Source organism: Protomyctophum bolini (genome assembly GCF_963924005.1).
Source record: "Protomyctophum bolini genome assembly, chromosome: 5".
Lineage (NCBI taxonomy): Eukaryota > Metazoa > Chordata > Actinopteri > Myctophiformes > Myctophidae > Protomyctophum > Protomyctophum bolini.
This window is the reverse complement of record NC_137866.1, coordinates 26,533,476-26,676,473: the sequence shown is the minus strand read 5'-3', so window position 1 is coordinate 26,676,473 and position 142,998 is coordinate 26,533,476. Positions and strand designations below refer to the sequence as shown.

Below are 142,998 nucleotides of genomic sequence, written 5' to 3'. Positions count from 1 at the left end.
ACACACACACACACACACATTTTTCCCCCAGAGCTATAATAATGAGCGAGCATGAAGAAGCTGGCGGGTCTGGAATCGAACTTGTAACCTTTCAGTGACAGCCCAGGGTCTCCAACGGCCGGCTGTAGGCGTGCCCTGCAGGGGAGACGGTGACCAATAATGAGGTGCACCTGTTGTTAATGGCGCAGCTTAATGTATGTGCGTGTGCGTGTGTGTGTGTGTGTGTGTGTGTGTGTGTGTGTGCGTTCACGTCATGCTGATAATCCTATAGCAATGTTATTTTTTTTTCCAATGCCTTTTCACTGCAGCGAGTGACGAATATGTCGACTGACGGTCCTTACAATGGAGAAGGAGAAATGAAAGGGAAACACCATATACCATGGCATTACGAGCATACAGAAGCCCCGTCAGTGAGCTATTCTTTACAGCTGGGCGGTCAACTCTTCCATTGTGTGTCCTTTATTGAGGTGGACAGTCAAGGGAAAGTGGAGAGGGAGAGACATGGCAGCGAGAGGAAGACTGTGGTGTGGGATTCTATATCCGAGAGACCAGCAGCAGCCCTGGGGTACATGTGTGTCTGGAGGAGGAAGGGGGTCTTAAGCCGTACGCCACAGACGGACCCCTGACAGCAGTCATTACATGATATTTGAGGCTAAATGAGAGGCTTTGTTTCAAGAGCACAATGGAGTCAATTGGTGAAGATTAAGAGAAAGAGAGTGGAGAAGGAGAGGAATGTAGGCTGTTTTTGATGCTGTATACACACAAGCATATGGAGCAGAGGGGTGAGGAAAGGGATATGGGTGGTTGTGGCTGGAATGAATGAAGTATAACACACACGCACGCACACACACATGTGCGAGCGCACGCACACACACACACACACACACACACACACACACACACACACACACACACACACACACACACACACACACACACACACACACACACACACACACACACACACACACACACACACACACACACACACACACACACACACACACACACACACACACACACACACACAGGGTGACCCTCTGCGGCAGTGTGTGATGTGGATGCAGGCTGGATCGTCAGACATAAGGAATGCCTCCAGGGGGCTGTGGTTGGATCAGAGAAGAAAGAAACAAGACTATAGGCCTACTGTTATTCACTGAGGCTTTGGCCAAACAGGTGACATAATGCGTCAGGTCACTCCATGACTATAGGGTGTAATGATATGGTAACTGCATCCAAGTGAATCCAAGTATATCGAAACCCCTATCGATGACATAAATATTTTCAACAGAAAAAGAGACTTGCATCAACACTTCACGAAACTTTGATGCCTTTAGTATTGCTTTGTGAATAGACTACTAAGGTCTATGTGTTGCTCTTGTCTTTATTATTGCTTTGTGAATAGACTAAGGTCTATGTGTTACTCTTGTCTTTGTGAATAGACTAACACTTTTTCCCCAAGCATGAAGGTTTCAGGTTGGACTAATATAAGAAATACACAGTATATGTTTACCAGCTGGCTGGTCAGCTATAGTTGGCTGTCTGTCAGTTTAACTGCCCTGCCTGAGGGGAGACTGGAGGACCTGTCTGTCTGCAGAACGATCCATCTGTCTGTCTGTCTCTCTGGATGTCTGTCTGCCTTTAGGCTGTCCTGAAACATGGAGCTGCATGTCTGATGACCCTTCTATATTTGGCAGGCTCGTGTCTTGGCCAACTGAGTGGTTCTCTGTGTTTATGTCTACCTCTCTCTCTCTCTCTCTCTCTCTCTCTGTCTGCGTGCATGTCTCTTTTTCTACCTTATTTGCTAGTTAGTTGGCTACTTTTCTGTCGGTGTGGCAATCTAATAACGGCCCTTCTGGACACCAGCTGTGCGACTGACTGCAACAGAAGCGCAAATAGGAACAGGGAAAGAACTGTAGAACATATTAACCCTTAATAGCAAGCAAGTATCAGTAGAATGTGTGTGTGTGTGTGTGTGTGTGTGTGTGTGTGTGTGTGTGTGTGTGTGGGGGGGGGGGTTCAGAGTAAAAGCGGCCATGTTTTCCCGGCACCCCAGAGCTCCTATTTTGAAGGAATCCTGGGACTGATTGTGTTAATGTTGGTTAGTTTTAGAGTTTTGAGGTTGTGGTTTTGGTTGTGGTTAGTTATATATAGGGTAGGTTGGGCCAGCAGGTTAAACATAAAGGCTCCCGCATATCAAGTATGATCGAACCCTACAAACCCTCCCGCTCACTCAGATCAGCCAACGCAGGGAATCTGGAAGTACCCTCACTAAAAACGCCGGGACAACGCTCCACACGTCCCAAACTCTTCTCCCTTCTGGCTCCAAAACTGTGGAATGCACTTCCCATTGCAGTCAGAACTGCAGCATCACTCCCAGTCTGAAAACCCACCTTTTCAGACTCCATCATGGCCCATAGCACTTACCCCACCCCCTTAGATAGCATTTCTGTAGACTTAGATAGCATTTGATACAGACTTATAGCATGTTATGTAGACAGCATAAGTGCATTGCATGTAGTCATAGCGCGTCATAGTACATATGTATAGCATAGTAGTATAGATGTATAGTTTATATGTATAGTTTCATTATATAGATATTCCACTGTTACTTTCTTAGCTTACGCATGTTTCATGATAAATGTTTTTATGTGATGTATTCCCATGCTTTTTTGTTCTTGCTTAATGTAAATCGCTCTGGATTAAGAGCGTCTGCTAAATGCCTAAATTGTAAATTGTAAATTGAGTGTGTCTAAACCTTAGAGTATATATAAATAGAGAAGGCACCCAGAGGAAACACTGAGTCGAAATGGACATAGTGGCCCCAAACACATGAACGCGCTGGTCCGTTGACTATCATTGTGCATGTTCACGACGGCAGCACGCTCGTGCGCGTTCAACGATGCAATCCATCCCAGAATGCACTCTGTACCCGGAAGGAGGAGTGAAATCTCCTCATGCGCTTTTGAGCAACTTAATGCAAGTGGATGGAAGGAGAACTCAGATGTCATCTCTATTCATATATACTCTAAGGTCTAAACCCTGCGTGGGTTCTGTGTGATGTCTACCAGAGTGTGTCTAAACCCTGCGTGGGTTCTGTGTGATGTCTACCAGAGTGTGTCTAAACCCTGCGTGGGTTCTGTGTGATGTCCTCCAGAGTGTGTCTAAAGTTCTAAACCCTGCGTGGGTTCTGTGTGATGTCCTCCTGAGTGTGTCTAAACCCTACGTGGGTTCTGTGTGATGTCTTCTAGAGTGTGTCTAACCTTGCGTGGGTTCTGTGTGATGTCCTCCAGGCTGGTTGACAGCAGGCTGTCCTTCATGGCCACGTACAGGCGCCTACTGTCCTCATCAAGCAAGATGGAGTGCAGGTCCCCGGCCACTAGGGGCAGTGTCAGCAGACGACCATTCTGGATCAACTCTGAGCAAAAGTAGAGAAGTGGGGCAAAGAAAATATTTGAGATTATTATATAATAAATATATACAATATAAACCTCTGTAGCCAACTGGTGGATTATTATACCCCCAAAACTGATATGCACAGCACGGACGTCGCACAGGCCAGTTTACAGTTTGACATTACAGTATACCAGACAGAGAGAGAGAGACAGGTGGTGCAGTTTGACATGACAGTATACCAGACAGAGAGAGAGAGACAGGTGGTGCAGTTTGACATGACAGTATACCAGACAGAGAGAGGGAGACAGGTGGTGCAGTTTGACATGACAGTATACCAGACAGAGAGAGAGAGACAGGTGGTGCAGTTTGACATGACAGTATACCAGACAGAGAGAGAGAGACAGGTGGTGCAGTTTGACATGACAGTATACCAGACAGAGAGACAGACAGGTGGTGCAGTTTGACATGACAGTATACCAGACAGAGAGAGGGAGACAGGTGCAGTTTGACATGACAGTATACCAGACAGAGAGAGAGAGACAGGTGGTGCAGTTTGACATGACAGTATACCAGACAGAGAGAGGGAGACAGGTGCAGTTTGACATTACAGTGTACCAGACAGAGAGAGGGAGACAGGTGCAGTTTGACATGACAGTATACCAGACAGAGAGAGAGAGACAGGTGGTGCAGTTTGACATGACAGTATACCAGACAGAGAGAGGGAGACAGATGGTGCAGTTTGACATGACAGTATACCAGACAGAGAGAGGGAGACAGGTGGTGCAGTTTGACATGACAGTATACCAGACAGAGAGAGGGAGACAGGTGCAGTTTGACATTACAGTGTACCAGACAGAGAGAGAGAGAGACAGGTGCAGTTTGACATGACAGTGTACCAGACAGAGAGAGGGAGACAGGTGCAGTTGACATGACAGTGTACCAGACAGAGAGAGAGAGAGAGACAGGTGCAGTTTGACATGACAGTGTACCAGACAGAGAGAGAGAGAGAGACAGGTGCAGTTTGACATGACAGTGTACCAGACAGAGAGAGAGAGACAGGTGCAGTTTGACATGACAGTGTACCAGACAGAGAGAGAGAGACAGGTGCAGTTTGACATGACAGTGTACCAGACAGAGAGAGGGAGACAGGTGCAGTTTGACATGACAGTGTACCAGACAGAGAGAGGGAGACAGGTGGTGCAGTTTGACATGACAGTGTAAATATTATCATTGTGGCGTTCATTCTGGCGGAGATACTGAGTGCCCCGTTCTATAAAATTGCGTTAGATCTGCTATTTTCACTAATTTGGGTCCCGGGGAGACATCAATTTTCTCTTTTGGGTTTCGAGCTAAGAAAGTGTACAAAAACATTAATCGGTACAATTTAGGATTTTTTTTAAATCACACAATTCTTTTGTACAATAGCTGAACTGTGCTGTTATTTCAAGAACGTTTCTGTCAAAGAGCTTCTTCAGTGTCAGTGCACTTAATTAAGCCATTATTATCATCAAAGCTGGCTAATTAAAATGAATCATAATGTTATGATTGATAATCATATTTTAATTTGAAGAATGCCTGTCCTCTCCCGTGATGTCTTTTCTGTCCTTTAATAATTGCTGTAATTCACTCAGAGCACAGGTGAGTTTGTCTATCAGTTAATTGTCAGACTCTTATCGTCCTGAACACTCACGTCAAACAATGAGTATCTATTGGAGACATGCCACAGTGCACGCATGCACGCACACACACACACACACACACACACACACACACACACACACACACACTACGACATCTCCAGACAGATGGTATGATTATGGGTGAATATGAGGCCACAGATAGCGCGCGGATAGATAAAATGTATTTTCAGATGATTACACTGTTGCACAATGTAAACTATGAGAGCTATGGTGCGGGCGATGGCTGGGAGAGAGGAGAGAAAATCAGACTGTTCACCTGCACCTACTGGAAAAAATATATATATATTTATATATGAGGCATAAGAGTATCTGTATGCAAATTACATCCTGCACATAATTCTATATTCATTCAAACTCTGAACCCTGGCTGGGGAGGCAAATTGGGCTTATTGCTCTTAGTATTATTACATTACATGAATGTTCTGATGTGAAACAAACAAACACATAATTCAAAAGAAGGAGAAAAACATGGCAATTCATGTCAATGACAGGAAATTGAGGTCTGAAGTAAGACAAGAAATAGAATGAAATGCAAAAACCAGCAACGTGTGAACTTTGTTAACTTAAAGCAACATTACAAAAGACACCCCTTATTAAACCAGTTTTGAATGTATTAGGAGACATTGAACTCCGTAAACATACTGTAGTATCATAGTCAACATTAACAATGCGTTTCTAATAGTGCCAATAAACAATGGCAATAAGCCATACCTAAATTAATACCAGCTGTTAAGCCCAGAATCTTGACTGATGTTCTAGACAAACTTTGCCTGTGGAACCAGCGCTACGCTGTCTGACAGGAGCGTGGCAACTTCTGCAAGCTGCAGCAGATGTGCCGTCTTTGAGCTTAGTATACTATTATAGGTCACGCCAGTAACAAAACATCAATACGAGCTACTTTAAAACCTCTGCTACAGTATATGTGATCCATTATATATACACAGTAATAAAATACTGTATATTAGCTCAAGATGTACTGTAAGAGAAATGTGGTTTTGAGAGGAATAGGAACAAGATGGGGGCATACTGTACACTGATGGATGGACTGGACTGAAAAGGGACAACGTCAGAATGAGAGAGCAGCAGAGAAAGCGAAAGTCAGACAGAAAGAGAGAGAAAGGAAGGAATATAGGAAATAGAGATAGAACGAGATAGAACGACGTAGACTGAGAAGCAGAGAGAGAGAGATGAAACGATAAAAGATATATAGAGAGAGACGTGAGGGAGAGACAGACAGATTGACAGACTAGGGCTGACCTCGATTAGTCGAATAGTCGACTAATCGATCGGAACGGGTCTCAGTCGACTGACCACCTCTTAGTCGATGTTCATCAAAAAAAAAAAAAAAAAAAGTTTTTTTTTTTTTTTTTTTTTTTTTTTTTGCCCCAAAATATTGTATATAAAAATACAATATTTACAAAAATATACAAAAATATTGTATTATTCCACTAGGTCTGTGGGGGACATAAACACATTTGAACATTCTGACTGTTCAAATCTCCAATGTGCATGTGGAGTGTGTCTGCCTGTGTGGCAATGTGCCACTGACTGCCTGTGACTTGAATCGCACAGTGCGCTGGCCTGATAGACTCCAGAATCTCAATCTCACCTGGGGCCTATTTCACGAAACTTGGATTAGAGATTAAGCCGGGCTTTAACACATATCCTGGCTTAATATATCCTGGATCAGTGCTTAACCGGTTTCATGAAAGCTGGTTGATCTTGCCAGATTAACTTAACCAGTTAACCTGGATATGTTGAGGCTTGATTCGGTTTCATGAAAGTGATGCTACATAAGTTACCATGGGAACTTATGCTTTGGACTTAGCCTGCTCCGGACCAGGCTAACAGCCAGGTTTAACCTAATCCTGATGTCTTTACTGTTCATTAAGCAGTCAAACTGATCACAAACCAATGATGTTTTCCAGATGTATTCAATTATTATGGGTTTATGTTGCCTTATTTGTATCGGTCTGCATTAAAGGACTAATTTAAGCACTATATAAAATCAAATAACCAAAATATATAGGCTGCACAACATCATGACAGCTTGTGAGCTTGTAGATCAGCTGCTTTTGGTGAATGTTCCCCATGAATAGGTTTGCTGTCGTGCAAGTGCACGGTTAAGAATAATTATTATATTATATTATTATTCTTTGTAAAAGTGAAAACCACTAAATATTACCATTACTCATTGTTTTACAACATATTGTAACGTTTCACCCACTACTAGTCCTACATACTTACACCTAGAAACCCCATTCAAACCTATTTAGGTTCATCCTACGGTGGACATGTGTGCCTGAAAAGGAATCTTTGAAATGTTTCATAGTTTTAGAAATATAGTGCTTTCAAATTTGAGACATTTATAGGCAGATAGTGGCACTTCAAAAAATCACTTTCACCTAGAAACTCCATTCACACTTTGTAAAATTCAGCTTACTGTGGAAACACATGCTGGAACTTTTTACTTTGAAATGTTTTGTAGTTTCGGAGTTATGTAACTTAAACGCCCAATGCATTCTCAATGGCAATAGCACAAACTTTGGCATGCTAACCCATGAACCTATGACCCTCACCAGTCTGGCCCCTGTCTGGAAAACAACCCCCTTCCCCAAAGGTAGCTCAGAGGAGGGAGTTATGGCCAAATATCACAATGCGACAATATCATTATGCTTACAATATTAAGAATTCTGTTTTAAGTTAATAGTAGTGGTAAAATGTAAACTATATTTTTGGGGTAGTTAATCATTCAGTCTATCCACTATTGAGAGTATGTTCTCTCTTTAATTACAGCAGCAGTATTTATTTTAGAAGCTTAAGTCCTTGTATCAGTTGGTCTTGGAGCAAGATTAGTAAAGACAATGAGATATACAGAAGGGGGCTGTAATGCAACTATTAAGGATGCAAACTGCCTTAATACCCCATGAAGAAGAAGGATCAGTAAATCTTTGATCCACAGAAGGGGTCTAGAGACAACAAGCCAGACTGTCTATTAAGCCAGGCTTGCTGATCCCGGCTCGCCAAATCCGCCAATTCTGAGCCTCGCTTGGCTTTAGTGGAACGGAATAAACCAGGCTGTAAAGATCAGGATTTAAAAAGCCTGGCTTTGGCCTATATCCTGGATTAGTTAATCCAAGATTCGTGAAATAGGCCCCTGCTGTGCTCAATCTGGCTAATGACAAGCCTCTCAGTCGATGTTAAAAAAATAAATAAAAAAAAGTATTTGTTATTGATGTTGTGATGGTTAATTATGATGATAATTAGTTGAGCTGTGAATAATATCAGGCCAGCGCACTGTGCGATTCAAGTCACAGGCAGTGGCACATTGCCACACACTGCAGACACACTCCACATGCACATTGGAGATTTGAACAGTCAGAATGTTCAAATGTGTTTATGTCCCCCACAGACCTAGTGGAATAATACAATATTTTTGTAAATATTGTATTTTTATATACAATATTTTGGGGCAAAAAAAAAAAAAAAAAAAAAAAAACCTTTTTTTTTTTTTTTGGGGGTGGGGGTGCTCAGTCGACTATTAGTCGACTAACAGCAAATTTATTCATCTATCAGTCGACTATACAAATCCTTAGTCGGGGACAGCCCTATGACAGACACAGTGGGATAGAGAAGTGAAATGCTGAGATGTGATTGATCCGAGTGACTGACAGAGAAATGAGACGTGACTGCAGGGAGAGGAACCATGTGGCATGATGGCAGGACTGGATACATAACAAGAGGATTATGAACAGAAAGGTGTCAGACTGGATGAAGGAAAGATGGATGGATGGACAGGACAGAGACGAAGGGAGAGATGAGTGAGTGAGGTACCTATACTGACTGTAATGGGATGAAGGATGAATTAGGGAGAGAGGAACACAGTGGGAATGAGAGACAAATACGACAGGAACGGTGGAAGTGATAGAGACTGAGAGGACTGCTGTGCATTGACAGACCATGAACGACCATTTGATGGATGATGATGATTAGGAGAGAAAAAGGAGTAGTGAGGGAGTGGAAAAAAATCTGGAACAGAATGAGGGAGTAGAATTTGTATTGTACAGGCCCGGACGGTTAGCTCAACCGTCTGGACACCTATAGGCTGCCTATAGCCGGACGGCGTGCCACGGGTTCGACTCCCGAGCCCGACGGCCTTTTACGCTGTTCATCTCTCTCCCCCTTTGCTGTCAGTATACTGTTCCCTGTCAATAAAGGCATAAAGGAGACCAAGAGCCAGGTGGCGAAAGAAAGGATGGATGGAAGTAAGATAATTAGACAGAGTGAAAAGGGAGAAGAGAAGAGAAGAGAAGAGAAGAGAAGAGAAGAGAAGAGAAGAGAAGAGAAGAGAAGAGAAGAGAAGAGAAGAGACCACAGCACAATGACATACAGGCTAAAACCGGAGAGATGGATGAGCCAGAGGAGAGAGGAAAAAGAGGAGAGAGGCTAACGAGAGGAAGACATGAGTCAGTGGAAATGGAAATTCTAATGTGAAACAGAGAAGAGAAAAACTACCACAGAGACATAAAGTTCTGTATATACTGTACAGCACTCTATACTGCAAAGGGAGATATCCTATTAAAACCAAACTCAGTAGGACCTTTAGAATAGAAAATACAACTGAAATAGAATAGAGTAGTCCTCATATATCCCCCATTAGTACAGTATAATATCCTCCTCCACCCTGCATCATAATATAGTGCATACATACAGTAGTATTTAAGTACTTTTCAAGCAATTCCTCTTTCGGGTCAAGCAGTAGTGCAGCACCATTGCATTTAGAAATAGCCGGACTTCTAAATAGTTGCTTAGATCTGTGCATAATATGCCCCGTGAATTAGCACGACTCAGCTCAATTTGACATAACTGGTCAAGCTCAGCTAAATTGAACATGAACCATTCCTTAGCAATCAAAAACACACAAACAGCATTCACAGCATGTGCTCCTGAAAGCTGATGAGATCAGCATTATGAACAGGAAAGTGGCTGATGATGATGTGATGACCACGTGGTATGAGAAATAAAAGCAGCTTTGTGAAAAGACTAAAGCCAGATTTAACTTTCTGCTGAAAATAGCTTATCAACAACAGTATAGTATACATTAAGCATAATGCCGACAGACATCCACAGATATATAAAGGTGCAGATAATGCGATAAACTAACTATGAAATAAAATGTACAGACGCACGCAAATCACAAAATGGCACATAATGCACACAAGCAAGCATGACCAGTGAGTCAGCAACATATTTAGACATTACAATCTGTCAGTGTTGTCATGGGGTTTGGACCATTTCAACTTCACATTATATTCAGTGTGGCAAAAAAATACATTCCTGTCACACACACAAACACGCACGCGCACACACACACACACACACACACACACACACACACACACACACACACACACACACACACACACACACACACACACACACACACACACACACACACACACACACACACACACACACACACACACACACACACACACACACACACACACACACACACACACACACACACACACACACACACACACACACACACACACACACACACACACACACACACACACACGCACGCTCATCCTGACTTACTGAATCCTGAAACATCAGACCAAGCCCACCACACCCTTACTCTTGGGGCAGTTGCCTAGACAACGGCAACCATGCCAACAGAATTTGTGAAGCGGGTGGGGATAGGTAGGTGTTGTCTCTTGGCCTGGCTTCTTCACACACACATGCATAATGGCGAAGGGAAACATGTATGCACAGATAATGTATGTACACACTAATGCGGTGTGACATACGTGGTTACACGCTGGGCAGACACACACACACACACACACACACACACACGCAGGAAAACACACACACACACACACACACCTCACCAGAACAGTGAAATGTCTGCTTTCAGCCTCAAAGATCATAAATTACGTAATGAAGCCTGAATGACTGACACACACACACACACACACACACACACACACACACGCACACACACACACACACACACACACACACACACACACACACACACACACACACACACACACACACACACACACACACACACACACACACGCCACAGAGAAGCTATTGTCTCAGAGCTGGTCATCAGTTTTCCAGATATAGTGTGTTTATATTATCACACTTAATGGACACGTTCACCCAGTTATAGGGGACTTGTAATATCTGGACCCAATGCTTCCCTGCTTGGCACTCAGCATCAAGGGTTGGGCCTTGGGGGTTGTCCAGGGGGTGTACTTGTACATCAAGCTGCCTCATGCTACAGAAACAGGAGATATAGGCTCCTGCCCCTATGGACCATATGCAGACTGCGGCCATCTTACCATAAGTTAATGGCAAGGTGCTAACAAGATGCAACTTCCCATTGGCAGCCCCTTCATCCAAACAGAACAGTCTGATCTGATTGTATTAAACAACGTCAAACTCACCAACATTGCAGCTGTATAAAAAGCTTGAATTATTCTATTTCTATCCTCAAAGTGTTTGTTTCATAAAAATCCACTGTAGACAATTTACAATTTACAATTTAGGCATTTAGCAGACGCTCTTAATCCAGAGCGACTTACATTAAGCAAGAACAAAAGCATGGGAATACATCACATAAAAGCATTTATCATGAAACATGCGTAAGCTAAGAAATTAACAGTGGAATATCTATATAATGAAACTATACATATAAACTATACATATATACTACTATGCTATACATATGTACTATGGCGTGCTATGACTATATACAATGCAATTCTAGTGCTGTCTACATAACATGCTATAAGTCTGTATCAAATGCTATCTAAGTCTACAGAAATGCTATCTAAGTGGGGTAGGGTAAGTGCTATGGGCCATGATGGAGTCTGAAAAGGTGGGTTTTCAGACTACGGCGGAAGATTGGGAGTGATGCTGCAGTTCTGACTGCAATGGGAAGTGCATTCCACAGTTTTGGAGCCAGAAGGGAGAAGAGTTTGGGACGTGTGGAGCGTGGTAGACATGTTATGAGTTACTGAGTTACTTTCTGTCCTTGCAGGTGATTCTTTTTCTAAGTGGTGCAGTAGGACATTACTTTACTGAAAACGAGTGCTTCCAAAGTTACAAACTCTGATGGCAAGATGGCCGTGTTCTGCAAATGGTTCGGCAAGGCTTACTATATGAGAGACTTTGGAGTTTATGAACCACCTTTTACATCAATTGAAGTAGCTATTTTCTTCATCACAGGGTGAGTAAACAATATAAATAATGTCATTATTAAGAGTAATAATTTATTACTTTTCATATCAAGGCCCATTATTTATTCAGCATTTGAGCCACGTATGGACCACCATGTGATGTGATGTTGGATATGATTTTGTCCACATTCCATGCTCTAGGTAGGAGATGACAGGCAAACGATGACAATTCTTCTACATTCTCTAATTGTGTAGACTGCTTGTTTAAAAATAGTTTAACTCTTGAGAGGGTCGGTCCATTTGGTTTTATTTTACGCTCTCAAGAGTTAAAAATATATAAAGGTTAAACTAGAGGGGTCCATTTGGTTACCAGCTCTCCATCATTTAGCTGGGGACAACCTGGAACCCCCTCAAGGACCACTGGTGGCCCACGGACCACTGGTTGAACACCACTGCTTTAAACCATTTAAACCTTGGTGTAACGGATACGAATTTGAAGGTTTTCAGAAAACCTTAGGTTAGGTTTTAGGAGGCCCCAGGTCCTAAATGTGGTATATGAAAGAGTCTGGCAACAGTGAAAGGTATTCATTTTATATGAAAGTCTAAATAGAGGGAACCATAATAAGGTCTCGTCTTCCTGTAATACAAGATCTTTCTTTCTTTCTTTCTCTTTCACACACTCCCTCTCCTCTCTCCATTTCTTAGTCTCTCACATACACACATGCGCACACACATGCATGCACAAACGCACAGGAACACGCGCCTGCTGTGTGCAGCCATGCCTGTCAGGTTCAAGTTGACAGGAGAGGTCAACGAGGGTGGTGACCTTTAAGGCCCAGCCAATTGCCCCCTGACCCCTGTCACTGTGAATCAAAGGGAACGCGGTGAAAACATATATAAGACGAACAGAAACCTACTAATAAAGCTACACAACATGACCAGGGAGAAAGTCAGAGAGAGATGAATGTGTGAGAACTATTCTCTCTCACCACACACACACACACACACACACACGCACACACAGCAGGGTGTGTGTGTGTATATGCATGCAGGAAAGAGATCAAAAGAAGGGGTGAGTGAGTGAGAAGGAGCGAGCAGTATTTTGACACTAGTGTGTACATGTGTACATTGAAACATGTTTGCTATTGTGTGACAGTATGTGCGCTTGCGTGCGTGCGTGCGTGCGTGCGTGCGTGTGTGTGTGTGTTTGAAGTGTTAGCGCTAAGTATTTGTATTCATGCTGCAGTCAGTCAGTCTAACTGGCTGGTGAACATTAAATTAGACCCTACCGGTCATGGGAGCTCAGATGGACCTGGATGTGATTAGAACAAATGTGTGGCGTGTGATACAGCTAAGAACATTCCTGCATCACCAGACACACACATGCACGCGCACACATACACGCACACACACCAGGACACTGCACACAAACGCATATACACATACATACACACGTGCACGATTACAGTTTTCCACGATTAGCAATTTTTTTTTAATTTGGCACAATTAGCACAACCTTCACTTCATGTACCTAATCACTCGACACAATTTGCACTACATCACACTCCATTATCTGCATTAGACTCTGACCTTCCTTCTTTACACTCTGATGTCAATCAGCCTATCACCTTGTTGTCCAAACACTGCACACAATGTTCAGTTGTTGCACACACTTCTCGTGTAAAATCTCAAAGCATCAACCTACAAAGTACAACACACAAATATTAAAATCTCTAAACATTCAGGTCTTTTGAGCAAGTTGCTGTCAATGTGATTTTCCACTGGTCTGAGTGCGTGAGTGGTTCCAGGACCACATTCTCCTCTCCTGAATCCCATTGAGGAGTTATTTTCAGCTTGGAGGTATATGAACAGAACCGAGCCCGGCCGGGTCACACTGCTCCAGGCTTGTAGCGACGTGTGTGGTGAGGCCTGTCAGGGCTATATGAGCAGGCCCGTTTACAGTAATGTCTTTTACAGTAAAAATGAAATAAAACTGATTTGGCTGCATATTTGTCTGCTGTTTTATGTTTGACTAGGAAAAAAGTATAGCCTACACTTGGAATGGCTCATTCTCGTTTTCGCACTTCATTCTGCTGAAAATGCTTGGTAGTGCGCAGCAAATGCTTAGTTGTGTGCATTTGAAAATATGGCTGTGTGTACCAAATTAAAGTTCCATTTTGTGAACGGTTAAGAGATTTGATGGCAAAGAGTAATCTTGCAAAAGTGTGTCAGGGTTTAGCATTTTGTGTGTGACGTTTTCAGTTTTGTGTGTGCTGTTTTGAGAAACGTGTGTTAACAATCGTGAAAAACTGTAATTGAAGAAAGATCTATATTCAGACACCTATGCAATCTCATTTTGTGAAGAATCGTGCAGCACTAGTTGGCTGTTATGTTTTAGTTTATGTTTTTAGTTTATGTATTTTCATGGAGAAAATGAGAATCGTGATCTTAATTATTGTGTAAGAAAATCAAGATTCACATTTGAGCAAGAATCGTACGAACGCATACACATACATAAAAATATAACACATTGTGAAAGAGTGACTGTCTCTACAGATTCGGAATGTTTCTCTTTTTTAAAGTCAAGCTGAAGTTAACAACGTTTTTAAACCTTTGATATTATATCCTCTGTCATGATGTATTATCATATCAACAATATCTCATTGTGATTTCTTCCTGTGAAACAAAAGATGATATTCACCCGTCAATCAATCTTCCACACAAAGCTTTTCTGGACCAGCTGAAAAATCGGCCATTCATTTTTCCCATAGAGATTTATAAGAATATTGATATCAATTATTTTGAACGTAGCCACCCTCCTGGTGAATCATGACCATAACACCTTTGATTCAGTGGGTCCAGAAAACCATACCCACTGCTATGCTCTATAGTCTGTATACCATTTGAGCTCAACTTTAAACCCAAGCTGACATTATTATATAAGTCACTCTGCGCACGCACACACACACACACACACACACACACACACACACACACACACACACACAACACACAGTGTGTGTGTCCTTTTGACTGCCTGTCTGTTCCTCTCTCGGGGAGCCTCGGGGTACTCTAGCTGTCTGGTACTGGTGTTCCCAGGGGGAAGACTTAGTTGGCTGCGCTACAGGGGGAACACGGAAACCGGGGCACATTTCCTGTGGAAATGGGGTTATCACTTCACCAATTACTGTCGCAATTAGACTGGGAGGGTTGTGGATTCCTGGGAATGATTCATATATAGCACTAGAGAGGACACACACACACACAGTGCACACTGGTAGGCATTTGGTCTCACACACGACACGTGCATGTATGCACATGCACAGTTGCGCACGTGCACACACACATACTTCTATGAATTATATCCTCTCGCAAAACACATTTGCACGCACGCATGCACGCACACACAATTACAATTACTAAACACACACTAGCATCTGGACTGTGTCTGAGGCCAGCCAGACCCACGTGTACAGTTTGACCTCTGCCCTCCATGTGCGTATGATTAATCATCATCATCAGCCTGGGATACGAGCTACGTATACACATTAAGATCTGCTCCTATTTTAGTCTAATTTAAACTGGGTTTTTTTACCTTTATTTACCCAGGGAAAGGTTCACTGGGCAAGCTCCTTTTTCCAGCCAAGACCTGTATCATCAGTGAGCTGGTTGGTCGAGACAACAGTGCCTACGCCGATAGATTAGAGAGCAACTGGTTTGATCAGTTGATTGGCTAGTCATGGGAGGAGATGTCTGTTGATTGGTGTGCTGTGACATCTGATATACCACTATAACCCTGTATACCTGTATGTGAAGTGAGGGAAGTCTTGTCGTCGTACATCATCCAATAAAAAATGAATATACTTGTTCATGAATTAATTTGTCAACTTGTTAACTGTTATAATCTTTCAACCATGATGATACAATGTTTAAAACCGAATCTTTTCACCATGATCATTTAAGATGACAACTGAATTCATGTGATTGGTTAGCCGATTTGCTTGTCTACATATGACGTAAATTGTCCTGTCATTGTCAATGGCATTTAATGTTTGTGTTGCCACAAAAATGTACGTCATATTTCAGGCACATATGACGCGAATTTTCCTTTCATTGTCAATGGCAAATGTGAGACGTGACGGTACAAAAAGCTGTATATAGGAGGGGCTATAGCGCCCCTCAAAAATAGCTCATCCACAAGCCCATAATGCATAGCATTGAAACGCGTTGTGACCGTGAGCTTGCCTATTTTGGCTGAATGTCTGCCTTTTTTCACAGAATGCTTGTCCATTATATCCCAGAATAGGGACGCTACGGTATATGGGGTTCATGTGGATAACGGATGGTTGTCCTAACTTGTGATCTTTATAATCGTCCTATTACTATACTATTGCTGCTTCCCTTTCACACTGGCCTCCTATACAGCTGTCTATCAAAAACAAAAATACATCGCATGGATGCACCTGGGACGTATCCTCAGTGATATATCCCAAGGTCATCAGGGTTTCGGGTCTCCCAACATCATACCCCTCAATCAGGTGACCCAGCCGGGGTGATCAAGTCCCGACATACGTCCCAGTAGCTACCCTCGATCAGTCCCATTAGGGAAAAATCAGGGCCACACAATCCATTGGAACCTCTCTGGAACTACTCTGCCGGGACTGGGAGGCACTATTCTGGCGCGTGTCCGTTTGGTCCCATTTGTACACTCTCTGAGTTACAGGCCCATAAGGGTCCATTTGGTTCCAAACTAGCATTTAGCTGGGGACACCCTGGAACTCCCTCAAGGACCCCTGGGGGTCCCCGGACCCCACTTTGAGAACCACTGCTGTAGATGAGAGTTATTGACTCTCCATGATCCCACTATTTTCAAATGAAGAAAATATGCCCCCAACTCTGGATTACATAAAGACACAGATGGCTAACCATAGTTATTATGGTCTGCCAATCCTATACAGAAGGAGTCCAAATTTGTACCAGCCTGCATGAGAGGAAGTGCCGTCACTGATTCCAGTCGCTGATATGGAAAGTGTATACCGGTAGTATTGCTATATTAGGCTTGCTATGTTCTTCCGATAATGGAGTCGTCTTGGTTTTGGTTTCTCGTGCTGTGAGTCACAAGAGGAAGATGAAACTTCAACTATACTGCATTTCCTCATTCCTTGCTACCGTCCATTCACTCTCGCTGTATAGGCTATATACATCCTCCCTCTCCCATTTGGCGATAACATCCAGGGTTACACTTACACACAGGAACAGGAAATATGACTTCAAGCCCTTTGCGGTACAGATGGGATCTTTTCATAGCTGTCAAAACAGAGACGAGCCACATTCTTGTGGTTTGCCCCTTGCTTCGCAGCCATGAGAAGATGAGAGCGGGACGATGGAAGGGCCAGAGATCAGATCTCTTTGGTGTCTATTTTAGCCCATTCTGGTCGGGAATGGTTGGTGTTTCAAGCATTATGTTATACTTTAGCTATTGAAAAATAGCAGATCTACAAGCTCATAGCGTGGCACCGAGCGCCGCACTACAAGCTTGTAGATCTGCTATTTTTGAAAAATCGTGAAAATGTGGCGCAAATCTTTGAATATATATTCTTTCAGAGCGAGCGAACGTTTTTAACTAAAATCTTTGCTTCTGGGAGGTCCCTGGAACAACATATTTTCAGATGGGGGGGTCGGCGGCCAAATTATTTTGGGGGTCCTTGACATGAAAATGCGTATCGCAGGAGCCCAGAGTGTGATGCGCCGCGTGGGGAGTAGGTTGGATCAGCGCATCTCCAAAAAAGTCACACCCGTACATCATCGTACATCATCTCATCATCGTACATCATCGTATAAAAAAATGTATATACTTAGAAAAGAAAAGTCGATTTGCTCATCCACATATGACGTAAATTCTCTTTTCATTGTCAATGGCAAGTGTTGTGACGAAAAGCTGTATATACAAATTCTAATTCATATACTGCACTGGGGCCAGACACATGCGCACCCTGCGTGGACAACAGGTAAGGTATCTCATCATTAAAAAAAAAATGCCTTCCACTAATTATAAGTTCTAACTAGCTCCTAATCTAGAGGTAATGAACAACAAGAGTGGTTGTGGGTCAGTTCTAGAATCTGTCTTAATACTGCTGATCTCTTTTCCCTCCTGGTAGCCACTAGCCACAAAGTCAAGTGAGTCTTTGTGGATTACATTCCCTTATGGATCTAAAGGGAACGGAATGTAGAGAAACAGAGCTAATACTCATGAAAAATAAAGCCTAAAAGCAACTTCAAGATAATGCCGTCGAAAATGGTACAAATATGTATTGCTATGCTTACATTTTACATTCTAGCCTGTGTAGTGCTCTTACAGAGAGATTTATAATGAGGACAACACAGATAAGCCTAGACACGTTGATTACCAATACCAACATACATTACGAGAAACCAGTAGAGAAAGGTCAACATCTCAGTGCTAAGACATTTCTGCATGAAATATATTCAGTACATGAAACTCCATAGTGCAGTAGTACAGTAGTAGTAGTCATTTACTACAGTAGTAGTCATTTAGTAATATTTCAATATTTCAATTAGGGATGTCCCGATACACTTTTTTTGTTCCCGATACCACAATTTCTGTGTTAGCCAATACCGGTACCGAATACCGATACCAGTGTTTATAGCAGACTCCTCACTCAAATGTGCACTTTGCAGTTTGGGCAAACTCCACATTCCCCAACATTATATTTACCCATAGTGACAATTAACCCCTTACCCCTGTGTCGGCCAGATCAGTGGTTAGACTGGCATATTCAGCGATACCGATATGACCCCATATGACAAATAAGGGCCGATACCGATACAGTATCGGGACATCTCTAATTTCAGTCATCACATGAAGAGCATTGCGCTTGTGTTCAACGAACAGATGTGAAACTTGAATCCTGTGGTCTTTGGTTAATTACAGTGGTGTCGTGTGGTTAAAGATAGTGTGTGATGTTAGCAGCAGGAAGCCCAGGAGGATCCGCTGTTGATAGGAGTGTTGTTACCAAGGCATAACAGAACACACCATGTCCAAGCGGAAAACCTCTATGGCAGTGTTTCTCTCAACCTAGAAGAAAACCTCTATGGCAGTGTTTCTCTCAACCCAGAAGAAAACCTCTATGGCAGTGTTTCTCTCAACCTAGAAGAAAACCTCTATGGCAGTGTTTCTCTCAACCCAGAAGAAAACCTCTATGGCAGTGTTTCTCTCAACCTAGAAGAAAACCTCTATGGCAGTGTTTCTCTCAACCCAGAAGAAAACCTCTATGGCAGTGTTTCTCTCAACCTAGAAGAAAACCTCTATGGCAGTGTTTCTCTCAACCCAGAAGAAAACCTCTATGGCAGTGTTTCTCTCAACCCAGAATAAAACCTCTATGGCAGTGTTTCTCTCAACCCAGAAGAAAACCTCTATGGCAGTGTTTCTCTCAACCCAGAAGAAAACCTCTATGGCAGTGTTTCTCTCAACCCAGAAGAAAACCTCTATGGCAGTGTTTCTCTCAACCCAGAATAAAACCTCTATGGCAGTGTTTCTCTCAACCCAGAAGAAAACCTATATGGCAGTGTTTCTCTCAACACAGAAGAAAACCTCTATGGCAGTGTTTCTCTCAACACAGAAGAAAACCTCTATGGCAGTGTTTCTCTCAACCCAGAAGCCATACAGTTGCAACATGGGTCTCAGGGACATGCAGAGAATGTACAAATAGCAAAAATAGCAGATCTACAAGCTCACAACGCGTTGAGAGCTTGTAGATCAGCTACATACCTCACTGCCAAAGCAGAATATCTCAAACAAGTTGAGAACCGACACCATGAGAGGCAGAATTTTGTTGGACGAATGTTGTCCAATGTCTGGCTTTATGGACTAAATGGTATAGGTTGCTTCACAAAATGATTAACATGGGTCTCTGGAATATACTGAAGTAATTGGAAGCTCTTTTTGCTTTTGTTTTGAGGTTCAAAGAATAGTTTTGTCTTTACATAACTTTTGGATAATTTAATTAACACGGTGACTATATGCTGTAATAATAAACTGCAGTTTTTAGATTACCAATATTATAATCTGCAAGTTGTAAGGAGAACATGCAGGGGTCTTCAACTGGCCAGGTCTAGAATGTTATCATGATTAACAAATTCTTCTGAAGATCCTTTAGCCTAAGGCATGGCGAACACAACACTGAACCGCCATTAGTGGTCCAAAACATGACACATTTTACCTAATTAGCATAAACATAGCCTGCAAAATCAGCTTTTCTTTTGAAAATAAGATTTCCAGAGGAAATGACTGTCCTAAATGAGAATGCGTATACTGTCTACCGCGGTGCTAGCAAACAGTTGTCGCTTTGAGGCGTGACAAGCAATGGTAGCCTACTGCCAACTTCATAGACAGCCTCCATTAAAATTTATGGGAGAGAATAGCCTATTTCTATGCAAAACAACCTGCCTTGGAGAACAGTGAATTTCTAAGCAACGTCCCCATGCCCCTAGCCTGTAAAACTCTCACTGGCCTACATACATAATAGATACAGCTCTCATAGAATTCATGAATGATGAAAAATCAATTCCTCTATAAAAGTTTACATGATTTTAAAGACGTTCTCAGAGAGACAAGGACGGAAGAGGGGGAGAGTGTCTGTCCCGAGCAAACTCGGGCACGGTACGACCGATTGACCTCAAACATCATTATGCAAACCAGGGACCCACCCCAGATTATTGATTTTTTATTGATTTTTTTTACCATGGACAGTCAGCCAATGGCGTCGCTCACCAATTGCCGTGTTTCCTTGAGTGGCCAGAGCTTTGCATCACACTTACATCTGCATTAGGGGTGCACGTTATGAAATTATGACCGATATGATATCCGATCTCCGATTTTTTTGCAGGGTCATATCTGCCGATACGGATTCTGACCGATTCCGATATAATATAGAGGACCACTAACAGGGGGCTTGGCCCAAAGCCTGTTAATAAAGTATTCAATCAATTAATAAATAGCATACCGTATACTGGTATATATACTCTTTTCCAAGTGTCTGTTTTCACAACTGAAAACAGACACTGAATTTCCACTGTTTGCATTATGTGACACAGAACTGAAAACAACAAGCCGAATGACCAGGTGGTTTGCGTGTGCGCATGTGTCTGGTGTGTCTGGCCCGCCAGTCATTTCACATGATTGGTCCCTTTGTGAGCCCCACCACCACTATACATTTCAACTATAATCCCTGTAGTAAAATGTCTCTTTTGTGTGTGGGGGGGCGCAGACCCTAATCTCAATCTGCCATTTACCATCAGTGAAACCACTAAATCACCAATCACTGAATGGCCACCATCATAGACTCATTAGTACGTGATGCACGTGTGCGTGCGCGTGCGTGCGTGCATGTGTGTGTGCGTGCGTGCATGTGTCCAGTTCCAGACCAGAACTGCATGTGGGAGACATGAAGTTTGAGTGGATAACTGGGATAATTTAGTCATTAGGCTAGCTAGAGGAAGGAGAGGAGGGGATAAAGAGAGAAAGTGTGTGTGTGTGTGTGTGTGTGTGTGTGTGTGTGTGTGTGTGTGTGTGTGTGTGTGTGTGTGTGTGTGTGTGTGTGTGTGCGACTGTGCGTGCGTGCGTGCGTGTGTTTGTATGTGTGTGCAGTCGTGCATGCGTGTGTTCATGAGAGAGAGAGAGAGGGAGAGAGAGTGAAACCGAATGAGACTGAAAAGACTACTGCAGATGGAGACAGAGAACGGGAGGTAATCAGGCATGTAGTTAAGTCTGTATAGGAGGCGTTTTCTCAGACACATGGAGCTGTGCGGACACTGTTTCACTTCACCTATCACATTCAATCAATCTCAAAGTGCACACACCTCTGTCTATACTCCACATCTCTCTCTCTTTCACTCTTCTCTCTCTACCACTCCCCCTCTCATTCGGTCACTCACAGACCTCTCACACCTTGTCCCTGTCTGTCTGTCTATGTGTCCGTCTGGTATGAAATGTGACGTTCTTCCTGGCATATCCAACAGTGAATTACAGAGGGTAGAACTATAGTTCACTAGACATTAATCATTTAAACCCTCTAGTCTTAGTGAAACAAACCTAAATTGCAACTGTTCTTGGTAAGCTGGTTCACTCCACACCAAATGAAATCGGTTCCCTCTACACCAAATCTCTTCAGCAAAAATAGCAGATCTACAAGCTCACACTTCGTCACGTTCACTCCCAAAGTTCCCACCAGAAGACTTGCTGTGGTTCAAGTTGTCAAATGAGCGTAATTTGCCAGCATCTCCAGGGCTGACTGTCTGAATGCAGCTTTAGTGCATCTGGGAAAAATGGAGAGATCTCAGGGGTGACCAGAAGGGAAGTGACCACAGAATACAGCTCCCACACACCCACACACACACACCACACACACACACACACACACACACACACACACACACACACACACACACACACACACACACACACACACACACACACACACACACACACACACACACACACACACACACACACACACACACACACACACACACAGTATATGGGAAGTTGTATACAACGTAGTTTCAGGAGTGGAGACCACCCTCTGCTTATCACTGCCACTCCCTGTTCCTAATCACCTCCCGCCTTCACTCAGCGGCCACTCCCCATTCACAATCACCTGTATCCACTACACCTGCCTCCTCTCACCGCAGCCAATCACCCCGCTCCACTACACCTGCCTCCTCTCACCGCAGCCAATCACCCGGCTCCACTACACCTGCCTGCCTCCTCTCACCGCAGCCAATCACCCGGTTCCACTACACCTGCCTCCTCTCTCGCAATCACCGCATAAATACACCTGCGATCTCTCAATGAAGTTGTTACTTACGCAAGCAGAGCGCGCAAGTACTGTAATCGGCTGCGTATGTCGGTCGTGTGTCTGTGTTGTCCGTCGGCCAATCAGGGATTCGCTGATGATGTAACTAAGGTAAGTTTGGTGATCGGCTGGGTATGTATGTATGTATGTCCGGGTAAGAATGGTGGTCCCTTACTTAGACTGTTTCTGGTGACATAACTAAGTAACTAAGTGACAGAGCAGAGATGATCATCCCGAGTAAAGCAACGATAGCTGTCAGTTCCAGAGATTACGCACTTGAGTAGAGGTGTGTGAAATAGTACAAGCAAATAGATGCATGGGGTCACAGAAACATAAACACACACGCACAGTCGCACACAGGCATGCAAACTATATACAATACAGACAGACACTTGCATGTACGCACACACATTGCTTTGTGTGGAGCGCTGCATGATTGTCATCATCAGCAACCTCACATGCAGACATACAGAAAATGCACTATACAGTCACAAGTACACACACAATGACACAAAGTTTGTTCAAAGACATGGACACAGCTAAGACACAGACACACAAACAAATCCAATGACAGCCAAATAAACTCAGGAACACATACACAGCTCTTTCAGTGGCTCTCTACATTCTGACTTAATTGGAGCCATATTCCAATTCCACCTGACAAAACTCTTCTGAGGGTTTCTCACTCACACACACACACACACACACACACACACACACACACACACACACACACACACACACACACACACACACACACACACACACACACACACACACACACACACACACACACACACACACACACACACACACACACACACACACACACACACACACACACACACACACATTCTCTTGAAACATATTCTCTCTCCCCTGTCTTCTCTCTGCCTGTCTCTTTCTCTCACTCTCTCCATCCTTCTCTTACACACTCTCTCCCCCCCTCTCTTTGTACTTTCTAGGTCATGATTCTTCAGATCCAATCTTATCATTTTGTACTTGACAGAATGTCTGCATTTGGCTTATGTAAGGGCGTGTAACAGATGCTTTCTCAATCTGCACTGTGTGTGTGTGTGTGTGTGTGTGTGTGTGTGTGTGTGTGTGTGTGTGTGTGTGTGTGTGTGTGTGTGTGTGTGTGTGTGTGTGTGTGTGTGTGTGCGTGTGCGTTTAAGCAACTAAGCGACTATTCAACTAGTCGATTAGTAAATCCACTATCGATCTTGTTGGTACTAGTTGACTAGTTGATAAGAAGAAAAAGTTAAATTTTCTTCTTTTTTGTAGGCCTCAAGATCAGCTAGAATGCTATATTACAGTCACCAATGTACACAGTTTTTAAATGTACAAATATTATTAAATAATGGGTGGTTAAACAACTAGTAAAAATCACTAGAAGTGAAAGCCCTATAGTGTGTGTGCGTGTGTGCTTGCGTCTCTTTCTTTGATAAACATGATTAAAGAAGGAGAGAGGAACGTGGAATGTGTCTTGGTGCAAACTAATGGAAAAGGTTCCTCAGTCAGAACAATCTTTTAATTTGAAGGTGATTCTCTGCAGACTGAATGTTGAGTGTAAATTCTGCCTTTGGATGTGCAGATATTCCGTCTGCCTCTCTCTGTCATCATCATTCTCAACCAACATCCACATTCTTGTTATGTACAGTTCTATCAACACGGCAACACCACATTCTCACAACACTCATATAATTTCCAGCTAGATTAGAAACTTCGGGGCTCGTTGCAAGAAGATTCGCGGTTCGTTTTCCCACACGACCTGGGAAAACTGTTTTGGGTGGGAGGAGTGTGAAGCCTGATAAAAAGGCCATCGCTTGTTGATCGGCTATTTTTGCCGCGGGACATTGGTTTAGTTTTGGCGGTTCGATTTCTCGGACGCCCTGTGGAAAGTCTGGGTGGGAGGAGTGAAAGAGTAATGCCCTCATCTCTCTCTCAGCCACTACACTAGAGTGCTCTTGAGCAACGCATGTGACATTTTTTACTACTAGCCGCCTCCCTGTGGCCCACTGTAAAGGACGGTGGTTACTGGGCCAAACAATAGGAGGACTGTGGTTGTACAGTTCACTCCCAGGTGTGAATGCAACGACTGTACAGTATATGGATGTGAACCAGAGTGGAAACAGCAAAAAGGCCACACTGGATAAATAATGGGTGAAATCACTGAGGGAACAATTCTTATGCCTACACAGTACAATCCTCCATTCCCTTGACGGTTCACTCAGGAACCAGGATTTTTGCTGTGTATTTACAGTACACATTTCAAAAGGTATCAATTGGCTATACCCCAACAATACTGTACATTTTACATAGACAGAAGAATTTCAGATTATATCCTGAGTCTACAGAGTACGTTGGTGTCATCCACATTCACATACCTACAAATTACCTTGAATCTCAGAAAAGGGGATTCTTTCATCTGATACTTTAACAAATATTAAATGTAATATAATGTGTATTAAATGTAATATAATGTATAATGTGTGAGAAATACAGCCGAGTTCACCTGCATCAATACAATCGCAATACTTAATAACGCAAATACAGCAATGTGATTTGTTTTGGTCAGCATCATGCCGCCCTCTGACCGGCTGTTGAAGTCAAGCATGTCCTCCAGTCAATTCATTTAATTGCATTTCATACACAGGGAGATAACACAGCTATAGCTCCCCATGGTATCTACATCTATATTTCACAACTTCCACAATGCTTTTCACCATCAAAAGGCCTCCCGCCGGCATATATCCCTGACAACTACTAAAATGTGTGGGAGAGACAAACTGGGCAGAAGAATCGCGTCACCATTATGGAGACCACATAGGGAGATGGGGAGGGGAGAGAGAGAGAGAGATGGGGGGGGGATTCTTTAGCTACCAAATGTAACATCCTGAGTTAAACTTTTATAGTGTGAGATGAGACCACCTGACCAGATTCAATACACGGCAAGCTTTTGAGTGTAACAATTTAACAAAAAATGTACTGTTTGCGAGATTCAAGAGAATTAGTCAAATGAACACTGTGATTTGACTGGTGATCAGAGAGAATGTTTAAGGAGAAAGAGAGGGAGAGGAACCGAACCTAATGAAACAGACACTGAGGAGAGAGAGAGAGAGAGAGAGAGACATAACAGAGTGAAGCACCACTCACATTATTTTGTTTTAATTGTTCCAATTTTGCTGCTTTGGCAATATTAACGTATATTTTCTCATGCCAATAAAGCCCTTTGAATTGAAATTGAATTAATTGAGAGAGTGAGAGAGAGAGAGAGAGAGAGAGAGAGAGAGAGAGAGAGAGAGAGACAAGCTGAGAGCCAAGGAAGACAAGACGGTCTAATTCAATACAGGTGATTACATCTGTCAGATACAGAGGGAGAGACAGGCAGGCAGACAGACAGAAGAAAGCAGAGAGAGGAGAAACAGAAGACAGGCAGAGACACAGAATGGATCATTTTTGATTGGATATATAAAGAATATCCATCAGGGTCCAAGAAGGAGAGGGTGTTAACCTGACTGTGTGAGATACGTTAGAAAAAGAACAGAGAGAGAGACAAAACATTCATAAAAAAACACAAACACTGTGTCATCCCATACCTGAATGTGTTAACTGTAACCTGGGTTGAGCAGCTCTCCATGCCGTTGTTAAGGTGTTACCCAGGAGGGCTAGTAGGACCACTGCTGACCTTAGCCGCGACATGCTCTTCGTTTACACACACACACACTGTAAACACACGTGCACTTAGATTAAACACGCATACACAAAAAATCTCAGCTCCCGAGTGAGACTGTAGAGCCAAAGCGTTTGTAGAATTCCAACACACCAAAAAACGCTCTCCTGTCTTGATCTCCAAGTGTCAAGTCCAAAAATCTATCAGCGCAGGCCAACTCCAAATAGAAGCACAGCACATGTGCTCTTAGTCCATGTGTTGATGTGTAGGAAACCCAGGATAGCGCACGCACACACACACATACAGACACTATTTCAAGTTTCTAATCTGTGATCAACACAGATGGTAAGTGCTGAATTTAAACGCAAACACACTGCCTGTATGTGTGTGTATGAGTCAGACATCTGCCCTGTGTGTGTGAGTGAGTTTGTTTGCGTGCGTGTGTGTGTGTGGGCTTGAAAGTGAACGTATTCCAAGTAAACAAGACACTACCCACTGCTGCTTACAGCCTGACAGTTTAGACGCACAAACTGCCTCCTCTCAGCTCCTCTGTGACTCTGTCTGTGGTGCTTCACTCTGTTATGTATTTCTGTCACTCTCTCTCCCTCCCTCTCTCTCTCTCTGTCTCTCCTCCCCTCTCATTTTCTCAGTCTCTCTCCCCATCAACTACGGTACACACTTTCTCCCCATCTAGATCTGTCTTTCTTTTGCTCTAACTTCCCCTGTCAAACTGTTTCTCTATTTTATATTCTGTACCGTTCTCTCTATTTATTTATTTCATACTGTCATTACACCTGCCCACCCCCCTGCCCCACACACAAACTCTCTCTCTCTCTCTCACACACACACACATGCGCGCACACACACACACACACACACACACACACACACACACACACACACACACACACACACACACACACACACACACACACACACACACACACACACACACACACACACACACACACACACACACACACACACACACACACACACAAACCTGCTTCAAGTGGAAAGAAGACCGTGGCAATTGAGCTTTCATCTTTATTCCTTTATATTCCATTCATCCCCCCTTCTCTTTCTCCCTCTCTCCATCTCTTCTTGGCCCCACCCTCCCTCCTCCTTCCTTCCTTCCTTCCTTCCATCCTTCTCAATCCCCTCAGCCCCACCATCCATTTTAAATGAGTCCACACACACATGCACGCACGCACGCACACACGCACACGCGCACACACACACACACACACACACACACACACACACACACACACACACACACACACACACACACACACACACACACACACACACACACTCACCAATGAGAGCAAAAGTACCTAAACAACTCAATGCTTCAATGATGAATACATTATTAACATAGAAATTAATAAATAAAAGTCTATAAATCTATAAACATTCATCACATGAACAGGCAGCCTGCGTGCGTGTGTAAAACAGTACTCACATAGATTTACAGCCCTCCGTCATTGTGTGTATGTATGACACTACCGGTATTTCAAATCATGTCTATCTCGGTTTTGGGCACAAAACTCTGACATTGTGTAGTAGCATAATGGTTTAACATTTTCATTATTATTGAGAACCACATCAACAAGCTTGTCTAACAGTGTAACCCAGAGGAGCTGCTGGCACTGCGGGCTGTATTTCTCACACAAGCTCAAGTTCAATCACGGGCTAGAGGCGACAATTTATTCATTCTCCGGATAAATAATTAATTTAGGTTGCGTGCAAATGAACAAGTCAGACTCTTTCTCCCAGGACTTTTCTATCTTCAGCGCAAAAATATTTTATTCAGTAGTGGCTGTCCATGCCAGTTTGTGCTATTGTATAATTACACACACACACACACACACACACACACACACACACACACACGCGCACACACACACACACACACACACACACACACACACACACACACACACACACATACCAATGTGCTTCAGTTGACTGTCTGTCAAAAATCCACCTTGGTGCATCCTGCTTTGTCTGACCAGCTCAGTGGCCTTGTGGTTAGAGTGTCCGCCCTGAAACTGGGAGGTCGGGGTTCGAAATGGGACCCAATGCCCCCAGTCAAATCAACTAATCAAATTATTCCCGAGCGCGGCACGGCTACAGCTCATCGCTCCTTGGCTGCGGCTCACCGCTCCAAGAGATGGGTCAAATGCGGGGAACAAATTTCACTGCGGTAACATGTGTGACAAATCGTACGACTTTGATGTCTATGCGAACACAAATAGCCTGTGTGCGAGCAGGGAGGGTGTTATTTGTCACTGCATGTATTCATACGGGCTGGCACTCTACTACGACCTTGTGGGGGCTCCTCACTGGCAGGTGAGAGTCAGTAGGATATACAACACAGAAATGTGTGAATAACGACCAAAGGGGGGTGACATTTTTTTATTAAAACTAATCTAATCTAAAAACAAATAAAATAGTTCAAGTTTGGGCTGGATGAAGAACGGCTGGCTAACTTTTCTGAGTTGTGACTGAGTAAGTAAATTGTAGCCTAATGCAACAAACAGTATTGTGCTAAATCACATAATTTATCACATACAGACCAATACTCTTGATAATCTAATAGTCCAAAATGTCCAAAATGTACGTAGTTGATTTAGGCGACTATATTCAGGGCCAGTGCTTCCATACAGGCCACCCAGGCAATATTGCCTATGGCAGCACTGACTATATTGACAATTTGACATACATGCATGCTGTGAGTGGGACACTGAAGCCCATTTTGTGCTGAAAGAAAATAATACCACCTTTCTTCAAATTAAAAAGATAATACATTATATAAACAATGGTTTAAAGACCCCCATGTTCTCTAGTAGATGCCCCTGCTTTTAAAGGGCCCGGTTCAGACGTGTAGGCTACGTGTAGACGTATTGTAACTGACTGACAACCTAACCTATGCACCCATCAGGGCCCAGGGGTGGTAACAGGTACGGTCACCCCTTTTCCATCTCGCCCCACTACTCTATCTAGCTGAAAATAACAAACATAAATTCATGTTGGTGATTATATAAAAAGGTATTATATTCATTTGTAATTGTTAACTTCAATCTGTATATCCATGGGCATAATAGCATCATGATGCCATTACAAAACATGGGCTACATATGGAAGAAATATGTTTAATAAAACGAAATTAACTGCTAGAAGGTCCTAAATTAACTTAAATTAAGCACCTTAATTAAGACACCGTCTCTGTCTCATGTTATTCTTCCTTAATTTTACAGAGTATAGAGATCGACTACTATAAAATCAAATAAATCTGTATACAAGGTAATTTTAGATTTCAGGGGAGGGAGGGAAATACTAAATTAACTGTTAACTACATTAACACTTTTGGCGGGGGCGAGTTGGTAAAGGGGCGAGTTGTCTGGTATTCCAGGGGTATAGCCTACTGACCTCCTTGCATCAGATGATTTGAAGGACATCATGGCTCTAGCTCTCTTCTGCTGTCTTTTCTCCTTCTTTCGGTTTCTGTCAAATGAGGAAAAAAAAGGGGGGGGGGGGAGATGAGATTCCTTAAAACAGAAACCACCAGTGTTGTTTTACTACCTTTTTTTCACTGACAAAAACGACATAATAACTAAATCAAAACTAAGCCATGATGACTAAAACTATGACTAAATATACTGACAATTTCGTCAACAAATAAAAACTAGACTAAAATGTTAGGAAGGGACTAGTGGACAAGAGATCCAGTATAAGTCATTTTACAATTGGTTGCTTGCTGAAAATATCCGATCTACAAGCTCACAACGCATCGTGTTGTGAGCTTGTAGATCGGCTATTTTCAGCAAGTGTAAAAACAGTCATTACGACGACACCAAGGCCCACCAAAATACATTTCAGTCGACTAAATCAACTGTAGATTTAGTCGACAAAGTAGGCTATCCGTAGCCTTGGCTAAATATTTATTATATTTAAATAGTTATTTGAAGGAAACTTTACATAGGGTGTTGACGTCACCTCAGCTCTGACCGTGGTCTAATTAAGTGACACATTTCCTAAAACTGACCTCCACTCTAATAATAATGCTGGCTTGGATAGATTATTATGCACAATATTAGTCATCTACCCATTATCTGGATCCATTGAAAAGTTAGACTATGCTGCCATCTCGTGGCAGTTTATTTGATTACTGTATATGTTCATTAGTTGTGTCCAGAAGGGAGAAGGCTCTGTGGTTGCATCGATTTTACCATCAGACCAAAATGAACAATGTGTCACTCAAATACAGGTATTTTTGTCTACTCACAACTCGAATTATTATACAAATGTTTACCACTACTAGGAGTAGGAAATTGCCATTCAAGAGTGTTTTGTGTTCATAAACAACAATATAAATGTGAGTTCCAAAGTCGTATGCATTGTGCAATGAGTAGACATTGCCGCTAGAGGTCAGTATAATATTGACTAAAATACTCACAGGATTCAGGAAAGCTAAGGTGTGGGTCGGGAACGCGCTCAACAGCAGTACTCCAGATATACTGCACTTCATTTAGAAGAATATCTCAACTGTTCTTGGCTAATATGACCGCTGCGAACAACTTAGCAACTGTGAAAAATTCTCTATCCGGGGCGAAATACCCGGAAATGACCACACCAGACAGCTACTTCAAACATATGGTTCTATCTTCTAAACTGTGTGACAGATTTCCTGAGATGCTCAAAATGCAGCTGTACGAAAAGCTTGCATGCTCTTTCTATCTGCAAAGTGTTCGTTTAATAAAAATCCACCATAGACATGTTATGAGCTACTTTATGTCAAGAAAGTCCTTGAGGTGATTTTTTTCTAAGTGTTGGAGTTTGGAAGCACTCCCTTTCAGTATCCTGCTGGCTCCTGCATTATGTGCAAATTCAAAACAGGTGGTACGCAGGGCCATTGAGTGATTATTCAATGAGCGCTTCCAAACTAAAGAGTCCTTTGTCTACCAGTCAACCTTGAGGCTTAATCAGGAGATGTAGTAGCCACAGGATAATCTAAGCGGTGGATATTGCTCATGTCTTTATGTATGTAAATTGTCTTGTTCTTTGTGTTTTGTATGTGTTCTGCATACTTGGCTGCTGTGTCGCAAGACAAATTTCAGTGTGAACTGACAATAAAGTACTATATCATATATATATAATAATTGCTGCTAACAAACGTCCTCCTGCTGCTGCTTAAAGGACCACTTTTCAACCTATCTTCATATAATAGGTCCTCACTAATAATCATGATAAAATGGTGTTTTTTTCTACTCAGTTTGTGTCTCATAGGAGGGCTGTAGGCAGTTCAGAAACCCGTCCACCGGTGACATCATCGATGAGGAATCCAAGCTAATAGAAACTTCGGGCTTTCTTCTGAAAAGTTGCAATGCGAAAATGGAAGCCATCGTTCCCACGATAATTTTTGTAAAAAAAATCTTGTTTACAAATATTCTGCGTGAGCATCTTTATCTTTTGCATCTGCCCGTGTGTGTGGGAAGCATAACATTGTGGCAGAGTAGAAACGTCCGTATGCCCCCCACCAAGGTTCGGAGCTCGAAGTTTATTTTTTTAATTAATTGGAAACGAATGGTTCAGATGTTCCTACCGAAGTTCGAGTCTATAAAACAGCAAGGGCTAGGGTACAGCCTTAACACATTTAATGCTGCGCATGTTGCCCCCAACCAGAAATGAATCAGGGTGTTCTATGGCTCCTGTATGTGGAATACTGTGCCAACTGTATGTAACACCAGGAGACATTCTAGGGCTAGGTGATACCTAGGTGACAGGCTGACAGCCCATTCATCCAAACAGAAAAGTCATCTCTAATTATATTAAACAACGTCAACATCACCAACATTGCAGCTGCAGGGAAAGCTTGAATTATCCTATTTCAATCTGTAAGGTTTTTGTTTAATAAAAATCCACTGTAGACATTTTATGAGCTAAATTCCTTGCAGATGATTATTTTCAGAGTATCAGAGTATGGAAGCGCTCGTTATCAGTAAAGCAACCTCCTGCTGCACTATGTGCACATTCAAAACGGGTGGTACGCACTACGCATGGGCCGTTGAGTGATATTCAACGAGCAATTCCAAACTCCAACACTTGCAAATCACATGCAAGGAATTTCTTGACAGGAAGTAGCTCATAAAATGTCTATGGTGGATTTTTGAGTGAAGGAACAGCTTTGTCCGTGTTCACCTGTATGTGATGTTCACCTATGAGCATCATATAATGAGTACCAGTAGGGCCCAGTGTTGCCAACTTAGCGGATTTGTCGTCATATTTAGCTTCTTTCCAGACCCCCCTAGCGACTGAATTAGTGAAAAGCTTCTGGCGAGAAATCTAGCTTTTTTCCCCTGGTGAATTGGGGACAAATCGTGTTGACAGGCGCCAGATATGCGCCAGAGATAAAATCTTTTTTTTTTTTTTTCTTAGCCTCAAATCCGCGAAATTGGCAAAACTAAAAGTGGTCGGCGCGTCTAGTCTGGCTCACAGGTCACAGCAGGCTCAGTGGCTTCCTCGGCTCGGTTATGTGCACACTGCACAGACTGTCTACCAGTGCTTCCTCCTTTCTTGCTCTGCCTACTTGCCTAGGCGAGTGCGCTCCGGTGCGGTATTTCCGAACGCGCCCCTCGAGCTCGACAGAGCAAGAAAGGAGGAAGCACTGGCAGCTCAGTTTAGTCTGCTAGTAAAAATAAAATACACACTCGGATGCATAAAGTATTAACCTTCTAATTCCTGTATGGATCGGAACAAAATAGCGTTCTAAACATTAGTTGAATTGAGGTATGTTTTTTTTAAATATTACAATGAGTTTAAACGATGTGTTATCAAATGAAGAGATGATACAAACTAAGTGCACATAAATGACAAATGTTTTTCTGGGCTGGCTACATATTTTCGTTGCTAGGGGCGCCTAAAAGTCGCTAGGGACGCAAAAAAGTCGCTAGGGGCGGCGCGCGCTACGCGCGCGCATATCCCACCCCTGGCGACTTTTAGCGACTTTTCGAGGAGCCACTAGCTACTTCCGTTACTGGAGAGTTGGCAACACTGGTAGGGCCCGGGGCACTGTTGCCTGCTAATGAGAGAGAGAGAGAGAGAGAGAGAGAGAGAGAGAGAGAGAGAGAGAGAGAAGGGTGGGGAGAGAGAGGAGGGGGAGAGAGGGGAGTTGCACCGTACCACTCGGTTCACACGGGTGTGATTTTTATGAAACAAACACTTTACAGATTGAAAGAGGATAATTCAAGCTTTCCCTACAGCTGCAATGTTGGTGATTTTGACGTTGTTAAATAAAATTAGAGAGGACATTTCTGTTTGGATGAATGGGCTGTCTATGGTTAGTATCACCTATAGGTAGGTAGCACCTTGCTGGCAAGATGGCTGCGGTCTGAATATGGCCAATGTGTAGGCCTACCCTTTTATTTTACACACAGTATCGTACAAGGGAAAAGCCTGACGTCGCTCGCGGGCTCTCGGATGTTTTAAAATGTACCTAGGACCTAGGAGCTTAAACAAGTGTTTAAATCGCTTAATATTTAGTCAGCCTGCCCTGTGGCCATGCAGTCAACCAACCCCTCGTTCACATGTGCTGCACTGCGTAGCTATGCTATGCACAGCCTGGGTGTGGGTCGGAGCCATAGGTCGGAGCAGTGTTTTCGTGTGTGTGTGTGTGTGTGTGTGTAAGCAGTCTACTGTCTCGTCTGTGCTGTTGTCACTGTTGTGTATGACTATGAGAGCTAGAACTTGTTTTGGGAAAGCAACACTGTGTATACACGTCTGGGAGGAGTGGGATGACTCACGGTCAATTTGGAGCAAATCCCTGTCTGTCATCAGCAGCATTCAGTAGCACCAGCACGTTTGGGGGAAAAGGCATGACCGAAAATACCCCTCAGCTCAGACGACAGACAGAGGGAAGTAGGTAGATGGATGGATAGTAGGCTACTAGAGGCACAACGAAACGAGGAGGGAGATGGTGGGGGGACGTGGGAGAGAAAGAGAAGAGAAGGAAAAATACTTCAGTTCTTACAAAGTCACTTATACTCAGTGTGTTTTACTTTTACTGCAGATCATAGGTTATTGTGTAACCCGCCCACTCCACTCATTCCCTCATTCTCATTGGATAAGCCCAGTTCCCATCCCGACCTCCGATGAGCTCATATTATTGGTTAAAAATAGTCGGGCTCGCGAGAGGCTAAAAATAGACTGGTATATAAAGCCAGCGCTTCGCTCCACTCCACTCCCTCTCCACCGGAGTCCACCGTCCTCCTCTCCGGCGACGCACGGTACGCGAATATATATCACAGACTCAGAGGATTGGGTAGCGACTAGCTAGGCTGCGAGAGAGGCGCATATTGGAAAGGACTAGCTGGGAATAAAAACGTCATGCACCCATCCATCCATGTCATTCTCTCTCCCCACCAGCCTGGTATGTTGCCTGTATGGAGGGCTGCAGCATAAATTAAAAGAGTGGCACAACTTGTCTCTGGCTGGCCTGGGTGGAGGAGGCACTGACAGGCTTCCTTTTCCTTTCACTTTCTCCCTGTTTGTTTCACATGGTCCTAGACAGGGCAAACCCGGTCTATTAAACTATTCTATAAAAGGGTCATGTGCCAAACTTTTCTCAGTTGATCCTTATGTATTTTCCACTCCTGTAGAATCCATTTCTGATGTACATTTTTGTATTGTGCATAATTAATGAGATAATTGGCATATTTGACACATGGGCAGAAATAAACAGGGAAAACCCTATAACCATTTGATTAAAGCCAAAGGCTGTTCAAACTGTTCTCAGTTGATTCTTTCTCTTGGTATTTTACTCTTTATAGCCGGGGAGCCACAGGCCCAAAATTGGACAGGACCTGTGCTGTCATGCCATACTTTTTGTTGTCACATGCTACTTAAAGCATGATGAAATTTGGGAAACTTTGCCCTTATATTGGTTGTCTATGGTGTGGTATACAAAAATGACCATAACATTTTTTTTCAGTGATGTTTTCGGCAGAGCAGGCCTCTTATTCTGTGGACCTTAATGACCAAGTGAATAGAGAAAGCACAAATAAAAAGTATGGCATGACATCACAGGTTAATCCTTAACTATTGGGCTTGAGGATCCCCGGCTATTGTTCCTCTCTCTCTCTCTCTCTCTCTCTCTCTCTCTCTCTCTCTCTCTCTCTCTCTCTCTCTCTCTCTCTCTCTCAATTCAATTCAATTCAAAGGAGCTTTATTGGCATGAGAAAACTAACCTGGCCTTCAATGCCCTGCTGAATTACAGAGACAAAGGATAAGTCATTGTCAGTGTTTATAGTTCTCAACACTGAGAGGCAAATAAAGTGTTCTACCATAGTGATGATGTCATAGGTCATACTCATACCAGGCCTCTTCTCTTCTCTGATGTAATGAGGCAAAGGACAGACTACAGGTATCTGGACATGTGACTGAAGGCCCTTATTTTTGAGGGGCCACATAAGGTGAGGACGCAAATTCTGATTGGCCCGGAATGAGATGATATATGATGATGTACGATGAATGATCACGATCACACAGGTATCTTCTAAGAACAAAAGTTTACAACTTGCACAACTTTGCTGGTTGATCATCAGCCACAGCAAAACCCAAACACACTGTCATATTTCAGACAACAATGTGAACTACCTATGTTTCCATAACTCTGATGACTTTATGGGTGAGCAGTGTGTCCCTAGTAGTGACAGGCCTACAGTCTCACCCTGACATGGCCCAGACAGACATCCGCTTCTTCCTTTCCTTTCAGCTGTTCCCTTCAGGGGTTGTCACAGCGTGTCACCTGCCTCCATCTCACCCTGTCCTCTGCCTCCTCCTCTTCTCTCACACCAACTAACTTCATGTCCTCTTTCACTACATCCATGATAAATCTCTTTGGTCTTCCTCTACTACGCCTCCTGCCAGGCAGTTCCAACTTCAGCATCCTTCTACTGATATACTCACTATCCGTACAGAGAACTAAAACAGCGACGCTTCACCACCAGTTCACTCTCTATTATGACACAAACAGGGTTGTTGTCAGACTCATATGAAATAGATCAAGTTGTCACTTATAATATACGTTGTACAAAACACATGCAAGCAAGTCAGTGTAATGTTTAACACACACACACAAACAACACACATTATCCTTGTTTGGTGACATTGTGACAACATAGCTATATGTTATATGCTATATGTCCTTTTCGTGTTCTACTTTAGCTATTGAAAAATAGCAGATCTACAAGCTCATAGTGCGGCACTCAGTGCCGCGCTATGAGCTTGTAGATTTCAAATGTGCATTGTATTCACCCATCCACACACATTCAGTTCACACTGAAAGGACACTCAAAGACAGTTCCAGGAGGAACTTCCAGTTCACACTAGTATCTCCTGTAAAACTGCTGCGCATCTCTCTGCTTTGCTTCTCATGCCGTGCTGGCTGCCAGCACTGCATGTAGCCTACTGCAGTGATACTCAACCTCAGGCCCGCGGGCCACATCAGGCCCGCGGGACCATTATGACTGGCCCACCAATGAAAATCTAAAAAAAAAGAAGAAAAAAAAATCTGAATGAAGTTATCTTTAATTACATTATTATAAGTAATACTATTAGAGTTGTACTATTACTCGAACGAAAATAAAAGCTTGGGGGGGGGGGGGGGGGGGGGGAGATGCAATGCAAATGAAAGACATATACTCTGTATCCCTATTCCCTGACATAATTTTATAGCTAAACGGACAGCATTCTATTTTATTTGAATGATGAAACCCAGCTGCCATTAATAGTTGGAAATTGAAATGGAAATTGCGGAAATTGTAATTGCGGAAATTGCGGAAATGGTGGAAATGGAAATTGCGGAAATGGAAATTGCGGAAATTGCGGAAATGGTAATTGCGGAAATGGTGGAAATGGAAATTGCGGAAATTGCGGAAATGGAAATTGCGGAAATGGTAATTGCGGAAATTGCTCTTCACTTATAGCTAATCTATTTTCAGGTAGATTGTTTTATTTTACTCAGTCAGCCATATCACTACTCATTTTTTTTCATGAAAAAGGTCATAGCTGGGTAATCTATTTTCAGGCAAATTGTGTTTATTGTATTTTATTTTACTCAGCCATAACAATTTATTTTCTGTTAACCAACTTGCTGGCTGGCAGGCAGGCAGACAGCTACTCATAGACAGTTTGAGAAAAATGTGATGCATTAATCTCTATACCAGGCCCCTTCTCTTCTCTGATGTAATGAGGCAAAGGACAGACTACGGGTACCTGGACATGTGACTGAATGGTGTCTTTACAGGTCTCTATAAAATCTGTCGACAAATCGATTCCAAAGTAGTTGTGTTGGTTTATAGCATTAATTGGTTTAGAACTTTAGATCCAAAATGCATTTCTGATCTTGTGCTACATCCTGAACCATCCAGACATATCAGGTCGTATGGGACAGGTATGCTCTTAAGCTTTCAGTTTTTATGCAGCAAAAACAAACTGCCAGAACACTGTTCGGTCTACAACTGTTCTTTTAAATCAAAGCCAAAGAGCTTTCCGTTTGCCTCTGCCTTTAATGAGTTTAAAAATAATTTCTTCTATACTGTCATTTGTTTTATTCTCGTGCATAGAACTCCTCACTTTACTAACTGTCCTCTTTCATAATAGGTATTTACCATTGTTTAAAATGTTACACAGCCATTTTAATATTGTTTAAAAAATCCCTCATGTAGCAGTAGCTCAGAAAACAAAATTAACATGGAAACCAAGTATTATATATAAAGTAATTTTATTAGACAAACCAAAGCTAGTTTACAAATACAGTTTCCAGTCCTGCGTTTGTGGTGTGTGCGTGGCTATTATAAACAAACCCACTTCTCATATTTACAGACTTTGCATACAGCTTAGTTTTCCTGTTCTTTTACAAACAAATGTTTCATATGAAAAAAAATTAAAGAAAAGAAAAAAGAAAAAAAGGAAAGGAAAAAAACAAGTAAATCAGTTCCTATTCATTTTGGCCCATTTATGTTAAAAAAAATAAAACTGTAAAATACCATCCATCTAATTTGGGTAATGGAGGGGAGATCGAAAAGAGAGGGGTGGGTCCTTGCAGAGTTCTAGACAGGCAGCCGAGAGGCCAGCCTTTCTCCTGACTGCCCAATAACAGCATTTGGCATGGATGATTGACAGGTAGCGACAACCAAATGTAAATCACCATAATAATTCATGTAAAGCATTAAAAAACAAATTCAAGACACACAAGCAATCCCGAGTCTCCTACCTCTCATTTTAAATACTGATAAGACAACATATACATTAGTTTTTAGAGAGGGGATGGAAATACATAAAAAACAACTTTAGTCTCTGGTTCCGAGTCAGTCTCCTCACTTAGAACAAGGAGGAAGACAACGACGACGAGAGTACAACATACAATGACACAAGGAGCCAGCATTTGGGACATTCAATGTAATAATCAGATTTCTTGAATAAGGTCAATGTACCACGCTCAAACCTTCCAGCCAGTGGTGAATTCTCTCCATTGTTAGAAGGAAAAAAAAGCATTACAATATATTCCCCAAATATGACTGCCCCCTGTTCTGACAACTAGGACACTTGGCATGCATCTCATATACAGGTTGAGATCTTTGTCCATTCGTTTACAAGGATGAGAAGTACCAAAATAATGTACAGATCTCAGTATTCCAGAAAATATTGGAATACTCCAGGGTCAAGCGATTGTATGAATTTCAACTCAACTCAAAAGCCAATTCTGTTTCATTGTGAATCGAGATGCCACCTTTAGGCATTCCATCTCACCGTCTGTGGCCAAATACAGATAATTCTAGGGGGCATGAAAAAGGTTGAGCTCCACTGACAACATTAGCTCTTCTGAAAACTTACTTTTTTTAGAATCGGCTTCAGGTTAAAAGGAACCAGTGGATGAGTTTGACCAGGTTGTCTGAGCACAATATTAGGGGGGAAAAAATACTTTTCCTTTTCATTACCAGCCAGTGGCTGATTCCAATATTCACTCAGCTGTATTATTTCACTGACTGTCAGTCATCTGTTCCAATTGTTTGTCGAGGGAGAGTTTGAGAAGAGGACGGATGAAGAGCTCAGCTCACCTTGTTATAAATGTTTCTTCCCTCTATTGTTTTTGACTGTCACCTATTCTGTCGACTGTACCGTCTGTACAGAACTTTAGATCCAACTCTATCCTTTAATCATTTTCATATATATATATGACACATCTTTACAGTATCATGTCCTTAGAAACCACAAAAAGTAAACTGAAACAGCTGTTCGATTAGTTATTGAAGTGACAGTGGGAGTCTGTCTGAACAGACTGGATGAGAGCTTCAGTAGTAGATTGTGTCGTTTCTCTTCCGTTGAGGCTGTTCCAACACAATTTGGTGGCAAGAAAAACAACCACACAACACAGCAAACTGTGTGAAATGTCCAAATTGGTCCTTTTTTTGCCCTGGTCTGGAACGTATACAGTCATGGCCATTGATAGCAGCAAACAATTACTATATTCCTATCCCTCTTCATCCATCCGCCCACCCCACCATATAGTGCCAGCCAGGTATGCTAACTTAGAGTGAGGAGACCATTTGTGGTTATTAGGAGCGCTACATGTTTGTGCTAATTTCCCATCCACAAACATTCACCCCACCCCTTCAAGGCAAGAAATCAACATCCAGCCACGGTGGCCAGTTACACCTTAAACTTCACCAGCCACGGTGGCCAGTACATCCCAAACTGCACCAGCCACTTTCACTTTTCAACTATAGTTTTAGAACATTATACAAAATTGTTAAATACTGGCTGACTACGTGCCACAATGGCCAGTAGAGCAGTCAAACGTCCCAGACACACAGCCAGAATTCACCAGATGGTAGCTGGGGCTCATCTCCAACCCACTTCTCCATCCCAATATCCTTGCTTCCCTCCCCAGCCCCATAGTCCTGGACCAACTTAGGTTAAATTGAGTCCAATGAATGGCCATCTTACAACGGTAGTCATTTACTGCACTCTTTTCTAACCCTCCCTCCCAGCATCCCTTCCCCTAGCCCCAGGCAGTAAGAAACCAGGGGTAAAAAACTGTCCAAATATAGCAGCCATTTTACAGCAGTAGACATTTACTGCTCTTCTTGCCACGGCGGGCCTGCAGTGCCGCTCTAGTGGCCATCTCAAACACCTCCCGCACACCATCCTTGGTCTTGGCTGAGCACTCCATGTAGCCAAAAGCCTGAATCCGATTGGCCATGTCCCGGCCCTCTTCTGGCTTCACAGGCTCCTATTGGATTAAAAGAAGAAGTTAGGGTTAGGAGTAAATGTAGGTTCTATTAGATGTTTAGCGTGTCATTAACCACGGTGGGAACAATATACGCTGTAGAGTGCATTGCTGAAATTTGGCGGAAGTAGCAGGATTTTTGACGGAAGTACCGCTCAAGGAAATGACGTTGACGCTTTACAAAGTGTTGTGATTGGTCAAAACAAATATTGTATCTTGGGGAAATACGTCTGACGGATGTTCTGTCCCAAAATGTCCACCTCTGCACTCTCTGCCTTACATTGTGACCAGGCTTTTCTCTTCGCATACGAGTAAGGCTGGGGCAGAGGCTAGTCATTAATATCAGAAATACATATGCATGTATTTAATGCATTAGTCATGTTTTACACCTTATCTAACTTTGAGAGAGATCCAATTTACCTGCTTCATCTTGGCCAGCTCTCTGCGCGTGTGATCATCGTTACGCAGGTCCTTCTTGTTCCCCACCAGGATGATGGGGACGTTGGGACAGAAGTGTTTGACCTCAGGGGTCCACTTCTCAGGAATGTTTTCTGTAGGACAGACACAGCAGGGACACGGGATTAAAGATTGTACATATGGACGCACGAAAGCTCAGAATGATGGCTGATACTAGGGCTGGGCGAATAACCAAAACTATATCGAAACAGACCTTTAGAACAATCAAATTAATCTTGCTCGTGTAGGTTAATGGGATAATCGTGAAGCACGTTTTTCCCAGCGTGTATATCAACGATTCAAGACAAAGAAATTGTAACATTTTTACTTGACTAAATCAGTTACGCCGATTAACAGCTTGAGCCCTGTTTTATACTTTGTTGTACAAGGTTGACATGTGACAATATCCGATCTAGAATCTCAAAACGCGTTGCATGGTCATACGTCTTTAAAAAATCGTTTTAGCTTGTAAAAATATTTTTGGGCGATTTAATTGCTATCCTTCTGCCACTGTGGCTGAGAAACATTAAAACACGGTTCAGGAAGAGGCTGCTGTCTTATGAAGCAGATAGTTCTATGACGCATGACATTGGCTCAATTATTTTGTGCGTATAAGCCCATTATAACTTTAAACTCTGACTGATTTATTTTAATAATTATTATTTTGTAAAAGAACCTCCTCCAGAAGTAGGCCGGAAACTAAAACAAAATAATTATATATGAAAACAATAAAAAGAAGAAAAAGAAACCTTTGTATCTTACCCAGGCTGTCAGGGCTGTCTATGGAGAAACACATGAGGATGACATCAGTGTCTGGATAAGACAGCGGTCTCAGCCTGTCATAGTCCTCCTGACCTGCTGTATCCCACAGAGCCAACTCCACCTACAACACAGAAAGAGGGAGTGAGAAGACGAGAATGAGTGGCGATATGGGCTTACAGAGGCGTAAGGCGTGGAAAGACGAGGAATAGGTTGAAACTTAGGGAGATAGAAAGACGATCATGGGGAGATAGGAGAGAGAGAGAGAGTACAAAGACGGCTGAATCGATACTCTCATCTCAAACTCAGGTATTACAGACATTTTTAACAATGAATCAGTACTCTGCCGACTTAGCTGGACAGCCATTAAAATGGCTGGTAGCTCAGACAATTTACAGCAGATCTGTGCCAGTATTTAGCTTGTGCTCGGGTGTTCATAGTTATCAATAATTACAAAAACTAGTAGAATCTGCACACTGGTAATGCTGGAAAAAAGCTCTGCTATACTACATTTGTATTACCGTCAATGTTTCGATCAATCAATCAGATCTTCATCAGGACATACACAGTTGTATTATACAGAAATTACAGTAGTTGTATTACATAATGATAAAGACTACCAACTAAAGAAGAATATTGTCTGGTATCCTCCAATATCATAATTACATCTGTCTGTTTAACAAACAAAACCGCTGGAACATTGGTTGAGAATTCAGTAACGGTTTGAATCAATCCAATGAACAGCAGTGGCCAATGCAATATCTAAGTTGATCTCTGGCAACACAATTCATTACCCCTATGTGAGGGGGCTGTGTTTTTTTTTTTTTCAATTATCTTTGAGCAGTGCCTCCGCTCCATCTCCATTACGGAGCTATGTGTGTCCCTGTGTCTGTCCGAGAACGGAAAGCTGCAACACGGTAACTTTCATTTCTCGACCGTGTCGGACGTGGGAAAGATTTTTTTTTGTCTTTGTAAAAAATATATAATAATTAAAACACATCCTCCACACATAATATCAGTCACCAGAACCAAGAACCAATGAATCTAACAGAGCTTGAAGATACAATGGGGCTATGGGGTGTTATGCTAGTTCGCTTATTTCCATCGAAAGAAGTAGTAAAGTGTGCCGCTTGGGATATCATTTACCGTACATTATGAAGAGAGGATATATACAAAGAAATTATCATTTTGAGCGATGGAAATAAGCGAACACCCCGTAGCCCCATTCAATTCCCATTCAATGCAATTCATTTAGGGCTTATGGTAGGGGAAATAGCCATTAGCCAATAAGGAGCTTTTGCACAATATAACACCTGGACCTCTTTGGTGGGGACGTAACAACTACAAAGAAAGGTAAGAAAGCCTTTTAGTATGGAATTCTCCTTTAAATGACCCCAAACATGTTTGAAAGTGAAATATCCCTTTAAGCTGCACATGCGTTCAAATTCTGTTTTAACATGCATAAATGTTTTTTTAAAGGACCTATAACATAAAATTAAACTTTTTCAATTTCTTTTGTGTTTTTGGGGCTCCCATGTGTGTTTTCTATCCCCACAAATAACCTTCATGCCTTCATGTCATATGGGTGTTTTAATGGAAATTGCTCTCAGAAACAGCTCGACTGATTTTGGCCTCATCGTGATGTCATCAATGTCACCCTACTTTGTATAATTCCTCCTTTTCTTCAGTCTTCAGTTGCAAATTTGCATTTCGACTTTGTTTACAATGTCCACCATTGTTGATTTTCCAAGCTGGCATGGAATGGAAACAAGCCTGGTTTTATCTAGCATGAGTATTATAATGACTCAAATATTAAATAATCTGCATATCAGCACCCTCTCCACCTCAGGACAGTGTGGTACTGCAGCTAAAACTGCTTTCAAAGTCCAGAAAGAATTGACAAGGCCTGGTTGTATCAGAGTGGTGATTGAGGCTCAAACCATTAGAAATAACTTTGAGGGACATAGACAATATGATTATGAAATATTAAAAGCCGTTTTAAAATGCATGTAATTTGTGCTTTAAGACAGGCTAAAAAAATTATGACAACTTACATTGCTTTGTTAATTACTCAATAGCTTAATAATCCTTAGTCGCAGTCTCTACTATGGTCACTGTACCTGTTTGCCATCCACCTCAATGTCGGCTACATAGTTCTCGAACACCGTGGGCACGTAGACCTCAGGGAACTGGTCTTTACTGAAGACTATCAGCAGACAGGTCTTTCCACAAGCTCCATCCCCCACGATCACCAGCTTCTTACGGATGGCTGCCATAATACCTGGGGAGGGACAAATGGGGAAGACCATGAACCTCGTGTAAGACCATGAACCTCGAAAGGTATTAAAAACATGGTACTGCACCGTAGTCTAGGCTGCGTGGGACTGGGTTAGGATTTAGGAAAACACTTTCCAGGGGGTTTAACCCCAATGAAATTTTGTCCGCTTGTATGGATTGGATTTGGATAGTTAAATATGAGCAGTTCACTTTTGTTATGGGTTCAATTCCATGTGTAACGCAAGAATGCCTAATTTAATGGCTTGATTAATAGTACCAGCATAATAAATAAACATTAATTGATGTATGGCACTGTAAAATGTCCTGGATGAAAGGCTAAGCATGATCCACCCAGGGCCAGAATGGTTTGTTACATTAACCTCATGTTACATTAACCTCAAGGAAGCACAAGAATTTAAGAAAGCAAGAGATTGTGAGTGAATGAGCAGAAGAATTGAATCCTGTCTCGTCTTGAGGGTTTCCAAGGACGTTGCTGCACCTGCGAATCAGCCAACGATTATTTAGTGACTGTGCCAATTGATTAGTTTCCCACCCCCACACACACACATTTGTGTTGTCACTGCCGTTGTATCCCACTGACTCACCTGCCAGTGAGTGTGTACAATGCCAATTTTTTAACAGACTAAACAGTGGGCAGTGACTCATTGAGTGACTGGCCTTGATACTGCGCTGAAGGGCTTGGCAATGGCAAATTAGTTTCGAATTAAGGGTTAAGGGGTGGCACAAGATATAGCCCTGTGTGATTTGGGATGTTGGGAGATTGAGTGGGGCGTCCATGAGCCCCCATGAAGAATTAGACCCGAATATAATCATTACTCTATGGAATATATTTGCCTCGGTCCGTCCCGTTTGTACCGCGCTGCGACTGTTCGCGCCATTCTCGTCTTTGCATTGACTTTGTATGTAATCGAGCCGCTCGAACCATCCAAGTCTGGCACCTTAACATCTCTTTTGTCCTGGCCCGGGGGCAGGGGGGTGGACCGCGTTGCCTGTCTACATGCAGATCAGGCATTCAAATGCTAATCTGGTGGCTTGTTTTCACCTGCCAGGTAGGGTATGCATAGTACTGTAGTCTGTACTCGGCAATAGGCTACTTGTTCACAATGAGAAGAAGTAGCACTAGCCAGATGACTGCAATGGAAGAGAAAGAACGCAGAGGAAAAATAGGGGAAGAGACAGATTAAGTGGTGAAGAGACACTGGAGGGGAGGAAACAAAAAATATAAGCTAAGATAGATAAGGGGGAAATATATTGATGGGGTGGAGGAAAGGTACAGAAATGTATTTGGGGGACGGAGACAGATAGGAAAAGATGGATAGGGAGAGAGAAAAGGATGAGGGAGCAACTTTAGGCAAACAGCACAGGATGAAAATGATAGATAAGATAAACATGGGTGGGAGAGAGTTATTAAATGGAAGAAATACCTGAGTGAGATGGAATGAATAGAGAACGAGATGGATAGATATGGGAATGGGAACAACTTGATCAGATATTAAATGAACAGATAGAAAGTAGAGAGGTGGTGCATAGTGAGGTGGGTGGCTGCAGCCTTAGTTCATTAAATGAACAGATAGAAAGTAGAGAGGTGGTGCATAGTGAGGTGGGTGGCTGCAGCCTTAGTTTCCATCAATTTAGTGATTGGATCTCCCCCCCCCCCCCCCCCCTCAGTATAATTATCCACTGTCATTGTAATGACAAAGTATAATTATATCACGATGGCTCCTTCAATCTCTCCTGTCAGAAATTGCTTTCCCCAGTAGGGTACATATAATTGGAGCAGTCTGTGTCAATTCACGCCCAGAGATATTAAAAACTATATAATTGTGATTCTATGTGTAGACTGGCAAGTATAGGCTACATCCATCTGTGCCTCAAAACACCTGTTCCTGTTCAACGGTGTTGTGCCATTAGCAGTATGCCATTTGCAAGTTAACATTTTTTTCCTGAAAAAATATCTTACACAAAAGGTCCAGTTGTGTCATTTTTCATCTTGGCACTCATAATTTTCCATTAAAAACATTCATTCACATTCACCATCCATTTTTTAAGTGGTGCAACCACTTCTATAGACAGCTATGTGTGTGGCTGTGTCAGAGCACGAAAACAGTGTTATAGCGTTTGTGTCACTGTTGCACAGCCTAACACACAGACGCCAGGGAGGAGGGCTTGTACAGTACAGCACCACTCACTTCAGACGGGTCAGATTTTTTCTGTCTGGGGTGGGTGTTTGGTTTATTATTCCTCTTACATTATTTTCAGCTGACCATTTATATATTGGTGATGATGGAAGCTCATGCAACTGTTGCAGTCATATGTCATTCTGAATAACAGCATAATAAGCTGCATGCCAGTTGCCTACTATGAAACAAACAAAAACACAAAGTGTCTAGCGGCTCTAGCCTGTCTAGGTGCCTGTTACGACACATAGGCTACACACATATGACCCATAGGGTCATAAGTTCATAACAGTGACATACTAGGCTACAATTTAGATGATGATTCACTCAGTGTTAATCACTACTTTGATACAGGTCCTCCTAGATGCAAGAATACTAAATGTTTTATTTATTAGAGAATGGTGTCTTGACAAATTTTACATTGAATTACCCTAGTACCTTACTGAGCTCACAGTAAAGCTTGACTATAAGCATAGAAAGTCTCATTCTTCCTTAGCCCTTTGTGTTAGGGACCTTAAGACCATTTATAACAGTGAATTTAGCTAATTTAGAACAATCTAGCACAAAATATAATTGAATGAAATATGGTTCACTTTCTTGTTAAATACAGTACATGTATTATAATCTATCAAAGAACACGCCCCAATAAAAACGAAGGGCTTCAGTCACAGGAGCTACTTGTTTTCCATGAGAGCAGTGGTTTGAAAAGCACCTAGGCATTGGGTGGGTCACCACCACAAACATGGCGTCATCACACAGGCAACAGATGGCTAGTGTGTCCGCACAGTGCAAGAATGGGGTGGGTGGCCCCCGTTCCCAAGGCAAGCAAACGGCGTATTTAATATACACAATACACACTTATTCCTGGCACATAGACCATAGTAGAACGAGAGGGGGTAGGCAGAAACTTATATTTTTCCACCACCGGAGAAAGGGAGAAAAAGAAGAGCCAGGTTCTCTCCATTTACTTTACAAACATAACAAACAATGAGCTTTAAAATAGCATTTTTCCTGTTACAAAGTCATAGACTGTAATTACGTAATTAAGTTACAACACAGGACCTACAGTCAAATCCTGTGTTGATCTACTAGTCCTGTGTGTTCAAATGTAACTAAACAGACGTTACATTTATAAGCGTTGTTAAAAAAGATCCTTGTTTGACTGAAGCCTCGGATCGCAAAATCTATCTTTGCGGTACAAGTTTATGAACATTGACTCAACTTTTCATAGTGACTTCACAGTCCCTAACAGACTTTCGAGAACGTTTTCATCCATACTAACGTTACTCCGTTCAAAGAGAGAAAACCCTAAATGTAACGAAGAAAGACACGTATAGTATAGAATGCTAATGAAGTGCGGAAGGAAAGGCAGCGGCGTTGAAATGCGTGAGGTTGGTTGGGGAAAAGAAGCTAACTCAGTTAGCCTTTTTAGCCGGGTCCGCCTAAAAGCCAAGTGGCTCGTGGACAATTTAGGGCCATTCATAATTAAAAGTACATCTGTGAATCACCAATACAATGTTCATAACACAATTAAAAGGTTAATTGAAGTAGTTTACCTGCAGTTTATGTGTGTAGTGGTGTAGCAGCGGTTGGTGTCGTGTCGCGCTCCCTGTGCTGTGTGTGGCACTGGCTTCCAGTTCCAATCCGATACAATGAATTAGTTTGACGAGAGCGCGCGGCCAGGGATTGTAGCTGGGGGGAGGGGTGGCGGGGACGAGCATGAGCCACACCTGCGCGGGCACGTCATATTGGTTGGTGCCATGGTGGTGGTGCTCCTCCTCTGGGTTGTCTTTCTTTCTACTGGGCTTGCCTTGCTTGCTGCCTGTTAACAGTTTGGGGAAAATGTGTGTGTTGCTGTTCCCTTGTTGAATGAGTCATAAACAAACACAGTCTATTTTTAGAAGTCGACACACGACCGCAATAAGGCGTTGTCAGACGTCAGAGCTATATCATTCTTCTTATCTTGTTGTCACACACTGAAAGAGGAAGTAAGCCGGTAAACCCATGTTGGCAACTTCTTAGCCCCTCTCGGAACCCTCCGTAAAGTTTCTGAAATGTGGATGTTACTTCACGTAGGGTCCCTATGCATTGATTCCACGCGTTATGGTACACAGATGTACATGCCCTCGGGCAGGCCATGCTGCAGCCTTTTGGTGGTGGTGAGATGTTTCAAAAGAAGCATAAAACTGCCTACCGCACCGGGACAGCACCGGTGAGGCGGTACAATGGGAAGTCTATAGAGCGTCGCAGTCCCTCCCTTTCAGAACGACGAGTGGCCCAGTAAATGAAATGCAATGCATTTCTCCCATAGGATTTTCTTTAAGTATTTATTTAAAGACGGTTACGCCGCGGACAAAGCCAACTCGGATCGTGACAAATCATTACAATGAACACAATGTTTTGGGCCGATCAAATAATGGGAGAAATGCATTGCCACTCGTCGTTCTGAAAGGGGGAGGGACTGCAACGCTCTATAAGGAAGTCAAGGAAGGAAGGAAGAGAGAATTTCAGAGCAGCCAAAACGGTCAAAGAAAGTTACTTAACGGCTTCTGCGCCAAATTAAAATTCTCTCACGTTTCCGATGTCTCCTATAGCCGATTTATGCTTCTTTTGAAACATCTCACACCACCAAAAGGCTGCAGCACGGCCTGCACGGAGGGTATGTACATCTGTGTACCATAAGGCAGAGACAAAATGTTTTTAATAATCGTCCACCCCCGCTAAAAAAAGTTGTTTTTTTTTGGTTTTTTTTCACACTAAACTCAAGCATTTAGGTTCTAAACACTTATTTGTAACACTTTTTAAACGTGTCACAGTGTTTAGTTTATAAACAGAAGAGCATGTTTAAATGCCATGATTGCGGGCTAGTCCTGTCCGCCTCGGCAGGTTCTGTGTTTTGTCGCTGGGACGTTGGAAGGTTTCAACAGCATGCAGGCTGGCAGCCAGGGTGTTCTTGCTGGTGGTGGTTTCATTGTGAACAAGTAGCCTAAGAAGCAGAGTACAGTACTATGATGCATACTCTTACCTACCTGGCAGGTTAAGCACCCAGATTAGCATTTCAATACCTGATCTGCATGTGTACAATGGGACAGGCGACGTGGTCCACCCCCCACCACCCCCCGCCCCGGACAGTGAGGAAAACAGACGTGTTAAGGTGCCAGACTTGGATGGTTAGAGCGGCGCGATTACATACAAAGTCAATGCAAGACGAGAATTGCGCAAACGGGCGCGACCTGGTGCGGCACAAACGGGACGGGGGGGCCCCACAGACGGCCGTGACTCTACATCACGGCCATTTATTCCACACGGCCGTGTGGAATAAATGCATAGGGACACTACGTAAAGTAACATCCAAATTTCAGAAACTTTACGGAGGGTTCCGAGAGGAGCTAGCAACTTCTAAAAGTTAAATTGATAACTCTGAGTTATAGTTATAAAAAAATACTGATATAAGACGAGTTATTAACTCGCCTTATATCAGTATTTTTGTAATGTTATTGAATACAGTAGGTCACTGCATGTGTAGGCCACTAGGCCTATACAGAAGGTGTCTGATAGGTCCGACCCCTTAACGTTTGTTTAAAAACCTAATGAAGATATATCTTTCATGATGAATCATAATATAAGTTAACCCACCCTTTGTTCATGTACACAGGGTAGGCCAGGGAGTTAGTCGATCTCCCTGTGACAATCATCTCTGAGTTCCTTGGCTTTCTTCCAACTTACTAATTAATGAAGAGATAGGCCTACTTGCCGCTTCACCTGGGGGTGAATTTAGGCAGTGCACCAAATTGATAGAAAACAAGACAACATAGGCCTTGCATGATAGTTTTTTAGGCCATTATTGTCACAATGGAGGGGATATATATATATATATATCATCGATTTGTCCATAGTGGACAAATGTGTATGTGGCAAGACTCCATGTCTGTGGCAAATTGTTGATATAAATATACCGTATAGCGTATACTACTCCATACCACACTACATTATCATTGGACACCTTGTTACTCATATCCATTTCCAGACATACATGTATAGGGCAATAGCCTGCATGGCTAGCCTATAAAACTAAATGAGTTTCCAGCAGCAGGGACAGTGGACTGGATAAGGTTGAGGAAATGCTGAACAAAGAAAGGTAGCCTACAGAAATATACAGTGGTGGAAAAAGTACTCAACATATTTTACTTAAGTACAAGTATCAATACTGCAATGAAGAAATACGTTACAAGTAAAAGTCTAGAAGTACAAAAGTATTGGCTTGAAAATGTACTTAAAGCAGAATTCCATACTAAAAGGCTTTCTTACCTTTCTTTGTAGTTGTTACGTCACCACCAGGGGGGGGGCTCCACCCTCAGGGGGGGGGGGGGGGGTCTCCACCCTCAGGGGGGGGGGTCTCCACCGTCACGGGGGCCTCAACAAAATAATGATGTCATAGGTATATGGGGGCCTCATATTTGGTCTTGAAACGGGCCTCCAGATTCCTAAGGCCGCCGCTGAGAACACACAAACACACCAAGCTGGCCATAGGGGGCGCTAGCTCCCCTCAAAGAGCCAGAATGCAAAATGCTTGTCATTTAGACTCACTTTGAGTTGCTCAGTGGACTGTCTCTCACACAGCGATATGGAGAAAAATATCACACCCGCGTGACATGAGCGGCACTGTTATCACCATACATCACATTCCGTGCTCAGCCAGTCAGCTTGAGCACATTCCGCGCACACTCACACGCGCGCACACACACACACAAAATACAACACAGCTCATCAGTGTTATGGAACCCTGTAGCGTGTGGAAGACCCATAGATCCATAGATCTATAGACCCCAAGGTAGCCGCAATGAAGTCATAAATATAGCAATAGAGTTCAAAGGGTGCAGATGAAGAACAGCTGCACTAATTGGCGTCGTTAAGGCGTGCATGGCAACAGTTTGTGTCTTGTGTGATTTCACACCAGAAGATATAAGATGATGCACAATGAAAATTACTGTAGACGTCGAGAGAGAGAAGAAAGTGAGACATAAAGACAGACAGACAGACAGACAGACAGGGCGATGTTGTCTTGGACCGTTTCCAAAGCAGGAGGACCAAAGATAGATAGAATCTATCATGCTGCTGTAGCAGTGAGGAACAAACTGTATTCCTTTGGAAGCTACTGTGATCGAGAGATCATCAACAAACGAGTGGACGTCCATGTCTTCAACACAGTGTCTTTATGCTGGAAGAAGTTACCTCCAGTGGAACCAGGAAGAGGAGACGGTCACCTTGACGTTCCATCCAAGGATGGAACGTCGACTCCCACAGATGGTTCCAACCCAGGGTTTCTGGGATTGTTCCAGAGGCGAGGTGGCGCCACTCAGCCTGTGTGTTGGAGAAGGTCATGTTTATCCATGGAGGATGCAACAAGCTGAATAGATATACTAATGACAACATGTACAAGTTGGACACCAGCACAATGGTCTGGACTGTAATTAACACCAGAGGAACTCCACCTCCTGCTGCATCAGCTCACTCTGCTACCATCATTGGTACCAAGATGTTTGTATTCGGGGGCAGGAGGTCCCAGTGGGACTACAGGTTCAACACCATCAGAGTGTTTGACACAGAGACCAACTTCTGGCTGAACACACCTTCTGCACAACTTCTACCAGAAGGACGCTCGAGTCATTCAGCATTGATCTACAATGGAGAGCTGTACATATTTGGTGGCTGGAGCGGTAACCAGAACATCAATGATGTGTGGAAATTCAGTCCAGAGACCTTCTCCTGGAAGAAGGTTGAGCCCAAGGGGAAAGGACCATGTCCAATGCATGGTATGTCCTGTTGCATTGTGGGAGATCGTATCATCCTCTTTGGAGGATCCAATGGAGATCACACTATCTCTGATGAGCTGTTCATCTTAGACTTGAGTCCTTCTCTTAAGACGTTATGTAAGGTAGAAGTTATTCAGTACGCTCTGGACCAATCAGAACTCCCGCACGACATCAGGTGGGAACTGGCAGCCATGGTAACCAACGACAACAGACGAACAGCAATAACAACCGAGACCACATTCCAGACGAAGGAACAGCAGAAATATCAAGAAATGATGGATCAACATCTCATCCCACCTGATGGTGAGCCACCTCTCAGCATCTCTTACTGAGATTCAAACCTCAGGAGACTCCTTCTCTCCAGACAGGCTCTCTAACCATTCAGCTATAGGCATCAAACAATGACAATTGTTCCGTAGAGAACAAGCTCACAGCTTGTGAGCTTGTAGCTCACAGCTTTTGAGCTTGTAGATCGGCTATTTTCAGCAGGTGTAAAAACAGTCATTACGACGCCATCAAGGCCTGCCGAAATGCATTTTAGTCGACTAAATTAGCTGTAGACTAAATCTTATGATATTTAGTCGACTGAAACTAGACTAACACTAAACTAAACATTCCAGGTGACTAAAAACTGGTCATGGTCCCGGTGTGGATCCTCTGCATCCTGGACGACAGCCCCACCTCTGGGATGCACTGCACCCGGTGCGTCCCCCCCTCCAGCTTCAAATGCCCGTACGCGTTGTCCCCCGCTATGCGCACGGCCGCGTGGTGCAAGCCCCCTGTGGGACAAAAGAAAAGGACAACATGAAACCCATTTTGACCTGAGATCAGATTCTAAAATATACATCCTGACAGTTTTCTGAAAAAGCTATGTTTCTATGTCAGTCGTTTTTCCCCCCGATTTTTCAAAAATAGCAGACCTACAAGCTCGTAGCGCGCCACTCGCTATGAGCTTGTAGATCTGCTATTTTTCAATAGCTAAAGCATAACATAATGCTAACACCAAAAGGGGTTCCCGTTCAGAATGGGTTAATTTTGTCTCGAAGCTCCATCCCTACACAACATTAATCACATGATTCGTACACAACTTATTTTTTCGAGGTACTTGAAGGTGCTCAGGATAGAGTTTTCTTCGCGAGGCTTCCTCACATTGAGAGCCATGGAGTAAGACAGAGTTACGACTCCGTTCACTTCATGGGGCTTCAGTCCAATGAAGTCTCTTCTACATATAATAGACTTCTATTGCCAAAGAGCACAGCGAACAGTGACAAAGTCCTGGACCGGAAGTTGGCAGAATGCACTGGACTCAGTACATCCCAGCTTTAATGATCATAAAACCCTATATTTTAGATAGTTTATTTTAGTAAACATAACTTTACAACATAAACATTACAGAGACTTTAATTGTCACTGTACAATACTTTAAAACAGTTGTGCATGTTGCACACATGCCTAAAATATCTCTTATTGAAAACGATGTATTTTCTAACTCAGCTTGTCTCTCTCCAGGCTGCATGAACGGCGCTAGAGCGCTCAAGTTTTCTGCCCCCCTCAATGTCATAACTCTGTCTTACTCTCCACGTCTACGGTATTACTCTGCTCACATCTAGAAAGCTTTCTCCCGGAACCAGACCTTACCATACTCTGCAGGTGTGTAATTGAACACTTCAAAGTCCCAGTTCTGGTAGCTGGCATAACCCTGGTACATGTCAAACATCTCCTTGATAAACTGCTGGCAGATGTCACCTGAACACACAACACATCGGGTGAAGAACATGAACCAACATCAGTGGTTCCCAAACTTTTTCATGCCAAGGACCCCCAAATTGACACTAATTAGTCCGCGGACCCCCCCATTTGAAAATATATGCCAGGGGAAATATTATTTTACGGCTATAGCAGAGATTCTCAACCCGTTTCATTTCAAGGACCCCCTGTTTAATGGCATTTCTATCTCTGGGACCCCCCAATTTATATTCTAAAATCAAAGGTAATTTAACATATATTTATTTTGCAAAAAGGCTGAAGTTTCCCTTTAACCCCTAACTGCTCCAGATGAGCAGGTTGGTGCCTGGCATGGTTGCCTCCAGTCTGGCGATGTCGGTGTGTGAGTGAATGGGTGTGTACTGTAATGCACTTTGGATATAAAGGCACTATACAATATATATATATATATATATACTGTCAATGCAAAATTTAGAATTGACCATTTACTTGTCTGCCTCTACTTAGTCTCTCAAAACAGACTGTTGACTCAAGTCAACTAAAACAGGGGTCGCTGTTTTTTGCCGATGGGATTCTCAGATTGGCCTCGGGGGTTTCAAATGCAAGCGCATCTCTGTTGGGGAAAACACGACACACTGGTCATGGTCATTAACCCATTCGGGGTTAACCTTTTTGGGGTTTTTAGGATTATGTTATACTTTAGATATTGAAAAATAGCAGATCTACAAGCTCATATAGCGCTGCACCAAGCGCTATTTTTGAAAAATCGTAAAAATGTGAAGCAAATCTTTGAATATATTCTTTCAAGGTTTGTAACTCAAATTTTTGCTCCAGGGGGTGTCCCTGGCCAAAATACAGATACTTCTGGGGGTGAAAATTGAAGAACGACTGACATAGAAACATCGCTTTTTCAGAAAACTGTCAGGATATAGAAGCCTTTTTTAGAATCTGATCTCAGGTCAGAAATGGCAAACCTACAATGCCATTATGCTAGTATACTACCACACCAGGACAGGCACGTCGACCATGACACCAAATGTTCAACGGGAGGAACCAAAGTCCAGGGACGTGCATACATAGACATCAAAGGGGGCTTCAGCCCCTGCCCTTTTACCCGTCTGTAAAACAAATGGCCCTTTCCAAACCATGAATGCAGCGTTTACTACATGGTGAAAGAAATGCACATGCCCTCCCTCTCCTTTCCACGCCAAGTGTCCTGGACTTGGAACGCACCATTATGCGTTGAACTCATTTGTTTCTTAATCCATATCGTACACCGCATCTCCAGTAGATAAAGAGTGCTGGGTTGCGCCCCGAAAATGGCCAATCTACAAGCTCACAACACGTCCCATTGCGAGGCGTCGTGAGCTTGTAGATCTGCTGTTTTCACAAAATATGAATAAACTAAATATAATATCTCAACTGAACTCCTGCAATTCCTAGTGCTTCTCAGCTGGGTGGGGGTCCCCAGTTCAAATGGGATAATTGAAACCTGAAAAGGTTGAGAACCACTGAGCTAGATATCCAAAATTAGAAGATAAATGTATATTCTCACAAACAGCAATAACTTGATGCATTTCAAACATGAAAGGCCCTTGTAAGTTGTACAGGGTTTCCATGAGATATACTGTCTGTAATACCACACACACACACACACACACACACACCCCTCGGGCAGGAAGGGTCTGTCAAGTGAGTTATTTTGAGATGGCTTGTGTTCCTTAATTCCGTCCAAGCTCATGAACTGTTATCACCATGCAGTCACTGAACTGTTTGTTGCCTTTGTTTTGTAAATAATGTTGACATTTATGAACCCAAAAGTCTGACGTGACAGGGTTGCAAATTAGCTTCTTCTGGCTATAAACCTAAATATGCAATGAGTGTTCATCATGTAACAATGTGCAGTATATTTGCTAAATAGAATGCATCAATGCAGCAAGAAACGTATACCGGTATGCATGTGCGCAACCTCTATACTGTAATATTCCAAACAATAGACAGTCTAAACCAGTAGGGGGAGCCACAATCACATAATGCAGGCTACAGTCAGTCTGTATTTGGTGCAAAGTGCAACGTCTTGTTTTCAGAGAGAAAAATAGGGAGAAAAATTATTCAAACTGTAAAAAGAAATGTGTCAAGATAGAGACACATTTGCTCAACCACCAGTGTGTGAATGTGTGAGAAAGGCACTATATAAAAAAAGAACTAACTGTGAATTATTAAATGTACATTGATAAACACATCGAATGTCCTTATATGGCGCTTGGGTGAGTTTAGTGACAAGAGAATCACACATCACAAAACGTAATTTACTGAATGTGGTTCAACTTGAAATGTTGGGGTGGGGCAGATTTAGCCAATCAAACACTGATTTCCAAAAATGTACATCATTTCCATAATTTAAAGTGAGCTGTTGACCCGTCTTTAAATTAAATATGACACTGGCAATTAAAACTATTTGGTGGAACCATCCTTAGACCTTTGATTGATTTAACCCATTTTGGTGTTAGCACTATGTTATGCTTTAGCTATTGAAAAAAAGCAGATCTACAAGCTCGTAGCGCGCCACTCTGCTATTTTTTAAAAGATCGAAGAGCGACTGACATAGAAGACATTTTTAGAATCTGATCTCAGGTCAGAATGGAACAGGTACATTTCACCTTACAACAGTGGTTCTCAACCAGTGGTCCTTGAGGGGGTTCCAGGTGGTACACAGCTACATGGAGAGTTGGTAACCAAATGGACCCCTAGGCGCGATTCATACTCCTATTTTAGAGTCGGTTCGGCGCTGTAGAGCCTACAATGTGACGTCATTTGAGGTTTGGGGGGACTGTACCATCCTAAGTTGGCTCTTCGGTGCTACTGAAAGCCGAAATCATTTTGGCACTACAGCGGTAAAATAGGAGTATGAATCGGCCCTAGAGCAGATTCATACTTTTATTTTACCACTACAAATGTACAAATGGAATGTACAAATGGAACCAAATCCATTTGTACACTCTCTCCATAGCTGGTGACCCCCTGGAACTCCCTCAAGGACCCCTAGGGGTCCCTGGACCCCATTTTGGGAACCACTGATATAGTTAGTTACTGCCACCCCTTCCTGGTCTAATAAAATAGGAATAAATCAAAAACATATCACACACGGTCATGTTTATTGTTTGACAAAAATAGTGGGATTACAGAATGTTGATATCCCTCAACAGGTTTACTTTTTTTTTTTTTTTTAACATGCTGTCAGAGGTCTTAAGCATTGGCGTCCTCCACGACGTCTTCGATCACGTCGATGTGACGCACCGGAAAACAAAACACTCCATTAACAAACCGTTTTGGACGGGAACACCCTTTTGGCGTTTTAAGAATTATGTTATATTTACTTTAGCTATTTAAAATAGCCAATCTACAAGCTCACACCAATGTCACAATGAGACACATTGTGAGCTTGCAGATCGGGCTATTAGGGACGGCATGTTGAAATTAGTTAAGGCTCACCTCGTTTCTGAACCTGACTCCGTAGAACTTGTTGGCTGATTCATTCAGTGGTGAAAAGTGGTGATAACCTGGGCGTTGACCTGGAGCCACAAACCACCAGGAAACAGGATTTGTATTATCCAGTTTTATTTGCAGGATAAAGGTTGACATTCACATGATGATTGCCTTGATGATGGTTCTATAAATAAACAAAGGAAACAAACTAGTTATAGTATCTTTCAATATAAACATCAAACCACAGTAAAGTATCTTTTATCATATAAACATTAAATTATAGTATAGTATGGCCTTTAATCATATATTATATATTGCATATTATTAAAATAATATTTAGCCATATATCTAGAAAGTTCACAATATAAATTAAAACACCAATACAAAAGATAATCCACATCATTGGGGATAACTTACATTGATACAAGATCAAAAGACGCATTGGAAATCATCTGGTCATGCACACAGCAAACAAGGGTGGCTGTGCAGTGCATGTGTTTGAAGCATAGAGGTTTGAAGACAAGAACAAGTGAGCATCATCCAGGCCTGCTTTATTGGGAGGAAGTGAGAGGGAGGAAGTGAGGCACTGCCACAAGTCCTTCCTGAACCACAGTGGAGTCTCCTTGTGGAGCGGATGGGAAATTGCCCTTTACAGTTTGTGACACACACACAACAGAAAGATCAATTTCTCTTTTCCGACATTACATTATTTTCTAGTTAATTCCAGACACGATCTGAGCCACGAGCCAGCTACGGAGAGCCTTCTCTTGCTTTTATGAAATTTGATTGTCGCTTATGTAGGGTCCCTGTTCGTTACTTTATTTTCGAATGCGATTGTTGGAACGCGGTCATAAACAAACCCCCCATTAAGTCGTCCTGCGCACTCTGACGATTTTCTTTCTTGTGATGGCTTATGAATGTGCGAACTATAAGTACCTATATACATACCTCTGAGAATATATCGTGTGTCGCGGAAGCCGTTAAGTATTTTTAATCCATGTTTGATTAAAAATGTCGCTTTGATTCTTCTTGTTTATTTACCGTTTTATTGTAGGCCTATTATTCAGTACCATTTGGGTTCTGCTTGTGGGGCTATTGTACACTCCGAGTTAAATTTAAAACATGGTGCTCTGTCTGTAGACTAAAATGCATGTCAAACTGGGGGTCGTTGAAATTAAACGGGTTGAGAATCACTGCTAGAGCCATAAAAATCTTCTCTAATGACTGTTCTAACAAATATAATAATAATAAAGTTTTATTTCTATAGCACCTTTCAAAACAACAAAGTGCTTTACAAAAGGAAACACCAAACGTAAGCACAGTCACAAATTAGGAAAATGTAATGCAAAGCAAACAATAATAATAATAATAATACACGCAATCAATTCCGTACAGAATGGTAGAAACAGGAAGCTAAAGCAGAGTAAACAATCAATAGAACACAATCAGGAGAAATTAGGATTAAGATAGCCCATTAATTCATCCAAATAGAAAAGTTCCAATCTACCTAAACACGTTAAACTCGACCAACATTGGAGCTGTACTATAGAACCAATTCATCAGAATAAGTCACTGAACGTGTACCGGCTTTGTATTAGCACATAAATGCACGATGCATTAATGAAAACTAGTGCTAAATATCACTAAACTAAACCACACCTTACCTGTTTGATGTGCATAATTCTGCTTAAATCGGACGAAACAGAATTGTAGTTAGTTATAGTTAACCGTGTGGATTAATTCCACCAAATGAATGTTCCTGTGTAGAGACTGGAATTGGATTATACCATTAAATCCATTAAGTCAACAGGGTCAATTCTATGGCTATATGAAATTAATTATATGCCATGTACTGATACATGAACTTGGATTGTATTGTAGAACCAAAAAGTTGTTTTTTATAATGACCTGATTAAATGATGATATGTATGTTCAGTTTGTTCACTAAGTTATTGTATTTATTAAGCCTAGTTACACCCCCGTGTTTTTAAGTTGGTACGGTCTGGGGGTGTAATGGTATATTGGACTGTCCGGTTTCCCACGAACTATTAAATAACTATATTAAGGAAAGCCTGACAAGTTAACTTTAATACCTGACTCCGCCAGATGGGAGTACTATTGTGCAGTCAGTGGTTCCCTAGCCTCGGAAACCCAGACGTTATTTCCTGTCAAATTGACACTAATTTAGCCCGCGCGGACCCCCCATTTGACAACATGCCAGCCCCCCCCCCCCCCCCCCCCCCCCCCCCATAAGAGACCCCCATTTAATCATGGCATTTCTATCTCTGGGACCCCCAATTTAAATATTGTAGAAACCACTGCTCATTTAACTCATTTTAAACTGAGTGTTTATTGTTTGTTTTCTGGGGTCCAGACAAACATTTAACATTTAACAAAGGCAATACTGTTTACAAACACCAACTCAAAATAAAACAAATGGAACCAAATGTTAAGGTCCAATTGTACACTCTCTGAGTTACAGACCCATATGGGTCCATTTGGTTCCAAACTATCATCCAGCTGGGCTGGGGGACCCCTAGCCCTGGTCCAATGCTTACAGCGAGTGTCTCTCTCTCTGACGCCTTGTGGAAGTACCTTCCACAGCCCACTGATCATATTTCCACTCCTGTGCGCTGTTTTTTTAATACCAGCAAATAAACAAAACGACGTAACCACTTACCGAAATAAAGCCTGTTAGACCTTGGTAAAATTCTATTCTTGAACCTGGGAAGCGTCTCAGGTCCCCAGTTTCTCTCTAAAATGCACTATTTTAATCATTAAATAAAATGAATCCAGCCAGATCGGCGCGGGTAAAACCCGGAAATGCCATAGTAGAAGAAATGACTCTGCCCGGTAAATTCAGGGTACATTGCGTTATTAAAATGACACAAAGTGCATTTTAGAGAGAAACTGGGGACCTGAGACGCTTCCCAGGTTCGAGAATAGACTTTTACCAAGGTCTAGCAGGCTTTATTTCGGTGAGTGGTTACGTCGTTTTGTTTATTTGCTGGTATTAGAAAAACAGCGCACGGGAGTGGAAATATGACCAGTGGGCTGTGGAAGGTACTTCCACAAGGCGTCAGAGAGAGACACTCGCTGTAAGCATTGGACCAGGGCTAGGGGACCCCCTTGAACTCCCTCAAGGACCCCTGGACCCCCCTTTGGGAACCACTGCTCTAGTTCTTTACATTTTAGTGCGTTTTCACTAGGTAGTTCCAAACAACAGTGGGTGTTTCAAATTATTTATCATAGGTGCATACTTCCAAACTGTGTGGTTATTACATTTTGGAACAATTACAACATACTGATCCTAGTTCATTAGTCTCAGTCATTGAGATGCTCTGTTAACACAAGATAGTGTGTAGCTCGCTGGCTGCCACTAAAACACAGCATCTGGGCACACAGAGCAACAAACCAGATATACATAACTGTATTTTACAAGTGTTATTTATTGGATTTGATCAGCTTTTATTGTGAAATGACCCGCACAAAGTATGTATTCATAGCCTTTCTAACTTTCTCCATGTAATGCACACTTGTTCACTTCCAGATTTGGGACCAGACTAATATTTGGAACCAGAAAAAGAACATAGTTTTGTTTACTTTCCAGACCGTCTAATTAATAAATAAAAGAACAGCTGCTTAAAATATGAGATCATATATATTTATTCTTTCTCAATGAAAATATATGGGCATTGGGCACATTATAGCACGTTTTCTCGTTAGTCAGTCAACTGGTATTGTGGAAAGTGAACAAGTCTGCACTTCAGGGAGATGGGCACAAGATACGGCTGCAACAGAACTGGAATCAATCCTCAAAAATATCCTTGAAAACCCCCTTAATAAAAGCTGAGCACTCATAAAATAAGAACAGAAAAACAAATCATCCACAGATCTGTCAGTGTAACAACAAAAAAAACCATTTCCCCATGGGAACATTGGCACACTAAACATCAAATCCAACTACCAGAAAGGAAGAACAAACTGTTGTTTATTTCCGTTTAGTGGTGGTCAGAGATGAAGATAATACAAAGTAGAAACATCTTATTTCCAACTGCATTCTTCATGAAAGATTAGACTAGGAAAAAGGAAGGAAAAACCACTGGGTGACCCTTTTTCTGACTGTTCAAAGATTGATCCAGAACGAGACCATTCAACAGGTGGAGTCCAGTTCAGTCTGGTTCAAACTGGCCCACAACCTGATTTTCACCTGGCTGGCACAATCTTCAGACCTCGAAATTACATATCTCACACCCCCAGTCCGTTATCTTAGGCTAGGTCCATTAGCATTAGATTCAGTTATTTAGCTCGACAGTTCATCACACTCGGATCAGTTCCACATCGGGTTTCTTATTTGGAAAACGCTATAATGAAAACATATCTGACTTTGTGGGCCTTCTCTCAGTGCTTTGTTTTGCTTCCGATTTCAAGGCAGAGCCGAGGTTAGCCTTCCCAATGCGTTCCTTCATTTCATGAGTCAAGAGTGCTATGAACATACTGAGAGTCAACAACTGGTGTTTCTTCTCTGTAGCAGACAATGATAATAATCAGAAGTCTATGGCCGGCCAAAAAAATGAAAATTGTACACCCATATTCTTTATTCAGACATGAAGCGAAAGACAGAGCTCTGCGTGATGGTACATTGCTGTGAAGTCCAATCCATGGGGATTTTTATGCGAGAATGGCGGCCACTGACAAGTGAGAAGAACAGGAGATGGTTGATGCAGTCCATGACATTCATATGCACCGAGCTTCAGAACTTGATACGTTTTAACTAAAGCGTTTCAACAAAAGCTTGAATCACCACCGAAGACAATTACAGTTTCTATCCCTCTGGTCTTGACTTGTATAACTGCAAAGGAGATTGTTGGTGTATGCGTGTGTTTGTGAGAGCACAGTCATGTGTGTGTACCGTATATGGACGCACACATGTATGAACGCGAACTGTCTGCGAACTGGACAAAGATGGTCGGACTGTGTTTCTGTGCGACTATGTGTCCTGAAAGGTCAAAATGAAGAAGTGCGTATTCCTGTTCATAGGCGTTTAACACATCCGTTAACTAGCCAACAACATGTGTTAGCATATGTGTCTGTATATAATATATATAACCGTTCATTACGACCTAGACGAAGCGTCTTCGAAAGTGATGATGCTGGACTCCGACTGCTGTCCTCCGGCGCCCTGCGACGCCGCAGAGGAGAGGGAAGGGGAGGGGGTGGGAGAGGAGCCCACCGAGGCCCCTAATCCCGCCGGCTTTGGCTTGAGGGAGGAGGTGGCGAGGAGAGGCTGTGTGTCGGTCCGGACTTCGTCATCCTCGTCATCTTCCTCGTCGTCCATGCTGGGCCAAGCGGTCTGGTCCTCCACGCGCTTCAGCCGCTCATTCAGCGCCTTGAGGGCCAGTTGTCTACAGAAGGAGAGGGAAAGATAATGAGAGAGAGAGACAAAATGACTGAGTACTCAGGTTTACCTAAGATGATTTAAAAATAAATAAATATATATATATATATATATATATATATATATATATACTGGCTCACCTGCCAGTGAGGAGCCACCATCAGAGGACACATTCATTTTCTTAGCAGGTTGCAAATCTGGCCTAGACAGTGTGCAATGTGCGTGCGCACACGTGCGTGTACAGTACCGTACAGTACTGTACAGTACCGGACACAGGCTCTAGACCGGATCTGAGCAGTTGTGATGATCGGGGATCATTATATCATTATAGTGTATATTTGGGAGGATATATATGAATATTTATCAGAAGTTCTCATATTGTTCTCAACTACACAGTACTAGGGTGGGGGGAGTGGTGCCTGTGTGTGTTTTCCCTAATCATCCGCAGGTGGACTGATTCATAATTGACACCTATGAGGCTGGCCCGTCTGTCAGGGAGTGATCGGCCCTGACTGGCTGCCGGTCTAGAGTGGGAGTGCTCCTGATCATGGTTCTCCCTACTCACCTACACTATATGAGTCAGTCTGTTCCAAGAAGACAACGGAGAGACAGGCCGGAACCCTCTCTCTCCCAGCCGCCACACAGTTGTGGACTTTTGATTATAGTTATTCCTTAATTTATTCCCTTCGGAAAGGAATTCGTTTTGCTTTAGTTGTAGTATTTTGTGTCTGTTTTGTTAGGTTTTCTTTTGAGTTTAATCTGTATTCTGTAAAACATTCGTCTTTTCCCTATTTATTCATCCATATATAAAATAAATGTTCGCATTTTGAAGCTGGTGTCCTGTCGGTCCATTCAATGTTACACTTAATTACCCCTAGACTAATTGTGTCGTAACATATTGGGGGCTCGTCCGAACAAAAACAGTGTTAACTCAGTTCGATTGTTTTTTGTTGTTATTTTTGTAACTGGTGGTGCGGGGGAGAGTTCATTAAGTAAATCGCGTTGCTTGCATCACTTGAGTAAGAGCTTGGTGGCGGTATAGTATGGACTCTGACTTTCAGAGTGCTGCGGTCGTGGATGTCTTGACTTTTGAACAACTTGAACGGTGTACATACTGGGAGTTGTGGGCAGTGGCTAAACAGTACAACGTTCCTTTGCCTGAAGGTACCAGGAAAAAAGAAGCAATTTTCTTGGCTGTGTCGCAGCAGCTGTTATCACACGGCATTATCACTATGGCATCAGGAGTAGGTCAAGTCGGTGTGACCGACGCCTTAGCTGTGGCGGACGAAGGGGAGCCTGGTCCGTCCTCAGCGGCGGGCCTCGGGGGTTCTGGGGAGGCACGGCCCCAGAGCTCGCACCTCGACTCGCAAGTAGAGGGGGGGAGTCCTCAGGACGTAAGGGGGGCCATACGCCTTCGCGAAATGGAACTTCAAATCAAATTGGCCGAGCTGCGTACAGAGGAATGCAAATTGGCCCAAACGGAACGGGAGATCGAGAGAATTCGCTTAGGCCGGGCCTACCCTGACCTGTCGTCGTCGGCATCGGCGGCGGCTGCCCCCCCACAACTTGGTGACATGGTACCAAGAGGTTCGTCTGGTGGTTCCAGAGGAGAGTCGGCATTCGACGTAAGCAAGCAGATCGCTCTGGTGCCTAGTTTCAAAGAAGGTGAGATTGATGCGTTTTTCTGTGCTTTTGAGCGGATGGCTATAACGGTTAAGTGGCCAAAAGAAATGTGGGCCCTGTTGGTCCAAAGTAAATTGGTTGGTAAAGCCCAAGACATCTGCGCCAGCCTCTCTGGGCAAGAGAGCCTGGATTATGATATTGTTAAAGCAGCTATACTTAGCGGATTTGAACTCATTCCTGAAGCATACAGGCAAAATTTTAGATCCGCTGATAAAGCTCTTACTCAATCATATGTAGAATGTGCACGTGAGAAAGCGACACTCTTCAAAAAATGGTGCAAAGCAAGCAATGTGACTACTTTCGAGCAGTTGGGTGAAATGATTTTACTGGAGGAATTCAAGTGTTGCCTACCAGAGAGCATTGTCATTTATCTAAACGAACGTAAAGTGACCTCGATTGCAGAGGCTTCCGTTTGCGCAGATGAGTTTGAGTTGGCACACCGTTCAGTTGTCTCTCCGGGCCGTGATTTTGGCCCTGGTGCGGGGAGAGCGGCTAAGGCTAAACAGTGTGACAAGCAAGTGTCGGCAAAAAGTGTTTCACATTCTGGTAATGACAAGGGATCTGGCGGGGCACGGGAATGTTATTATTGCCATGAAAAAGGGCATATGATTGCTTCTTGCCCTGCGCTCGTACGTAAAAATAATCAGAGCTCTGGGGAGCTTGCTTAAAGCTCATTTTGATTTGGCGGTGTAGCTACTCCTTTTGTTTTGACATGGCTCGTTTGCTAGCGACGTGCCTTGTGCGGCTACATGGGAGGCTACACTGATGTGCATTTGCTTATTTATTTATTTTTTTCCCGTTAGTAATGTTTTGTAAGTTCTTGTGAAATTGCAGGATCTAAATATTTTTTTTCTCGTTTCGATAGGCCTATAACTTTTTTTTTGGTTACCTCCTGTCAACTGTGCCGTTGGAGGGGCGACGCACTTGACAGGGGAGAGATTGCATTTGTTTGTTTGTTTTTCCCTTTTTTCAGTGGTTGTGTTCAACCAACTCGTTAAAGCATCCTTTCTTTTGCGCTCCGAAAGGATTGGGCTATAAAGTAGTGTTTCAGAGTATCTGTAGTTTATTCATTGTGTGGAATGCTGGCCTGTTAGTATTTTGAAACTGTATAGTTCTAACGTGAGACAGGTTATTTATTTGATAACCTTACGGACCGATATGAACAAGTTTCGTTCGTTGTAAAATTTATTCTAACGTGAGACAGGTTATTTATTTGATAACCTTACGTACCGATCTGAAAACATTTTATTGGTGGTGAAATTAATTCTAAAATGAGAAGGGTTATGTGTTAGCCTGACGTACTAAAGTGGGTTGGTTTTATATGTCGACTTTGTCCTTAAGTTGGCCAAGCATACGTGTCCACACATGAATGAATGAGGTAAAATGGGTTCTATATTGTCTCCATTTAATGGATTTTAACGTGCTTAGTTTTTTTCTAAACGTGTTTTGTTGCATTTTTCAAGCGCTATCTATTGGTCATTTCGTATTCTTCTTAGGTGTAATGTTGCAAGATTCCTCTGCAGGTTTCTTTTAAATTATATTTGCAGCTGGGGTTGCGTGCCCATAACTATAGGTAGCCTATTCGAAAAAAATGTTTGCTCAAAAATGTGTTTTGTAGGATAAAATTAATCATATGGTCATAAATGAGAAGGAAGTTCTGGCTAGTCCTTATATTTCCGACGTACTAAGCGGGCCGCTGATGTTTGTTCTACTTTTGCCACTCTGTTTTGTTTTTCACTTGCCTTAGGGCTGTGTGTGTGTTTTGTTTTTTTTTAAATTCTGAGCACGTTAAATGAGATGGTGTTAGGAAAGTTCTGAATGTCCCATAACCTTCCTCTGGGTTGGGGGGTGTGATGATCGGGGATCATTATATCATTATAGTGTATATTTGGGAGGATATATATGAATATTTATCAGAAGTTCTCATATTGTTCTCAACTACACAGTACTAGGGTGGGGGGAGTGGTGCCTGTGTGTGTTTTCCCTAATCATCCGCAGGTGGACTGATTCATAATTGACACCTATGAGGCTGGCCCGTCTGTCAGGGAGTGATCGGCCCTGACTGGCTGCCGGTCTAGAGTGGGAGTGCTCCTGATCATGGTTCTCCCTACTCACCTACACTATATGAGTCAGTCTGTTCCAAGAAGACAACGGAGAGACAGGCCGGAACCCTCTCTCTCCCAGCCGCCACACAGTTGTGGACTTTTGATTATAGTTATTCCTTAATTTATTCCCTTCGGAAAGGAATTCGTTTTGCTTTAGTTGTAGTATTTTGTGTCTGTTTTGTTAGGTTTTCTTTTGAGTTTAATCTGTATTCTGTAAAACATTCGTCTTTTCCCTATTTATTCATCCATATATAAAATAAATGTTCGCATTTTGAAGCTGGTGTCCTGTCGGTCCATTCAATGTTACACTTAATTACCCCTAGACTAATTGTGTCGTAACAGCAGTGAACAGTACAGGCTTTAGTTTCCACAGGTATTGTGGAAAGCATGGTGATGCAATGTTAATGCCGCCTCAAGCGTTTTATTTGTTGTTCTTTCTACAAAAGGACAGAGGCTTCATGGACACATAAGATACTCCTATTATAGAGGTATATATTATATTATATGGTCTCCTTTTAAATCAGTTGATATATCACATCCCAAAACCATAAAAGGCTTTCTATGTTCTATGTCCATTAAAAGTGTGACACATCCTATCCCGTTACAAGGGGAGTGGGGGGAGGTGTGTTGTTTGTGCGTGTGGTTGTTAGGAGGATGTCGGTAAGAGTCGGTTTGAAATTGAACCTGTCTGACAGCTTTGAGATGTGTAACTTAACTGCATGCACACACACACACACACACACACACACACACACACACACACACACACACACACACACACACACACATTTAAAAAATAAAAAAAGAATGTTGACACCATGTAAGGGATGAAGAAGGCCAATGACAACATGCGATCGTGTGTCTCCATATCATGATCTACCTAACCAACTCATTTCCATTAAAGACACTACATATTTGACCAAATTTGACTGAGGGACTGCCATTGGATTTTCTTTCCCCCATGTCATTGCGAATGCAATGAGCACTTACTATGAGACCTAGCAGATCATGTCTGTCTGTCTGTCTGTCTGTCTGTCTGTCTGTCTGTCTGTCTGTGTGTGTGTGTGTGTGTGTGTGTGTCTGTCCCGCTATCCAAATATGGAGTGTGTTGCATCAGCAATCACTCAGCTCCATATATGGGCAAAAAGGGGCCAGGTCCACTCAGCTCCATATATGGGCACAAAAGGGGCCAGGTCCACATAATACAGACATGATCTGCAGGGTCTCAGCTGCGTTCGCTTCCCGCGTTTGCGCGTCTTACTGGTGTCAAGGAATTTCCTAGGTGAAATCTTTAAAAAGGACCTTAGGCAGTTGTAAGAAGACAGCTGTGGTTTACTGTTGTCTCTCTCTGTTAATAGCTTGATTACCTGTTGTAAATCTCTGTTGCCTCAAGACGCTCCCACGAGGGGATCTAGGGGTGGGGCTTGTTTCGCTATATGAGGAGTGCGTCTTCACATGTGGGGTGTGACACACTACTGTGGGTTTTTCCATTACATGTCATATGTGCATACATTGAATGTAAGTTGTGTTCACCATTGTGGTACCTCAATAATAATAATCACTCTATCCTCTAAACGCTTCGTGTGCCTCAATTGATTGTTGTTTGTCTTATCTTGTGAGTTCCCATATACAGAATTGCATGGACAATTTGGAAGGTTCCAACGAGATGATTCCGGATTGATGACTGGCTGACTTTGCTGCTGCGGAAGGTGTTTGGCTACGCTGAGAAGGGTGTTCCTTGGCCAGGCAGTTTTTAGGAAATTGAGGTGAGCATTGAGCAGCTCCTTGTGGGGTAACCTGACAGCCTTCTCTGTTTAGCCAAAACTTCTGCGGTATATTGTCTTGTAGAAGTGCAGTCTGGAATGGGAATTTTGTGAGGCAATTGTTGGGTTCATTGGTGTTTTGAAGGTTTGGTGATTATTATAATTTGTGTTGTGTTGTATTGTGTTGTTAAAGACATCCACAAAAAGAAGGGGAGAATACTGTGTATTGCTTCTTATAGTGACAGAGGGGTTTTTACCTGCTGCTGGTCAAAAATAGGTTGGGGAAACTGTTTTAATGGTTTTTCTAGACCTTGAGTGGATGGTCTAAAGGGAGATGAGAGTCTTGCCTTCGTAGCTACTAACAGAAAAAGGGGGGTTAAGCCTCGCCTATGGGTCCTTTTGCAAAGAAGCAAAAAACAATTGTGAAGCGCTATTTTATTTTGAGAAACGTACGTGAATGAATGGTTTGTACAACTGATTGAGTTCTGAGTGCTGATATTGTGTGGTCTGCCTGTGTGTGTGCATGTATGAAGGGCAGACAGAGTGAATGGAAAAAAAAATAGAACAGAGAGAAAAGAGAAAGTGAGTGTGAAGAGTGGTATGAGTTCATTTTTCAACTTGGTTTTGGTGTGTTGAAATTATAAGATATTCTATTATAGATATTGTTCTGTGTCATATGTGGAGTTGAAGTAATCTTGATGAAATAGCAGCTACGAATAGTTCAGTCTATTAACTACATTATATATTTCTTATGTATGTGGGGCTGAAGTAATCTTGATGAAATAGCAACTACGAATAACTTCATATGATCAGTTGAGTGTCTGGACTAGGTTTATTTTATTTTTATCTGTCTTTTGTTTGTTTTTCGTGTGAGAATGGGTTCTGGGATGGGTTCTGCAAACTTGCAGAAAAAGGCTCAGACAGGTCCTGCTAAAATTATGTGTGAGAAATTTGGGGTTAGATCGATAGAATATCTGCCAAAGTGGCACAAGGATTTAGGATTTCCTCAAAATGGGAGTTTCAGTCATGCATTACTTCGTTCCCTGAGAAAGAACATGGCACAGAAATATGAAGCGAAAATTGAAAAAGGGAAAATGTCTGCTTCTGCTGACCTGAATGCCAGGTGGTCCAAGCAACTGACCATTCTTAAGCAGTGGGAAAATGAGGCTATTTCAAGGAAACGTGTTGAAATAATGACCACGAATGTGAAAGCTTTTGTATCTTTGAGCGCTGATGAGGCACTCATCAGCATTCAAAATGTGTGGCCGAAAGCCCTTGTCGACGAAATAACGGGAACTGATCACTATACAACTCCATTTTGTGATTATGTGACGGATTTCGATCCAACATTTCCGCAAAATGGGTCGTTCGACAAGGCTCATATTGTGTTGTTAAGAGAATTGATTAACCCACCCCAATCATCAGGTCCATCTAATTGGGACTACTCATATATGCAAGAGTGCGTCGGAGTTTGGGACGTCATTGGTCGGAAAGTTAATCATACGACTGGGATTATTAAATCCCGTCCAAAAGTAACTATGGTTTCCGTCCACACGGTGGATGACCTGCTAGATTGTCCCCCAAGGCCACAGCTTGGTCTGTTAGCTCCACAGCCACCAAATCCACTACCTGTGGCACTCCCTGCTGTGCTCCCAGGCCCAGGGCTGGCAGTTAACATTCCTGTAAGGTCACTGGTGGACTCCCCAGCTGGGAGTATGTCTCCACTTCAGGCTTCAGGGGGGGGTCAGAAAGGATCCCCACCTCAATATGGTGAGATAATGTCCCAGCTTGTTCGGGACCAGGAGGATAAATATTCATCCCCGATTAGCACTCCGCGTATGGGTGCTCCGAGTTTTTCAAGACCATTTTATTCCCCTGGGGGGCTTAGTCCTTTTGGTATGACCAGATCTGGCCTCGCATATCAGCCTACCGTGCCACCTTTGGGTGATATGGAAAGCAGCTTCTCTGCACCCATGATCGAGTGTCCAGATGGGGCTGGGGGGATCCAAAGGGTCTATCGGCCATGGAAGGTAACTGAGTTACAAGCTATAGTAGGCTCGTTGCCAGACCCTAAAAATAATGGGAAGACTTTTGCGAACGCCCTAAGGAAAATGGTGTTACAGTGCAGCCCTACTGCAGCTGAACTAGAACATGTATGCATTACTAAAATGGGATTGCTGTGGGCTGAGGTTAAGCCAGCAAATTGGGACTCAGCCGTGCAATGGTCTGTCACCCCAACGTCTGTGTATCAAACACAGCTGAATGCTCTGATAGCTGCATTTGGGGCTAAGTTTAAGCCAGTTATAAACATGACAATGGTTAACTCATGTGTACAGAAAGCAGGGGAAGCATTCGATTGTTATTTTGTTAGGAAGTTGCCTGTTTTCAATTCACACAGTGGTAATGAACAGCCCACTGATATGACAGCTGATTCTCCCTGGGAGAGACAGTTCGTCCAGACCTTGGTTGACGGATTGCTGCCTGAAGTAAAGACAATTTTTGTGAGACATTGTGTTGCCTGGCAGAGTGCCAGATTGGATGAGGTGAAGAAATATTGTGTCCATGCTGATGCAGTTGTGCAGGAGGAGAAGAGTCTGCAAGTAAAGAAGTCCAAAGCCACCTCTGAACGGCTCCAAATGGCACAGTTGGACTATTATGCGCCAGAAACCAGAGGCAGGTCAGCCAACAGGGCTAGGTTCACTGGTCGCGGACGCGGCAGAGCGAGGGGTAGGGGCAGAGGTGGTTATTCTGGGAATAGGTACAATGACGGCTTGTGTTGGACTTGCCAAAAGCCAGGTCACCAGGCAAAGGATTGTACTTTTGAGGCCTATGAAGACGAATATGAACAGACAAGAAACCAGTCACGCCCTCCAGCTTCGCATGTGTCTGTGACGAAGCCACAGCAAGATTGACTAAGCCCTCAAAATGACAATGGCGTACAGGGCCAGAGTGAGCATGTGCACGATGGCACAAGCTGTCCTGACAGAGGTGATATTTTTTATCTTTCACCCCGCTATTTGAAATACAAATCTACTGATCTGCCATTATTCAAAATAACTGTCCATGGTGTTGTGTATGACATGTTAGCGGACACGGGAGCCACGGATTCATCATTAAGGACAATGTCTGATGTTTTTCAATTGTCAGAAAGGGAAAAGACATGTGTAGGGGTAACTGGTACACCGCTTACATGTAAAATGACTCAGCCATGTCCTGTGACATGTGAAGATTTTGGGATTTCAGATTTGCAGCATTCATTTGTCATCGTCCCAGAGTGTCCGGTGAATTTAGCAGGCAGAGATTTGTTGTGTGCACTAGGCTTAACCATTGTCTGTACTGAAAAAGGATTGGTCTTGAAAAAATCGGATTTGATTGATAGTTTATCGATCAGTATGCTCTCCCATTCTCCGACAGCAACGCTTTATTCATATTGTTGGGAAGTTGATGTATCTCCAGTTTCTCAGAAATTACATGATTTTGTAAAGAGTCACAGTACTGGAAACCTTGTGAAACATGACCCACCCACTTACCAGTGCGTGGCCCATGAGACACAGGATGTTATGGGTGACCAGTTTGAGAATGTGTGGAATGAACAGCTTGAAAGTGAGCAATTATATGGTAAAAGTGTCATGGCTGCAGAGGATTTTATTGTTTTATTGGTGGAGTTGACTGAAAAGCAGAACGAAGTGTATGGAAGGGCAGGTGTCCCTCACATAGTATTGGCAAAATCACCTACATTCTCTCAGCAGGAGATTGACATGTTGTTACAAGAGCCAGGGGGTGTGGGGGAGGCAGCCATCTATCCATTTCATTGCTTGTTGACTGTCCATAAAGTGGTGAGATTGGAATCAGACCCTTTTGCTGCTGTTGTTACACACACTTATGTGTGTGGGGATAAGGAGAAACACCCTGCTCTAATAGGGGTTCCAAAGGAATTGTGGGCCGCTCATAAATATGATGTGGGTCTAATCAAAGACGCCACTCCATTAGTGGTTATTCCTAAATCAGATTACAGACCCAATAAGAAACAGTATCCTCTCCGACCTGATGCTGAGATTGGGATGACACCCATTATTGCGCAGCTCCTAAAAGATGAAATCATAGTACCAGCCCCAACTTCTCCAGTGAATAGTCCTCTTACCGGTGAAAAAGGCCGATGGCCGTACATGGAGGCCTGTACATGATTTGCGTGCGGTAAATGAAGCTGTTTTTGCCCGTGCACCTTTAGTACCAAATCCAGTAATTATTTTGAATACTATTCCTAGTGATTCATGTTGGTTTAGTGTGGTGGATTTGAGCAACGCATTTTTCAGCGTGCCTGTTGAACCAGCATCTCAATTTTGGTTCACATTTACTTTCAAGGGAAAGAAGTATAAGTGGACAAGGTTGCCACAGGGTTTTACGGAAAGCCCCTCAGTGTTTTCTGCTGCGCTGCAGGAAAGTCTAGCAGAGTTTGTGTTTCCTGGCGGCAGTATGTTAATTTCTTTTGTTGATGATATCCTGATTTGCTCTCCATCCGAGGAGGTCTGCATTTTGGATACAAATGCCCTGTTGAAATATCTTGCATCACAGGGGCATAAGGCGTCATTGGAAAAAGCTCAACTCGTACAACAAGAAGTGCGTTATTTGGGTCATACGATTTCGGAAAATAGTCGGGCTATAAGTAATGATAGAATACAAGCGGTATTATCAATACCTAAGCCCGTGACTAAAAGGCAGCTTCTTGGCTTTTTGGGATGTGCTGGATTTTGTAGACAATGGATCTGTGAGTATGCGAGATTAGCTCAGCCGTTATCTGACATAGTACATGGGACTGGCCTGGCTGCAAATGACTTTTTGACTTGGACCCCTGAGGCTATGGATTCCTTTAGGAAATTGAAAGAGGCTTTAGCCTCAGCTCCTGCGCTAGGCATACCTGACTTGACGAGAGAATTCACTTTAGCAGTTGATGTGAAAGATGGATTCTATAGTGCTGTATTGTTGCAACAACATGGTGACAGATTAAAGCCAGTTGCATATTACTCGAAGCAACTTTCAGCTGTAGTACGGGGACTGCCCTTGTGTGCGAGGGCTGTAGCCGCGACGGCGACAGCCGTTCAGGCATCATCATCTGTGGTGGCCTATAGACAACTAACTGTATTGGTTCCACATGCAGTAGCTGCTATTCTCTTGCAAGCTAAAACTGCTCATTTAACTCCAGCTTCTACTTTGCATTATTATAACATTCTAAACCTACCGAATGTTATTCTGAAAAGGTGTAATGTATTGAATCCTGCTACTTTTCTTCCTACGGAGGACGATGGGGAGCCTCACGACTGTCTAGCAGTAATCTCTGAGGCAGTGACCCCCAGACCTGACTTGTCAACCACGCCACTCCTGAACCCGGAGATAATCTATTATGTGGATGGCTCAGCTAAGAGGGTGAACGGAGTGGGAGCGGTTGGTTACGCTGTAGTCAGTGATTATGATTTGGTTGAATCTGCAAGACTACCGTCACATCTGTCTGCACAAGCAGCAGAACTGTTCGCTCTCACAAGAGCTTGTATTTTAGCAAAAGGGAAGTCGGTCAATATCTATACAGATTCCCGGTATGCTTTTGGTGTGGTTCATGATTATGGAACCTTGTGGAGAAATAGAGGATTTCTCACTTCCCAGGGGGCGAAAATTCAACATCATCTCCTTGTTAACAATCTCTTGGAAGCTGTTTTGCTTCCATCTCAGGTGTCTGTCTGTAGGTGTCCAGCTCATGGTAGAGTTGTGGATGCAGTGTCAGAGGGAAATTATTTTGCAGACTCTATGGCAAAGAAGGCAGCTGAGTCTAAGGCAGGCACGCTGCAGATGGTTCTTGATTCTGGGAAAGCGGCGGCATCACAGCCGGATGTGTCTTTTAACCCACGGATGTCTTTGACGGAGATTCAATCTTTGGCTCTGTCCGGTGAGAAGTCGGCTTGGAGAAAACATGGTGGGTGTGGCCCAGATGGGGTCTGGAGGGGGCCACATCATAAACCGTACTTGCCTAAACGTCTCTTCTCCTGCATGGCGAAACTGGCACATGGATGGGACCATGTCTCAAAGCAAGGTATGATTACTCTTATAGCTCAAACCTGGGACAGCGTCGGATTCACCACCACTGCAGAGAACTACTGTAGGAGATGCCTAGTGTGCGCTCAACATAACGTGGGTGAAAGCGGCGCTTCCGACGCCCTTAGCGAAAGGTGAGAGAACGCATCCGTTCTGGCCGGGTGATTGGATATTCGTAAAAGATTTCAGGAGACGTCACTGGAATTCTCCCAGGTGGAGGGGGCCATTTGAAGTGCTGTTGACCACTCATACTGCAGTAAAAGTGAAGGAGAGAGTAACGTGGGTTCACGCGTCGCATTGCAAGAAAGCACCGACTCCACAGGATGATGTGGGCACGGGGAGCTGTGCAGTCAGCACTACTGCTGACCGCAGTGGTGGTGGTGATGATGTGGTTGCTGCAGGTCCTTGAAGGTGATGGTGGCTCTAGCACTGCGAGGCAGCAGCGTGACATTCATCATCCTAATGTGGCAATGTCAATGACGTTGAGTTTCGCAGTAGAAATGAATTATAGTAACTGCTGGATCTGTCAACATTTGCCGACAAGTGTGAATGCGCCTTTGTGGGTATCTATCCCGCTTACGCGAGATGAATGGCTGTTTTATAATTGGCAAGATTTAGATGATAACAATGTTTTATGGGAATTTGACCCTGTAGGAAAGATGCCTAAGGTGGGAAAAAGAGCTAAAGGAGACACATTTCAGCGTGTGAAGAATAATGTCACTTTCCGATCTTCAACTGCATGTAAGACTATGCCCATCTTACAGGCTGAAAATGTAAAGTATTGTTTCACAGGGCAGCCCAACAGAGGTAATGTGCCTGTAGGTAAAAGTTCTTGTGAAAGTGAAACCATAATGGTAATAGACCTTAGTCAACCTTCCTACTTACCAGAGAAAATTTATGCAGTGTGTGGGGCGAAGGCTTACACACATCTCCCGGCTAATAGCCAAGGTCTGTGTTATTTAGCTCATGTTATTCCGATGATTAGGAGAGTAAATATGACAGAAATGCAATCCTTATATTCCCATCACATGAGGAAAGCTATTACTCGTAAGAAGCGGTCACTTTCCTGGTGGCAGAGGGTCCTAGGGGTAGTGATTCCTAGTTATGGAGTGTATAATACACAGGCGGAGCTTGCAGCTCTATCCACTGTCCTGGAGAGGCACATGAATGTATCGGATGATGCTGTGTCAGCTTTGGCGATTGAAGTAGATGAAATAAAAACCATAACCTTGCAGAATCGGATGTGTTTAGATATAATTCTCGCCAGCAAAGGAGGGGCGTGTCATGTAATTAAAACTGAATGTTGCACGTATGTTTCAGATCCCTCGCAGGCTATTGCCAGACTTCATAATGATACTCTGGCTGGTGTACAGGAATTGCACAAAATTCATGGTGGTGCGTTCTGGGGTTTCTTCGAAGGGTGGTTCGGGAATATCGGAAATACGTGGAGACGTATACTAATTCTAATTGTCATGACAATGTTCGTATTTTTACTGGTGGTTTGCTGTATCTCGGCGTGTATTAAAGCAGTGATGTCAAGGGTTGTGGGGGGTCCCGCTTCCATTGTGATGCTTCAGTTAGAGCGCCCCGTCCGTGGTTGGGTTCCTCCTTTCTGGGAAAGTGATATTGGTTGATTCTGTGTGTTTTATTTGGGGTTTGTGGGATGTGGGATGTGTTTGCCTGAATACCTGTGTGTTCTGATGTGTTTTATTATGTAAACTATGTTGTTGATTTTATGCTTTTATTATGTCGTAAGCCATGTGGTGGTCGTTTCTCTTATGGGATGGGCCGGTGTAGGAATTTTCCCAGAACGTTACAAGATAATGTCATGATATGGGGTTTTTCGCCTACCTTTACGACGAGGATGAGTGTTTAAGAGGTCTGTTAAAGTTTCAAAATGGGGGTATTGTCAAGGAATTTCCTAGGTGAAATCTTTAAAAAGGACCTTAGGCAGTTGTAAGAAGACAGCTGTGGTTTACTGTTGTCTCTCTCTGTTAATAGCTTGATTACCTGTTGTAAATCTCTGTTGCCTCAAGACGCTCCCACGAGGGGATCTAGGGGTGGGGCTTGTTTCGCTATATGAGGAGTGCGTCTTCACATGTGGGGTGTGACACACTACTGTGGGTTTTTCCATTACATGTCATATGTGCATACATTGAATGTAAGTTGTGTTCACCATTGTGGTACCTCAATAATAATAATCACTCTATCCTCTAAACGCTTCGTGTGCCTCAATTGATTGTTGTTTGTCTTATCTTGTGAGTTCCCATATACAGAATTGCATGGACACTGGTATAAAAGCTTCAAATTGACATATTGGTTGTTCAGTTTCACCCACCAAAGAAGTTTTTCTCCTCTGGTGAAAAGCTGGAATTTGCACAATGGCAGGCTCTCAGTCAAATGTTATATTCCATAATATTTCCATATTATTTGCCCACTCCTTTTACCTCCTCCTCTCAGCGTCCTGGGGGTCCGTGCCAGGCAGACTGATGGTGATAGACGAGGGCGCGCCCACGTCATACCGCTTCACCATCTTCCTGCACACCTTCATCTTCACCAGTGCGGCGTGCACCAGGCCGGCTAGCAGGCCAATGGCCGGCTGCAGCGCCTCTGGGAAGAACGAGGCGAAGGCAAAGTGGTCGGACATGTCCCCGCGGCCCCTGCTGTGTCTCTGATAGAAGCGCAGGTAGACCCAGCCAGACAGGGCTCCGTAGCCGTAGGAAGCCAGCGGGGCACTGCTGTCGAGCACCAGGCCAGAGAGACGCAGCAGTGCCAGCAGGAAGAGGACCAGGGCTGGGGCCGCTTTGAGTCTCACCTGGGGAGAGAGAGAGAGACATCTTGAGGTCTGTACCTTTTAAAGGTTCACGGAAAGGCCCTTCAGGGAGATGAAAGGCAGGCACATGAAGTGGGAGCAGTACACAAATGCATGCACAGTAAAAGTCTGTGTACATTTGGAATCAGAATCAGTATTTGGTGTAAAGCAGTCGGCTAAAAAAAACCTAATTGTACGCCCTCCATCGTTTTGTAGTATTCTGTTAGAACAGCGAGGACAGAGGTAGAGTGAGAGCAAATGGGAAGAGATAGATAAAACAGGTTAAATAGAACAAATGAAGATATTTACATACATAGCATAGAAAGTGTAAGTGAAAGCAGCATCATATGCAGGTGAAAAGTAGTAGTAGTAGTAGATGCCTCGTTGATACAGGTGGATGATTAAAAAAATAAAAAAAAAATAAAAGCTTTTTCGCTTTGTAATATTTGCTCAAGACACAAACAGGTTAAATTAATGGGAATTAATCACACAAAATATACGCTCCCGGTGTGCAAGGACTTTTATATGGGTCCAGACTTTTACAGTATGTGCGCTCTGGCCTCCACCTGTACAAGAAGACCTGGCTCTATTGAAAGCTTCCAAAATCCAACACTTAGAATCACCTGAAGGAATTTATTGACACAAAGTAGCTCATAACATGTCTACAGAAGATTATTATGAAACAAACACTTTGCAGATAGAAAGAGGATAATCCAAGCTTTTAGTACAGCTGAAATGTTGGTGAGTTTAACGTCGTTTAATACAATCAGATAGGACTTTTCAGTTTGGATGTCTGGGCTGTCAATTGCAAAATGCGGCTAGTTGCCACCCTGCCATTAACTTAATGGCAAGATGGCCACCATGTGCATATGGTCTCAGTATTAAAACATGAGTATTCTGAACATTTTGAGCACCTCAGAACATCTGTAGCTCCAACGGTTTAGAAGATAGAGCCATGTTTGAAGTAGCGGTTATTTGAAATTAAATCACACTCATGTGAAGTGAGGGGCGCTCTTATCATCATACATCACATTCGGTGCTCAGCCAATCAAATCATCACAAATGTCATTCCGGCCAATCACTTTTGGCACTTTTCTGCCCTCACTTTTATCCTCAATATGTACTTTGATCAGCCAATCAAATCATCGCTATGGGGTGATCAGCCAAACATCAGCAAATGTTTGTGTTCACACAAACCCTCAAAGCTGGGCATAGGCGGACCGGGGCTAACGGCCCTCAAAAAAGGGTGTGGTCATTTTTGGGTATTTCGTCCCGGATAGAGAATTTCTCACAGTTCCCAAGGTCTTCTCTGGAGTCATGTTAGCCAAGAACAGTTGAGATATTGTCTCCTAAATAAAGTGCATACAGTAGATATCTTAGCCAGGTCCTAAACTACTGAGAGAGGGGAGGGACTGATAGTGGGCAGGAAAGGGGAGAGAACGCATCATAAATAACAGGTCAGCTGAGCCGACTGGAGCCATAATGTGAAATATGAGGGGTGGATACAGGATAAGGATACTGTATGTGTGCAAGTAGGTGAATGCACACATTATTTATATGTGCTTGCATAATATACAAGATTATTTATTTTTTGCCCTCTAGTTTTACAAATATTAGCCATTTTGCAGTTCATTTCGCTTTGATCAAAACCTCTTTATAAATGCAGGCCTTGCTGAAAAAGATTATTTTCTAAATGTAAATCAACTAGTTCCTCTGCATTACTGAATTGCTGACTATGAGGTTTCTTTAGTTACGTTGACGAAATGTGGGTAATGGATACATCTATTCTATAGCACAACATTTTAAACAGCTTAAAACAGCAATACTGCTTAGTATGCGATGCACTGCTCACCTGAGCCTGATTGCAAAATGCAATTGCAAGCCAATTAAATCTCAATTGAAATTCAAAAGTATTCTGTTTAACTAAAAATGTTGTACATACATGTACACTATGGCAAAAGGATTTGAGCGTGGGAAATTATGTCTCAGATTCAGATTTCAGAATCATTGATTCAACTGATCTAAAGCAATTGAAAACAAAAGATCATATCAATATTCACATGTCATGAAGGATGTATGCCCCTCAAAACTCACTTGTGTGAAGTGAGGGGCGCTCTTATCATCACACGTCATCATACATCATCTCATTCTGGTCTTTTAATGTTTGTGTTTACACAAACACTCAAAACTGGCCATTCATTATCAATGGCATTTAATGTTTGTGTTGAGACAAAGTCTGTGAGACCATGAGTAAGGCTATGGACCAGAGCTACATCCCTACCTGCTTTCTCTGCACCATTTAAGGCCGTTTCCAAATGTTAAAATATAAAAGACCAATATTATTATGAAGAAAACAAGATGTTAAGACCGCTAAACCAAATAGAATAAAGTTTACCTTCAGAAAAAGCGTTGTTTAAGGCTTCTGAATGTAGGTCTTTTAACATGTAATGTCTATGGAGTGACGTCACGTCAACACCACTAGGTCTGGAAAGGGGGGCGTGGAAAGGGGGCGGGGAATGGCTGTGAGACAGTCCTATAAGACAGACACCAGACAACGCAGACACCAGCTTATAAAATAAATAAATTCCAATATATCCAACTTCATTTCTTGATAATCCACATATTGATACAGTGACGCCTGCCCGTATGTGGTTTGTCAAAAATGAATTCCGATCTCTGTTATCAATAATTTCAGCACAGCCCTATTGTTGATGTCTCTGTGCCACTGCTAAAAAGATGTATTCCTATGTTACTGTAACTGGACATATTCCTGATTAGTACATTCAGTTTTCTTTTGTCACATCTGTGACATCCTGCAGAGTGTGCAGGTCGGGCTGGATGAGACTTGTTCATCAACTCTAGGCTAAGTTATATAAGGCCATAGGAGGAATCACATATTTACATTCAGGGTGGGGGGAATTAACAAGCCATCTCACTCAGTTATAGCTCTCTTGGCACAGATTCTAGGAAACGTATTGCATTCATCTGGCAATCTTGTCATTCCAGCTATCTAGAGAAAACTTTGACCTGTATGCCAACGGAATGCAAAGGTTTCTACAGTACTTGGACTGGAGTCACTCAACCCTGTATGGAATGTACTGTATGAGCGGTTGCTCCTGCTCCTACTTTGCATTGTACACCAATGCTTTGCTTAAAAGGCTTGTATTACACATCTGAGAAACAGATAACATACAGACAAAGCCAATTACAGGTTCCAAAATTACTGCCATTGGAATACGTGTTTGTTGCATTTTTATACTGACTGACACCTTCCCTCTGCTTTTAATAACATGCTGTACCAGTACCTCATCTCATTACATCAACTTGCCCAAGATCACCTATGGCAACTGAGCAGTGGGACATACGTCTGCTACTGCAAAAGGGTTTACGTCATGTCAGTCATATCTAAAACATTCAGAGATTACATAGAGAAGTGAACCTGGTGACCTACACTACAGTATGATGACCGTCCATGTAGTCATTTACTGACAAGTTGGAGGTCAAGAAATTCAACAGAAAAAGGGAGTTTAATAGAATCTCACCGGATAGCCCATATCCCCACCCAACAGCGGTCGCCACTGGTTGATTCTAAGTAGTGATGCACCGAATATTCGTCCACAGAAAATATTCAGCAGAAAATGGCCTATTCGGTTTCGGCCCGAATAGGCAGAAAATATATCACTGAATAGTGTATGCAATTAATGCATTCAAAAGAGCTGAATAAATGTTTTATGGACCCATATCCAATTATCCATAATAGTGATTATTATTTAAGTTAAGTTTAGCCATAACCATTTATTTTGCCATAAATCAGGTAGCTTTAAGGTACAGCCATGAAAGCAACAGTAGGCAAAATATATATATAATATTAATCATATTCGGATGCCTGTATTCGGTTTCGGCCAAGAATTTCCCTTTCGATGCATCCCTAATTCTAAGTCAGGGTACCTCGTTCACAATCAATTGAAAACCCCCTACTTTAAGCACGATACATTTTATATTGATGCTTGACACTAGCGTCAACATCCCGCTGCCTCCTGCATTATGTGCAATTTCAAAACAGGTGGCAGGACCGTCAAGCGCTTCCAAACTCCAACGCTTGTAAAAATCACAGCACTTCTTGACAGAAAGAAGCTCATAACATGTCCACGTGGATCACATTGCATAGAAAGAGGATAATTCAAGCTTTACGTACAGCTGCAATGTTGGTGAGTTTAACGTTGTTTAATACAATCAGACTGGACTTCTCTGTTTGGATGCATATGTATGGGCTGTCAATACTTGGTGTTGCAACTCTAGAGTTGCTTGTGGAGTAGCTTCTTGACGCCTGTGGCCCCTGTATGTGCGTTTTGTTTTGTACATCAAAGTAACTCACATTACCATTGGCCGCTGTACATATGGTCCTCTGAAATGTTTTAGATCGCTTTCTCAGATTCAGCTGTAGTAGTTTGATCAGTCTTATACTGTGTGTGTATACCATTTACATAAAACATTCCAGGCTACACTTGACTTGGGTGTATAAAAGCATGGCTCTTGCCTATTTGGAAGACTCAACAGGCTCTTTTCCCTCACCTTGTGGTATTCAAAAGTGCCGTCAGATTAGCCATGGTCTTTGTTGACAGACCTGATCATGTGGAAAAAGTCTAGACTAGATTTAGCCTCTTTCGGGACCCTTGGTTACCATTTCTGAATTTTGGATGGCGTTACCCTAAGGTCCCTCGTAGGTTTTTCCACCCTCCATAGGACGCAGATTTACATACTGTCTGTTCACGGAGACCTGCTCGGTCACTTGAGTGTTGGTGAGATGTTTCAAAGATGCATACAACAGCTTTAGGAGAAAGCGGGAACATGTGCGAATAGGCGCTAATCGGAGTTGCTGTTAAGTATTTTTAATCTTTTTTTTAAGTTTTGGCTTCTCTGAAATTCTCTCTTCCTCACTTCCCATGTCCCGCCTCCCACGACACAACAGCATAATAAACATCCTGCATGTATGCTGTCGGCCAATCAGAGGCAGTAACTAGGACGTGCAGCTAGCCAGTCTCGGTGCGGGAGGCGGTACAATGGGAAGTCAACAAGGAAGTCAAGGAAGAGAGAAGTTCAGCGAAGCAAAATTTCAAAAATACTTAACGGCAACTCCAATTAGCGTCTTTTCGCACACGTTTCTACGGTCTCCTAAAGCTGTTGTATGCATCTTTGAAACATCTCACCAACACTCAAGCGACCGAGCAGGTCTCCGGGAACAGACAGTAGGTAAATCTGCGTCCTATGGAGGGTGGAAAAACCTATGAGGGACCCTAGGGTATCGCTGTCCAAAATTCAGAAAAGGTAACGAGGGTCCCGAAAGGGGGCTAGACTAGATTATGAGCAAGGTTCATTTATAATCTGTTGGATGCGTGACACTCCCCAGACCTGCCTCTTCATAGTCGCAATACCACCCATCAATATACTGCATATATCATATGCATCTACAATGCGTCAAGTCTCTTTTCTTTGCGGACTCACCTGTGGTACTCTGAGCACTGTGGTATCCCCCATGGTCTGTTTCAGTGCCACGAGGACTCCTCCGAGGAACCCCACCACTCCATGGACGCGCACAGCGAACAGGAAGTCCAGGTCAAAGGTCGCCACGTAGGTGAGGAGGTAGGAGAGCCCAGCCAGGACGCCGGCCGAGACGTTGACCACTGTGAAGAAGATGAGGAGTTCCAGAGCGCCCCAGAGGGGCTCTAGCAGGCGCCCGCAGGCGACCACGGTGGCCACATTGGCCGCTAAGCCCCAGACGTGCTGCTCCACCACTCCATGTGTCAATAGTGTCCACACCCAGAAGTTAGGGGGGAAAAGGTACCCCGGTGTCACCCCCAGGGCGTATGGGGTGTCAACCGCCCAGGAGAGCAAGTAGAGAAGAATCACCACAGCACTTATTGATTTGACTACCACGCTGGTGCTGCCCAGGGCACCCAGGAAGTGCTGTCGTGCCACGGGAAGGTAACGATTCATGGTGAGGGCTGAGGGGGGATGCCGTTTTTAAATCAGTTCTCGTTTGTAAGTAGGAACCGTTGATACGGCCGAACTGAAACGAATAGAGCAGCGCTTTGAATCCCAACAGCATCTACGTCCACGGTCTTCTGTGGGATTTCGTACGGAACTTCATCTATCTGTAGAAGTGGTGATATAGTGTGGCTTTGCTATGATCAGCTGACTCGGTAGTCGACAATCTGTTCAAGTCAGTTGCTCAACATAAAAACACAAAGGGCGAAAAGATGTCACAACTTTCCAAAGACGCTATACCGTCTTGTCATAACAGAGAACGGAATGAAGCCAGTGACTTATAGTTCTTACTAATTTAGATTCGACCTAACAAGGTGACAAACGGTACAGCAGTCGATAAGCTTGAGTAGGTGAGAACCTTTTTTTAACGCCAGGGGGGGATTTTCATCTACCCGACTATTAATTTTGACGACCTTCAGTAGACCTAACCGACGCAATAGTAAGCTTAACTTAATGCGTAAAGAGATAACTCATGGTCAAATACGAGCCCCCCCAGAACCTGAACCGACAAATCAAACACAAGCCCAACTTCTTCCTAACAACAACAACTGACATTAGCTGGGTTAGCATGTAAACACGCAGCTAGCTAACGGCTAGCTTGTTGTCAGGGCTGACAGTTCCGCTGGCTTACGTCCGCCATGAAAGAACACACTGGGGTTGCTACGTCTTCGTTTGGGAAAATAACGGGACGAGAGTTCATCGCTAAAAGCTCCGTTGTCGATCAGCACCAGGTCTGGAGCAGTCAGTCTGTCTGTCGACCTGAAGTCCACCTCGGCTATGTAGCCCCCCCGAGGATCTCCCAGGAGATGGCAACAGGCCTGCCTTCAAAACAATGTGGCCGATCGTTGTCTGGGATTCCCAGTCTCTTCTCCGTGCGGCGTGGTCTGCATGCCTTACGCCGTCTGTGTAATATCCGGACTTTTGATAATTATTCACTAGAGAGAAATCTTGTTATCTTTTCGGGGGCACTCCTCCTCCTCCTGAACAGTGAACACATACAGCACCATTCAGCCAGCAGCAACTCTCCTTACTGACTGACTGTGCGCTGCCCTGTGCCAACGTCATCTGCACGGGGTATGTCTATGCTCTAAAAACGTCAAGTCACGCAATGTTATCGCAGTACAGCATCATGGGAAACGGAGTTTCCAGAAAAAGCAATGAATCCCCGTGATCAATAATCAGAGAGATCAAACTCAAACATAGCATAGGCACGTCTGGCACAGTGGCACACATTATAGGATTAGCGAATAGAATATGTTAAAATGTATTATCAGATGTCAAAGAAGAAATAACAGATTCACTTTTCACTCTGATTGACCAAAAGGGGGCATCACAGTGGTTGCCATGTAACGTGTTTTAAACTAAACTAAACATTGAGCAATGCTGTTGTGCAGATTTTTATTCTTTATATATTCTTTGTATCCAGGGAACCAGCAGCAACAAACGGAATGTGCACATCCCACTGTTTTGAACAGTTGTCAGTTTACCATCAAATTAACACAAGTTTCATAAATTAACTTCAAAAATATCAAAACATTCAGGGCACTAGGGAAAACTGGGCACCCTATGGAAGAGTGGGCACTAGGGGAAATCCATGGCACCAAAACAGAAATATGTTGAAGTCCCCCGACACATTTTATATTAGTTTGAAGTTAAGGTTTGGCATACTTCTTTGAGTTTAAGATTAGGTTTAGGCACAGTTTTTATTTATTATTATTATTATTATTATTGTTGTTGTTATTTATTATTATTATTATTTATGATTATAATTATTATTATTATAGAATCTGGAACAATGCAAGTTGGTAATGCATGCCCCTCCCGGTTATGCAGTTCAGTTGTAGAACTCCTTATATGGTTATGGCTGAGTCATAGTGACACACAGGATCATGACGATGTGGTTCAGTCTGGAATGCCTGCGCAAATCGAGGCAGTCAGGCGAACACGGTTTGTGTTATGTGTGTGACATCAGACTGATGTCACACATGATGACATCAGATGTTCAATCTATAATAGGTATTGTAGAGATTATAAGAGGTGAAAGAATGTTAACAGAAATCGGAGATTGAAAGGAACATCCAATTAAAGATCCAGAGACTGAGAACCAGAGAGAGATCGAGATGAGGAGCTCAGTGAGAGATCGAGATGGATTGAGGTACCAAGAGAGAGTGAGATATAGAGAGAAGAGAGTCGGAGAGAGATCGGTAGGCAACAGAGAAATATCGAGATATAGAGAGAAGAGAGCACGATCTAGAGACCGAGAGAGATCGAAAGATAGATCAAGAGACCAAGACCAAGAGAGATCGAGACATAGAGAGAAAGACAATCCGGGAAATAGAGAGAGAACGACAGATATATCAAGAGACCAAGAGAAACCGAGAGTTAGGTCCAGAGACAGAAAGAAATCGAGAGATGGAGAAACTGTGACTGTAAGAAATATATTGAAAGAGATGGAACCACAGAGAGAAGAGATGTTGCGTTGGACAGTGACCAAAGTGAAAGGGGGACCAGAGAGTGTCAGCCATGCTGCTGTGGCAGCGAGGGACAGGTTGTACTCCTTTGGAAGTGTCAGCCTGTACAAGATGGACCAGATTGATATGCATGTCCTCAACACAGGGTCTCTTGACTGGAAGAAGCTTCCTCCAGTGACAACTGGTAAAGGAGAGCGACCCCTCGAGGACGTTCCCCCCATACGCTACGGGCAAACAGCTGTATTGATCAAAGATATCATCTACATCTGGGGAGGGGTTACTTACTCAGTTGAGTACTCTGACGTTCTTTATGCATTTGATATCAACACCTACAGATGGTTCAAGCCCAATGTTTCCGGGACTATTCCGACAGCGAGGCGCGGGCACTCAGCCTGTGTCTTGGGGAAGGTCATGTATGTCTTTGGAGGATACAACAAGCTGGGTAGATGCACTAATGACATCCACAAGTTGGATACCACCACAATGACCTGGTTGTTAATTAACACCAGACGCACTACAGCATCTGCTCCAGAATGTCATTCTGCCTCTGCCACCATAATCGGGAAAAAGATGTTTGTATTTGGGGGCCTAGGGGAAGACGATGACCACTGCAACAACATCAGTGTGTTTGACACGGAGACAAACCATTGGCTGAACACACGTCATTCTGCACAGCTTCTTCCAGAAGGACGAAGGGGTCATTCGGCATTTGCCCACAATGGAGAGCTATACATATTTGGTGGCAACAACTTTGAACAGGTCTTCAATGATCTGTGGAAATTCAATCCAGAGACCTCCTCCTGGAAGAAAGTTGAGCCCAAGGGGAAAGGCTCGCGTTGGATGATTAGTACGTCTTGTTGCATGGTGGGAGGTCGTATCATACTCTTCGGAGGATACACACCCGATGACCTGTACATTTTAGACTTGAGTCCTAGTATGCAAGGCAAGACAGAGTTTCTCAGGAGGTAGAGTGCCCCTCTGGGAAGCTGAAGGACCCTGTTCGATTCCAGGTTAGTGTCTAGTGTCTAGTAATTGTTCCAATGCTCCTCAGGATAACTTCCACCTATGCTCAAATGCATTTGACAAATACCCTAACATCAACTAAAGGGACATATTTACTATGTCAGCTCAAAGGCAAGGGGTGGTTTCTGTCCATCCCAGGTTCTTGGCAGACTACTGAGCTGATCAGTGCCACATATTTTGACAAAAACAATTGTTGAGGAACTGGCAGAAGGATTCCACTGCATGCAATGTTGCTTCTGGCTGTATTGTGTGCGCATGGCAAAGTACTTTGACTGTTATGCCCATATATGGAGATATACTGTATGTTCCCTTTTATGCCCATATTTGGAGATCTCTATATCTATTAGTCCTTGTCCCTTTATGACCAAATATGGTCATGGTGATATGCCCATATATAGTCAGTCCTTCCCCCTTTTGCATATTCGGCATAGAGATCCCTGATATCATCTGCCGGGCGGCTCATTTTAATATAAGATTCAGAACAGACACACATTTCATATAGAAAAGTCGCAAAATACAACATAAATGCAGAAATGTTACATTTATTCAGAGTGTATGCTATATAACATGAACATTTGCAATCACGCTCAATTCACATTTAATGACCACGTACGAATCTTTGAACAATGTAACACTAAACAATGAACAATGCATAAAATAAGTCATCATTTGTTGTGCTACATGGTGCTATTGGTGTCATTGTCCAATATGGAGACACCAGCAAGCCACACCGTCGTATTATGGAGTATAAATTAGGCATTAGCTTACACACAAACACACACTGGCTGTTGCAGAGATGTTTATTAGACACAGTTGCTCAGTGGTTTGCAGATGTGATCAACTGCAGTGCTATGTTTCTATCCTACAAGCAACTCATCTTATGGTATCTCAGGTATCCACCATTAGACAGCTGGACCAAGTGAATACAATAAAACATTCCTGGTTGGATTCCTTGCATCTCAGCACAGATCAGAATGTGAAGCATTTCATGCAGAAGAACAAAAGGTCCCCTAGTGCAGTGATACTCAACCTCAGGCCCGCGGGACCATTATGACTGGCCCACCAATGAAAATCTAAAAAAAAGAAGAAAAATAAATCTGGAAAATGAAATAAAAATAAATAAATCTGAATGAAGTTATCTTTAATTACATTATTATAAGTAATACTATTAGAGTGGGGGGGGGGGATGCAATGCAAATGAAAGACATATACTGTGTATCCCTATCCTGCTACCCTAATAGAAAGGGGTGCATGAGCACCTGGCCGTTCATTCGTGCTCTATCTCCGACCAAGCCACACTTCCACCACACATCTCTCTATGCAAAATAAAACCTGCACACTCCCACAAAAGACATAGACTACATTGCATTCGCCAAAAATGTCTTATTTACTGTTTAAATATTACTTTTCTGAAACACGCTATTCTTGCTCAACCTCAACAGCCTACGTCAGAATCGTCATGTTGGCGTCTACTACGCCAACTACGTTCACTTAATGGGGCCAGTCCTTCACAGTGACACACGCGTTAGATGAACCACGCGACCGGCATGGTTTATACCCCTCAATGTCGTGCCTACTCTACACTGCCATCCCAAGTCCCCTCCCCCTTTCACTGCTCCTGTGTGTGACCTGTGAACTACTCTCTGAGTGCACTGTGGCTTGATTTATATGTGCGAGGTTGAAATGTAATGCACATAAATTAATTATAGGTCCAGCAAGCAAATCATGATTGGCTGTTTGTGCTCAATAGGTCACCATCACATTCCGATTTTAGCTGTTGTATTTTGTATGACATTTATTTGGGCCAGTAGTTTCATATCTATCCTTTTTCCGACCAACACAGAACATGCTAACGGTGTTAGCGCGTTAGCATCCATCTTGCTTTTGATTTATATGTGCGAGGTGGAAATGTAATGCACATAAATTAATTATAGGTCCAGCAAGCAAATCATGATTGTCTGTTTGTGCTCAATAGGTCACCATCACATTCCGATTTTAGGTGTTGTGTTTTGGATGACATTTTGACCAGTAGTTTCATATCTATCCTTTTTCCTTTGACCAACACAGACCATGCTAACGGTGTTAGCGCGTTAGCATCACACAGCTTACAGCGTCAGTGTTGCATGAATACTTTCAACCATGACAATGCCGACTACTTTTGCTACACACACTTCCAAAGGATTATGGAGATGTCTTTATATTTTTTTTAAGGTTGAGAAATGAAATAATTATGGTCGTTTCTAATCTCAGCATTTCACAAGAGAAAGACGTGGATGCCTTTCGCTGCGCTGTTGGCGTTGCCATGTCTCATAGAAACAAGTAAATAGGTCTATAAAAATAATCCCAAAACAAGCGCATATAACAGGGGTCTGTAACCTATTTTCAATGAAGTGCCATGTTTTTATGTAATAATCACAATAACAATACTAATAATAATAATCATAATAATAATAATAACAATAAACTTCTTTGTAAACTCACTCATTTACAAACAAGCTCACATCAGAACAATAATGCATGTAATAATAATAACAATAATAATAATAATCATTATAAGAAAAACAACACTAACAACAGTACAGTACAGTACAGTACAGTACAGTACAGTAAAGACGTACAGTAAAGTACAGTACAGAGGACAACATTACAGTACAGTGCAATACTAAGGAGTGCAGTACAGTATCCTGCTACCCTAATAGACAGGGGTACATAAGCACATGGCCGTTTATCCAACAGCTTTCTCCCACCGAACCACACTTTCACCACACATCTCTATATGCAAAATAAAACCTGCACACTCCCAGAAAACATATAGACTACATTGCATTCGCCAAAAATGTCTTATTTACTGTTTAAATATTACTTTTGTCAAACACGCTATTATTGCTCAACCTCTACAGCCTACGTCAGAATCGTCATGTTGGCGTCTACTACGCCAACTACGTTCACTTAATGGGGCCAGTCCTTCACAGTGACACACGCGTTAGATCAACCAGGCGACCGGGATGGTTTCTACCCCTCAATGTCGTGCCTACTCTACACTGCCATCCGAAGCCCCCTCCCCCTTTCACTGCTCCTTTGTCGCCAACTACGTTCACTTAATGGGGCCAGTCCTTCACAGTGACACACGCGTTAGATGAACCACGCGACCGGGATGGTTTCTACCCCTCAATGTCGTGCCTACTCTACACTGCCATCCCAAGTCCCCTCCCCCTTTCAGCGACTCGAACAGCAGCTCCGTCCGAAAGCCCACAGCACTACTGCACAGCCCCACACATGTCACACACCCAAATGAATCGAATGAATGAATAAGGCGCTTATATCGCTTTTGCTCAGTGGATGGGACATTTACATTAAAAGCAATCGGATGGACGCGTGGATAACGGCATGGTTGTGTGCAATCGGAGGGAAAGCTTCCATAATCCATATAGCTTCCATGCTAGCTGCTTCAGACACAGGGGAGGGAGATGGCCCGGTCTCGAGTGCGAAATAGCGCTTATGCAACAATTACCCTAAAAACACAAACACATCAACTCGATGTCATTGTGAATAAGAATTTCGAGCGACAAAATAATTTTTGGAAGGACACTTTCACCCAGTATGAAGCTATATGTGGTAGCCGTCTGTGTCACACCAAAACTGGTGTCCTATACAATCCTGTAACGATCCTCTCTTGCATCTGGGCTGAGGCACTGCCTGCGAGTTGCCTCCGTCTAATAAGCAAATTTAGAAATTCCTGTTTGAGAGCTAGCTAATTTAAGACATCCGGTTGCCTTCAGAATAAAATAAGGTCATTTAATTCGTTAATTACATAATTATTACATTACATTATTAGTATTATTGTTACATTACAGTTATTGTAAAGACACACATTATGTTCCTGTGTAAAAATAAGTAATTCAATATATCTAAATGGATAAATGCTATTCACTACAGTGCATGGACTTTAAAAAGTGGAAATTATACTTCTGGATTTGCAGGCCTGGCGCCACGGGGGGGGGGGAGGGGTGTTTGCCCCCCTAAATCAACCTCTCTGCCCCCTTACATCAAAAGTGGAAAAAACTCTACAGTTACAGACAAAACAATTACAGGTACATTTCCAGGCATTCAATTAAATTCCCTTGCTTGAAAGGAAGGAAGTAAGGATGCATCTTAATACAGGATCCAGCAGCATCTTAATGATCTCCCATCTACAACTGGAAAAACAACATTCCTCACCTATAGGCCATCCTTGGGGTGGGGAGGGGTGCTAATGTAATTGTTGCAGTGGTCAGGGTGCTTAAGTGGCCAGCTACTGTAACTAGCCAGGGGTGCTAATGTCATTGTGCTGGGTGTGGTCAGGGTGCTTAAGTGGCCAGCTTAGCTAACAATAAGCTTCTTTGTAAACTCACTCATTTACAAACAAGCTCACATCAGAACAATAATGCATGTAATAATAATAACAATAATAATAATAATCATTATAAGAAAAACAACAATAACAACACTAACAACAGTACAGTACAGTACAGTACAGTACAGTACAGTACAGTACAGTACAGTACAGTACAGTACAGTACAGTACAGTACAGTACAGTACAGTAACGACGTACAGTAAAGTACAGTACAGAGGACAACATTACAGTACAGTGCAATACTAAGGAGTGCAGTACAGTACTATAATAATTTATAACCCATCCGTTACTACATGTGCAGGGCACACTACTGAGTTTAAAAACACAGCTGAAACATGAAGTGGAGTCTGTCAACTCCTTCTTCCCATATTGCGCTGCAACGACACTGGGATGAGGCCCCCGAAGGGGGCCGAAATTCTAGTTCCCTTTATAGCTAAACGGACAGAATTCTATTTTATTTGAATGATGAAACCCAGCTGCCATTAATAGTTGGAAATGGAAATGGAAATTGCGGAAATTGTAATTGCGGAAATTGCGGAAATGGTGGAAATGGAAATTGCGGAAATTGCGGTAATTCGGAAATGGAAATTGTGGAAATTGCGGAAATGGTAATTGCGGAAATTGCGGAAATGGTGGAAATGGAAATTGCGGAAATGGAAATTGAGGAAATTGCGGAAATGGAAATTGCGGAAATTGCGGAAATGGTAATTGCGGAAATTGCTCTTCAGTTATAGCTATCTATTTTCAGGTAGATTGTTTTATTTTACTCAGTCAGCCATATCACTACTCATTTTTTTTCATGAAAAAGGTCATAGCTGGGTAATCTATTTTCAGGCAAATTGTGTTTATTGTATTTTATTTTACTCAGCCATAACAATTTATTTTCTGTTAACCAACTTGCTGGCTGGCAGGCAGGCAGACAGCTACTCATAGACAGGCAGACAGACAGACAGCTACTCATGGAGAATTGGACAGGCAGGCAGTCAGACAGCTACTCATAGACAGACAGACAGCTACTCATGGACAATTGGACAGGCAGGAAGGCAGACAGCTACTCATAGACAGGCAGACAGACAGCTACTCATGGACAATTAGGCAGGCAGGCAGACAGCTACTCATAGACAGGCAGACAGACAGCTACTCATGGACAATTAGGCAGGCAGGCAGACAGCTACTCAGACAGGCAGACAGACAGCTACTCATGGACAATTGGACAGGCAGGCAGGCAGACAGACAGACAGCTACTCATAGACAGGCAGGCAGACAGCTAACCATAGACAGGCAGACAGTAAGACAGCTACTCATTGACAGACAGACAAATAACTACTCATGGACAGACAGACAGACAGACAGACAGGACGGCAGGCAGGCAGGCAGGCAAAGAGCTACTCATGTTATGTTATTATGTTATTATAACAGCTACTCATGTTATGTGCAATAATTTGTGCAATTATGGAAACAGCTCTTTGTGTTTATGCAAGAAAATGTAACACATTTATTTATTTACATATTGTGTGCATGCACATTGTACTTACTTGCGAAAATAAAGCAATTGAAAGAGAGAAGTTATCAAGTATCATTAATGTCGTAATTTTATCTACTGGCCCCTGGCCCCTTGCCATTTTTGTAATGTGGCCCACAGGTAAATCTATTTGAGTATCCCTGCCCTAGTGGTTATTCATAGTTGAGCAGTCATAAGCTGAGCTTTGTTTTGTTTTCACATTTGTTAACTCTGAAGTCTCTCACACTGAATAAGGACATGAATTGATTGTAGAGAGAGTCAAATGATACATGTTGAGGAAGGAGATTCAACATTTGAGTGTGTGCAGGATTTCCACTCCCAAGACCTTTCAGGCAATTTATCCAATTAAGTGCCTGAGACATACCCCGGTCAACTATTTCTAGCGTTTATATAGTATTAACACTGTACATGGATAACAGACTGGTACAAATTAAGCCCAGATGTCTTATCAGACATTCCATCGTATGTAAAATGGGATCATGGAGGGAAATGTTCTTCTTGGACATTAGGCTGAAGCAGGCTTTTGTGCCAAAAATCTGTGTTAGATAGATAGGTGGAAATAACCATACTAGCAGTCTACTTAGAGGAATGCTATGCCATATGTATGAGATTCCTGTGCGAGAGTGAGACAGAGCAAGATAAAGGTTCAAACCCATGATGTCATGAGTGTATGACTTGTGTCCTCTGATTTTAAGAGGATGCATGCCCCGGCCTATTATGCAGAACTTTCAGTGTAGCTTGAGTGACTCCAAAACAGAAATATAGGTATACCAGCATTAACAGTAACAACTTTAACATGATTCACAACACACAACATAGATTTAACAGTTTTTATACAAAGTTGTGCTTGATTCAGTAGCATGCCGTTCTTACTTTGAATGCAAACAAATATTTGGTGAGTTACCGTAAATCAAGCACAGAATAGTCTCAGCCCTCCACTACTTTCTCTACTATACCACCATCTACTATTCACCATGCCAGCAAAGGTTTGTTGAATTAGCATCACACAATCTAATTCACAAATAGATCTGCTAAATATGTGTGGGCCTTTCTACCAAATAGTTCTCTTTAAACAAATGAACGTAGCATAACAACATAAATCATTAGCAGAGGAATTAAAAGCACATATTTCCGAATACAACTGCACTAAATCGGCTTGCATAGCTGGATTGTTTAATCTCGATAAAGGCTTCCTATCTATCTATCTATCTATCTATCTAATCTTTATAAGGTATTAGCTTGGATGGCAGACAAATCATTCAATTTATGCTAACTGACAGACATGCAGTACAAAAACACCTATTTCTTGGTTTCAGTAAGGTATTGTGATCGTTTGGGTAACGATTATAGTGAGTTGACGTTGATGACACATACTTGTGAAATAAAAAAGGTGCTTGGTTCAGTTGGTTCCATGCAAAGTGTAATCGTTCTCCATCACTGAACTGATACTGATTGCATAATTGGTATTCCAGTGGCCAACTGGTTAACGTACCCAGTTCAATATGGCACCAGTGTTGTGTGTCTGGATTCACTTTACTCTCTATTTATACACTGTGTCATGTGCACAAATGGATAAGTTTGAGATTGATTGATTGATTGGGGGTAGTGTGTGTGTGTGTGGGTGTGTGTGTGTGTGTGTGTGTAAAGACATACATTTGGACAGAAATTGAGGAGAGAATGAGAGAAATATAAAGATATGAACCCAAAGAAAGAGCATGAGTAATGAGTAATATATGATGTAATACTATAAATGATAGTTTAAGTTTTTATGCGTGAGAATGTGTGGAGGAGTAACAAAACAAATTAAAATGGGAAAAACTGAATTCAAAATATTCTTTTTATTAACAAAATTCCCCCCAAAAAGGATCTAAAAGTCATCCATTGTCATTACATAGGAATATTGATCGATAAACTATAAACAGGCCTTTCACTAGAGCTAAACCTCTAAGCACAGTAGCTTACATTTGACTTATAGCTAAATGTAATTTTAGACAGCCGGTCTGGGTCTGTCTAATTCAAATCCATCCACCAATCATTCATATAAATAAATATGCTAATTCAAGTAGACAACTGTGAAAAAGAGAGCAGTTATACAGAAACCACCAAGGTGACTAAACCATGGAAATCAGTTGACATGGGCCGACCAACGAAACCATTATTTGACGTTTGGCTTACTATTGTTGTCATGATGGATGCACGGTATATTTTGGTTGATATACAATTTAGGCATTTAGTGGACGCTCTTAATCCAGAGCGATTTACAGTAAGCAAGAACAAACACCAAATACATACAAATAGTCACCAAGAATCATCCGTAAGCTCAGAACCTAACAGTGGAATATCTATATAATGGATCTATGCGTATACAGTATACACTATAGAGTGCTATGTCTACATAAAATGCTATCTAAGTTACATAAATTGAGCCTTTGCATACGCCTGCAAGGTCCTCGAGGCTAGGGCAAGTGCTATGGCAAGTGCTACTATACGGGCCAAGATGGAGTCTGAAGAGATGAGTTTTCAGACTACGGCGGATATGGAAATTAAGGAGAAAAGATACCCTAAAAGATTACATTGTTTATTTTCTGCTGATAAGTGTGTTAACTTGGCCTCGGCTGACCCTGAAAAAGATCTGTCATTTAGTTTGTTTACATGCACTCCAGAATTCAGTACAATAGCCACTATAATTTGCCATCCCTGTATATAAATAAAGAATATTCTGAAGATTTTGTAAACTGATGACTATAAGCAAATAGCAAACCGGATGAACTGACAAGTGACTACACGGTATTTCCTCTTAAGTTACTCTTAAACAGAATAAATGTATCTTTGCTAAATATTATATCGCATAAATGGGATATAATATTCACCTTCTCAAGAAACGAACAAAAAAGAATGTGATGAAATGTATTTGGATCTTGATGTACATGAAAGCATTCTTCCTTTTGCATGACATGACAAAATGTAATAGTCCAATTTGTAATAAACAATATGAACCATTAAAAAAAATCCTAACAAAAAAGAAAATCACAAAAAATAAAAAGGAAACAAAATAATATACAAAAATAAATGAATAAATATGCAACATCATAAATAAATAAATTTGGTAAATTCGAACATAGTAAAAAAAAGAGAAGAAAAAACAAAACTAGAAAAGAGTAAATGAACAAATGAATGGAAGATAAGAATAGCAGAAAATGCTTAGTCTTTGCTCAATGATGTTTTTGTTTTGTGTTTATGTATAAAAAAAAGAGCAGTCTGTGATGATGGGGTGGGGGGTCTGGTAGGCCAATCATGTCCAGCTCACCCCAAAATGTCAGTATAAAATAATATAAGTGATCAGTGGAAAGGAGAATAAAAACTAGAAAAAGTTCCCCCTCGGCCTGAAGTGCCCTGGTCTCCACCAAGGCAGTTCAGGTTGTGGCGCTATAGTAGGCCAATGTGAAAAAGGTGCCATTTGTTCTTATGCCTTGGATGGCAATTGGATGATTTGAGGCATTTCGTTCCAAAAATGTGTTTTGCAAAAATCCACCTGTTGGTGGCACTATGACAGGCCAATGTGAAAAGGGAGGGATATATTCCTCAGCCTAGTAGGAAAGTGAGTGAAAGATTTCATGTAAATCACACGCTCCTCTGTTCATGATTTGAGGCTTTCCACAATGTTTCAATTCAATGTGCGTCATTGTAAATATGTTGTCTTTTACAGTGACTACTACGAGGATGGCCAATACAGTGTATGTCTAATGGGAGATCAAAAGAAAAAAATAATATATATAGCAAGTGTGGCTTTTGTAATAATAGTGCAGTTGTAAAAGAGCTTTGTAGTTGTGCTGCAAAACGATTGTAATGATGTTTGTGTGCTTGCTGTGTGTGTATAGTGTGTGTGTGTGAGTGAGTGAGTGAGTGAGTGAGTGAGTGCGTGCGTGCGTGTGTGTGCGCGTGCGTGCCTGCGTGCCACTCTGTATGCAATGTATACATTGCATCATCATCAAATCACAACACAATGTCATGAAACATTATCAATATCTCAATATCTGACATTATGGCAATCGGTGGTCATGGTCAAAGAGGTAAATTATTGATTTACACATTGTCATGCACAACTTCTAATCTAATCATTGCAGAATCATGAGACTGATGAGATAACAGACTTCGATGATATCGCTGAAGTTTACCATTTCGCGTTGCACAAGGTTTAACTCATCCATCGCTTTTAAGAAGTGCCAAAAAGTCCCTAAGCGCCAGTCTCTATACATTTTTTTATTTAATTTTCATTTTCATTTTTTTGTTTAAAAAAAAAACAAAAATGGTCCAATGTTATACCCGTCTGAAAAAGACGATAAAGACGTCGTTGGCGCTGTGGGAGTTGCTAAAAAAGCAGTCAATTAAGTCGTTGGCAGACATTGAGTTCTTTTCACAAAAGGACAATCAAACGGTGGCGCAGGAACCAACACGACATGCCTGTGTGTGTGTGTGTGTGTGTGTGTGTGTGTGTGTGTGTGTGTGTGTGCGTGCATGTGCGTGTTTTACATGGCTGTTGCTATAAGCTACAGTAAGACTGCGGGTAAGATTTTGAGGGGCTCTTGTTTAACCTTGCCCTCTCTCACAGTTAACATTCAGAAAGTTGGAGGTAAAAATGGCATTTTCTGTTGCTTATGTTTCTCGGCTACAAGGAGGGAAGAAGCCAACACTCTTTTCCCTCAATGTCACCTGGCTGTTATTTTTTAGGCAATGTTTTTTCTTTACTTTGAATCTTTTCTTTTTTTGGAAAAACCAAATGCAAAAGAGATACATAAATAGAAAATATAATATGCAAAAAAACAATCAAATCAGATCTCCCCAAGGCTGATGCCTAAAGCTTTCTTTCGAAAAGGTCTGGCTTTAAAAGGCGATTTAAAGAAGTGTACATTCTTTCTGTTGTTTTTTTAAGGTTTCAGGATGCCCTTCAGTCTCATCCACAAACATCACCCATTTACTCTAACATTAAAAGTCTTGAGTTTCTCTCTCAAAATGATCCCATGTTTCAGGCAAATAACATACAGTACTCCTGTACCGGCAGTGTATTGGTAAATGCATGTTTTTCTATTTTCTAGAATTGTCTTTCTACCATTACATAAATATTCAGTAGCATTGACTGACAATCGACAAACACCACCATGAAAATATTTCCCACATATCAGATGCTACGTAACCTGACTCCGCCAGATTGCGGCAGTATTGAGTTCACCAGTTCTCTCCTCCTGCCTGCATCTCTCAAAGAAGAAACGATGAACCCGGAAGCAGCGGGACAAAAAATCTAATATATCCATAATCATTTTGAGTGTTGAGTTTACATTTGCGCTGTGGCACAGCTTCAATATGGCATAAGTCTCGCGTTGATCCCGCCTCTAGCGGCCGCATACGGCCGCATATTGCTCCGGCCAGAATTGGTCCGGAGTACATCGTCTCTGCCCGAGAGATACCAGACTCACCCTTCTGGCAGAATGCAAATGTTGTCCAGCAGGGGGAGTGGCTAGATGCCCAGCTGACATCTCTCTCTCCTTTTTTTTTTGGATCAACGCTAGTCTAGCTACGAGTTCTTTTTCCTTCTATTTCTTGTAGCTAGCTGGAGAAAAGCACACTAAAAGTTTCTAGCAAAGCTGCAGAACTAGAATCTTCTAAACTTAAAAGCACAACTAGTGGCCGATTATGGTCACGGCAGGTCCACACTCAGCAGTAAATCAGTCCAGTGATTTGTAATCAAAAGGACAGTCTAGGAAGCCCAAAGTCCTTTCTATCACTATTCCTCTTTTCTCTGATGCATTGTATTTACCTCAGGTTTTCATTTGAAATAAGATAATCAGCATAAAGATTTATTTTAATTGTGTCCAGTCTGTGTTAATTATTCCAACAAAGACTTTTTAGTTCTCCAAAGGCAGGTGTGGTAAACGACAGGACACACTTGAAGGATAATATCCAGGGGGGCTCAGTTTCCTCGACGGTAACATGGTTTCTCGTCTACCTTGTCTTTTGCTCCATCTTTTTTTAACCCTTTGATTTCTCTCCATCCTGGCCTTTCATTAGAACCTACAATGCCTCAAAAGGAACCAACGTCTTCCTTAATCGCCCAACACGTCAATGACATCATCATCATCATCATCATGATCCTCCTCCTTCACGCTACGTGTGCCGCCGCCGCCGTTCCGTCCGTTCACAACCAGCACCGAGCCACGGTGGGCATCTGATCGGGCGGAGGGAGGGGAGGATGTGAGAGGAGGAGGAGGGTACTGGGAGAGGAAGCTTGCTCCCGCCGGGCCAGGGGTAGCGGCTGGACCCGGTAAGCCGCCAGGGAGCATTGATCCTGGGAACAGGCCTGCCAGACTCTGCTTGTAGGACAGAGGGAAGCCCGGGGGGGCCATGCTTGGGTTCAGCATAAACGGAGGCAGGGCAGTGGAAACGGAACTGGCAGCTGATGATGATGATGAGGAAGATGAAGTAGAGATGGCAGTATCAGTGGTGCTGGCTCTTGCAAAGCCAAAGTGATCAGGGAACATCAAGCGTGGATGGACCATTTGGCTGTGGCTAGACTGGTAGTAAGGAGGAGACCCTGCCCCCATGAAGAGGGGCTGCCCCAGTGACGCTCCCAGAGACCCTAACATGGCAGGGCCGAGCCCCAGAGGAGGCAGCCCGTAGCCCCCCGTGAAGGGGAAGCCTTGTTGTGAGAGCAGTGGTACCGAGTGCTTTCCGGGAGCTGGCTGCTTGCTGCTGTGCTCATCCATGGAGGCGGGGCTGCATGCAGGCGCCTTGCGTTTAGCTGCCATTCTCAGATCTTGGGCTGCGTTGTCGACGTCCATGTTGGGCTGGGCGTTGGCGGTCAAAGCAGCATCTGGATGGTTAGAGAGGTTGAGAGCTTTGTTGTTGTTGGCTCTATTAGTGGCGCTCTCCTCCGCCCTCTCCTGATGTCCACTTGGGACAGCAGTTTGGGACTCTGTGCTAACCGCGTAGCGCTGCAGCTCACTGACCATTTCAGGGCCGTCGGGTGAAAGAGGGCGGGTCACGACCTTGGAGGTTACCTGCTGCTTCCTGTCAGGTGACATGCAGCTGTTGCTGCCATTGGTTGAAGCCTCCTCTGGTTGGTCCTTGGAGTCTGAAAGTAGAAGAGAGTATTTAGTTATGGCAAGCTACTGTATACTGTCATACGAAGACAAAAATAATGTCAAAGGTTCTAAAACAGCACAGTGAGCTCAAAGTCTGCATTAGAAACGGACTATATATATATATATATATAAAAATAGATGCCTCACTGGCCGCTGCAGTTCATTGGAGCGACGTATCTCCAATGAAGGCAGGAAGTCAAGCGGAAGTGCTCCTCCATGTCTCTCGCTGTCACTCAAGTGACTACTGGCCAATCACAGCACGTCTTCTTCAGGACTTATGCTACGCACGCGGAAGCTTGACAAGCTTCTGCTCATGCTTCGCAAGGAATCTCTGGGAAAATTGTGCCTTCAATGTTGACACGGCCCCCAGAGCCGGAAGAGGCGTCTATGGTTATACTAGCCTACCTTTGGGTGCTGCTGTAGAAATGTCCTCTGCTGACTTGGCCTTGTTAGCAGCTCTGATGGCGAAAATACGGCCGTCACTCGACCTGATGTAGGTCCCTGAAGGCACAATGTTACGTTTGACCAATTATATTTACTTGAGCAGCTGTGAGACAGCGAGCCTGTACTTCTGTCCACTAGAGGCTGCAAACGGAGAATTACTCTTATTAAAATGGCTGGCCAATCAAGAAATGTTTTCACACCTTACAATCTGTTATTACAATTAAAGGTAGGGTAAATTATATTGAGTGGTATTCTGACCTGAAAATGTGAGACGGGGACACTCCGCTTACTGAACAAACACTCTAGCAATAAGTATAATATAGAGCTATTTAATATTTGTTTTAGCAAAAGAAAACAATCACTTACCCTACCTTTATTTTTGAAAACACTAATTTTCAGTGTTCTATACCAGTGGTTCCCAAACCAGTGGTTCATGTCAAGGACCCCCAAATTGACAAGATATGCCAGGGACCCTCATAAGAGAAGATTTATATGGCTCTAGCAGTGATTCTCAACCAGTTTGATTTCAAGGACCCCCCAGTTTGACATGCATTAGTCTACGGACCCCCATTTAATGGCATTTCTATCACTGGGACCCCAATTTATATTGTAAAATCAATGTTAATTTAACTCTGAGAGTGTACAAATGGAACCAAGTCCATTTGGTTCCACTCTCAGAGTTACAGACCAATAAGGGTCCATTTGGTTCCAAACTATCATTTAGTTGGGAACCACTGTTCTATAATACATGTTTTATAATCCTGTGCAGTGAATGTTTACCTTTGGTCCCTCTAATGACATGGATGCTCTCTCCAGCGTTAATCCGGGCCTGAACGTCTATGGAGCTGTTGGTGGCAGGGATCACAATGTCTGAAAAAACACACACACACACACGCCCCCACACACACACACACACGCCCCCACACACACCCACACACACACACACACACACACACACACACACACACACACACACACACACACACACACACACACACACACACACACACACACACACACACACACACACACACACACACACACACACACACACACACACACACACACACACACACACACACACACACACACACACACACACACACACACACACACACACACACACACACACACACACACACACACACACACACACACACACACACACACACACACACACACACACACACACACACACACACACACACACACACACACACACACACACGACATTTATCATTTAGCAGGCTGATGCTTTTATGCAGCTAAAATAGAGTTCCAAAGCCACAATGGAGGGATAGTATCATAGTATTCGTAATTCTAGAAATGGTTAAAGGGAATAACACCATGATTTCCCCATTTTTGAGGGGCACTAGTCCCTCCAACGTCTGGCCTTCACTCGTGACGTTAAAGACGTGAGAAAAATGTGGTACTAGAGAACAAGATACAATGTACAGCTACATTCAACCTTTCGATAGATTAAACAACTGAGTCTTTGTATTTACCTTATGATAGAGGAGGGCTAAAGTGCCCTAATATGTTATGGTACTATTGGGCAGCTCAGTTGAGAACTATAATGTTCTATTATACAGAGAAGGGATCCCCCACATGGAGGAACATTGAATCATACTCTTTGAAACTCCCACTGCCCGAATATCTTTACTCTAATTCGAGTAAAAAACGGATAAAATCCAACCCAGTTTTCGATTCAGCCCAATTTGGGGAAATTAATACTTCACCCCAGGAAGGGGGATGGGGGCTTCAAGATATGGGCCAAGCAAGGGATTAAACAATGGAAGGATGTTTTTGACAAAAGGGGGAATCTATTCTCTTTTGATGAACTAGCTGCTAAATACAATTTACCCCGTACACACTTCTTTAAGTATTTACAACTCAGAAGCTTTATAGGGGTTAAACAGGTGAATTCTCTGACACTCCCTCCCCTGTCAATAATAGAAAAAGAGCTTATCAGAAACCCCTTTAATAGGGGCATCATTTCTGATTTATACTCTATGTTAGTAGAATTCTCTCCTGAATCCTCTGAATCCAAATATAATGCATGGAATGCTGATCTACAAGAGGAATTGACATTGGAAGAGTGGAGCTCAGCCTGTATGGATGCTCAATCCCAGACGGGTAACACTCGGTTAAAACTGTTGCAATATAATTGGCTGATGAGGGTCTATATCACTCCAGAGAAATTAAATAAAATTAGTGCAGATATTCCAGATACTTGTATCAGATGTGGTAAAGACAAAGGTACACTTTTCCATTGTCTGTGGGCATGTCCAAGAGTGAAAGAATTCTGGGAAGAAGTGAGGAGGGAGATTCAGAAGATATTGTCGATAGATATTGAGCTTGACCAAAAACCTTTTCTATTAGGTCTTTGCCCACCTGGCCATAAGATACAGAGTAGCGAACAAAGATTTCTGGATTTATGTTTACTACAAGCCAAAAGGGCTATAGCCTTATCGTGGAAAAAGATAGGCAAACCCAGTATTGCTCAGTGGTTTAGGGAGTTATCATTGTGTCTTCCTCTGGAAAGAATCACGTATACTTTAAAGAATAAACAGAAGATGTTTGATAAGATATGGGGAAGCTTTATCCAATATATTACAGTTAATGATTTATCTTATTTAATGGTGGAAATTGTCTAATTGTATTCTCTGCAGCTGTTTGGTCTTGTTTGTTGTTTGACTCTGTTGTTGTTACCATTCAAGTGCCATTATTTTATTATACTGTACTTATGTGTGTGTGTATGTACTGTATGTTGTTGTTTAGTTTTTTGTTTGTTTTTCATTTTTGAGTAATTGTGTTGTATTGTCTGTATTGTGTGTTGTTTTGTTGTATTGTCTGTTTGTCAAAAACAAAAAATGCAATAAATATATTGTTAAAAAAAACAAAAAACAAGTGAGTCTTTTTTCAAAAAGAAACCGGGACAGAAAATAAAATTACAATCAACCTTGGACCTACCGGTTGTGGTGACAATCTTCTGTACAAATACACCAGCCTTCTGCAGGTAGTTGACAGGGAAGCTGCCCAGGTTGGAGCCAGATGAGGTGTTGCTAGGCGTGGACACAGCCGATGCTTGGCGCGGCATCATGGGAATTGGAGTCGACTGGACTGGCCGCACACTGGCCAGCGGCTTCTCCTCTGAGCGAGGTGGTGGGCGCCTATAAAGGAAGTATGGGTGCAACAGTTAAGGCCTATTCATAGTCCAGTTTTCGGTGAAGATGTGTTGTGTGAGTGGTGACCACTGCGGCGTGATGTCATGTAGTTTTACAGGTGTTGTGTGAGTGGTGACCACTGTGGCGTGATGTCATGTTGTAGTTTTACAGGTGTTGTGTGAGCGGTGACCACTGTGGCGTGATGTCATGTTGTAGTTTTACAGGTGTTGTGTGAGTGGTGACCACTGCGGCGTGATGTCATGTTGTAGTTTTACAGGTGTTGTGTGAGCGGTGACCACTGTGGCGTGATGTCATGTTGTAGTTTTTTTTACAGAAGAATAAGATCCTCAATAGTTTTTCTTTGTAATTAATTCAGATTTATTAGAGACAGAAAAGAGAAGAATTGTTCATTCATTTTGTTTAAACCCATTCAGGGCGGGAACCCCTTTTGGCGTTTTTAAGCATTATGTTATACTTTAGCTATTGAAAAATAGCAGATTTACTAGCTTATACCGCCGCCTACTTTTTGGGGGTCCTTGACATGAAAATGTTTGAGAACGACTGACACAGAAACATAGGTTTTCCAGAAAACTGTTTTTTTGATTTAGAAGACATTTGTAGAATGTGGTGTCAGGTCTAAATGGGTTAAAAGGTGGAGCCACTCACCAGTTCCTCTGACTGAATGCAGGTATGTTGGTGAGGCTCTGGTCACTAGCGGGGTAGTAGTGGGCGTACGAGGGTCGGGTGTAGGGCACCGATGCCCTCTTCTCTTCCTCGTAGCCTTTCCTGGCGTCCTTCTTCTCAGCAACGCTCAGCTTCAGCTCTCTGCGGTCCATCAACAGGGACTCATGGGGGAACGGTTGCTGAGGCAACAAGGTGAAGTTTAGATACGTAAAGTGCGTACATTTTATTTGTAATGCACATGGAGATGTCCCTACAATATAGTACAATGTTGGAGTTATGCTTACAATTAGGAAAAGATTCAGGGTGGGGTTAGGATTAAACATTTAAGGTTATATAGGTTTAGGGGTTAGGATTACAGTGACATCATCGAAGGGAAATCCATGCAGGCTTTCTAGTCTTGGAAAGCTATAATGGAAATTATTGTTCTCGCGTTAATACAAATAAGGACCAAGTAAATGAACATAGGTTGAAAAGCGGTGAGGTGGTCCTTTGAGCTCTATATCTCTTCTCTACGCATTAGTGAGGACCAAGTAAATAAAGACAGGTTGAAAAGGGTCGAGGTGGTCCTTTGAGCTCTACTACATCTCTACCTTGGTGATGAGGTGAGGATACATATATATAATAAAGACAGGTTGAAAAGGGTCGAGGTGGTCCTTTGAGCTCTACTACATCTCTACCTTGGTGATGAGGTGAGGATACATATATATAATAAAGACAGGGTGAAAAGGGTCGAGGTGGTCCTTTGAGCTCTATATCTCTTCTCTACGCATTAGTGAGGACCAAGTAAATAAAGACAGGTTGAAAAGGGTCGAGGTGGTCCTTTGAGCTCTACTACATCTCTACCTTGGTGATGAGGTGAGGATACAGATGCAGGGCCTTTCTGAGGACCAGCTCCATGCCATCGTGGGGCTGTAGTTTGACTCTGGAGGAAGGTGGCTCCTCCTCCTCCACAAAATGGAGTAGGGACTCCACCTCCCGGCGGGTGAAGTTCAGCACGGGGTTCAGATCATCCACAACGCGGTCTGGGTTGGGGGAGAAGGGTAGAGGCAAGGGACACGTGAACACACTCATTGATGGACGTTTCTCACCCCCTTTCAGAACGAAGAGTGGCCCAGGAAATAATTACGAAATAATAGACGTTTCAAAAAGTATTTATTTAAATCTGTTTACGTCGCAGACAAAGCCAACTCGGACCGTGACAAATCATGACAATAAACACAATGTTTTGGGCCGATCAAATAATTTATAAGAAGAAAAACAAAACAAATAGTGTTGTTTCCTGCCTTTATTTCTTTCAAATTATTTGATCGGCCCAAAATATTGTGTTTGTTGCCATAATCTGGGAATACATTTCTTACCAAGAAGTTTCTTCACCAATGTGTTTGTAAAGGTGTCTACTAACATATCCCACATTGGTTTCTATTCAACCACCCCAGGGGAAATGTTGACAGCTGCTGAAAGTTGGGGTACCATCAACACAACACACAGCAAAATGTTCTAAATTTAAGTTTACTAGTCGACTAGTCAACTAGTTAACTAGTAAAAAACAAAAGCCCTATGTCCCAGGGATATACATTTCATTAAATGGGGGACTGTAGCCTAATTCATGTCAAACCGGGGGTCTGTGAAATTAAACGGGTTGAGAATCCCTGGCATATCTCTTCAAATGGGGGTTCGCAAGCTAATTAGTGTCAACTTGGGGGTCCTTGACATGAAAAAGTGTGGAGACCACTGGCCTAAATAATTGTGAGTACTTGTCCCAGCACTGCCTACTACTACTGCTCACCAGTGTTGTTATCGTCGACTAAAACCAAGACGAAAAATGTTCGTCGACTACCTTTTTTCACTGACGAAAACGAAATGGAAACTAAATGAAAACTAAGCTATGATGACTAAAACTAAGACTAAATATACTGACAATTTCGTCAACAAATAAAAACTAGACTAAATGTTAGGAAGGGACTAGTGGACAAGAGATCCAGTACAAGTAATTTTACAATTAGTTGCATGCTGAAAATAGACGATCTACAAGCTTGTCGGCTATTTTCAGCAAGTGAAAAGACAGCATCAAGGCCCACCAAAATACATTTTGTTCGACTAAATCAACTGTAGATTTAGTCGACTAAAATCGACCAAAACTAGAGTAACACCAAAACATTCCAGGTAGCTCAAATGTGACTAAAGCTAAATGAAAACTATTGAAGAAGACTATTTTCTGCCAAAAACAACACTGGCTGCTCACCGGACATGCTCTGCTTGGAGACCTGCCGGTCGTAGATCTTCCTCTCCAGGGTGAAGTCACAGACCAGGCGGTAGATGTGGCAGGGCTTCTTCTGCCCGTAGCGGTACACGCGGCACACGGCCTGGGCGTCGTGGCACGGGTTCCACGAGGCGTCCAGCACCACCACGCGGTTGGCCCCGATCAGGTTCACACCCAGACAGCCGGCCCTGTGTGCGGGAGACACAGAGAAAACAGAGGGATGTTTGGTTTTATAGGCGACAGTGGCTCAGGAGGTAGACCAATGATCCATGGGTCGGTGGTTCAAATGCCGGCTCCTCCTGTCTACATGTCGAAGTGTCCTTGGGCAAGACACTGAACCCTACATTGCCTCCAATGAGTCGTCGGTGTGAACTTGCCACCATTGGTGTGTGAATGTGGGAAGTGAGGATGCTGGTGTCGACTGTTCGCCGCTTCGCCTCCCAATGTATGAATGAATGAACCATTGTAAAGCGCTTTGAGCACTTGGAAAAGCGCTATAAAATGCAATTCATTATTATTATTATTATGTAATAGAGCAGTTTTAAAGATGCCATTGCATCTTATTGTAATTTATTGTGCGTGTGTGCGTTACCTGGTAGACAGCAGGAACACCCATGCTGAGGTGTTGTTAGGATCATTAAACAGGTTGATCAGTCTCTCTCTTTCTGAGGCAGCGGTGCTTCCATCTAGTCCTGAAACACAGAACAACAACAACAGAGTTAGAGCGGTTACAGTACACTGTGTATATAGTTCTTTACTTCCATATTTAATCACTCCCTCACAACACCAAACATGCTAGCTTGCTGTCTGAACAACTGTCTTTTTTTAAACACCTGTCCAGTTCCACACTCGACCTGCATCAATTCACTTGTGTCCTAAATGTGCATAACATTTAAGAGACACTGAAATCCATCCTCCCATACGCTTCATATACCGTTAAGGTACAGCTAATTGTTCCTAGTGTTCATGTAAACACTGAAATATCAATAATCAGTTCACTGTGAATGAAACTACTTTGTGGTTCTTGAGAAGCAGAATTAACAACAAGGCTGATATTGAGAATCACCAGCAGGTGGCAGCAATCAATAAGTCAATGGGAGAGAGTAGCAGAACACAGCACACTCCTCTCTACTTACTGTAGTAGTTGGTGTTGCGGACCCAGTTCTGGCCATGTTTGTCTCGGCTGGAGATATTGGGCGAAGGAGGGACCGTTTTTTTAGCCATGAACTCCTCGATGATTGACAGTGTTGACAAACTTTGACTACAGGGAGAAAATGAAGGACATTTAATTTTCTCCAATATAAGCACTAAGCAGATAGGTCAACATATAAGTTGCAAAGAAACTGTATAACAATGTTTGTTAAAAGTGGAAAAAGTGAAAAATAAAATATCCAGTGCTGAAAGAAAAATGGAGAGGCTGACTGCAGAAGGCCATTGAAACGAGAGCTTTGAATAGCCCTGCATGTATTGCATGCTACTGTATACTGTATGTGGATGTAGAGAGAGGGAATATCAGAGGTTTCTCATTATTAACAGAAGCCTTTACCTGAATACAAGGATCTTGTCTCCCTTCCTGACGCTCTCTTCTATTAGGTGGAACAGTATAACCATCTTGGCAGAGTTCTCCAGGACGCCTGTCTTGTAGTCATACATGATGTCCTTCGCCTGGCCGAATGAAGTGAAGTGAGACGTTACAAACTTCCATACATTCACAGGGTCAAAGGCCTTGCTTTCATCCTGTTCTTTGAAGGCCTTGTTGTCATCTTGTTCAATGAAGCATTAACCGGTAGAGCAGTGGTTCCCAAACGTTCCAGGTCCACTCTGCCTCTTAATTAGGACTAAATGCAGAACACCTGGCTTGAGGTTTGAACATACCCATTCGTAGGTGAGGACCTGGTTGGCTTTCTCCTGCATCTGGTTGAGACTCAGTCCACCAATAGGGCTGGGGTTCTCCAGGGGCTTGGCCTTCTGATTGGGAGTGGCCTGGCAGCGGGCGGGGCCTGCGGAGGTGATTTCATCGAGGTCTAGGTCCTGGTCATTGGCCATGTTCTCTTTCTGCAAGGTCTCGTAGAGCACGTCTGGATGGTTCCAGATCTAACAGGATAGAATACACATTCGTTACAAGAAAACAAGAAATCACTCACGTCGTTATGTGCAGTACTTAGTTCAGACTAGTCATTGGTCCGACAAACGACAACCTACCTCAAACCCTACCCTAACCATAGCCGCAAGCACGGCTTGCGCGCGGATCCCGATAAAATGCTGTAATTCATTCAAGTTTTATTTATTCTCGAAATTACACTGAGTAAATAAACTCATTTTCAGTGTCGTCGAGTAATACAATATCATATATATATATATAAAAAAGATGATCTCTTCTTTTACAATACATACCGCTCTTGAGCATGCGCACGCGCACACACACACACACACACACACACACACACACACACACACACACACGCGCGCGCCTCACCTTACAGCAGACGCAGAAGGCTTTGAGTGGATTGAGGCTGAGCCAGCCGGTGTTCCCAGCCTCTTGGAAGCGGTTCATGAACTGCGTGTAGAGCGCCCTCTGCAGGGGAGACAGACGCACCAGGATCACGTGCTCCTCTTTGGACGGCAGCTGGTCCTTCAGCACGTCATGGCCTCGCCTGGGAGCAGAACACAGAACACAGGAAGGTTGAGGCTTCACAAACTGATGTTTCTATACATCCTCTAGTACAGGAGGTGGGCGTCTTTGACGATGCGAGGGCCACTATATTTCCTACAAGCCAATATACTGACAATTGTCAGTATATTGAGTCTTAGTTTTAGTCATCATAGCTTAGTTTTCATTTAGTTTCCATTTAATTTTGGTCAGTGCAGGAAAAAGGTAGTCGACGAAAACAACACTAGTTTTAGTCAACGAAAACAACACTGGGACTCTCACCTCTGTACGAAGCCCTCCAGCAGGCTGTGCAGGACGTGGCTCCTGTACCTCATCAGTGTGACGTCCTGAGACGTGCTGTCCACACACTGCCCGTTCAGAATGGGACGCTCAAACATGTTGCTGAACTCCTGCCGCGTACCTGGCAACAGGGACATGCAGAGAGTGTTAGGGAGGCCATATAAGAGGGTGCTTTTGGACCAAAATAGCGAAAAAAGCAGATCTACAAGCTCACAACGCGACACGTTGTCATTGTCATTCAGCAGATACGTAACATGCATAAGAGAATGAAATGTCGTTTCACTGGCTTTTAGTATGCTTAGTTAAAAGAGCACTAAAATACTATTAAAATCTAAAATCCACTTTTAAAAAACAAATAAAAAAAGCACCATTAGTTCATAGAGAGACTATTAGGAGTCCTTATAGCAGCATATGGGGGGTAATTAAAGGTTAGGGGATATTGCACTTGTTCAAAAGTCTAATGGCTTGGGGGGGGGGTGAAAGTATTGGAAAATCCATACCTAGGAAGTCGGGTCGGACAAAGTCCACCATGCACCAGTACTCCACCAGGTTGTTCTGCAGAGGGTAGCCGGTCAGCACCACGCGCCGCAGCGTGGAGATGTTCTTCAGGGCCTGGGACGTGCTGGCGTGGCAGTTCTTGATGCGATGACCCTCGTCACAGATCACAATGTCTGGCCCAGGCTGGCCCAGGGCTCTCTCAATACCTGCATGACAATGTCATGATAAGTCAGTTACTGTCCAATATCTAAGCTATACTACAGTATATAGGTCAGGGGTGGGCAACTTCAGAGGGCCACTATAGTTCCACACTCACTCCAGAGGGCCACTATAGTTCCATACTCACTGCAGAGGGCCACTATAGTTCCACACTCACTCCAGAGGGCCACTATAGTTCCATACTCACTGCAGAGGGCCACTATAGTTCCAACTCACTCCAGATCAGAGGGCCACTATAGTTCCACACTCACTCCAGAGGGCCACTATAGTTCCACACTCACTCCAGAGGGCCACTATAGTTCCACACTCACTCCAGAGGGCCACTATAGTTCCACACTCACTCCAGAGGGCCACTATAGTTCCACACTCACTCCAGAGGGCCACTATAGTTCCACACTCACTGCAGAGGGCCACTAGAGTTCCATACTCACTGCAGAGGGCCACTATACACTCACTCCATAATATGAGTTCCCAGAAGTTTTAGCAAAAATAGCCGATCTACAAGCTCAAAACGCGTCGCAGTGTGGCATGTTTTGAGCTTTTAGATCTGCAATTTTTTGCTATATTTTAATTTAAATCCTGAATTATTTTTGGCTGTTTTTGAGGAGCGCTAGCCCCTCCTATACACAGGTTTAATGTTTGTCTTTAGTTCAATGTTTGTTTTGTAAACCTATTGACAATGAAGGGAACGCACGCACGCACGCACACACACACACACACACACACACACACACACACACACACACACACACACACACACACACACACACACACACACACACACACACACACACACACACACACACACACACACACACACACCTTTGAGCAGCTCCTGCTGTCTGTCCTCCTCGTCCAGGTCGATGACGGCGGCGGCGGCCATTCTGCTCTTCTTGCTCTTCCTCTTCCGCCCGGTGACGACGCTCTTCTTCAGGGACAGCAGGCGGTACATCTCGTATCCCATCAGCAGCACGCCTCCCGCCCGCGCCCAGTCCTCCACCACCCTGGCCCTGCTGGCTGTGGTCCTGGGGGAGGAGAGGAGAGGAGAGGAGAGGAGAGGAGAGGAGAGGAGAGGAGAGGAGAGGAGAGGAGAGGAGAGGAGAGGAGAGGAGAGGAGAGTGGGAGGAAGGAAATGGATAAGAGGCAAGAGGAGGAGATGGAGAGGGAACAAGAAATAGTTTTAAATAGTCCATCAACCTGCACAATAACAGAGAGACATCAACACAATGTCTGTTGAGATTAGAAGTATCTGTCAATCATAAACTCATACTGTTTGTGTTAGTTACATAATACATTCATTGCCTGCTCCCCCCCCCCCCCCTCCCGTACTGTAAGGCTTCTGATTATGGAACAAATATTGTTCATTTTTTTAGGAGTCAAGCCAAGAATAATCTTTGGTTGTCATCTTACAAAAGGTCGCTATACGTGAGAGAAATATACTCTCTCTCTGCGTCCAGCTCTGTCCTAATATATCTAATCCTTCCGCGATTTCTATTTGTCTTCCTGCCCTCCCCTCTGTGATGACTGCTGCGTGGTGTGACTCAGGGTTAGGGTTAGGGTAACCCTAGCCCTCCCCTCTGTGACGACTGCTGCGTGGTGTGACTCAGGGTTAGGGTTAGGGTAACCCTAGCCTGAGCTAACGTGTTAGGTTTCTGGTCTAGAGGGGCGGGTCGCGGCTGAGATTTGCACACGCCCTGATTGGATCTCATCGATCTGTCCGTCAGCCCCGGCCCCTCCTCTCCCCCCTAGTGCAGCGCTACGTCACATAATTTGGAGCGACGCCCACCCGGAAGGGTTGACTCCCACTTTTAGACCAGAGCGGCCAATGCGTTCCTCCAGGCTTTCAATTTTTGCACCAACAAAAATGAAAGCCTGGTACCGAGGCTAGGGTAACCCTAGCTCTCCCCTCTGTGATGACTGCTGCGTGGTGTGACTCAGCAACACTTTCCAAAGAGACAGAAATGGACAGACGTAGAGAAAGCGGGACAGGGAGAGGACAAGGGGGTGAGAGAGAGGACGAGAGCAGAGACAGATGGCGAGGGGGGGGAGAAAGCGGGTAGAGAGAACGAGAACGTCAAAAGGTCAGGCATTCGTGGGAAGGACTCTCAAATTGGTATTTCCCCGTGGAGGCCTTTGAGGTAATGTCTTTGACATTACACTGTGAAATCCTCAGTGTTCATTACTGGTCATTGGCCATGTGTGTAGAAATGTAACCAAATAGACCGTAATGGTCTCACAATTGAATTAACCCTATAAGAATGTTCATTGCGTTCATTGCTCTGTGCATTTATCTTGTTTGATCGATCTTCGTCTGTGTTGATTTCTACACTTTCTATACACGCCCTTCTCCGCTTCGTTTAACACTTTCTTTCATGACACTCTTTATACCGAGACACTCTTTATAAACACAGCCCTCCCATGAGACACAGACCGAGTAGTAGTATCAGTGAGGACCGATTATATGAAGATAGGTTGAAAAAATTTGCCCTTTTTGGGCAAAAGCCGAGGCCAGACAAAAAGACATAGCTATGCACTATTCCATGTTTTCCCATGTTTGTTTAGACCTGAGAACGATTCTACAAATGCCTTCCAAATCCTGACAGTTTTCTGAAAAACCCTATGTTTCTTTGTCAGTGGTTCTCAAACATTTTCATGTCAAGGACCCCCAAAAATATGTGTAATTGGCCACCGACCCCCATCTGAGAATATGACATTCCAGGGACCCCCCCCCCCCACCGAGAAGCAAAGAGTTCAAAACGAAATAATATATATTCAAAGATTTGCACCACATTTTCAGGATTTTTCAAAAATACATACGAGCTTGTAGATCTGCTATTTTTCAATAGCTTAAGTGTAAAATAATGCTTAACACCAAAAGGGGTTCCCGCCCAGAATGTGCTACTAAAGGTTCACTTACTTGTGTTCGTCGTTGAGGATGTGCACATTGAAGGTGCGCGGTGCGACCATGGCGGGGTCTGTATCCGGGGGCAACGCCTCAGGGGGCGGGGCCCACATGTTGAACTCGGCCAGCCAGTTCTGTAATGTATTCACCTGGAGAAAAACCAGAGAGAGAGAGACATGTATTCACCTGGAGAGAGAGAGAGGGAGAGAGAGAGAGAGAGAGAGACATGTATTCACCTGGAGAGAGAGAGAGAGAGAGAGAGAGAGAGAGAGAGAGAGAGAGAGAGACATGTATTCACCTGGAGAGAGAGAGAGAGAGAGAGAGAGAGAGAGAGAGAGAGAGAGAGAGAGAGAGACATGTATTCACCTGGAGAGAGAGAGAGAGAGAGAGAGACATGTATTCACCTGGAGAGAGAGAGAGAGAGAGAGAGAGAGAGAGAGAGAGACATGTATTCACCTGGAGAGAGAGATAGAGAGAGACGGAGAGACAGACGGAGAGGTATAGGGACAGCAGGAGGTATATGTATATATATATATATATATATATATATAGAGGGAGAGGTATACATAAAACAAGGTAGCCGAACTTCAACTCCCTCAATCAATCAATCAATCAATCAATGAGTACTCACGGGTACAATTGCAAGCACAGTGTGTGCCTGTGTGTGTCTGAACAGGACGTCTATGAAGGAGATGACCTGCAGGGTCTTGCCCAGGCCCATGCTGTGGGCCAGGATGCAGCCCAGACCCAAGCTGCTCCCGAAACGCTCTAACGACTCCACCAGGTTATCATACAGGAAACGAATACCACCGATCTGAGAGAGAGAGAGACTTTTAACAACTTCTTTATTCTTGAAATTGTTTACATTCTTTAAAAAACAGTTACAAACTACAATAGGACCTTACCCCATTTTTTTCCTTTTTTTTTAAGAGCAATTAATTTACAAAAGTGACTCATCATTTAACAACAGATAATTGGGAAATCTCCTTTAAAGTCTATTATCTTTAAGTGCTGGTACTGTACCTGGTGAGGTTTGACCACTCTGGCCATCTGCGGAGACAGGAAGATGTCCTCGTCCAAGGTGGTATGATTGACGTTGACGAGCACCCGCCCCCGGCCGTCCGGTCCGTTGAACGTGTCGATGACGTGCAGCGCATCGCTCCGTGGCCTGTATTGTGTACCAACGCCTTCCTTCTCCCCCAGACTCAGGTCAATTACATCTGGGAGGGATGGAGGGAGAAATATTATATGAGCACGGATGTGGATGGGAGAGAGACAGGGGAAGATAATGGAGAGGGAGAGCAGAGAAAGTGAGGGAGGGACAGATGTTGAGAGGCAAATATGGAAGGAGAGAAGGTAGCCTATAGATGCGTAACAGAGACGAATGCAAGAATGTATTGATGAGAGAGAGGGAAGGAAGGAAGCAAATAATATGTTGTGTAGAGCAGGTGTTCCCAAACTTTTTTGGACCAGGTACCCCTTTTGGGGTAGATATTTTTCCAGGTACCCCCTCATCCTCGCAACACGGATAACAATATATTTACAACCACAAGCAGTGTTTCCTGCAGGAAAAAGCTTTGGCATGGTGCTGGGCACAGGCCGCAATTTTGATTAATTAATTAATTAGATTCATTAATTAATAAGATTAATACATTAAGATTAATTTGTATTATTGCTCTTGTATTCCTATTGGAGACACTGGGGGGACACTGACTGGGGGACACTGGGCAGGCACTGGGGAGGCACTGGGGAGACACTGGGGAGGCACTCAGGGGCACACTGCGGAGGCACTGGGAAGGCACTCGGGGGGCACACTGGGGAGGCATTGGGGAGGCACTCAGGGGGACACTGGGGAGGCACTCAGGGGTACACTGTCTAAATGTAGACGTCTAAATGTAGACGTCTAAATGTATACGTTTAAATGTAGACGTCTAAATGTATACGTTTAAATGTAGACGTCTAAATGTAGACGTCTAAATTTAGACGTCTAAATGTATACGTTTAAATGTGTACGTCTAAATGTAGACGTCTAAATGTAGACGTCTAAATGTGTACGTCTTCTCTTATGGGGGTCCCTGGCATATCCTTTCAAATGGGGGTCCACGGGCTAAGTAGTGTCAATTTGGGGGTCCTTGACATGAAAAAGTTTGGGAACCACTGCTTTAAACACTTTAGCACTTTATGAACATGAACAAAATAGATGGGTCCCCCCTGGAACTCCCTCAGGTACCCCTGGGGGTCCCCGGACCCCACTTTGGGAACCACTGATGTAGAGAAACTTTTTACATATAATAAGTAGGAAATATGCATGACAAGTGGGCTGTGGTATTTATTTATCCATTCCATAATAATCTCTAAATAATGTGCCATTGTTTAGTTTGGTTTAAACTGTAGTCTGTGTTGATCCTACTGCCCTATTTCCCCCTGTGGTTCCCAAACTGTTTCACGTCAAGGACCTCCAAATTGACACTAATTAGCCCGCGGGATCCGCATTGGAAAATAATAGGCTATGCCATGGACCCCCATAAGAGAAGATTTTTACAGCTCTAGCAGTGATTCTCAAATGTCAAGGACCCCCCAGTTTGACATGCATTAGGCTACGGAACCAGCTTTAATGACATTTCTACCTATGGGACCCCAATTTATATTGTAAAATCAATGTTAATTTAACTCTGAGAGTGTACAAATGGAACCAAATGGACCCGTTAGTTACAAACCCATAAGGGTCCATTTGGTTCCAAACTATAATTTAGCTGAGGACCCCCTGGAACTGCCTCCAGGACCCCTGGGGGTCCCCGGACCCCACTTTGGGAACCACTGCTTTGCACTCCATATGAACTCTTGTTCTCTGTATATTTTACAGTTACGTAATCCAGCGCTTGGGTGTTAATACATTTCATGCACTTGGTAGATGAAGGGCTTATTTGATTGCCATCATGCTAACTTCGTATAAATAGGGTACGTATCCACAGGCAACTGATACTTTCATTGAGTTGCGCTGCATTACATAACCCGCTTACACGCATAGAAACTTCATGAAAAAAAGCCTCACGGAAAACGTAAACTCCCAAACGGCAAGATAAACTATTTATGTCTGGGAACTTGTGTGACGTTCAAAGTGTTGCTTATACAGACAGAAAACCAGCTCCACATCACACAGTAACCAACGTCACTCACTGCTATCAAGTGATACAGTTATACAAGCATTATACTGGCTGTTTGCTATAGGACACAGCGGGAACAGAAGGTGTGTGTGTGTGTGTGTGTGTGTGTGTGTGTGTGTGTGTGTGTGTTTAGGCAAGCGTGAAAATGGTGAGAAAGGGACACATTAAGGAACAGAAGACAGACAGAAAAGGGACACAGTTGGCTGTCTAATGTGAGACAGACAGACAGACAGACAGACAGACAGACAGACAGACAGACGAAAACGATCAAATGAGGGAATCAGACAGAAGACAGACTGGGTTAGAGGGAGAGATACAGTGTCAGACAGGTTGTGTGTGACTGTGTGTGTGTGTGTGTGTGTGTGTGAGAGAGAGAGAGAGAGAGAGAGAGAGAGAGAGTTATTTTATATAACACAAGTGAATGGCTGGTAATACAAGCAGGATTAGAGCAGAGAGAGAGAACGGTTACATAACCTCATCCAGAAATGTCACTGTGCCACTGTGTCTGGTGTCTGGTTTCTGTGTGTGTGTGTGTGTGTGTGTGTGTGTGTGTGTGTGTGTGTGTGTGTGTGTGTGTGTGTGTGTGTGTGTGTGTGTGTGTGTGCGTGCGTGTGTGCGGTGTGTGCGGTGTGTGTGTGTGTGTGTGTGTGTGTGTGTGTGTGTGTGTGCGTGCGTGCGTGCGTGCGTGCGTGCGTGCGTGCGTGCGTGCGTGCGTGCGTGAGACAGGGAGACAGAATGTGAGTATGAGTACCGGTTAATTTTATTTACTATGTGTGTTTGTGTATGGTGTGCACAATATATCCATTTCCTACCCAGTTTGCATGATGGTGTGTGTGTGTGTGTTCTGATCAATAACCAAAAATATTCCAATTAATTTGATCCCCAAAATAAACTTCAACTCGCAAAACATTGATCATCCCGAGAGTACAAATTTGTCCTTGAATGTGTGTGTGTGTGTGTGTGTGTGTGTCGTTAGAGATTAGATGACAGTGTCAGAAGCCCTACTAGTAGTACATCACGTACAGTGCTGTTCCATTATTATCTACTACACACCCACCCACCCACCCACCCACCCATCCACACGCACGCACACACACACACAGCAGTTTTAGTGACTCCTAATGAACTAATAAAGAAATTGGGGACATGATGAAGTTATGATGATTTAACCTGATGTCAATCCTAGATACTATACATACATAGTACTGTACATCCGTTTATATAATGTGACCACATCATGAACCCGAGTGTCCCCGCATTATTCTACAGCAAACATTCCGCAAAGATCTACGCTCATACCTCCATATTGACCTGTCTGTGATCCCGAATGGGAGTTTTTCTGAGATCTCAGGCTCGTACACAACGCTTGTTAGTGGACAATTTAAAACCCCTTGGTAACAATTCAAACTTTTGGTGTGAGTCATTTGAAACCTTCTTGGCATCGCATGCTGACATGGGCTGTTAGCGTGCAGAAGATGTTTCCCAGAGCCCCCGGGCTGATGAAAACCATTAAAAACCGCAGTGTGTAATTCAATAAACACATGGCTGTCTAACGGGAAATTAAGCACAGTTTTTCTTAATCCCCCCTCCCAAAAAAACCCTCTGTCCGTCGTTGGAAGGCTTGCCTTTCAGCAAGCACTTGGAAGGCTTTCAGGGTGCAGCACCGTGCACACTATACTGACTGTATTGGTTTGAGGTTTGTTCCAAAACTACTATTGAGAAGGGCCTTGTGCTTAACCCCAAATTGCACCTACGTCGATCCTCAAAAGGACAACATTAGAAGACTGTGGCTGTACTTGGCAGAGCCCCGGGTGTCAGTATATATATATATTTTTTTTAACTGAATGAATGTGAGGCAGAGCATGGCGGGGAAACTGCTTGTGTGCTCAGCAGTTCTTGGCTGCAAAGATGTCAGGTTAAATGGTTTTGGTTTTGGCACACATACTCTATGCCCCACTACTACGGGTTGATGTGAGATGCTCTGGTTCCCCCTGTGGTGACACAGTCCTTCAAAAGATTTAATTTGGAGTGGCAGAGGGGTCAGGGAGACATGAGTCCCATGACAGAACAGCCGCTGCCAGGAACTTTGTGTCCTGTGACTCCTGTCATTGAGTAATACACTGAACCCTTTCCTGCACCCTCATCGTAGGCTGCACTAGATTAGAGTATTAGTTAAATGCCTATATTGTTTAAGTAATAGTTGTCTAAGTATTAGTAAAAAGAAGAAAGAACGTAAAGCAAGCTTATCATAGAGGTGTGAATGTTCATCTTCAGGGATATGAGAGCTCGTCAACAGCACACAGTGCTCATTTCATGACATGGTTTATTTATCGTAAATCCGGAATATAAAACTGAACAGGACATCGAGTACAAGAGACACACAGATCCCCCGTTACTATTCATGGTGAACAGATCAACCAGGTATGTTTGTATAAATAAATACAATACCTAGGAGTAGTAATAGACCATCTGTTTTCATGGAAAGATCAGAGTGAATCAGTGTGTAAGAAAACAAAGCAAATAATCTACTTCCTTCGCCGTCTAAGACGGATTGTTCTTTTGTTCTTCACTTCTGTTATTATGAGTGTTCTTCAGTACTGTAGTACCACCTGGTATGTTATTATGAGTGTTCTTCAGTACAGTAGTACCACCTGGTATGGATGTACTGTATACTACCGTTATTATGAGTGTTCTTCAGTACTGTAGTACCACCTGGTATGGATGTTTGTCTTCAACTCCAGAGACTCTATACATCTACGTATGATAACAGCATCCTAAGGTTAGCAAGGAATATCACCTCAAACACTAGCCATGTGTTGTATGGAGAATATAGGTTGCTGCCATCACCCACGCTGCTGGCCAATGGAGAGCGACGTCGCTACGTGGCGGCCATCTTACTTGGGTGCAGCATAATATTGTGTCTATGGGCATTGGGGCATGTGTACTTTTTAAATAACCATAATTTGCTCACTTATATGCTTTTATATGACGTTCATATAAAAAATAACATTAAGCTGATAACCCGAATCATAGCCACAGTGATAACGTTTGTAATAATCCAACCCGTTTGTAAATCCGTCAAGATTTGAGCGAGTTACGAGTATTCTTGTTTGAGCTCAGCTGCCATAGAACATGCACCGAGGCAAGATGGCCGCCGGGTGAACTACGTCGGATACTCCACTTTGAGCCATCTAGTGACCTTTATATACGTCTATGGATGTACCGCTGTGCTCAAAACCAAAAGGACAGAGCACACCCAGGTCAGAGGTCAATCTGTCTAACTTAACTGTAACGTCACGGGTTCGGCTGAGGCTCGTGTGCCGACACATGCCAGCCTCCCACGCTCATCCTCTCCCGTGTTTAGACGGCGGTGTTGTATTTCTGCTCTCTGGCCGTATAACCAAACCAGCTTCATGCCATGAATAGCTTAGTCATGCATCCTATCCTGGTGGTGAGCCTGGTATTATGAATCAACATGGAGGACTCATGACATTCTTACATAGCAGACTAGGACATCTCCTACTGGACTCATGCTGAAGAAACAATGCCCTGTATTCATTAAAATTATACCACAGCAGTGCTGTGTTTTATATGACTCTCAGCAAAGCTGAGTGTGAGTGTTGTGTTGTGAAAACATCTTCAGTGTCTGTCAGTTATCTGTGTGTGTGTGTGTGTGTGTGTGTGTGTGTGTGTGTGTGTGTGTGTGTGTGTATGTATATGTGCGTGCGTGCATGCCTGTACCTGTTTTGCGTGTGTGAGATACAATAGTTTTGTGGTCATTGTCAGTGGCGCTGGGACCACTGGAGGCGGACAGGCAGATCGTTTCCCGTCTGGCTGACGGTACTTCCTGTCGCGACGCTGCTGTGAGCAATGCAGTGACACCTAGTGGAAGGAGGAGAGAAGAGGACGATGGGAGGAGGTCCCACGAAATAATTCAAGTGTGTGTGTGTGTGTGTGTGTGTGTGTAGCCCCTTACCTGTGCTGTATTCAGCCAACAGGGGGACAGTGACGTCATGTTTCCTCTGTTGCTTCAGACGTTGTCTCCTCTCTAGCTCCTCCTGCTGGGCTGCTCTGGTTACTGCCTCTAACTGCTGTTCCCTCAGGAGCTTCCTGTTCCACGCACGCACACGCACACACACACACACACACACACACACACACACACACACACACACACAAATAACCGGAAGCGTGAGCAAATGGAAAGACTATATCTATATATAATATATATATAGCTTATCTTGCAAATTGGTATTTAGAACGTTAGTAGTAAGTAGCCTTGCCGAGCCATGAGGCCCATAGGGGCAGGAGCCTATCTCCTGTTTCTGTAGCGTGAGGCAGCTTGATGTACAAGTACACACCCTGGACAACCCCCAACCCTTGAGTGTCAAGCAGGGAGACATTGGGTCCCATTTGAGTCTTTGGTTTGAACCCGGCCAGGGATTGAACCCCGACCTCCCAGTCTCAGGGCGGACACTCTAACCACAAGGCCACTGAGCTGGTTAGCGTCATATGAAAGGCATGACATTTGGAAACATTAGCATCATATATGCAGCGCAAGAACAGAGTAACAGTTTAGACAACGTGTAGGATCAGATCGTCCCCCACACTGCCTCTCTCTCTCTCTCGTTCTCACTAAGGGCTCATTCCACCCAGACACTATACCACCTCATTAAGCTTCCTTTACTGTATACTCCGCTTGTTGGAATGAACTGATCGTCAGGCTAATTAGTTATTTTTGGCATGCGATACCATCGTACTATGGAGTATAGAGTCCTGGCTGCGCTGAACTGTTTTCCAAGTCCCTGCACTCCCGCTAGATTTCTGACCCTCCCTGCCCGGTTTCATCCCCTATACCGCCTGCAGTTAATTTTTTTGACCACCTGCTTCCGCCCACAGTAAAGTACTGTCTCGGACAGTGGTTCCCAAAGTGGGGTCCGGGGACCCCCAGGGGTCCTTGAGGCAGTTCCAGGGGGTCCCCAGGTAAATGAGAGTTTGGAACCAAATGGACCCCTTATGGGTCTGTACACTCTCAGACAATGTAATGCATGTCAAACTGGGGGTCCTTGAAATGAAAATGGTTGAAAATCCCTGTTAAGAGTTGTGACATGTTGGCGCATGACATGGACACGGCTACTCTAATCGATCGTTCCCGTTTGTCTTTCCAAATAAAGGAAAAACACCGCAAAGGTAACAGACCATCCACTCTCCTATATTGGTAAACCTACCTCAAAACCCTAACTTAACCATAACCACAAGCACAGGAGCAGGCACATGTTCGAGTGCTAGTCCGACCGTTGTTCCCGCATGTCGGGACTAATGCTCAAATCGGAATTATACCATCGGATCAGTGTTGTTTTCGTCGACTAAAAGTAAGACGAGAAATGTTCGTCGACTACCTTTTTCTACTGACGAAAACTAAATGAAAACTAAGCTACGGACTAAGACTAAATATACTGACAACTTCGTCAACAAATAAAAACTAAACACAAATGTTAGGAAGGGACTAGTGGACAAGAGATCCAGTATAAGTAAAAGACAAGTCATTTTACAATCGGTTGCATGCTGAAAATAGTCGATCTACAAGCTCACAACGCGTCGCAGTAGATCGGCTATTTTCAGCAAGTGTAAACAGTCATTACGACGGCATCAAGGCCCGCCAATATGCATTTTAGTCGTGAAACTAGACTAACGCTAAAACATTCCGGGTGACTAAAATATGACAAAAACTAAATGAAGTTTCAGTCCAAAGACTATATGACTAAACTAAAATAGAAATGTGCTGCCAAAAACACTGCATCGGATCCCGTTCCAGGCCTCATACCTTATGTTCCGCCTCATGTGAGACGGTTTAGAGGAGCTCTTCTTGCTTCCCGTCAGGCCGAGGGAGGAGGGAGACGATGGTCGCTGCAGGCTGGCTGGAGGTCGGGAGGGGAGGGGAGGACGGGCCGGCGTCTCCCCCGAAGGCGAGGCTGAGGGGGAAGCCGTGCACTGCCACACCGCCCCTGCAGGGTCGCCTCCCTGCGTGTCATTCTCCGAGCTGAAGGAGGCACTGTGGGATTTGTCTGTGTGGGACAAGAGAGGGAAATGATTACTGTTGGGGCGTAGTTGGGATAAATGGAGACATTTGAGTCAATAATGCATGCGAGACTGGAGAAGAGAGAGTTGGCGAAAGCTTGTTTGTTCTTACTATAGTGTCAAACTAAGAAAATGGAAACTGTTCATTATCAGTTGGGTAACTTTTACTAGGAATATATTGTGTAAGCCGAGTGGTGGAAGTCCTCGATCCGTCTGTCCTCGACTTCCTCCTCCTTTCTAACTCCCATAAAGGGTAAATGGTTCATATGGTTCTATATGGTTCATATAGCGCCTTTATCCAAGGCGCTTTACATAGATTGTGCATTACGTTCACCCGTTCACACACACATTCATACACCGATGGCGGCGGAAACCATGCAGGCACCAACCAGCAATTAGGGGTTCAGTGACTTGCTCAAGGACACTTCGACACCAACTCTGGGGGAGCCCAGGTTCGAACCGGCAACCTTGCGGTTACCATCCGGCCACTCTACCCCTGACCCACCGCCTCGCATCTCTTTCTACTTTGTTCTTCCTCATATATATATATCTCTCTCTCTCTCTCATGTTCATGTCATCAGAGACACACTGAACCCGATCTGAGTATTTATACGTAAGAGCTGTATCACAAAGGTGGGTGGCTTATGAAATACTGACATACACATGCTAACACACATGGTCAAACACACACTAAACACATGCACATACAGTATACACACATGCACAGACAGACACACTAGGGTCGGTGTCTTTGTCTGGGATCCATTTTTAGCTCAGAAACGACACTTAAAACCACACACAATATGATAAGAAACATCTTTATACTGTATGTATCTCTAATGTGCACAGCGTATACAATATAGGGTGTGTGTGCGTGTGTGTGTGTGTGTGTGTGTGTGTGTGTGTGTGCGCGCGCATGCATGCACACATGCATGCGTTAATAATGCATATTGCCATTTCAAAACATGACTTTTAAATGACAGTAAAATGATACAGGGCTGTAGGAGTGGCAACAAAACGCCAGTGTGTCATCAGAAGGTATTGTCCATCTCCTTCCAACTTTCAGGAAGATCAAGTTAGCGCAAACACACTACTGCTACAATTGGTTATAGCAGCCAAAAACCAGTCTTGCATTATATAATAAGACTATAAAGTGCCACGTTAGTTGCTGCGAGAGTGAGGTCTAGCCAACACCAACTCGGGATTCCTGGATCGCTGCCCTCCACAATTTCCTATCCAACATCAGGTTCTTGAGCTCTGCAGTGTTGTCAGCCAAGCTGTCGCGCCGCAGCACGTCTACATAGGTGGTACGCTTCTTTCCCCTCCTGCATTGCCCTGGGTTGGCTCCCATAGGGTCACATTTTTTAAGCACTTTTAAGGGTGCAATAAAAGTAAAAAAATCTTCCAATGTAGCAGAGCAGTCACAGGTTCAAACCTCCAACATGTGGATGTTACGGCCAAGCTACACCGGGCATGTGGCGACGGGCACGTGCCCGTCGCAGTCGGCCACCGGCCTACTTGGGAACGATGCAACTTGGGAACCTAATGATATACGTTGTCATAGCACCCAACTGGCAGAGCCTGAGCAGAGCCTTTTGTGGTGGTTCTGGAGAACCGTAGGTCCAACCGACTTGATACCACTGCACTCCCTGTGGGGGTGTGGAACGCGTGTGTCGAATGTGTAGTCGACAAATGGAACCAAATGGACCCATTTGGTTCCATTTGTACACTCTCACGAGTTACATACCCATAAGGGTCCATTTGGTTCCTATCATTTAGCTGCCCTGTGGGGGTGTGGAACGCGTGTGTTGAATGTGAAGTCGGTGGGTCAAACGGTTCTCGAGTTACGTGCATTACAACCGTACACACACGCACGCACGCAGACAGACAGACAGACGTGGCGCATTTATAGTAGGATAAAGCAGGTCTATGAGCTCACAAAATGTGATATCAAAATAGGGCATATAATGGTTAACTCTGTGTAAATGGAGTGTTATTTTTTAACTGTGTCCATGTGATTAGCCACAGGGACGTGCACACATAGACATCAAAGGGGGCTTCAACCCCTGCCCTTTTGTCTGTAAAACAATTGCCCTCTCCAGACCACGAATGCAGCATTTACTAGTGAAATAAATGCAAATGCAACTCCTTTCCATGCCATGCCGGAAGGCAGCATTCAGGAGAATTGCTTATTTTCCCGAAGTCTCCTGAACGCGAACACAGTATTTTGCGTTGAACAAATTTGTTTCGAAATCCATGTCGTTACACCGCATCTCCACTAGCTAAAGAGTGCTGGGTTGCGCCCCGAAAACAGCTGATCTACAAGCTCTCAATGCGTCGCAGTGTGACACGTTGTGAGCTTGTAGATCTGCTTTTTTTTGTCGGGATTTCAGCCCCTGCCCCTCTAACGCTCTCTGCACGTCCCTGTGATCAGCCACCAGAGGTCTAATGTAACACACCTGTGTGTGATGTAACATGAGCCACATGAACGCATGAGCCATAAAACAGAAGCTTAAACTATAGCTTACATAATGTATATATCTGGGTGTGGACTAGGTCCCATGCAGGTGCAGTACAGACTAGAGAGGGAAATACAGAGGATAGTCTATGTATTATTATTATATATTATTATTGTAATAATAATAATAAAACGGCTCACTATATCAGCATACAGGGACAAAAATGTATATACAGGAAAATAAATTCCCAATGTGAATAAAAAAGTGAAAAGGATGCATATAGATGTGATTAGATTCTATTCACATGTTCACTCAGACATCCTTGGCTACTCTCCTCATACCCCCCCCCCCTCTCTCTCTCTCTCTCCCTACCTGTAGAACACTTATGTAACCATTCCTGAAATGAACAGTGTCTTACCATCAATGGGTGCATGCACGCAATAACACACACGAATGCATGGCACGCACATGGTGACTCACAGAGAAAGCCATGGGGAGCAGACAAAAAGTGGAGCGACACGCGCGCACACACACACACACACACACACACACACACACACACACACACACACACACACACACACTAAGAACTAAGAACACTTATCCCTGCACTGTTCACATGGACATGGGGAACACCAAAATACATCCGCACTTCAGTCCTACCACATGGCCAAGGTCTGGAGCACCCCCTCCTCCGGAGCGAGTATTGAAATAAAAGTATACTGGAGTCTTAGGCATCATACAACTGAGATTGTATCCCAGTTGTCCAATTACAATATACTGACCACTACATGTTGCATCATTTTATGTGCAAATAAAGTTCACCCCTCAAAAACACCAGGAAACCATCTGAGAAAAATCACACTGCAATTGCAAACGTCAGCGAGCGACTGGTAATGACATTCAGAATGTGTGCAGCCTTCACCAGTGATGGGTACAATGCAGGCAAGGCCATATTCATGTCAGACTGATGTCGAACTACGCACGCACGCACGCACGCACGCATGCAGGAAGTAATTGAGAGTTAGGATAGGCTACACAACACACACTCATCATTATGTAACTACTGTAATGCTTGAAGTGTTTTATACGCCCTACTGAGGAAACCTTGGAAACCCAAAACCTCTTTGGAATCGAAGAAATCACACGCACACTGCACGCACGCACGGTGCACGCAACCTACATAATGCAATCCACATAACATTCACAATACAGGGATCTGGGTTAAACTACCTCTCAGACCCACAACTAACTAACCCCCAACTAACTAACTAACTAACTAATTAACTAACTAACTAGACCGCCAAATGAGACCCCCCGTCCCTGCTTGCAACCCAAATCACACACGCTGATTGTTTTCCCCCCTTAAATCCTAAACCTATATACTAAAGCCCGATTTGTACTTAATTGTCACACACAGAGAGTATAGCAGACCTTTTTACTGTATAGGACTGAAAACTGTCTAAAGACTGCAAACAGACTGCAGCAGACTGATCACTATCAGCCGACCGCCCACGAGGAAATCCCATGTTAATATCTTTCCATACCAGGAGGTCCTTAAAAAGGTTCGCTCCGGCCCAGACGGTTAGTTCAACCGTCTGGGCACCTAGGGCTCCATTTTTGTCTCATCTTTCTAAAGCCACTATTTGGGGATTTAGGAGTGGGGAAAGGGTGTTCCCCCACTAAAGTTGGTATTTTGATTACCTGTCTAAATCCCTTAAACACCTCCGTTACCCGTTATATTATGCATAGGTGTGGTTTGGGCGTGGTTTGGGCTGCCCTGAAGTCTCACTGCCGATCCTGGCGGCCTTAGCCGCGTGTCTTCTCCCATCTCTCTCCCATTTCCTGTCAGTCTACTTTCAACCTATCGACAAAGGCAGAAAAAGCCAAATAAAATATAAAAAATAAAGTTCGCTCTGAAAGAATATATATTCATTTGCGCCACGTTTTCACAATAAAAAAGCAGATCTACAAGCTCTTGAGATTGTAGATCTGCTATTTTTCAATATCTAAAGTATAGCTACCTAATGCTTAAAACACCAAAAGGGGTTCCCGTTCAGAATGGCTTAAAGCAAAAGACCTCAGTAGGATATCGCCTCTCGATTTTCTGGCCACCAGACGGTAATGTTTGTCTAAGTTATTTATTTCCCTGGGAATTTGTGAGTGAAAAGGTCAACAGATAAATACTAAATAGACATGAAAAGATCAAAGTCTTCCCCTGACACGAACCCATACACACAGCCACAAAATATAGCCGGCAGGAAGCCATTTGTGCCGACTGGAATGTCTCCTTCCCACACATCCATCAGGCAAATGCATTTTCATACAAACACATGCACATGAAGACAGAGGTGAACTCCAGGTCTCATACAAACACATGCACATGAAGACAGAGGTGAACTCCAGGTCTCATACAAACACATGCACATGAAGACAGAGGTGAACTCCAGGTCTCATACAAACACATGCACATAAAGACAGAGGTGAACTCCAGGTCTCACACAAACACATGCACATGAAGACAGAGGTGAACTCCAGGTCTCACACAAACACATGCACATGAAGACAGAGGTGAACTCCAGGTCTCATACAAACACATGCACATAAAGACAGAGGTGAACTCCAGGTCTCACACAAACACATGCACATAAAGACAGAGGTGAACTCCAGGTCTCACACAGACAGATGGAAGCAGTATTGATTCTGTCGAAAAATGTTCTTCGACTTTTTTCCCACTTACGAAAACTAAAGACGATATTTACAACTTGTCAACTAAATAAAATGAAAACTAGACTATTAAATTGTAAAAATATTTTCATATTGGCATTATACATTCACATGTTGTATAAAGCTGTATAAAATGTATTGATCGATCAATCCATTTCAATTGTGAATCATCACATTTAGCTGGCGGGTAGCTAAACTAACGTTAATATCAGATTAAGCAAAAAGCTATCCTATGAAACAAAACAAAAACGTCCAAGTGCATGGTGCTGAGAAAAGGAAAAGGACCAGTAAATACCTGTCCTACACTAAGAAATAGTCACCTAAAATGACATTTTTTTTATTTTTTTATTTTCATGACATTTTTATGAATTACACAAAAAAAACCCAGAAACTTCAGTGGATTTTCTGTGGTCTGGACTTTTCTCTGGGGTTTGGCTGTGAAATCTGAGCACTTGTTTGAGCCAGAAAACCCCAGACCACAGAAAATCTACTGAATGTTAAAAGTTCAGGGTTTTTTGGGTGCAGAAAACCAAAAAGATGATTAAGAAAAAATAAAAAAAACTTTTTTTATGCCACAACCCCTTTAACAAACCAGTGTCTCATGCACAAACTGCTTAGTCACAGTCATCAGAAGAGCAGCAATGCCATTGGCCAAAACGCAGACAGAAGAATGCATAACACACAAGCTAACAGTGGACATGCATGACACACAAACACTACAATTATATTATGTAATGATAATCTTTGTGGTGTGTAGGTTGCTACAATGGCAATTTGAAACTGCCCAAATTCTGTGTGTGTGTGTGTGTGTGTGTGTGTGTGTGTGTGTGTGTGTGTGTGTGTGTGTGTTTCTGTACAGTAGGCCTATGTCAGTATACTTGTATGTGTGTGTGTGTGTGTGTGTGTGTGTGTGTGTGTGTGTGTGTGTGTGTGTGATGTGTGTGTGTTTATGTTTCTGTACAGTAGGCCTATGTCAGTATACTTGTACGTGTGTGTGTGTGTGTGTGTGTGTGTGTGTGTGTGTGTGTGTGTGTGTGTGTGTGTGTGTGTGTGTGTGTGTGTGTGTGTGTGTGTGTGTGCGTGCATGCATGTGTGTGTGCCGTGTGTGTGTGTGTGTGTGTGTGTGTGTGTGTGTGTGTGTGTGTGTGTGCGTGTTAAGGGTGGGGATACAGTGGGGATATGCCTCCGGCAGGCTTGCATAACAGTTATGTATGTTAACCGTTTATGTAACCCCTCTACCGCACTGACAAACCAACATCACATTGTGGGTGGTTGGGTGTGTGTGCGCGGCGTGCCCACACGCATGTCTATCTGCATGCATGTTCAATATTGCTGTGCAATTACAATAACTGTGCCACCTGGGACAGACTGTGGGGGGACACACATTATCTGCTATTCTGCTGTGGTATTTGTATGTTTGTGCGTGCGTGGTGTTTAAGCATTATGCTATACTTATGTATACTTATGTTATACTAAAATCGTGAAAATGTGGTGGAAATCTTTGAATACATATTCTTTCAGAGTGAACGTTTTTAACTCAAACCTTTGCTTCTGGACGGTCCCTAGAACAGCATATTGTCCGCTGGGGGTCGACGGCCAAGTACATAATATTTTTGACTAAAATCTCATGACATTTAGTCGACTAAAACTAAAACATTCCACGTGACTAAAATGTCACTAAACTAAATTAAGTTTCACTCCAAAGACTAAACTAAAACTAAAACTAAAAATTTCTGCTTCCTGACTGCTTCTGTGATGTACGTCACAGCTTCCCAAAGTGGGGTCCGGGGACCCCCAGGGGTCCCCCAGCTAAATGACAGCTTGTAACCCCTAATGGGACTGTAACTCTGAGAGTGTACAAATCGAACCAAATGGACCCTAATGGATCCATTTGGTTCCATTTGTACACTCTCAGAGTTAAACAGTGATTTTACAATATAAATTGGGTGTCCCAGAGGTCGAACATGTGCTGCTCCCGTGCTTGTGGTTAGGGTTAGGTTAGGGTTTGAGGTAGGTTGAACATGCGCTGCTCCCGTGCTTGCGGTTAGGGTTAGGTTAGGGTTTGAGGTATAGGTTGTCGGTCTAATGACAGTCGGAACAATAGTATGTCTAAACTAAACTAAAGCCTGTACCCTTCAAAAATAGCCAAAGAAAACAAATATATATATATATTTAACACAAATCATCTCCTCTGGGGGTCCCTGGCACACAATGAAGTTGGATGGTTATCCGCGGCCAAATACATATTTTTGGCTGCAGTTTGTGGGTCCTTGAACATGAAGCGTTAGTCCTCTATTCATATAAGCTAATTCAGGGCCATATAGCTCTACTTTGTGACTGAAATTGTGTCCAGTGAGGACTATCTTCTTTGTGACTGAATTTGTGGCCAGTGAGGACTATCTTCTTTGTGACTGAATATGTGGCCAGTGAGGACTATCTTCTTTGTGAGTGAATATGTGGCCAGTGAGGACTATCTTCTTTGTGACTGAATATGTGTCCAGTGAGGACTATCTTCTTTGTGAGTGAATATGTGTCCAGTGAGGACTATCTTCTTTGTGACTGAATATGTGTCCAGTGAGGACTATCTTCTTTGTGAGTGAATATGTGGCCAGTGAGGACAATCTTCTTTGTGAGTGAATATGTGGCCAGTGAGGACTATCTTCTTTGTGCCTGTGGGGAAGTGGGTCGTGGCAACAAAGTAGTAGTCACTGAGTCACTGGGTCGTTTTGACATGAATTGAGGTTAGTATAGGAAAAAAAACTATCTTTCTATTCATCTCTGCCCTTTTCGTTTAATTCTGCACTTCCTACCTGCAAGTACACAATAAGATGACCCATTTCCTGAAGCCTATCCATAACTACCTGTTGGCGATCACCGATCGCGCACACACACGCACAGATGCACGCACGCACACACACACACACACGCCCGCGCCCATTCTTGCAAATTCTCAAATTACAATGTCTTGAGCAACGTGGTATATGCCACTCTCCTCATAGCCATTACTCTGTCTCAGATGTCTGAAGTGACACGTGTAACTGCTCCTGCCTGGGCAACTCAGTTCCGAATTGTATTTACATTTATGACTGTTTCTCAATTAACCACTGAGACAGGACATCAGCCAACTAACGGATAAGATGCATACCCATATAATTACACACACACACACACACACACACACACACACACACACACATCTCCGATCTACAAGCTCATAAGCACGTTATAAGCTTGTAGATCGGCTATTTTCACTAGTTTTGGTCCCGGCAAAACGTTGAATTACTCATTTGGGTCATGGGCTGAAACGTTTGGTTTAGTGTACACTGATATATACCCATAAGATACAGTATATAACCATATACACTGATGTATAGTGATATATATACCCATATACACTGATATACAGTATATACCCATAAACACTGATGTACAGTGATATATATACCCATATACACTGATGTACAGTGATATATATACCCATATACACTGATGTACAGTGATATATATACCCATATACACTGATATATATACCCATATACACTGATATATATACCCATATACACTGATATATATACCCATATACACTGATATACAGTATATACCCATAAACACTGATGTACAGTGATATATATACCCATATACACTGATATATATACCCATATACACTGATGTACAGTGATATATATACCCATATACACTGATATATATACCCATATACACTGATATATATACCCATATACACTGATATATATACCCATATACACTGATATACAGTATATACCCATAAACACTGATGTACAGTGATATATATACCCATATACACTGATATATATACCCATATACACTGATGTACAGTGATATATATACCCATATACACTGATATATATACCCATATACACTGATGTACAGTGATATATATACCCATATACACTGATGTACAGTGATATATATACCCATATACACTGATATATATACCCATATACACTGATGTACAGTGATATATATACCCATATACACTGATATATATACCCATATACACTGATATATATACCCATATACACTGATGTACAGTGATATATATACACAGTAAATACCCATATACACTGATGTACAGTGATATATATACACAGTAAATACCCATATACACTGATGTACACTGATATATATATATACACAGTAAATACCCATATACACTGATGTACAGTGATATATATACCCATATACACTGATGTACAGTGATATATATACACAGTAAATACCCATATACACTGATGTACACTGATATATATACACAGTAAATACCCATATACACTGATGTACAGTGATATATATACACAGTAAATACCCATATACACTGATGTACACTGATATATATACACAGTAAATACCCATATACACTGATGTACAGTGATATATATACACAGTAAATACCCATATACACTGATGTACAGTGATATATATACACAGTAAATACCCATATACACTGATGTACAGTGATATATATACCCATATACACTGATATACAGTGATATATATACCCATATACACTGATGTACACTGATACAGTATACCCATAAGGGTCAATGGCTTGGTCTCGATGCGTTAACCAGTGTTATCATGTTCATGTGTTAACCAAGGTTAATCCTGTCTATCTGTTAGCCATGCGTGTATTTACATTACAGGCATACGTATACACTCACACTGAGCCAGAGACAGAAAGAGAGAGAGAGAGAGGACAGAAAGAGAGAGAGAGGACAGAAGACAGAAAGAGAGAGAGAGAGGACAGAAGCGAGGGGAGGAGGAGGTGAAGCAGGAATTCTAGGCTAGTGTGTCACAGCTGGTCTGAGCATCTTCGAGACGAGAGGAGACAACATAGAGAAGGGGGAGGAGAAAAGAACAGCGGAGAGGAGAGAGACAGAAACAAAGAACGCACTCACACACACACACGCACGCACGTCTGGAAACTTCTACTAACTCTCAGCATGCTAGCTATGTTTCTATGCTATGCTTACATAAGCCATCTCCTGCCTCTGTTCACTGAGCAATGCCTATGCTGCCTGTACTGTACTTTGGGCCTGTCAACAACCTCTGACACAATGCTTTGATATTAGCAGGAACTCTTGTCACACCCACACAAAAACCAACCTGAACAAAGTTTACATCTGCCTAACAATGTACCCAGCAATATATACCAATATATATATGTTATTTTATAACTGTAGCCAGATTTAGATGGCAACAATGTTGTTGCCATCAGATTTGCATAATCAATATCACTTATGTTCTATGTGTCTTTTTTGTCATGTTTAATAAGACAAACTAAATTACTATTACTATTAACTATTTTTAAGGTGGTTTCTGAAGAAAGCTGTATTACAGAATGTGCAAGAACTGATTAACCCATTCTGAACGAGAACCCCTTTTGTTATACTTTAGCTATTGAAAAATAGCAGATCTACAAGCTCATAGCACGGCACCGAGTGCCGCGCTATGAGCTTGTAGGTCTGCTATTTTTGAAAAATCGTGCAGAAATCTTTGAATATATATTCTTTCAGAGTGAACGTTTTTAACTCAACTCTTTGTCCCACATCTTTAAACGTGGGACATGCAATTTACAAAGTGATATTTACAAAGCACTTTTCAGACATTAACCCTGTTACTGTGGTCAGATGATAGACCATCTTTTTCCCAGGTTGCGAACTTTCACACAAGAAAAAAAAACACAAAACTGCCATGCAGCCACGACTCTTCACTACGGCTCTACACTCCCAAGGGACTTCCATGCAGCCACGACTCTTCACTACGGCTCTACACTCCCATGGGACTTCCATGCAGCCACGACTCTTCACTACGGCTCTACACTCACAAGGGACTTCCAGTAAAAGCCAAAAGTAGGTTAACGCAACATTTCCCAACGACCACGTGTAGAAGCATTCAAGAGTTATAAAGTGCAGTGCACAAAGGGCCTAGTATTTAACCGGTTCCTCCATCCAGTCTACTGTATGTACTGTACAGTTCTATAATTTATTCCTGGGTGAAGCCACTGTGCCTAAAGATGTATAGATACAGTAACCAACGCCAAATCATTTTTCAATCTCATTCATCTGGAATTTCCACAGGTTTGTCTGCATGAACAAACACTAGTGCGTCACTATTCATGAGATGAGATCCGTTTTGCGTGTGTCATGTGATTGTTATGGGTCTGGGCAGGGTCTTATGACCAACACTCGTATCATAAGACCACTCCAATATTATATCACATTACATTATGGAGCACATGTAGACACATGTAGGGAGCATTCCAGACTGTGGTGGTGCATCACGCATGACTGTTTTAAGTTTCTTTGAGAGAAAGACGGACAGAATACTGGTAAAATTAACAGACAAACTAAAAGAGAAGGGAAACCATTGGCAGAAAGACAACCAGTGTTGTTTTTGGCAGCAACTTTTGATTCTAGTTTTAGTCATAGTCTCTTGAATAGTTTTAATTTAGTATTAGTCACATTTTAGTCACCTGGAATGTTTTAGTGTTAGTCTAGTTTTAGTCGACTAAATATGAGATTTTAGTCAAATCAAAATCAAAGGGCCTTGAAGCCGCCGTGATGATGTTTTTACATTTTCTGAAAATAGCAGATCTACAAGCTCACAACGTGTCGCAGCGTGACGCGTTGTGAGCTTGTAGATCGGCTATTTTCAGTGTAAAATGACTTCTACTGGATCTCTTGTCCACTAGTCCCTTCCTAACATTTTAGTCTAGTTTTTATTTGTTGACGAAATTGTCACTATATTTAGTCTTAGTTTTAGTCATCAGACTCATCATAGTGCTTTGTTTTTATATAGTTTCCATTTAGTTTTCGTCAATGGAAAAAGGTAGTTGACGAACATTTTTCGTCTTAGTTTTAGTCGACGAAATCAACACTGCTGCATACAAAGAAAATGGAAAGAGAAAAGCAAATCCTCTTCTCATCTGTGAGCTCAAGGAAGCATGGAGTGAAAATGACACAAAGCTTTAAAATGGGCAGAAGAGAATAAGGAAAGACGGAAGGTGAGGGAGGATGAGACAGACATGGGGATACAATGACGTATAGACAGTCTTGTGCAGTGCTCACAGTTGGAGAAAGAATGAGACAGGGAGAGGGAGACAGATAACTTACAGGACATTATTAACATATTAGCCTACAGCTATCTATGTACTGTATGTATTGACACCAAGAAAGAAACAGGGTATCGTTGAAAATAAATCATTGTCTACACACCGGGAGACAGGTATAATGAGAATGAGAGGGAACCAAGGATGAAGTGAGAGCAAGAGGAAACAGGGAAGAGAAAGAGAGAGAGAGAGAGAGAGAGAGAGAGAGAGAGAGAGAGTGGAGAGAGAGTAGAGAGAGTGGAGAGAGAGAGAGAGGAGAGAGAGAGTGGAGAGAGAGAGAGAGAGAGAGAGAGTGGAGAGAGAGAGAGAGAGAGTGGAGAGAGAGAGAGAGAGAGAACAACAGTGCCATGCGGTCGGTGGAGCCGACATCCTCCATCCTGCCGGCTTATGAAAGCAGCCGGGTAACACGTGCCCCCCCCCCCCCCCCCCCCAACTCACACACACACACACACACACAGTTCAGCATCCATACAGGCTGAACAGAACAGGTTGTTCCTGGCCGTACGGTATAGTAGTGTGGCATCATGGCCGCGTTTATATGAAGACTAGACTTTTCACAAATTTGAATTTGAGTAGAACAAAATTCACATTATGTCGTTCATGTCGGAGAGAGTTTGTATGATATTTATCTAACGGAGTCGGTCATTCACAGCTGCAGCGAATGAACAGAGTGTACCTATTCAGCATAAGTACAGTGTGGTCCATTTGAAACAGATACTAATTTTGTAGAATAGAATCTGGTACGGATATGGTATTGATGGAGACCATCCATCATAGAGACATGGCCTATAGTCAAATCACTCATGAACATTTAGCCCATTGTGGATGGGAACCTCTTTTGGTGTTTTAAAGCATTGTGTTATACTTTAGCTGTTGAAAAATAGCAGATCTACAAGCTTGTAGCGCTGCATCGAGTGCCGCAGTACGAGCTTGTAGATCTGCTATTTTTGAAAAATCGTGAAAATGTTTGGCTTCCTTCTGTAAACTTTATTTTTACACATGACATTACACATGTACACAATGAAAACACACAAACATATACAACAACGTTTTTTTGGGCTCTGTCCGCTCTATACCTGAGTTTTTCCAGAGGCAGGAATGATATAACTTCTTTTAGCCATTGTGCCTTATCGGACTTCCAATTAAGGAGGATTAGTCTACGGGCTAATAGGGACACAAATGCTTGTGGAGATGTACAGTTTGGGGGAATTATGCCAAAAATGGCGATGTGGAAAGAAGGGGTCCCCACTGTTCCACACATATGAGAGAATACGACAAATATTTGCTTCCAGTAGGTAGTGAGGGAAGGACACGTCCAAAACATGTGGCCTAACGACGCTGGGGTCTGGGGGGGGTCAACGGTCAATTACATATCATTTCTTTAGGTCCTTGACATGAAATATTGAGCACCACTCACCACTGATATGATATTAAAATTTGACGTCAGGTCTAAATGGGTTAGAATGAATAGACACTGCAGTGTAGTCATTATAGAAATATTAATGAATAGAGAGCATGATGTGGGGGCCGCTTAATAGGCAAGTATTTGTTAAACATAGGATAGGTGGGTTTGAAAAATTGTGTCCCCTTTGGAAGAAAAAAAGTATGCCCCCCTGCTGATCTGTGCCTGGAGACGGCACTGCTGTAGACAGAGAGTGAGAGAGAAAGGATGGAAGGACACGTGGAGATAGGCAGAGGTGGAGAAAGAGAGAGGGGTGGGGGGGAGAGAGAGAGAGAGAGAGAGAGAGAGAGAGAGAGAGAGAGGGATGGAGAGATGCGAGAACAGCATGTTCTTTTGGGTTGGTGTGTGACTGCAGGCAAGGCCATGTTCTCACACACACACACACACACACACACACACACACACACACACACACACACACACACACACAGTATCCTGTGTCTATAATACACAGCTCATTTAAAGGATAGAGGATTATACCCACATCAAAAGTCCACATTTGGCAAAACATAGGGGATGATGATAAAAAATGGTACATCTACACATGGTGCACCTCACCTCAGAGTGGATATTTTTGAGTAGAGGGAAAAATGGAGGGAGCAAATACAGACCCCAGGGAGACCCCGGTCAATGGAGTAGATATACTGTAGGATCTTAATAATATAGTTGGAATTAAAGGAGAATTTCGGACTAGAAGGCTTTCTTACCTTACAAATAAAGGTAAAAAAGCCTTCTAGTCTGAAATTCTCTTTTAATACGGTTGGTCGGATTTGTTCCAGAATTAATTTACTGTCTATGTACTGTATAGAAAGATAGATAGAACTAAAACTAAGTGAAAACTATGAGACTATGACTAAAACTAAAATTGAAATTTGCTGCCAAAAACAACACTGGCCTATAGGGGCTTGTTCGACGCGAGCCTCGTGACCGAGCTGTCGGTGCGTCGGCTTAGCCTTGACGCGATTTAACAAGTATAATGCATTCGTTGTAAAACTTTGCACATAATGCAGGACATTGAGTGAACCAAAGGGACATTGAGTGAACCAAAGGGACATTGAGTGAACCAAAGGGACATTGAGTGAACCAAAGGGACATTGAGTGAACCAAAGGGACATTGAGTGAACATGGAGAGAGATTTGAACATCCTGGGTTCAAATCCAGCCCATAACTTATCTCATGATGTGCTCTTTGCCATAGCTTTCTCATCTCTTTCCATTGTTCACTGTACTGTACTGTACTGTACTGTACTGTACTGTACTGTACTGTACTGTACTGTACTGTACTGTACTGTACTGTACTGTACTGTACTGGTCTAATAGAGCAGACAATGCCTTTATAAATGTCTCGAATACCGGCTTATAAATCTTCAGGCTTTCACAAAGTACAAAGACAACAATCCTTAGGGGGAAAAAACCCTGTAAACTGAGACGGATCAAGCTCGCCTCCTCACTCCTTCCTCCCCTCTCTCGCTTCCTCCCTAGCTCATTCCACCACTCTGTACCCAAACGTTTCCTAACCCATGTCACCCAGTCAGTCAGTCAGTATGTTGTCCTGCCTGGCTGCCACCACATGTTCCCTGGGACAGACCCACACCAAACCCCGCCAATCACATCACAGCATTGGTTTTAGGTAACCGTAGAAACAGCCAATGGAAAACAGGCAGCATGCGGCCGAAAACACAAGGGGGAGCGGGGGGGTGGTGGGGTGGGGGGAGCCGGCATGAAGGGACTAGGGAGAGCGTGAGCCGGAGACAGACAATAGATGGAGAAAATAATCGATAAAAAGGACTTTAAGACTAGTGTGATTAATGTCTAATTAAGGCTAGAATGGAAGGATGAGTAATAATGAGAGATTCTTAGAGGAAAAAAAGAGAGAAAGAGAACATGAATGGTACTAGAGAATGCATACTTGCAGAATCAGCGTTACACAACGATGTTAAGTAACTGAGCTGCCCGGCCAACATGTGCAACGTTTAGACATCACTTCACTTTGACCACCCTTCACACACCGTTGCTTTTGTTCATCTTCTATCTTTTTCAGTAAATCCCTTCTTGTTTTTGCCCTCCTTATAAATTCATTCATGCTCTCTCTCTTTCATTCATGCTCTTTTTCTGTCAAACATGCGGGCCTGGCGGAGAGAGGTCAGTTGGTTACAACCGGTTTAACTTCTCTGGTGATGTTAGCTGAACTCAGGACAACTAGTGCCCCGGCATGGCCTAAAACGGCCACCAAAACCCCACAGCGGTTGATTTGGTTCTGTCTTAGAGACACATTACAATTCCTATAGAACTCTTGTCTGTGTCTCTGTCCTTCTACGTTTCTAATACAAAATGTCTCTGAAACACACACACACACACACACACACATACATGCTTTCCTCTCTCTTCATTGTGATCAAGAGGTCAAAGGTGCCTCTGATGGGATGGCATGTCAACCACACAGGGGACAGAGTGGCGGTGTCACCATACCTGCAAAGGCTTCAGATTCATCCAAAAGCAGCATGCTTGCCGTGGTGTCGGCGCGCGTTGAGAGAGAGACCTGCTCTCTCCTGTCCCGTCGTTCTTTTTTCCTTGCTCTGACTCACCTATACTTTAGTTTAACCTCTCTCTCTCTCTCTCTCTCTCTCTCCGTCTCTCGATCTGTTGCAGCCGGTATTCCGAATCCAAGCTCACTGCAGAACACACTCAAGCTCCTCTTTGGAGTCTTGAACAAGTTGAAAAAGAAGAAGTAGAAAAACAATCTTCCCTCTTTCTACTCTTTCTCCTCTCCTACTGTTTGGTCCTGTAGGTTTTATTCTACTGCCTGCCCTAGTGACTGACTGACTCACTGACTGACGGACCGACTGACTCACTGACTGACTGACTGACTGGTGTGATATGCTCGGTGAAAACAATGTGCATTGACACTGAGGCAGGGAGGGGAGGGAGGAGGGGTGGCAGCTGAGAAACTTACATAACCTCTCACGCTGGAGCTGGGGAACCTTGCAGGGGGGACGCGCACGGACGACCAGCTACTCGTTCCCAATCCCAGGAAGCTATCTTCAATAGCACGCACAGATACTGGCACGCACGCACGAGAGATACAGAGATGCACACTTTCACAGGTATGGCAAGAGAGGCAAGTATTGTATACTATAGTATACATAAACACAATTTATATCTATATGCCCTTTGGAGGAGGCTATTGCCGTTTCCTTAGAAGTGATTCATAAAACAAACAAAAGCACAGAAACAGTGTGTAAAGTGTGTATACTGTAGGTCTGGAAAGGAAGGACATGACTGGAGCAAAGTATCCACAGATATCTGTGTCAAATGGACAGAGGTCTCCTCATCTGTGACTGTGTCAAATGGACAGAGGTCTCCTCATCTGTGACTGTGTCAAATGGACAGAGGTCTCCTCATCTGTGACTGTGTTAAATGGACAGAGGTCTCCTCATCTGTGACTATGTCAAATGGACAGAGGTCTCCTCATCTGTGACTGTGTCAAATGGACAGAGGTCTCCTCATCTGTGACTGTGTCAAATGGACAGAGGTCTCCTCATCTGTGACTGTGTCAAATGGACAGAGGTCTCCTCATCTGTGACTGTGTCAAATGGACAGAGGTCTCCTCATCTGTGACTGTGTCAAATGGACAGAGGTCTCCTCATCTGTGACTGTGTCAAATGGACAGAGGTCTCCTCATCTGTGACTGTGTCAAATGGACAGAGGTCTCCTCATCTGTGACTGTGTCAAATGGACAGAGGTCTCCTCATCTGTGACTGTGTCAAATGGACAGAGGTCTCCTCATCTGTGACTGTGTCAAATGGACAGAGGTCTCCTCATCTGTGACTGTGTCAAATGGACAGAGGTCTGCTCATCTGTGACTGTGTCAAATGGACAGAGGTCTCCTCATCTGTGACTGTGTCAAAACAAAGTAAGATTGATATTCTAACAACAATATCAACAATATAGCCAGAACACATTCTGGCGAAACAACTAAAAGGTGCATTGGCAAACATTTGCAACACCTAAAATGTTACATTTCTGTTCATGTTCACTCGGTTTTATTCACTCCCTCTCTCAGTTATTCCGTTTTCATTTATTTAAATGAATTAATTGAATCTCTGTTTCAAGCAGTGCAATAGGAACTTTTGACGATGCTGGATTTCTGGCCATTGTAAACAAAGTATCGACAGCTGAATCATACAGCTCGTAAATTATATGTCCGCACTTGTTTGACAGCTACATTATTTCAAGTGGTGAGATTTCAAATCTATAAAAAAAACACAATCTGCCATAACTATTATGTTCATAGATCAGGTCCATTTACATGCAACTGTGTCCTGCATCCACATTACCTTTATCTAGTCGGTTATAAATGTAAAGTGAATCGAAGCCTCAGATTGACATGTGGTCTTTTGTGTGTATCTTTTAGACCATTTCTACAGCAGTCATGCTGCTGCTGCTGTCTCACATGACATTTCCCTGACAGATCGGCCTGTTTCATGTGCAGACTTAAATTGATTTTCAAAGTCCTCCTCCTCTTACAACATCCCAGGCAAAATCAACTATTTGACAGATACACATTTTCACCAAAAGTCATATATTGCTCAACCACTCGAGTACGGTAGTTCAAACCTGGCTCATGTGGGCGTCCTCTACCTCTAGAACAGTTCAAGACAGTTCACTTTGGGATCCTCTGTTCATACAACAACAGTTGTATGTAAGTGCCATGTATATATTCTGATACAATGTTTGGTGAAAAAAAAAACGTATTCCTGCATGTGACTGGTCAATTGTTAAGATTTCTCTTAACACTTAGACACTTGAGCCACATTCTTATGTCAAACTCTTGTACTTATGTAATAGCTTCACAGTTAAGGTATTTTTCAAACAACATTTCTATGCAAAAGCAGACCTTATTTCCTTATAATACTGTTGCTCGAGATATCCTTACTGTTATCATGTTACAGTTATGAAGAAAGGACTGCTATATGGCAGAAATGGTGACAGAATTAGCAATTCAGAAAGTGCCATCAGAATTAATCTACTATATGTCTCCTTATTATTGCAATACAATGTTGCTACAATGTTTACTGAAACCAAATAATCTTACTCTTGTGAAATCAAGTCATGGACAAAACACAAAGTGCTCAACCCCTCATGTTATTAAAAGCTAAATTATCGGACATTAAAAATAAACACTTTCACGTCTCATCTGGTACAAAACCATCTCTTAAAGTTATGAGATAATGGAAATTTGAAGGCCAAGGACAAGTTTGCTGCCGTCATTTCATAACAGTGCTTCTTATGAAACCCTGAGTGAGCTGCACTGCATGACTGCTCCGGTCACAGAGCTGGCACTGGCTCTTATGTAGGCCAGTGTGACTAAACTAATACCTGCGAGCACATGCACGCACACGCACACGCGCACACACACACACACACACACACACACACACACACACACACACACACACACACACACACACACACACACACACACACACACACACACACACACACACACACACACACACACACACACACACACACACACACACACACACACACACACACACACACACACACACACACAGACTTGTTCAATGATAGAGAGACTAACTGAGACAGAGACACTTTGAGAATTATAGTTGGAGACAGGAAGTGGACATACATACAGCCTAGTCAGGCTGCTAGGATACATGCTGTCACTGATGTCAGGCAGCCAAAAACTCACACAGACAACCTGTAGCACGTACATGCAGACAGAGAGACAAACAAACAGAGAGACTGACAGACAGACAGAGAGTAAAACTCACCCATGTCAGGTGGCAGAGATTTGCTGTGTTCTCTCTACTTTGGTGTGCTGTCCATTATACCTCTCAGTTTCCCTCTTTCTCACTCATGTTGTCTTTCTAACTTCAGACAACGAACAGAACCCATATATGTATCAGGTATACAGTAGGTTGCCTTTCCCATGTCCTCACGGCAGTGTTTTAGTATATATGCGTGTGTGAGAAAGACAGTGTGTGTGTGTGTGTGTGTGTGTGTGTGTGTGTGTGTGTGTGTGTGTGTGTGTGTGTGTGTGTGTGTGTGAGAGAGAGGTATAGTGCCAGTATGCTCACCGGAGCCTTGTTTTCCACACATATATACTGCCACATTAGGGGATATGGAAGGCCATTGTGGGACAATTACAAAACAACTAGTCAATGAAAGCAACCCTTGTCTGCCGTGTGGTAGAGAACCCCCCCTTCCTTTCCCTTTGCCTGTCTAACTCCTCCCCTCCGTTACGCTGTCACTCCTGTCAACTGACAACCCGCGTCACAGTGATGTCACCAAGCCACGCCCCAAGGCCGGCCAGGCTTTCTCCTAGGGCTTTCTTAGGTAACAAGTCAGAGCTGAGTATAGAGAGTTCAAACAGTAATGGACAGAGAGGAAAAAATGCATGTGGACCTCTCTCCACATAAAGGAAAGAGAGCGGCAGACTCCGGCAGAGTCACAGAGAGATTGACACAGTGAAAGAGAGTCGGATGATGAACAGAATAATGTGTTTTTGATTAGCCTT

At 43.1% G+C, this 142,998-nt stretch overlaps 5 protein-coding genes across 7 annotated transcripts in view; 1 reads left to right on the top strand and 4 right to left on the bottom strand.

Moving 5' to 3' along the window:
- Positions 1–27,397, bottom strand: part of sema3h (sema domain, immunoglobulin domain (Ig), short basic domain, secreted, (semaphorin) 3H) — a 73,872-nt gene extending 46,475 nt beyond the window's left edge. The window contains exons 1-3 of one of the 2 annotated variants that reach the window (XM_080764438.1): positions 26,997–27,397; positions 26,772–26,898; positions 3,264–3,418 (exon numbers count right to left, since the gene is read on the bottom strand). In XM_080764438.1, the coding sequence (XP_080620564.1) occupies positions 3,264–3,418; positions 26,772–26,874 (258 nt within the window). In that variant the 5' untranslated portion in view covers positions 26,875–26,898; positions 26,997–27,397. The remainder of the gene's footprint in view (positions 1–3,263; positions 3,419–26,771; positions 26,899–26,996) is intronic. The other variant, XM_080764439.1, reaches the window with a different exon arrangement.
- Positions 27,398–38,614: 11,217 nt separating this feature from the next.
- Positions 38,615–48,576, bottom strand: rhoab (ras homolog gene family, member Ab). The gene is made up of 5 exons (XM_080764670.1): positions 48,388–48,576; positions 44,477–44,637; positions 42,360–42,480; positions 41,562–41,692; positions 38,615–41,144 (listed from the first exon to the last, which is right to left on the bottom strand). Exons 2-5 carry the CDS (start codon positions 44,630–44,632, stop codon positions 40,971–40,973), a joined length of 582 nt encoding a protein of 193 aa, XP_080620796.1. The 5' UTR covers positions 44,633–44,637; positions 48,388–48,576; the 3' UTR covers positions 38,615–40,970.
- An 11,676-nt stretch (positions 48,577–60,252) lies between these two features.
- On the bottom strand, positions 60,253–84,781 carry tmem115 (transmembrane protein 115). Of its 2 annotated transcripts, XR_013964113.1 has the most exons (4): positions 83,200–84,781; positions 77,333–77,700; positions 60,967–63,260; positions 60,361–60,375 (listed from the first exon to the last, which is right to left on the bottom strand). XR_013964113.1 is itself a non-coding variant. In XM_080764401.1 (3 exons), exons 1-3 carry the CDS (start codon positions 83,689–83,691, stop codon positions 62,972–62,974), a joined length of 1,149 nt encoding a protein of 382 aa, XP_080620527.1. In that variant the 5' UTR covers positions 83,692–84,781; the 3' UTR covers positions 60,253–62,971. The 2 variants fall into 2 exon arrangements, 1 of the variants encoding a protein (XP_080620527.1); XM_080764401.1 differs by having other exon boundaries at positions 60,253–63,260.
- Positions 84,782–86,192: 1,411 nt separating this feature from the next.
- LOC308315030 (kelch domain-containing protein 3-like) lies at positions 86,193–87,182 on the top strand (the record flags this gene model as incomplete). The annotated part of the gene is made up of 1 exon (XM_080762854.1): positions 86,193–87,182. One exon carries the CDS (start codon positions 86,193–86,195, stop codon positions 87,180–87,182), a length of 990 nt encoding a protein of 329 aa, XP_080618980.1.
- A 7,810-nt stretch (positions 87,183–94,992) lies between these two features.
- LOC308315095 (helicase ARIP4-like) lies at positions 94,993–139,289 on the bottom strand. The gene is made up of 22 exons (XM_080762924.1): positions 138,921–139,289; positions 122,401–122,641; positions 120,553–120,686; positions 120,318–120,458; positions 114,436–114,632; positions 114,044–114,226; positions 113,428–113,561; positions 111,333–111,535; positions 110,294–110,497; positions 109,776–109,914; positions 109,320–109,497; positions 108,719–108,937; positions 108,390–108,508; positions 107,980–108,104; positions 107,436–107,535; positions 106,826–107,031; positions 105,427–105,605; positions 104,566–104,762; positions 103,706–103,905; positions 101,513–101,602; positions 100,694–100,789; positions 94,993–100,278 (listed from the first exon to the last, which is right to left on the bottom strand). Exons 1-22 carry the CDS (start codon positions 138,952–138,954, stop codon positions 99,251–99,253), a joined length of 4,347 nt encoding a protein of 1,448 aa, XP_080619050.1. The 5' UTR covers positions 138,955–139,289; the 3' UTR covers positions 94,993–99,250.
- Positions 139,290–142,998: the final 3,709 nt, after the last annotated feature.

Bases quoted from the DNA above. Each gene is read 5' to 3' on its own strand.
- rhoab (XM_080764670.1), bottom strand. From the start codon at position 44,632: ATGGCAGCCATCCGTAAGAAGCTGGTGATCGTGGGGGATGGAGCTTGT. The intron at 42,481-44,476 runs GTACAGTGACCA...TCTGTGTTGTAG, and splicing joins TTGAGGTGGATGGCAAACAG to GTGGAGTTGGCTCTGTGGGA. The intron at 41,693-42,359 runs GTAAGATACAAA...TCTGTCCTACAG, and splicing joins AGACAGCCCTGACAGCCTGG to AAAACATTCCTGAGAAGTGG.
- tmem115 (XM_080764401.1), bottom strand. From the start codon at position 83,691: ATGAATCGTTACCTTCCCGTGGCACGACAGCACTTCCTGGGTGCCCTG. The intron at 77,701-83,199 runs GTGAGTCCGCAA...CTCTCTCCCCAG, and splicing joins CAGTGCTCAGAGTACCACAG to GTGAGACTCAAAGCGGCCCC. The intron at 63,261-77,332 runs GTAAAAGGAGTG...CTCCTTCTGTAG, and splicing joins CAGGACGCTGAGAGGAGGAG to ACAACTGGCCCTCAAGGCGC.
- LOC308315095 (XM_080762924.1), bottom strand. From the start codon at position 138,954: ATGCTGCTTTTGGATGAATCTGAAGCCTTTGCAG. The intron at 120,459-120,552 runs GTAAGGGGCTAC...TCCTTCCACTAG, and splicing joins GTTGGCTGAATACAGCACAG to GTGTCACTGCATTGCTCACA. The intron at 113,562-114,043 runs GTGAGTACTCAT...GTTTTTCTCCAG, and splicing joins CTGTGCTTGCAATTGTACCC to GTGAATACATTACAGAACTG.